The following is a 144,179-nucleotide window of genomic DNA, read 5'->3' on the forward strand; positions in this document are numbered from 1 at the left end:
CCACCTGACTGCAGCATAAGCTACAAAAGGAAACAGAAACACCTCCGGATTTCCCACAGAGAAATCTCCTCAGTTGAAGTAAAACTTGTCCTGTTCCAGAGAATATAACCCGGGACAACGCCTTTCCATAAAGGTCCTGCGAGGCGAGTCTCTACACAGATGTTCACCGGCGTTTTCAGGAGGTGGACAGGAACTGCAAACGAACACTTCAAATATTTGCGTGTCTGTAGGAGTACAGGAAAAGAAAGACCCCAGATCGCACTCCTCTGTGGCCTTATTTTATCGTGTTTCATTGCTTCATGTTCTTCCTCGCACCAAAAACAATCTCTATAGCAAACCTAAGCTCCAACTTGCCCAAGAATAAGTCATTTGGGACGTAAATTATTTCTTTCAGTTGCAAATTATATTGCAACCACAAAATTATCAGTAAGCACAAACAGAAGGTTCAGAAAAAAGTGTAAGCGAAGTTCTAATAAAACATAGATGCTTCCTCCTCGCATCCTCCCTCCCTGAAAAAGAAACACAAGAAACGACCATTTTATTTCCGTCAAAAGATAGCACAATATCATAAAACATAAATTCCATTTGAAAGTAAGAAACGATATCGCCGCATGAAAAGGAATGATGCGTAGGAATGAAACAAACGACGCAGGCGACAAACTTTTTTCAGGGCTAATTTCAAGAATGTGAGTCTTCCGGCTTGCGTTGACGGCGTACGTTGCGTACTGCCTTGATTTCTAAGAAGGAGCGCGACATGAATAAATCTCCAGACAGACCAACGAAAATTCCTAGTAGCATTTCGAAAAGGTCCTATTTAAACACACTATACTACACTAGACTAAAGCTGGGAGAGTTGGTTAATCATCGTAGCGAAAACGAGCGCAGTACGGACGACAACGCAAGAAAAAGAAGTACACAGAACAACACCTGCCCCCTGTCGGCTTGTCTGCATTTTCGTTTCCGTTCTGTTTGCGCTCTGCTTTTTACGATGAACAATATACGAGACCGGGTGGGCCGGGGCAGAAAACATACGCGCTACTGCAAGGCTTGATTCATGGAAGCCGGACAGCCGCGTGTGGGTGCGGGGACTTAATTGCGCGACATAAGCCGTTCTTATGGGAAGCAGTTTTGAAGACTAATGCGCCCTCGTCAGATGGACAAGCGAGCTCATTTGGAGCCCTTCTTCGATCGCGCGCAAGAGGTGGTGCAAGTGACAGCGCCCGTATATTAGGCAAACAGCCTCAACGCATCCAGACATTAGGTGATGGGGAAACGGGGCACGAAAGAAGGCGACAGTCTTGGTTTCTTACTCAGTTTAAAGTGGGGCCACATTTCGTTGCTCAATTGGTTGTGTTCCGTTTATATGGGAGTTGAGCAGACGCAACGATAAAAAAGAAAAGGTCGAGCCAGAACTCACGGCTCCGCTAACTGCCTCTGTTATTTGATGGCATACTTAACGCATATTCGTGTGTGTTTTGAGGGCGCTCTGGTCGTGCGTAAGGATGGTGGTGGAAAAGCAACTTTAAAGCTGTAATTAGAGAAGTACCGGGTATAAAAGTAACGATCTTGCTTCCTTATCATCAGCGGAGCCATGTTTATGCTAGCAGTAACGCTTAGGTTCTCCTTTACATTACCTTTGTAGCGCTACCAGAGGGCTCGCTAGCATCATGCGCGTCTGTCGCGCATCACCTGTCATCCTTTCATTTAACAAAGTGACGCTTCAAATTTTTTATTTCGTGCACACAGTGACTCGCCCGCGCAAGCTCGACCATAGCCTTCTGCAATTTTTGTTTTAACGCATGCGCAGTGACCCCATAACCGGGGGTCACTGTGAGGGAACCACTTTCTCAGTACTCGGTCATAGTTTATGGCGTTATGGTCATGATCACGTCAACTATCTGCCCTTGAACGTGATCACACGTTGTGCACAGGGCACGGAGTAGCATCAGCACGCAGCTAAATGTGTCCATGCTCTTGCAAAAACAGGAATAATTATTACTGGTAATGTGGTGCGACCACTGTGGACACTTGGTTCCCAGGCCTTGGCAAGAGACTGGACATACATAGAAAAAAACAAGAGGCTATGGCTCAACACTCCCTCGAGTTTTCCGTTAGAAACCTCTGAAGTGGGTGGTCCGCCTGTATTTATATAATAAAATGTGGAACCGATGGCAGCATTGCCGATGTCTTCCAGCATAGCAGCCCAACGCTCTATTAGGTCGTGATCGCACGCTATTATGTCATGATCTCGTGCAAAAGTAACTGTCTTGAGCGTCTGGATTGTGCGTCCCGTGCCAGTTTCCCGCATTCTTCTAGGGTGGCAGCTGGCGCTTTGAGGTGCTATGTTAGAATGCATGGCCTTCGAGATCCATCCACTCTTCATTCTAGATATCAGATATCTCTAAAGCTGTTGAAGCTCGCTTATAATACCACCGCATCAAATGAAACGGAACAATCGCCGACGCGCGCAGTAAACAAGTCAGCACTTCGCTAGGGGTCAGTGTCGATGTACTGGCGGAGAAGTAACTGTAAGAGTGCAACGAATGCGCTGAAATTAAACATCTTAGGCGTAAGGTAGAGAAGGTGTGTAAGAAATGAGTTTTCGATGCAAACAAGTGCTGCTGATTTTCTGGCTTAGAATAACAGAAACAAGTGGAGTGTAACATGTCGCATATTGGATGTAGCACCGATAACTGATGGTCTATTAGAGGACGAGACTGGGTGGACAGCAGAGGTGGGGTGATGAGACTAGAGCTTTTACAGGCATAAGATGAGGTTCCCTGGCACAAAACAAAAAAAAATTATATTGCTGCGGTAGACCTTCGTCCTGCAATTAGTCATGGAATAGGCTGAATATATGCATGGCGATCACATTGGCTATTTGACAGCTCGTATATTTCATTTTGCCAGGTTTACAACGCCCATGTTGTGTATTCCAAAGTTTCTCCTTTTTTGCGCGCCACAACTACGTTCCCGAATTGTACCAACTCTCCCACCTGACTTTTAATTTTACCCAAATTATTGTTTTAAAAGTACTTGCGTTCAATTCGTCTTCGAAGATTATGCGATCCGTATTACAGTTGCCTTTAATTACTTCAGTTTGAATATGCCTATTTCTGGTACATGGTTCTAGTAAGAGTCTCACTCAGTTGACGATGATGACGCCACTTTTCAGAATTGCTGCTTGAAATAAGACACCAGCCTTCCAACTGCTTCTGTATACAGGACATAGCGCTGACACGCGTGGAAAAAGAAAGAAAATGAGCCGCAGAGAAGTCAACCTTTCACGTGCTTTCACTGGAGATATGCACGAAACAACGACAAGAGAAACTCCTAAAGGAGGGGGCATTCTTGTGTTACTGTTGCGTTTTGGGGAACAGCATCATCAGTGAACCTAAGTCGCCTCAAGGTATGATTGCGAACGTGCTCTCAGGAGAAAGACGCTTTTGTTTTGCAAGGTGGTTGCTATCTCAGAAAAGTCGATTGTTGGGCTGGTTGGTTTCCCGTGGTTGAACTAGCAACTTAGCATAATAAAACGCACAGACCCAAGAAAGGGGAACAAAGACAAGCGCCGACTTCCAAGATCTTTTTTGTGTCTGTTGTTTTTATTGCGTTGAGTTAGTAGTTCAATCATGGTTGCCATCTTACTCGAGCACGGACTAGGTGTACAAATATGTCTTGCAAAGCGCTTTGTCTTGAACTCTATTTGCACGTGACACTATGCGTATGATTCTACACGAGCCGCTCAGCCGAGTGCGCATATTACCGTATATTATTATTAATATTATAATAATATTATATTATTATATCACGAAATTATTGATATTATTATTAAAGGCTTGACAGAGTGCGTCGACCTCTGTCAAGCCTCAATCAATCAATTCTTTATTCAACATCAACATGAGGATGTTGAATAAAGAATTGATTGATTGATTGATTGATTGATTGATTGATTGATTGATTGAGTGATTATCCTTGTTCGCGATGGCCGCTTTTTGTGGTATAGAGAAACGGCGCCGATGTACTTCCAGTGACTCACTGGTCCAGGTTGTCAAAAGACATTCCTATCCAGATCCTAGGTGTCTAAGTAGCCGGTAAGTCAGGAGAAGGAGTGCGTGATCGCAACGGCAGTTATATTTAAATTTCCAGTATAATTTCTTCGATGGATTACCGCTATCTACCAGCAGCTATCATCGTCAAGTTGCAGTGACGGGGAATGAGCAAGCACTGCTAACACTGTAGAGTTAGGAAGCGAACTGTTTATTGGGGGACTTTGCACGCAGAAGCACAACGAACATTTTAAGCAAAACGATAGCGCCGAGTGCCGGTCGGCAGTCGTCTCATTTAACTCATGGAATAATTACGTTCGCTGTTTATACAGGGCCGGTATTTTGTAGCGATGCCTTTTCCGGTTCTATGCTTTTTCAGGCTTTTCGCGCTTGGCCAGTGGTCAGAGCGACGGTGTGCCCACATTATCAGCGGGATCAGGCGGCCGTGTGTGGTGGATGATAAGAATAGCATAGAATAAGGCATAAGGCATCGCTATAGAATAGCGGCCCAGGTATCGCTGTACATTTCAGAGTAACCGCTAACGCCTCGAGTACCCTTCGAAAATGTGCGAGTCGAACAAAAAGTCGTTTCGGGCACCAAATCCGATTAGTAGGGTCACTTTCGCTACAAAATCGGTGGCATTAAAGAAATTTCAGATGTAGCACGTGCTTCTTGCGCCTAGGCGAAACATGACGTAGGCTATAATCCGCTGAAGAAGGGTGTCATCAGAAAAAAATTAATGATATAAAATAAAAAAACAAAAACCTGTATTCCCATTGAACATGGGTCCCTTGCGACCTAGAGGCTCCCACTTTCGAAGATTCTTTTGCTTTCTTAGTAATTTGTGTTTCCAACCAAATGCTGCTTTTAGAGAACTCGTGAACGAGTGCGCCCGGTGATTACAAAGACCGGAAGAATTTTGATAGCATTGCCCTCCCGATAATGACACTGTTGCCACCGTCTTGCTGCGTCCTGGGTTGACTATGTCGATGTCACTAATCGCAGTGTGCGTTAGGATAGTCTCAAACCACGGAATTTTATTTGGGAGGCATTGTAATCTAGACCAGCCAGTCGTCAGCTATTGGGCAGAGGGCTTCGTTTTCCGCCTTTGGTCGGCTGGTTAACTTATTGGGCCGATTGAGATGTCGCAGAGATAGTGGCGATATTATAGCTCTTATTTACGATATCTCTAGAGCGTGACTTGAAGATTTGCAGTGCCCTTGCCTATCAGAGTGTGGTGTTCTGACAAATGTTTCTAACCCTTACTCGCGGAAAGAGGTTTTTCACTAGATAAAAGTTATATTTTGTAGGAGACGTCGCTTATGAGAAAGTAAATGAGAAAACTGAATTTTTTTCGTCTAATATATTCAAGTTATCAGGGTGACGTTGTAAACAGCGCACTTTTCTGTAGATTTATGCTTTGAGAAAGTACGTACCATATTAGCCCCTGGCAGGTGTCTCTAAAGTTCATAGTTTTGCAAAGTGCATTTCTTTAGGTTTTTGTCAAAATTTCGCATGTGATTGTATCCTTGTCGGTGTATGCAATAATATCTCTTAACTTCAGCCTTAAAAAGTGGGCCTTTTTTCCGCGCTAAGGAAATAATTTAAGGCATCGTGTAGACATTCCAAACAATAAATGAAAAGAATATAAGTAAGCGCGAAAATACAATGCCAATACCAGCAAAACGTAATTGAAGAAATATATTCCGGGTTTTCCGGTGCCAATGCCACGCTCTGGATTATAAGGGAAGCTGTTGCAGGCGACTGCAGATAAATATGAACGACGTGGTGTTGTTTAACGTCCACTAAGCTCTGAGTATACGACTGCATTTGCATTACGCTCCCTCCGAAATGTGGCCATCATCGAGGGGATCGGACCCACGGCCTGAAGCTTAGCTAGGAGTGCAACGCCAGATGCATTAGGCTACTGCGGCGGGAGCAAGTAGTCGGAAATAAATAATTAAAGCCTAGCAGTTCCTTAGCACACATAGAAAGACTTCAGTGTCACTTCGTGGACAAACGCAAGACGTGCATGCCCCGCTGTGGCCGCGAGACTCCACCGTACACGACGTCGAAGCCCCGGTGTGCCATGACGTCAGAGTATATCGTATGGCTAATAAACATGTGGCAGAAGTTTATCGCTTAGACGACCAGTAACGTATTCGTGTCCAAAACGAAACACTGTCACCGGGCTGGCACTCCACGCATTGTACTCGAAGACTGCAATGATGGTAGTCGATCACTTAGTTGCTTTTGAAGTACGAGCGATCTGCGCGAACACACGACCGTGTCCGGGAAAAGGAAGACAGCTGCTAAATAACAGCTGGAGCTCCAACTGATAACGATAACATTTTAATTTTTACTGAAGGTTGGCTAGACGTCCTGTTCTGTCGTTTAGGAAAGGGAGACGTGGGAAGTCTGCATTTATTGCCATCCTAGCAGCAGCGTGTCCTTGGCGAAAGCCGATCGTTAATTAACCCAGAGCCACCTTCGAGGAGCGTGCCGATCCGACCACTGATCTAGTTCATTCCACATGCAACGAAACTCGCACTGCCCTCAGGAGGCGGTCTCTTTACCAAAAGGTAAAACCGCAACACACGAAACACAGTATGAAGAACAAAATTGAGTACTATAATCTTCTTTTTTTGGGGGGGGGGGAGGGGGAAGGGAAGTGCGAGGAATAGGAGGCTAATGCATAAGAAATTACTTTTTGCTTTTCATATAGTGTTGCCTGCAGAACTTTGCGCCTTGCCTTGTCACCCGTATTTTCTGCTGGCTTCAGTGTTGGTTCTCGCTGGTAGATTTACAACGCACAACATTTAACAAATCAGTAAGTTTCATTTCTAGTAAACCTGATCCTCTGCAACGTTTTTTTGAGTCTGTAGTCTGTCATAGAACTTTAATATTCATTGTTCACGTTACCCTCACTGCTGCGTTTTCTTGGTGAGGCGTATGGAAGGAGGTATGCTGGTGGGAGAGAAACAATGAAAAATATACGCGACTGCGAAGGGTTAAGGTTAAGCAAACTTGCTAATTTAACTAAGGAAGACGTGACCGACAAGGTTTTGCAACAGAGGCCATAACAATGTAGCACTCCCAACCTCTATACGGAGCTCGGAAGTTCGAACATCGCGAGGTGTAGTGCCCCGAGCAACTAGGACAGACACTGGGAATCAAGCGTAGCAAAAAAATAGAAAGGAAGTAGAGAGAAAAAACAACGGCCATGTGGTGAAATAGCGAACTCAGCAGGGAAGTGCCAAGGGCGAAATAGAATGAAAAAAGGTAGAGTAAACGGCTGTCAGCGGGCCGCAAGGCGCCAGCAATGCCGTTGTGTCTTTTTGCTCTCTCTTTCTCTCTCTCCCCTCCCTACTTTATGTTGCGCGCGCTTTCCCACTTTCTCCCCAAAGGCATTGCTTCATCATGACCCCACCAGGTGGCGGCTCGCTCATACAGGAGCTAAAAAGGTGGAGCATGCCCTACGTGCAGCCTGACACGGGCTCATGCCATCCTTCCTTTCCATCTTCCTTCTGCAAAGAAAAATAAGCCGGGACTTGATTGGTCTTGTTTTGTTCGGTCTTTCCTGTTGAAGAACGGGTTTTGGAACCCTAGAATGGCGCGTGAGCTTGGCGCTGGATTTCACACCTTCCATATTGTTTCTGCTTCGAGTAAGAGTTGCGGGCGAGCGTACGTACGTGGTGGTGGAGTTCAGAGACGAAATATATAACAGAACCAGGGCCTGCGCCATTTTCTTGTTTTGACCATTTCATATTCCGCGCATAGTTTTGCGCGCGTGGGCGTTTCTATGCTTGATTGTACTTCCGCCTTATGAAATGAATCAGCCTCTTCCTCATCCAATTGTGTACCTACTTTACCGGTGCAGGCGGCTGTATCCAAATTATTCATGAAGCCCTCGGTAAGCGGCACTACTTTGTAAGGACAGGATGCAGCCCTTGGTTAGCCATACCCATAAGAACTAGGGGATTTGCACTTCTCGCTGTTTCCATAGGATAGGACCAGCGCAATCAATGCACGACAATTGTTTCAATGTCAAACGGCTCTCGTGGAATTTCTAGGCGTTGTTGAAGTAGTTGTATCGGTCTGAATAAGTTTGCTCTCGAATCTGAGCCATCATGTCATCGAAAATATTTTTTTTTCGCACTAACTGCCGAGGTTGCTATATGGCTTGCGTTTGTCACCTTGAACATGTTATTTTTAAATAAGATTACAAATTCCTGCACGAAGTTTTTTTTACATTGCTTCACGAGAGCTGATTTAGCACTAATTAGTATGGCTGACAGTGCGGCATGGGAAATCTTCTAGGACACGTTGCTGCGCTAGCTTGTTTCGATTCATAGTAGACGCGGAGCAGCGTGATAGGACAGGGACCAAGAATTAGATGACACATACACAGCGCCAACTTTCACCCAAACGTTTTATTCGATCGCACGCGCTAATTATACAACGTCAGGGGATCGAAAATGAAAGCAAGAAGACAAACATATAAAGATGCACTACTGAATCCACACGTGTCCTCACTGTAATCACCTCGCACCTGGTTATTTTCAAGGAGATGATTCCAGATACCTCTTTTCTTTCTCAAATAAGGCCAAAGATGGAACTCTTTTTTTTTTCATTTTGTCCATTTCATGAGCTTCAATTATCTCACGCGTCATTCTGCCTAGGGCACTACTACAGCTGCGGATATAACATCAACCCCTAATGTTGCCAGTGTCGTCTATTTCTAATACAAATACAATACATGTGCAATGCAAGGCGGCGACTAGACAATCGTATACTGTCCGCGCAGGCGCAATTGCAACATCGTCCGCCACCGATCACGAGCCCAGAAGGTGGCGAGGGAATTCTTGTGCTTTTCTTTTTCAAAGCGACTGGTTTGTGCAAGGGCTTTTCAGTGCGCGGTGCTGTCGGTGCGCGTTCACGCTTTCACTGCATCTTTCCTTCCTCTCTAACACACAAGCACACATACAGGGGCAGAGAAATACATACATACAATACGTTATTAGTGAGGCTGAGCAAATATTCGATACTTTCGAATAACGAATAGAAAATTGCGATATTCGATTCGAAGACCGAACCGAGTAGTCGCTATCTGTAAATACGAATACTTTTCGAATACTTTTAGAATACTTCAAAGCGCCAACTCGCCTAATTAAATGTAAAATTTGAGCAAAAGTACGGTACATTTTTCACTCCCGTGGATATAGTATAGACATAAAGCCTTGGAAGTTGCGTAGTGGAGTCGGCTAAGTCGCTTAGGCAGTCATACCTTACAGGCCATGCAGCGATCATTCGTACTCTCTGAAGAGTACTGTGCACGCGAAGAAACAACTTGTTTGCTCCTAATGCACTATTTGTGCTTTTAATAAACAAAGCTTCATGCTCATTATAAAATATAAAGACGCCAAGTAAACAGACACACACAAGAGAAGAGAACGGGACAGGGCGCCACTCGCAACTGTTTTATTTACAAAACACAGGCACATATATACTGTCAGTCAACACATGCGCACAAAGCAAACATTCATTCACGCATCTAATCAAACATTCATTACGCAACACGCTCAAGAAACCTCGTCTCGGCCTTATATAATGTTATCCAAGTATCGCTAACGCACAAGCTGCCTTTCTTGCCTATGTGATAGGCTTCAACCAGTTCCCTTGCTCTAGTATCTTTACTAGAGCAAGCGAACTTTCAGACGTGTGGATTCTTGCCCGAAGTAAAGATACTAGAGCAAGGGAACTGGTTGAAGCCTATCACATAGGCAAGAAAGGCAGCTTGTGCGTTAGCGATACTTGGATAACATTATATAAGGCCGAGACGAGGTTTCCTGAGCGTGTTGCGTCATGAATGTTTGATTAGATGCGTGAATGAATGTTTGCTTTGTGCGCATGTGTTGACTGACAGTATATATGTGCCTGTGTTCTGTAAATGAAACAGTTGCGAGTGGCGCCCTGTCCCGTTCGCTTCTCTTGTGTGTGTCTGTTTACTTGGCGTCTTCATACTTTATAATGAACAGCTACCAACTAGCCCAACAAGAAGTGCTTTAAAAAAAAAAGCTTCATGCGTACTACTTAACGGCAGGGACTTGTTAACATTACGAATACCAAGATGTAAACATCGTTTTACATTAATTGTAATACCAGCTGTTCATATTTCGAAAGCTGTGCAATATTCCATTTGATTCAATTCATTTCTGGCACTGTTAGATTCGTATTAGATTCGGTCTCCAAAATCTCTATTCGCACACCCCCAATTATCAGGCCACGGGAGAACAACGTGGACGAGTTTTGGCAGGGTCGTGCGTTACGTGCACTAGCAGGCGCTATGGTCGCTCATCTAATTCCGAGTGTGTGGGTGCTATAGGAACAACCTGGACGCATTGAAGATCGGCCTATTTTGTCGTCTACCTGATCGCGTATCGAGCGAGCAGTCAAGCGGAATGACTGCGCCCCTTTTCTTGTGTGTGTGTCCGTGCGGCGGTGCACTAGAGCAGAACACTGGCGTTTGACAAATGACCCACTGAAGAGCAATTTATCTCTTTGGTACAGTTCTTGTGGTGGGGCGCACCCACAAACGCGCTAAGGACGAGCGGTGTTGAACCCGACGCGAAATAAAGGTCACGTCTCCTCGCACCAGGCAATGTATATGTAATGACTGCCAGCAAAACGAAAAAGAAAAACAACTCAGTTATCGGGTATTCTTGTTTGTGGTGTACGCAAATCGTCAAGCAGAGCGCATAACTCTAGGGACAAAATAACGTAGCATTACAGAAAATATTCTGTTGGAAATTTTTAATCGAAAAAAAAAAACATAACTAGAAGGCAGTCTGACTTAAGTGGTCAACCGGAGCTAAAGGCATGGACACTTGTGCCAGCCTAGGTATTATGAGTTTGTTAAATGAATCATGCCTAAACATACTCCTTACTTTACAAATTGATCGTGTTTAGTAAAATATTGCACTATATTGCAGGAATTCATCATGACCACACAAAACCACTGAGTCTCATTTGTGCGTTAAAAATTACAATAAAAAGGCCGGCCTTCGCATGCTAAGCTACGCGGGCACGAAAGTTATTGAGTTTTAAGTCAACGTATTGTCGCGTAATATAAACCAACAAAATACAGTTCCTTGACGCGTAATTATTAATGCGACAGGAACGCCTGTAGCCTACAAGCATGCAGAATGTATGCGTCCATGTTATATCCCCAATTTTCATAATATATAGGGTTCGCAACGCCAGACTTCCCTACAAAAAATTACTCGAGGGAACTCTCGCTGAGAGCGCTCCACTTCCGTCTAGTAATTTTCTCGGGGAACTATATGTAATAAATAACAGCGTCCATCGATGCCTCGGGAGCATATTGTGTAATTATTTTTATATACAGGACAATTGCAGCCACGACACAAACAACACTCTATCCAAATTTCCCTGTGACCCAGCCCACTTGAGCGAAGATTATAAATAACTGAGGCAGGGAGCACCGGTGGCACATTGCCACTTGGAGAGAACAGATCACCGCAAATAACAGAGTACGAAGAGCGCATTTTAAAGCTACTCATCTTGAGCCCCCGGCTTTATATCAGCGCTGCAGTTCCTCCTCAACACTGCACGTTGTACAATTTGATAACCAGTTTTAAGAACCACAGGGAAGGGATGAGACTACAGCTATGATTATTTGTATTTGTTTTTTGTTCCTTAACTTCCTTCGATCCGACAGCAGCTCAGGAGGATAATTGCTCTTGAGGTAGGTTTTTGTTGAAGACTGGTGTGCTATTAGGTAACAAACCCATTAGTTGAAATTGCAATGCTTAGATGCTGAAACCAGACTCTTCATCTACGTGGATCAAGCAATCGCCCCTCATGCGTGTCACAACGATAAAAAGAAAACTCAAAGATAGAGAAATTGATAACGTGAGTTGGGTTAGTACATGAATGCTGCATCATGATTTTTAACTGCACCTCGAGGTATCTTTAATGCACCTCGCCACTGCTTATCGCCGTCTGAGAAGACGCAACGTTCAAAATCAAATTTGTGCCGTCTTCCTGAAAACCTGACGGTGAAACTACGATTAGATGGCTGTGGTACAGTCATACTTGATATCCGGGGTGATATGAGCAGTTACGTAATCGGTTTTGAGTGAATGTTGAAAGGAATTGAAGTGTTTTCCAATATCATGCACGAGAGGTCTCCGGAAGGTAAAGAAGTACAGAAGGTTGATCCTCGAATTAGGTTACGTGGCGAATGTTTTGACCTTTGCATTTCATTGATTGCGAGTGCATCTAGTCTACTTATGAGCGGAATTCAGTAAAAGGGAGAGAATTCCATAGAAAGGGGACCTGCGAAAAGAAATTTTGGTGCCGGTGTTCCATTCAATTGCATTTATTTTTTTCCAAGGCAGCACTTAGGAGTGAAACTTGAAATACAAAATTCATCCGATGAATCCGTCTTTTGGAGAACATTGACGGCACCTTTGAGATTAACAGTCGTACCTATGATGGGTGTGTTTTTGGTGTAAGTATGTTTTATAATTTATTGATAATGTAGAACAAATCATATGATATAAACAACATAATGACTCTATAGGGTCAAAATATAAGGCATTCTCATTTTATTGCACCGACATTTCTTTATCTTTAAAGTAAGACCTCATTGGAAATATTCATCATCTAATTTCAACGGTAAATCGATACAATAGAGAGTTTTAGCGTGTCCAATATTCCGATAGAAGCATACGTACTGGGCGTTTTACCGGATGAGTGGAGGGGAAAGCGTGAACGGCCTGCATGGTGGAGCTACCTGGTGGCGCAGCGGTCAACCACAGAACAGCTCAGCGTTAATATGGCAATAGTGAAGTATGTTCTGCTTCGCGGCTGGTGTAAACTTTTGGCAGCAGCGTAATTATGTTGCTGCCCAAAACTTACTCCGGCAGCAAAGTAAGATACGCTTGGTTGGCGTCATATTAGCTGTGGTTGTCCGGTTGAGTTCTCTGCCACTGGATAGCTGCATCATGCAGGTTGTTCAAATTTGCGCCTGTACTCATCCAGAAAAACTACCAGTCCGCTTGCGTCTATCGGAATATTGGACACGTTCAAACTCCCTAATCTATGGAACCGAGCATGCAGGGCGAGTGGAAAAGGTGGCTCTGCTATCATATCACACAAAAGCGACCCACGAGGACAAGCGCGAGAAAGCTTGAATCTTAGCGCCTCGGCCAGTCATGACAGCTACTGATACGGCCCGTTTTCCCGACAAGCAAATGCAGCCGTGTGCAGTGTCAGCATTTGCCGCGACATGCTATCATTAGACCTTCGCTCGAAAAACCTCTTTATTAGCAAAGAGAGGTTTTCGCCGGCTTATGTGCAACCACTGACAGTACTCTGTACAGGGAGGAAGGAGGGGATTAGGACATTCTACAGGAGAGGAAAAAAATAAAGAAAATGGGAATAAATCAGAATTGCGCGAGTGAACCTCATAGTGATTTTTACGGGTGCGACGATGGATGAATTCACGCTTTTCTATGCCCTAAAACGAATTGTAAAAGCTTTCCGAGAAGGCCAATTTCTAATAGGCATTGGCACAATAAATGCAAGACCCGCAATTGTATTAAGGCCCAGGTATTGAACTTAAAATGCTAAGTAACGTTGGTGGACCGTGACAAATCACGTCCATTTCGTGCTCAAAAGGATGTGCCTCGTCACGGTACGCTTGTCATCCAACTATTATGTGCTCCACTGTCTCTAACCTGACAGAGTTATCAAATCTTAGATCAGTGGTACGGCCTATGCGGTGCAGCTAATTGCTAGGCAATTCCACATTGAGGCCAAGCAAGCGATGGAATGTCTCTAAATGGCAAGGAAGTTGTCGGGGAATTCTTGATCTTACTTCGGAGTCCAATCAGTTGCAGAAAGTTATCTTGGTAAAGTAGCAGATTCTAGAGGCGATCTCTTTCTTCATTGGAATTTTTTTTGCCATGTTCGAAGCATTGGCTTTAAAAAAACATTATTCTAATTTTTCTATATTCAAGTCCATTTCAGGCACATTAATTTCCGTAGTCGTTTCCCGAATTACTGGAGCTGCCAGGCATCCGCTGGAAGGTGATGTAACGCCCAGCAGTGTTAACCTTGTGGGGAAGATAGGCAATGTCACAGGCTTCAGGTTCTTTGTTATATTACTTGTGCCGGTTCCACATAATTTTTACGGCTGCTTTAGAATCCGTGAATATCACCGAGCTACTTGGCTGTTGTTCTCAAATGCGAGGGGCCTCCTAATAGACCTCCTTTATGCCGGGTCAAGACAAAACGAGAATCGTTGTCCGTAGAGGGTACAAAAAGTCCGCATGAAGAGCGACGTCGAGTTGTAGAGCCAGCCGTGAAAATGTGTGCTGCTGCTGTTTATTCTTTTTGCATACGTTGCATTGTGATGGGATGCTGCTTGAAGCATTTTATTTTTTTGCACTGATTACAAGAATATGTGACACAATTTGGAGTGGTGACAAAGTCAAGAATAGTATGTTCCTTAGTTTAATATGCGACACCTGAGCAGGAATCGAGATAGAAATGATTCCGATGGCCTGCCCGAAGCTAGGCGTACTACTGGTTCTGGAAATACTCCTTGAAAAGTAGGTATTTGCTTGAAGGACTTGTCTGAAGTGTATCCTGGGAAGACAGCATGTCGAGAGGCACGCTTCCGGCTTCTGCTCCTGTTCCTCAGCTGGACGACCCCTGCGGAAGGCCAACTGCAAGCGGTCTGTTCAGGCTCACGCAAAGATGGCCCATTCGGTCTGCTGGACAAGACAGCAGCTGGCCCATACCTAGTGGTACAAACTAGTGGATAGCGCCGGTCATTGGGTAAAAAATGGCTACACACAAATGGACAAAAGGCAAAATTGGCTAATGAAAGAGTGCTAATTGCATTTAAAGCTGCGGAGCAAGTGCCCAATTGCTTATAATTGGAACGAGTGCACGAATAACAAAAGTGCAGAAAAAATTTGGCGGACAAATCATAAGTTGGTCCTAGTATTTGTTGCCGTAGCGCTAAGATGACGAAATATTTCATGCATATATGAAGCTGTCAGCATTGTCATGCAAGGTAATTTTCAATTTTTCCGTTGACATAAAATTATTTACCGCATACAAATCGAGTAAAATAGTGTTACAAACTCAAACTAAACCTAACAATGTATAACTAAAGATAAAGCAGATATAGGCCGCAGGTAATAATAATAATAATAATAATAATAATAATAATAATAATAATAATAATAATAATAATAATAATAATAATAATAATAATGTTTAATTTTCATCATCACACAGAAGAAGGAAGCTGTAGGTAAAAGCTGCTCTCCGTAGAGGCAACTTCACAAAGACCCACAGCTACCTTCGTACAAAACAGACAGCAGCGGCAGTAACAATAACCCGCAACATGCACTAAAAAACAAAGAGAAAAATAAATGCAGAGGATAATTTAGTTTCAACAACAGACAAAGCACAAGCACCAATATTAGGGTGACCAGAGAAGCAATGTAACTTAAGAACCTAGCATATTCAGTTTTCGCAATTCGATTGGTGTACACTCCAGAATAGCTATACCAGCTTTCACATAGTTATTAAGTAGTGTAGACATTTTGTTGCATTAATTATCTTTCGAATAGCTTGGTTTCGGGGTTATCACCTTCTATATTTCTTTATATCGTGTATTGAACGATGTATTGTTTTGCTGCAGATGTGAAAGATCATGTAGAAAATGTCGATTTTCTTTCACTTTACGCCTGATCGCTACATTTAACTTATAAGTGTAGAGTAAACTTATAAGTGTGTAAGTCAACCTTAAGTAAACCCCAGTTTGTTGATTTGGCGAGAAGTCTGAAATGATAAGCAAACTTCGTAGCTTGAAAACGTGCAATCTCTACTATATACGGAGTCAGCGTTCATATTAGGTGAATGACGTGACCATACAATAACTTTGAGGTCCTGGGTCCTCTGGGCACGAAGGCCACATCAGTAGCAACCAAGACAGAAACGTTGCCCCCCATCACGCGCCACAGGCGCAGCTACCGCGCAACTGGCGAACACCTGTCGCACCAATGGTTGCACACCGAGCGCCGCTCACCACTTTTCCCAGCTGCTGCTGCTTTCGAACTGGAACCACCAAAAGAAGGAGAGCCTTGCTTCTGTTTTATGCGCCATGCAGGAAAGCTTGACAGCGATACTCTAACGAGAGCAGTGATGCAAGAACGTTTAGCTTGCAAACGCGCAAATAAGGAACCATTACGTAATGTTTCGCACCATGATTATTCCCTGTAAGAGCACTCCGACCGTAAGTTTTGCAATTAATAACAATAATCAGCAAGCTTATCCCAAGTACTCAAAGGGCGTTATATATGCGAAGAACGTTAACCAGGTTACAGCAGACAGCTATCCATTACCTTAATGGATGGCGCAGCTTTGTTGAATGAAGGATTGCTCATGGGGCTGTTAAGGGTAATGGAGTTGGATAATTGGGTGGTGAGGAAAGGGCGAGCCACCGAGAAACGCGTCCCCGCAAGATTACACAATTCGGAGAACGCCAGATTCTGCAGCAAAGGCGAACAGCACTCGCAGAACACTGACAGCCTCCGATGAGGGTCGGATCCGCTCCTCGGAGCTGGCCACTTGCACCTGTGGCTTCCGTCGCAGGGCATTAAAGTAAGTTTCGTCATATTTTTTTAAAGAGAAGTTCGTACACCAGGTGCAACAAACGGCCTTCCATAAGAATCCACGCCCGTGGCTGGTTCAACGACGGAAGGACCGTCAACAGAGGACGAATGACGCATGCCCAGAGCGCCGAAGAAGAGAGAGAGGAGCAGCAGACCGGGGTGCCCGAGTACTCAGACCGAGTGTCCGAGTATTCGAGTACAAATCATGATGGCAGACAGACATGTCGTGACAACTCGGTCGCAAATGGAAGTACGTGCTGTTATCCGGTATCAACGGGCACTTGTTCCCCGCATCTAAAACTGCCCTCTCCGGACGTCACTTCCAAAACAATGCTGAGATTGAGCAGACTACGCGACTATTCCTTGCATAACAAGTCCCCTAGTTTTACCAGAGGGCTTTCTTCAAACTAATTCACCACCAAGACAAATGTCTCAATCTCGGTGGCGGCTATTTGGAAAAAACATTGCGAGGTGTGTAATTTATGATGCCGTGGTGTACTTTTCTTGTGTGTAATAAAGTTTCCGTGTGTAAATAAATGGCGAAGCTTACTTTTAGAACGTCCCTCGTAGTTTGGTCACTCCTACAGCACTTGCCTGATGGTTGGCGCAGCTACCGTTTCGCACGCTGGGCAATTTGGCAGCGGCGCCAACCGTCGCCCTTAATAGAGCCCACTCTTTTTGCTTTCATAATCAACTTCATAGCCTTCCTCGTGGTAAGGCTGACTTATGTGCAATTAAGGAAGTTTAACTTGCCAGGGCAGCCTAACTTAACACTTCCCTTTAATCAGCCTTTAAGTGCGGGTTGCAGGAACTTCGTGTTTAGGGAGCCGGAGCTCCTTCTTAGTTTTTATTTGTTTATGTTTTCATCGTTACCGTCGTTTCGTGAGAGATTCTCGCCTTCTCGCTCCGCGGACGCGACATGTCTAACGAAATGAGTAAAATATTTACGACATTGCAGCCCGATGGAAAAAAAAAAGAAAAACTCCTGGTTCCAGCGCACTTGCCGTAATTTATAATTTGAAAGCGCTGCTGCTATGGGTCTAATATAAGGCGTGAGCTCATCTGCAGGGCGTCTTCAGCTCGATCCAGGAAGTAGCTCCAATTTATGGCACCCGTAGCCCGCGGGCAGGCACGCATTACTGACAAACTACCCAACGTACCAACAGCATAACTTAGTCAATTAGGTGGGCGCGTGCATGCGCGTGTCTTCGGTTAGCGACGTTCCTTCCAGGAAGTAGTGTCTGCGTTCTTGGGGAAACGCATTTCTTATCGACTGAAAAGGCAGGGGTCAAGCGTAGCGTCGTGTAGGCGACTTCCAATTTTCTAACACTGCTTTTGACGTCCTTCGATGCTTCGTACGTTCCCCATGCGAAAAAGTGCATCGGTCTGCGATTCAGATAGTCAGATAAGAGTCAGATAAGAGTCAGATAAGTTCCGGCAAAGTTCATAATATCTCTATTTTTTGTGAGCGTCGCACCAATTTACTTCAAAGAGGAATGAAAAGAATGTGCAGATTCAGCACACCTTTTGGACTTGAAATGATAGCAAGCTGTCTTTCGTTAATCCTTGTTGCAATTGTGATTTATGTGTGCGTTTTCTAAAATTATTGTAATGCAACTTTGAAGGCGACGAGAAGTGTTTATTCGAAGGTCCCACTGATTGTCGAATGCAGTACGTGGACGTCACGTTTCCACTCGAACTTTCTGGGTTCTTGGATTTCCTTTTGACTTCAAGCACCTCCTCACGGCATCGATTTGTGGTATATTCCAGTCTTTTCTGTTCGGTGCGCTGTCTCTCCTGAGCTGTTTTTGCCTGCTTTGTTACGGTGCGTTCTGGACAGTCGGGGAACCAGTGCCGCCCTCTTACGGCACTCAGATATTTTTTTTTTATTTACAGCACTCAGTAACGAAGCGCGGTTCCGCGCTCGTGACGCATAAACTCGAAGCATCAACAAGCATGTAGTATGTGGCTACAGGAGACCTCTTCCACTCTATATAACCTATGAGGACGCAACATGCTCCTTCGCTTGTGTTTCCGCGTCTCCACACGCCTTCTTGGCTCTTCTTTCTCCCTTTCCCACACCTCTACCACGCACCCGAAGTTGCTTTCTTTCTCTCGAACGTCGGAACGCAGCTGTTCTACGGTCCTGGGCGCGACTCCCTGCCGCGTTTACTGGGAAAGAAACGCGGTATGAAAGGACAACAAACGCCGGCAGGGCAGCCACAGAAAGCTTCACTTTCTCGCCTGCGCCTTTCAGAAAAGAGGAAGGAAATGTTGCGCACGTAGCAGCAGGTCTCACTTCTCAATGCAAAAAATGTATTACCATTACCGTTCTGACGGCTGCGACCACGCTCCCACGTGGTTCTTACTTCGCAGTGTTACACAGGTGTGCTGACTCGCCGGATGGGGCCGTCCATGTAATGTGTGGTCGCTTCTAGTTTGTAGGAGAGACATATTGACGGTGTCGATGCTTAGCGCTCCGTCTATGGCAGCCACTCGGCAGCCTGACGTCATCTGCCCTTCGGCTACACGAGTGACATCACGGTGCGCACTTTATAGAGGGTTTAGGCTTCCGCGATAATATAATTTCAACCATTACTTATTTTAATGGTATAAATCATGTTACGACGTCTCGGTACAAGCATTAGGGTACGCGGAATACCAGGAAAGCGGAGATGCGTACGGCGGCCACAACACTTGCAGCGACATCCTGAGACACAAGTTTTAGCCACAATGCCCAGAAAGATGATACTGTTAGTGTCTACTAAATTCTATGTAGGTGTAGTGCGCACCACTGTTGGCAAAATAACTATTGACGTGAAATATTTTTAGAATTTATATTCGACAGGAACACACACGTGACACATAGGTTTTTCGAACATATTGTATAGTTTAGGAAAGCGCCACAATATGTCGCTACTAACTCTCTTCCTCAAAGAAGGATTCAAAGGAGATTGAACCATATCAACGACTTACCCAGTAACCTTTCTGCTTCTGTACATCTTTTCGCCGATGACTGCGTCCTTTTTCGGCAAATAACAAATGATAGTGATAAGCACATGATCCAGTCTGACCTTAACGCTATCTCAACATGGTGCAAAACTTGGAATATGACGTTAAATGCTGAAAAGTGCAAACTTATGCGCATCTCTCGTGTTAATAGTGAATTGCCAGTATATACTCTTAATTGTGTGGTACTTGACCCTGTTACAAGATACAAGTACCCCGGAATTCATATTACGTCTAACCTTAGCTGGCATGCGCACATTGAGCACATCACTAACAAGGCTAATCGCATGCTCGGATATCTGAAACGCAACTTTCACGCAGCCCCAACTAACATCAAACTTCTACTATATACCACACTCGTACGTTCACAACTGGAATATGCTTCATCAATCTGGGACCCTGGTGTTATGAGTTTGATCGACCTACTGGAGATGTTACAACACAAATCAGCGCGGTTTCTTCTTTCTGACTTTCGGCGAACATCAAGCGTAACCACTATGAAGACTACCCTGGGCCTAACTTCACTTGCATCACGACGCAAAATTGCACGCCTGTGCCTTTTTCACAATATATTTCATCATCGTCCATTGGCTATTAGTTACTTCTTCGCCCTTCATATGTTTCACGCCGCACAGATCACATACATAAGATAGGCATTTCTACATGCAAAACTAGAACATTCTTTTATTCCTCGCACGTCATATGACTGGAACCACCTTCCTTCTTCAATTGCCACAGACCCTGTATTGTTTCGGACTGCTGTTACCGCTTGTATTGAATGATATGTTGCGTTGATCACTTATTCTAACTTATCTATGTCTTGGTAATTGTTCTCTGCTGTTGCTTGTATTTTCAGTGTTATGTATTACCCACTCCCCTCTGTAATGCTTTGCCCTGAGGGTAAAATAAATAAATAAATAAAATAAATAAATAACAGGTCAGCTTTCGAGATAATCAAAAGACGTTTATAGTGTTTGTGAAAACATAAAACGCAGGAGAGAGATTCATAGATTCAGAGTCAGTGCAAGCGGAGATAACATACAATATAATGATAGACGTTTCTAATACGAAATTTGGAACGGATAATACATAGGCAAAAGCATAGATGACGAGAAATGTAATAAAACATGATTAAATCGACCAGGATAGGTGACTATTTGTCGCCGCCCCGTTTATAAGGGGATTCCGAGAAACATTATCATCTTAACTACCGCGCACGGCTCAGCTAACACACTAACCCGACAATATGTCAATGGCAAGAAATTCACGAAGAAGCTAAAGCTTTTTTACAGCGCAGCAAGGAAATGATTGCGCTTTGTACTTCAGATTGATTTATTGGTTGTTTTATTTGCTTCGTCACAGTACAGCGCAGAAGGAGGCGGAGGGAGAAGCCTTTAAAATAAAGGCTTGAGGAATCTTGCGCCCCCTTTATAAGACCATGACAGCAGCTGAAAGAGAGGGCAATGTCACAGCATTGTTGTTGTTCCTTAAGTGGCACATTGCTCTAAATAAAGATTAGGCCCCAAAAGAAAACTGAAAGCGTGGCTCTCACACAGCTTCCACCAAAAAGAAAGCCCACGTAATCTCCTACACTTTGATATTGCACTACCTAATTTGAACAAGACCTGCTAAACCTGCTGAATTTAAGCAAATTACAATGTCGTTTATACAACAAAAACAACGGCTAATTCTGTTACACTTTTTTATTTGCAATTGTAATGGTTTGGAATTCGTGGAAGATTATATCGATGCATTTGATAAGCCATAATTAGCACGGCAGTAAGGAACATTCACCATTTCTGTTTTTCTTGTTTCATAGGCCTTTTCCTTTAAGCAAACATTCGCCATCTCCCTGAATAGTAAGTTTGAGCGCTTGCTGCTAAGACAGTACTCTCGTATTGATAGAGGTTGCTTACTTTGATTATCCTATATTTTTAAAAAGTTGGTCGCTATGTGCGAGAAGTGTAGTGTTTGCTACAAGCCTCAGTATTTGCTTCTATATTCTCAATAATTTCGTTAAGTTTGTTTCGGTAGTTCCTCCCCAAACCGAAATGCCAGTAGTTAAGGTAATACATACACATCGATTTGTGAATAAATAACCTCACAGAGCTGGTTGGGCTTAAGGCACCGAATGCGGCTTAAAATTCCAGTTATCCGGCTTAATAATATGTGAGTATTGTCATGTGAGTAGTAAGAACTAGAGAAATGTATCCCAAGTACTTTCACTGACTTCGGTATTTCTATATTTTAGCCTCATATATATTGTTTTCTGGAACGAGACTTATTTACATTTCGAAATAAAAAAACTCAAAGAACAAAGACAACAAAAAAAACAATGAATCCACATAAATCACCAGTGTTCCATGCCTTTCGCATGTTCGCGTGGTCGGACGGGCCGATGGACACACTAGCCTTTCTTGCGCGTGCCTGGCCCTTATTTCAGACGTTGTGCGCAGGTGCTCCGCGCGCATTCAACGCTAGCAGAGAGCGTTTACCGAAGGGCGGTGGACTAAGCGGCATTGGGTGCCTTCGGATAAACCACGAAGGAGGCAGTGCCGGGTGACATGCGTTGGGCCTAATCTAAACTCAGGGAAACCCCACGCAAGATAGTGTTGAGGAAAGACTCAAAAGAAATCGGGACCAGGAGACCACAAGCATCTGTAGCTCATCAAGCGTAAACACGAAATTGAGGAACTTTTCCTTTTTTAATGTGGGCTTGCGAAAAACATCATTAAAGCCACCTTCAGGTCGAGCAAATCGCGCAAAGTTTATGAATCACAAAATGATGTTCTGCTAACAGTGACCTCAAGGTTTCTCTACACAGGTTACTTTTCTGATCGTGGAATAGCACGCGCTGCGTTCAAATAAATTTTCCAATCATTAGTAAAAAAAGAACGAATAAAATATGCCGATCCCACGTGCAGTGGGAATTGGTTTAGGCGAAGGTTTTATTTGTTTGCGAAGAACGCTCTTGCTGCTCAGCAAGTATTCGCAAGTAGAGGTTATGCGACTCTGTTAACCATATTTTCCTGGGAACCGCTTCGCTAAACATATGGTTGTAGCGCTCGATCATGCACGTGCTACGCACAGAAGGGGATGGAATGACCCCGACGGCATGAAGATGACTGTACGATGACGACGCAATGACCGCGATTGAATGACGACGAAGGCACGGTGCCGACGGAATGACGGCACTGAAATCCCTGCAGCAACAATGGAACCACCACACCTTGAAAACGACGACGCCACGACGATTATACAATGACGACAACGGTATAACAATATCACGAAAGTGGTGTCTAGACAATGGCATGACCACCATGGGATGAGGACGACTGCGGGACGCTGATGGTGGAGTGATGGAAATAGTATAAAGACGAAGGCATGAAGACGATGTAGTGAGGGTGCTATGGCGGAGCTGAAATGACGACGACAGCGTGAAGACAACTGAATGGCGGCGCTAAAATGATTACAACGGCATATCGACAATGGTCAGCAATGGCGACGAAGGCTTGAACATGGGGGTGTGAGGACAATCATATGACAACGCCACGATATGGACCGTGCGAAGAAGGCCGAAGGATGACAAGGATATGACACGGAAAGAAAGATCCCGATGAAGGCGATGAAAAAACTGAGGACGACACGGTAAAGATGCCACGTTGGTGTCGGAATTGAATTTTCCACCTACATTAATTACCTTGCGGTGCGGGCCGTCTCAATTCGCACTATGTCCGGTGTTTGTTTGCACTGTGTCCTGTACCGGCCTATGCAGCAAGACATTGGCCAAGCAGCGATGACAATACCGCCATGACGTCGGCGTGACGACTATGGCACGACGACAAATATATAATAAAGATGACGACGATCGTATGTGGAAGAGTGCATGGCGTCAGTGTGATGCAACTGATGCAGCCCGCCAAGCGCACTTTACCGAGCTTAGCTCACCCTTTCTATGTGTAAGCGTAGGCGTGATGACAACGGGATGGCGGCAATGAACTCTCTACGACAGAATCGCGACGATGAAATGACAATGGTGATATAACAACGCAGGAACGATTACAAGTAGGGGTAAAAAGTTGCAACAGAACGAAAGGGGGCGCTTGTTGGCCTAGTTGGTGCTGCAGAAGCAGAAATCAAACAGCATGTGAGCTAATCCAAGCTTACTATATAAAAAGAAAGGTTCAACTTGCATTAGCGATACATCCATCTCGCTCTCCAAATCGGAAGCGAGATTGTTTGACTGCCCGATGACGTAGGTTTGTGAATAGCCTGCGCGTGCGTTTATGTGCGTATACGTACATTCATAGGTCACAGTCCAAATTGAATCAGTTGGAGCCGCCCATGTTGTCTTCTATGTGTCTTCCTTTTGTGTGCGTTTTGACATGCGGCAAAAAGCACGCCTTTTAGGGGTAAAAGGATAGGAGTGCCGTCATGTGTGGGCGTTATTCAGCACGGCGGCAGTAGCAGCCAGAATGTCGAAGAGGCCAAAAAAGCTTCCTTTTATATAAAGAAAACGAAGGCGCCTAAAGCCTGTCTTCACAGCTGCAGAGAACCCACGTGAGCTGACTAGGGCAATTCAGGCAACGCAGACATCTGAGACGTCCATTTAATCGCATGAAAACTGCGTGCGAAGAATACGCCCTAGGGATAATTCCATTGTCACTGGCTCGTCACTCGTGCGGAATTGAAAAGGTCGCCATTAGCATTAAGAAAGAAGGAACGAGCTGTTTCTCGCGGAGTAAAGTGCAGTACTACAGTGCTCTGGGGATTTGCAGCCCAGAGCTTCGAGCTAACAGTGTGCTGTTTTTCTAGGCTCCGACTGCCCTGAGGGTGCGCAGTACTGGGTTTAACTGCGTCGGCTGAATCGTATTGGTTCCTGCGGATTGCTGATCAACGAGACACGTGCCCTACTTCCTCGTGCCGTGTATTGAAATCACCATCTAATCCGGTACAATCAAGAGTTCACTGGTCCTGTTACTGCTCGTCGCCTGCAGCACCCTCTAGTCGGCTGTTCTGTTCCGTAAAAAGGATCGCCTACGCCGACCGAGCGGGATTTGCAGCCCAGAGCTTCGAGCTAACAGTGTGCTGTTTTTCTAGGTGAGTGTGTAGCAATGTGCGTCTTTAAGGACTTTTGAATCGCTAGCTGGCTGCAACTCCCCATTGTGTCCACTGTCATTGACTGTCTAGTTATGGGTATTGATTTGTGCACCTACCGCGCCCGCATTGGCTGTTTCGTTCAACCGAGAAGAATTGTGGAGCCATGCAGCCTTGTGTGGCTCCGGTCGTGTTACTTTGGTAGGCACTACTTCGTGGGTGGACGCCTGGTAGTTTTACTTTTTTCCCTTGTTCATTTACTGGTCTGTGCGGGAGATGTTGAGGTTAATCCGGGTCCGGATAAGACTGACCAACTTGTGACATTAATGAAAGAACTTACAGTGTCAAACGAGCGATTTCACAAGGAAGTGACCAATAAACTTAAAGATATCCACACTACTGTGACAGACGTCAAAAGGCGACTCTCGAAAATTGAAGAGCGACTTGAGACTGTTGACAACTTGAGTGAAAGCGTTACAGCTGTCGGTTCTGTTCTTCAAGAATCTAAAGTGCAGTTGAAGAATATAGAGCAGAAACAGATTCAACAAGCAAACATCGTTGTGGATGACTTGAATAATCGAATGAGGCGAAATAATCTCGTATTCAAGGGTATTCCCGAACAAGCTGCTGAAAAGTGGAGCGATACGGAAAAGCTTATTTCTGAATTTGTCAAGGCAAACCTGGGTATCCAAGCAGGTGAAATAGAGCGAGCCCATCGAGTCGGTCAACGTAAACCCGATCGCACTCGGCCCATTGTGGTTAAACTTCTGAACTTCAAAGACAAAAGCAATATCTTGAAAAACTCTTTCAAACTAAAAGACCTTGCAACCCCTCGAGTCTGGATCGAGGAAGATTTTTCGCCGCGAATGCAACTAATCAGAAAAACTCTCCGTGATTTCGCACGCGCGAAGCGCCAGCAGAACGAAAAATATAAATTGCAGTTTGATAAACTTATAATGGGCAACAGAACTTTCACAGTCGACCCTTCAAACAATGAAGTGGTCGCCATCCCTAGACCTGAGACTCCCGTGAATGGCAATTGACGTTTCAATGCGGATGACAAAAAACTGTCTATTATTGTGGCAAATTTCAGAAGTATTTTCAAAAAACAGGATCACCTTTGTGCTTTTGTCGAGTCCTGCTCAGCTGATATAATACTAGGTACCGAGACATGGCTGTCTTGCGACGTGTCCGACAATGAATTATCTCTTTCTAAAAACTTTATTTTGTTTCGAAAAGACAGGGTAGTAACACGAGGCGGTGGTGTTATAATTGCAGTAAAAAAAGGATTCCAAGCACGCCTACTTGACACGGGTTCTTGTATTGAAATTTTGTGGGTCATGCTTCAGATATCACGTGTAACTTGTGCCGTTGGTGTTTGTTACCGTCCTCCAGATTCGCAGGACACGTTCGTTAAATGCCTTAACGAATCGCTTAGCTTTGTCAGTAACAAATTTCCCGGCTCACCTATTATTCTTGCTGGTGACTTTAACTATCCTGGAATTAACTGGCGGACGGTTACAGCTGAAGGCGGCCCAAGGAAAGCTGAATGTAAGGATTTTCTTGACGTCATTTCTTCGTACGGATTAAGCCAAATAGTTTCGTTACCAACACGGGGGGATGCTATCTTGGATCTTGTGCTGACCACTGAACCTGTCAACGTGTCTGTTCATGTGTTAGATTGCATTAGTGACCACAACGTCCTTCACTGTGAATACGACATAAAGCGCAAAACAAGTGTACAGGAAAAGAAAACCATTTATGATTATGCGCGAGCAAATGTTGAAATGATCACCAGCGAGCTCTCGGCTTTTTGTGTAGAATTCTTGAGCGGGATGCATAATCATGATAGCAATGATAACTGGATGATTGTTTGTAACAAGCTAACTGAACTTAAAGAAAAGTACATACCAAAAATACAAATAACTCTGTCTACTGGAAGTGCGTGGTTCACCTCTCACGTAAGGCGCTGTATAAATAAAAAAAAGCGCGCTTATTCAAAAGCTAAAAATTCGACATCTGATGATGCCTGGAAATGTTATCGGGAACAATCGAAGTTATGCAAAACTGAAATTGAAGCAGCCAAAGACAAATTTTTCAACCATGATATTTCGAACATGTTAGCCCACAACACAAAAAATTCTGGAAAGTAATAAACCCCAAACCATCATCATCAGGCTTCATTTCCATAAGGAAAGACAATGAATTACTTTCATCAATGGAGGTCGCTACTGCATTAAATTGTTTCTTCTGTTCTGTTTTTACAAGTGAACTTCCCGTTCCGGCTAACATTGAACTCGCTTCTGTTACCTCCATCATGAGTGATATCGTTATCACCCAAAAGGGCATTGAAGCTGCTATTGATCGTCTTTCTAACAGCTCGGCTCCCGGTCCAGACGGAATTTGTCCAAAACTACTAAAAATGACTAAACCAGTGATATCTCGCATTTTCGCTGCTCTTTTTCAACAATATATTGATTCAGGATGTGTTCCTAACGAATGGAAAATAGCTAAAATCATTCCAATCTTTAAGTCTGGTGACCCGTCATCTGTCTCAAACTACAGACCTATTTCACTGACCAGTATTCTATGTAAACTTTTAGAACACATTATATCATCAGCAATTATGAAATACCTAACCGATCACAATCTCCTCTTCATTAACCAGCACGGGTTCCAACGGGGTCGCTCATGTGAGACGCAGTTGTTCGAGTTAGTCTCTGACCTGCACCAAGCTATCAACGACTCGTCACAAATTGACGCCATATTTATTGATTTTGCGAAGGCTTTTGATAAGGTAGCTCATAACCGTTTATTATTAAAACTTCGCCATTTTAACATAAATAGTAGGATTACGAAATGGATTAGTAACTTTTTAACTAACCGGTACCAATTCGTAACTACTAATGAATTTTCTTCTCCGCGATCACTAGTTAAATCCGGAGTGCCGCAGGGATCTGTATTGGGACCAATTTTATTCCTGCTATACGTCAACGACATCAGCAATAATATTAAATCTACAATAAGACTATTTGCAGATGACTGCGTAGTTTATAGACGAATAATTAACACTTTTGACACTGACATTTTGCAATCCGACCTCGCGAAAATTACCGACTGGTGTAAACAGTGGCAAATGGAAATAAATGTTTCAAAAACTAAGGCTATAGCCTTCACTAGATCCAGTAACCCTAGGGTTACCCGTTACGTAATGAACGACATTAGTATTGCACATGCGCAAACAATAAAATATTTGGGAATTCATTTATCTTCAAACGTTTCATGGAATCATCACATCGATGCGATTACTAGCAGTGCTTGTAAAACCCTTGGCTACATTAGGCGTAACCTTTACTCGGCAAACAAGTCCACTAAATTATTAGCCTATACCACACTAGTTCGTTCGAAAATGGAGTACGCGTCTTTTATTTGGAATCCGCATCAATCGTACCTCATAAACAAGCTCGAGTCGGTACAAAACAGAGCAGCCCGCTTCATCACGAAAAATTACTCACGAAATTCTAGCATCACTAACATAAAGATATCTCTAAATCTCCCCGCGCTAGAAAATCGAAGGCTGATAGGACTTCTTTCCCATTTTCACAAGCTATATCACAGCGGGTCGTCTTTCAGCGCATGCAACATCAGGCCCGCCCATCGTATCTTCCCGCGCCTTGATCATTCCTTTAAAGTGCAGCCCGTCCTTGCGCGCTCTAACTTGAGACACTCGCCCCTCTTTCTCGCGATATATCATTGGAATATGCTACCTCATGAAATCGTGTCAGCTCTAAGTCACGATGATTTTCTAGCAAAACTAAAACAGTATTTTAACGTACTAACATAGTATTCTCGTGCTCATTTGTTATAGGCATCACTGTGTTGTTGCGCGCCTTGTATTTTTTTTTTCTCTCCCTCACCATATTTTGATGTTTGCGCGAATGGTTTTGTTCTGGTTTAGCGCAGGGTCACTTGTACTGCATAAAATTTGATCCACTTGTGATTTTCATTGTTTATGCAATATGTTATGGTATGTTAACGTTTTTATCAAGTATTTTTCCTTGTATAAATTGACCAAGCTACGCTGATTTTGTGTAACACCCATTTTAAATCTATATATATCTTCAGCGTTTAGGACGTGTAGTTGTATTGCTCTTACTGGTTTCTTTTTGTTTGTTTTCCCGTTTTTCCGCTTGTGTTCTTTTTATTGTAGCATGCATTATCTGTTTAAATGCGTATACTGTATATATCACTAATTTATTGTAACACCCCTAGGTAATGCCCGCATGGGCATTTAGGGTACTTGAATAAAAAAAAAAAGCGCGAAAGTGTCCAAAAAGCCATACAATTTCGCCTCTATATTTTTATTTTTATTTTTCTGGTGCGCCTGAAGTCACGTCTCGCATTTCTCGCCCGACGGAAGCACATTAATGGAAGCACCCTTCTTTGGCGGCGCTTCTTTGCTCTACAACACATTTTGGTGGTGCCAGTGTTTCCTCGAAAGTTTTTTATCGGATTACTCTCAAGCAGTAGCTTGCGTTATTTCATTTTTCACCGCAGAGCGAACATAGCAGAACGATCTAATCTACCTTTGAACGCGTAAAGTAAACGAATGCCCCTCGCCTTGTGTAAAGCCAACGTGACTGTGAAGCTTCCTAAATGAAATCAATTACGCGCAGGTTCCCTCAGCTTCGCGTGGGAGAGCCTTTTCGGGATAGGGCGAGCCTTGGTGAATCCGCAGAGATTCTGCGAGGCGAAGCAAAGCGCTAAATAAGGCGCTTATAACAGCGGAGACGGGGAAAAAGCACTAATCTGTACCTGAAGAAAGAAAAAGAAACCTGATTTGGGAGAGGGAGAGGGCGACGCCATAGCAAGGATAGAAAGGAAGAAGGCTGCCTGCTGCTGAAGGCATTACACGCAGCTAAGCTGGGGCTTCATTTTTTGATGCGTCTTCGCTTTCTTTTTTGGAGAGCTCAGCTTGGTCGTGACAGCGTTAGGTGGTTGCTCTCGGTGGGGTGACCTTAGGTGACCTCTCAGGTTAGGTGATTATATGTCGACGCCCCTTGTCGAAGCGGACGCCTGCAGACGATTTCATATAGAATACATGGGCATGGCCATCTTGGGCTGCTAGACGCAGAGAATTTCTATATTTTATCAGACGTAAAGTGACGTAACGTGTTCCTGAAACGCTGAACGCATTTATACAACTATTGTCATGCTTGCGAATCGACTGTAGAAACCTCGGCGTCAAAGACAGAAAACAGCAGCGTTAACAGCGCAAGATGGCGGCAGCTAAACGCGTCCGTAAGATAGTCTATAGAAATCGCCATCATCATAGTCGCGCTAGTATTCGAAACCAGAGCAGGGCAGCGGAAAACGAAGGGTTACAAGGAACATGTTTCAAGTGAATATTATTCGCGTTTAGTGTGCGGAAATGGTCCTTATATATATATATATATATATATATATATATATATATATATATATATATATATATATATATATATATATATATATATATATATATATATATATATACTACTGTGCATGATAAGGCCGAATGCCTCAACATGCATCCAGTGATAAATGAGAAAACTGTTAGGCGGACCAATGCGTTGAGGCTTCAGGACATCTCGGCAAATGTAAATGAATCGGCGATGGAGGCTAGAAAGAACGGCAAAGGTAAAGGAAAGACAACGAGGTTAACCAGAGATTGTCTCTGATTGGCTAAAAAAGAACGGAAAGTGTGGTGAAGCAAATACAGGAAAAATAATAATCAAAGAAAGCTCTCTGCTATGAAAAACGCGTTTCCAAAGTATTTATATATTTAGATGGACCAGAAATGTTAAAGGAACGAGCTCCAATCATTGAGTTGAACGAGCTCCAATTCCAGTCATTGAAGTGGATTAACCAGAGAGCCAGTCATTACTTGCACAAGAAATCAAAATGCATAATGGAATAATTAACAAAGATCCACTAATTAACTTTATTATTGGTTATATGACCGGTATTAATAGCTACGAATTACAGCCGGTGAGTTTGCAAGGCTTATCACGTGGAACGAATTTTCAGCACGACAATAGTTTCGATACATGCGTTCGAAAAATGTGCGACGAAATACCATGGGCATTCCAGTTACTTCTGTGCTTCACTCCCACGCATCTATGGGAATCGACGTTATGCGAAGCTTTTTGAGGGCAGCTGGCTCTGCAGCATGGTTTGGGGTTTTGAAAAAGCGCTAGCAATGTTCACCACTGCGTTTGTATAAATATAGCGTTTGGGTGTGTGGCGCGAGAGCAGGGAACTCGAATTAAGACGAGAGTGCGTGTCAGTAACGATGTATGTAACGATGATTGCGTAATTTCTAGGAACGGTTCAATTCATGCGAAGGAGTGACATGGAGGTGGTACATGGGTAAAGACACGCAGTCCTCACTGACGATAGCACGTGCTATCACGTGTAAGACACAAACGGGTCACTTGACGGCAATGCTGTAGGACAACCTGAAATGCGTGTCTTACAATAGCCATTCGGACGAGTGGCGTGGTTCGTGTACTCGCCATGGCTGCGCCGCGAAGACACTGGCATAGTGACATTCGGTGCACCATGGAGGAGCAGCCCTCGATGTTTAAATGAGTGGCCTTGTAAGGACCAGTAGGGCCGTGAAAATCCGGTATGAGCTTCGGGAGAAACACGGAGGCAGTGTGTTGCTGCCCGGCGTGTGGAGATCAGTGCTCATAAAAAAACTTCTTCTTCTTGAGGTTATTCTTGTTAATCGAGTGTCCCGCTGCAATATTCTGACTTTGGGACCCTCGCCTTTATACTACTAACAACCAACTATGTATCTTGAATGAACAATAAACTGAAACTTAAACTGAAACTTGGATTTAAATCGCTGTTGAACGGATGCAATCATCACCCGGTGTTCTGCTTCCAACTTGCCGAGATCATCTTACGCGTGCACCTGGATCCAGTGCAGGTAGCACACAAAATCTTAGGCGAGAGTCGGATTACACAGCTGGAATAACGATGCACTTATGATGCACGGCGTCACAGCATTACGAATGCAAGCACATATTCAGCGGCCCAAATTTGTTGACAACTTGATACAGAATAAAGGGAAAACGAGACATCCACCTTCCCTTTATTCCCTTTATTCAATACTTCTCTCCACCTTGCGGGTTTCCGCAGAACTAGTACGTCAGACACAACTTGATACACTGCGTCGGCATTTATAAGGCATTGTCATGCAATACTGTCAAACCGTGCACGCTTGCCTTGAATTTATGTCGTTCTTGTCATGTATGCCAGAATATTCAAGGGGATCATATCAATGCTTGACATACAGACATATCATGATATGCGTTCATGTTATGGTATGCACGTCATGTCATTCATATCACATGCATGTCGTGAGCGTGAAGACAGGAAACAGAGGGCGTTACTTGTATTAGTTGTGAACCCACGTCTCCGCGTAATACGAAGATGTGGGTGCGTGCCCCACCTGCGGACAGTTGTTTTTTTCATCCACATATTTCCATTTATTCATGATTTCTTTTATTCAGTTGATATGTACGAGTAGTTTTCCCTATGCTGTCTTTGCTGTCTTTGTTTGTTGGCTTCTTATGACATGCATTTCATGCCATTCAATTCATTAGGTCATACCATCCATCAAAGTCTCGAAACGGTACCGAAGCCGTTTGTGTTCAGCTGTAGAGCATAAGGCTGCGTGTCCAATATCCATTGTGGCGGCCGCATGTCGATGGGGTCGAAGTGCTAAAGACAGTCATATGCTCAAATTTAGGTCAAGGTAAATAAATAAATTAATGCGAAGTCCCACACTGTACAGAGTGCATCATAATCTGATCGCTCTGCTCACGCGTAAAACTGCATAACTAAATTTTTTAGTTAATTTTCTAGTCGAGGTGGCCGTATTCAGGAGTGTGAGATGAATGCACGAATGCTTTAGTACTGTATTTTAGGTGCACTATACAGAACCGTTCCCTTGTCAAATGTAATCCGCAGCCCTCAACTGTGACGCATCTGACAAACCAGCCCTGCGTTACTTCGTCATATTAAAATAAATAAATAAATAAATAAATAAATAAATAAATAAATAAATAAACCAGTTATTCATATAACTAATCAATATTCAATCGAGCAATGAAACCGTCAATCAACCAATCTAGCAAGCAAGCAACCAAAAAGCAATTTAAGCATTAAAATACTGAAAAATATAACTTCAGTACTTAGTTATAAATACTAAAGTAAATATTTACACTAATTCACGCTCACGGGACCAAGTCTTGCCGGTCACTCACGCAAGAAACTCCGCAAACAAGGCATTTCATTATGACTCATGATCATGTACTCTAGCAAGGCACCAATGAGCCATTTGTGCGAGGCCGCTTACGTAAACATGGTGCAATTTACTTTCCTTTGCTTTTTCGCGTTCACTGCGCAAGTGGCTCAAACGGGGCACCAGTTTATGCAGGAACGTTTACGAGGAATGAGAGGTTAGGAAAGGGCAGGCAGGGCCTGCTGCGAGATCTCGTCAACATGCGCTAGATCCGAGCGGCATTACACAGCACTGCGCCGTAAAAACGTGACATGGAAAACACGAGAAACTAAGCAAAAAATACTGCGGGAAAGCGTTATCTCCTAGGTAAATATTTGATGTGGGGGACGAGGTAAACGTGCGCCTGTCGGTGTTGTTATCCCACCCTTGAGGGCAAACTTTCACCATGCATAAAATAAGAAAAAAAAACGCATGGAAATTTCTCGGAACGGGTTGAATGCAGCGACGCATGTCCAAGCCAGCGCTATCCTGTTGTCATGTTTGGATGCACCGAAAATGCAGCAAATAAATATTTACTCGACCCTCCAAGGGCACAATGAAGTACGCCGCCAGAATTTTCGATTTTCTTTTGCTTCGAATAAATTCAACTCTAGCGCATTTGAGAAACCAAGCGCATTTACTTTTGTTCCTATTTCGTCGCTTATTTATTTTAGAATGCTGCAGCTTATAATGGACATATTTCAGGCGTGGTAAAACAGTAAAGCATAGAACAATGGCATATCCGGCTTGTAATATTTTCTTTTTCCGGAATTCGCATCGTATGTTTGTCGTCTGTTTTGTGCAGTATGAGCGCATAACGTATTCTAGAAGAGTGTGTACTTGCTTTGCTCACTTCATTCAGTGAGGACATTGTTGCTATGGTGCCGTGGGGGCCAAAAATTGCGGCAGAACCCATCTCGCGATGTCTGTCCAAGGTTATGCGATCAGCATTCAAGCAATGAAGTTACACAATAAACAGCTTTAGTGCAGCGTTTAACAGCACACGTAACTTGTTAGCGTTAGCGTTAGCGCTGCGTGCTCCACATTGCGCATGCGCTATACGTAAACGGGGCTGGATCTCTTACGTACGTACGCTATGTTTTGAGATTTTGGGTTGAATGCGGGGGCCTGCAAGGGGAGCCTTACGTACGGCAACTTGGCAGAGCCAGTCGAATCGAGAGCTGCCCGCTTCCGATCTGTCCAGACGTCTGCCTACGCTGTTCGTCTCAATAGTAGCCCACTAATGCTCGTATTTCCTTTACATTTGTATGACGATGTTTCGGCAGTGAAGTAGTGGTGACAGATTGCCGTTGTTGTCGACGTACGTTCTCAATTAGCGGAGCAGCAGGCTTAACGAAAGCGTTTGCTCATCTTTGCTTATGTTTGCTGGAGCCGCGTCGAGATGGCGCGAAAGCCAGTTTTTTTTTGCTCATTCGCTTGATTAAGTACACTGTAGCTTGACTTGGTGAGGCACTTGCGTATCCGGCATTCGATTAGCTCGACATTTTGTACGGATTTGGCTTGCCAGTACTTAGTGTTCTGGCACCTAGATGACGCCGTGAATATTTGCGTTAGCGTTTGCGTTTTGCTCCGTTCCGCTATTCTTATAGTTTCTCTGCTTCCGCTATGTGCAACACACACTGTCTCTGGTATCGGACCACTATACATATGACACTTGCTTTTGGAGACTGCGCATGAGCATGACGCCATGACGACAGCTGTACGACAACCACGAAATGACGACGTTGGAATGAAGTAATGACGTCGGCGGAACGGCAAAGGTGGCGTGACAACGGTGGCATGATGGCCAATAGATGATGATTCTGAAATGATAAATCATGATGGTACAACGACGCCAGCTTCATGATGACGGCGTGAGGCCAATAACATGGCGACGAGTGTATGGCGACGAACTGACGGCGATGAAACGACCTCGATGGAGGCGACAAACCAAATAGATGGCGTTTCTTAAATGATGGCGATGGCATAACGACGACAGCTTGACGATGACAACTGCAAGCCATTGGGATCAGGGCAAGGTTGTGACGATGATGCCCCGACCGTGACTGCATGACGCCGTCTGTGTCAAATGGGTGCTTAAGAGCGACTGCCTGATGAAGACGCAATGTCGAGGAAGGCCGGAGAACGGCGGTATAATCACGCCTAAATGACCACAGCATTATTGCGATGAAATGGTGGAGACGCCCCGGCCTCGTAAGAACGACGAAGATGGTATGAAGACGGTGGCATGACGACGATTCGACGATATTTCTGAAGTGATGGCGATGGTCAAGCGACATCGTGACGACGATGGCTTGATGACAGCTGCGTGACTACGATGGCGCGAGGACAATGTTATGGCATGAGCCAGATGCCGTTAGAATAACGACGATGCAATGACTACTACGGCATCACAACGACAGTATGAAATAGAATGATTGAAGTGGACCGTACGATGACAGAATCATGCTGGGCAGGAAGACAACGATGACATCACAGTTTTATGACGACAACAAGACGACGACTAGTGTATGACGGCCGTGGCATGAAAACGACTGCATCACGAAGACTGTGTACTGACAATGGCGCGGCAACGATGCCATGACGAAAGACGGATGACGATGGTGTAGTGACGACGATGAGAGGACCGTAGCGGCAACCCGACGACAGTATGACAAGGAATACATGACGACTGTATGACGACGACTGCGTAATGGCGATGGCATGACGATAGTCGGATGACAAAGCTGCAATGACGACGATGCAACATCCATGGCTGTATCACGACCATGAACTCACATAGAGTTTCTCAAGCTATCAGACTACTTGGCCCTTCTTGTTCACTCACCCCGTGGTGTCATAGACCTTACCCGACGTCTCACTCGCGGCTTATGAAAGAGGAAGCTTCGACTGGAATATGTGATGGACAACTTTTTGTCTTACTCCGTCATTTCACTTTGTATTTCTCAGCAAAGTGAGGGAATACCTGGAAATTGGTGTCGTCGTGAGAATTTCTTCCATGTGGATCTGCCTTGCGAACTCCACAGATATAATTTGTAGGGAGGAGGAAAGAGAAAATAAGAAGGTAGGGAGGTTAACCAGAGTAACGTCCGGTTAGCTACCCTACACCGGGGAATGGGAAAGGGGAAAGAAAAGATCACAGGGAGAAAGAGGAGGGAAGGAAAGAAGGAAATTGCGGCAAGTTCGCTGACGTGTGTGGTTTTACAGAAATTGCATTAATAGTCACAGGTGGTCGCACAAACCCGTCGTCCTTAAGAAACACAAAAGCGCTTTCACCGCTTTATGGGCCAACTGGCGATGGGGGCGGTGTTCCAGCAGCACCTGCACAGAAAGCGGCCGACTGTCCAGTTTTTGGAAAGCTTTGGCAAGTTCTTGTCTCTCTAGGGCATATCTTGGACAGTGGCACAGCAGGTGGTCGATGTTTTCTTCGGTGCCACAGACCTCGCATGCTGCACTGTCAGTCACTCCAATTAATGTAGAGTATGCCTTTGTGAAGGCAACTCCTAACCAAAGGCGACAGAGAAGCGTAGCTTCACGTCGAGGAAGTCCGAGTTGAGGTTGGAGCTGCAGGGAGGGGTTTAGTCGATGTAGTCGTGTAAGTCGTAAGCTTTGGGAGTTCCACTCGGTCACTGTGAGGCTACGTGCCAGGTGTCGGAGCTGCTTTGCAGCGTCAGTCCTCGAAAGCGGGATCGGAATGCTGTGCTCTTCTTGATGAGCTGTGCGAGCAGCGTTATCGGCGGAATCATTGCCACTGATTCCACAGTGGCCAGGTACCCACTGAAAAACGACATCATGGCCATCTGTTGGACATCATGGTGAAGTTTCACGACTTGGCATGTCAATTGGTCATGACATCCGTGTCGGAGAACTGACTGCGTGCACTGTAATGCCGGTTTTGAATCACAGAACACAGCCCACTTTCTGAGTCTTACCGAATCAATGAATTCCAGTGCTCGACGCAGGGCCGTAAGTTCTGCCGCCGTTGAGGTCATGACATGCGATGTCTTGAACCACAGTGTCATTCCTCGCGTTGGTATAGCCATGGCACCACCAGAACTGCACGGTGTAGTCGATCCATTGGTATAGATGTGCACGTGGTTCCTGTACTTTTCATGCAGAAGAAGTAAGCTCAGCTGCTTTAGAGCAGGGGCCGGTAGATCTGTCTTCTTCTGTAGTACTGGAATCATTATCTCAACTTGTGGACGGCTCAAACACCACGGAGGAAACGCTAGCTTGGCCGCAGGTGCGTACCCTGAAGTAAACGACGCACGATGTGCACTGACAATAACGCTAAATGTCGAGCAGCTCCTTGCAGCAGTGAGGATCGCCAAGTGGTGGGAAGGGGTCCTAGCATAATGCCTGAGATGCATACGCATTGTCTCAACGGTAATGTGCGTCGTGATAAGGTAATCCTGCGCTAGGGCAATGGTTTCAGCCGTTGATGCACTGCGTGGTAAGCGAAGACATATCTTAAGGGCTTGGGCTTGAATACTCTGAATCGTACGCAGGTTAGTCTTGCAGGTGTTGGATATTGCAGGCAAGCTGTATCGCAGGAATCCAACGAACAACGCCATGTACAACTGTAACATAGCATGTACAGATACTCCCCAACCTTTTCCTGCAAGGAACATGAACAGGTGATAGATAGCAGTCAGCCGCTTTTTCACGTAATTGACGTGCGGAGTCTAATACAGGTCTCTGTCAATTACGACTCCCAAGAACCTGTGACCTGTGCTGTATGGTATAGGATGTCCGTTAATAGATACGCTGTAACCAGACATTGGCTTCCTCGTGAATGCCACCATTGCGCACTTTCCACATGAAATTTCAAGTCCTTGTTCACGAAGGTAGCAAGATGCCATTGTGGCTGCCTTCTGAAGCCGAGCGCGAAGCTGAAGTCGCGTCACACTTGATGCCCAAATGCAGATGTCGTCCGCATCGATAGAAATTCGTGCGCTGCTTGGCAGGTTGTTAACTAATCCACTGAGGGTGAGATTGAAAGGAGTCGGGCTAAGTACTCCCCCTTGAGGGACTCCTCGGCTACCGTAATGCTCGGATGTCGGGCCATTTTCTGTGTGCACGTAGAATGGTCTCCTCTGTAAGTACTTGCACACCCACATATACATCTTACCACCAAATCCGACAGCTTCTAACGTGCTAAGGATGGCCTCATGGGTGACATTATCATAAGCTCCTTTAACGTCTAGAAACAGAGCAGCAGATAGTCGCTTACAGGCCTTTTGGTGTTACACAAATGTTATCAAGTCAACAACGCTGTCTGTTGACGAACGGTCCCGTCTGAATCCGGCCATAGCATGTGGATAGATTTCATAGTACTCTAAGTACCATTTCAGGCATGTTAAATTCATTCTTTCCATTGTTTTTCCGACACAGCTGGCAAGCGCGATGGGACGGTATGAGGGAATTTCCAAAAGCGACTTGCCAGCTTTGAGAAGTGGAATGAGGCGAGTTGACTTCCACTCTTGCGGAACCGTACCCGTCTGCCAGGAGTCGTTGTTCAAGAACAAGAGTGCCTTACGAGCTTGGTCTTCTAGGTTACACAAGGCACGGTATGTAATACCGTGAGGTCCTGGCGCTGAAGAACGCCTGCACTAAGCTAGCGCAGCTTCTAGTTCTTCCATAGAAAAAGGGCATTCCATGCGGAGATCACGTGAGAACAGTGGGTGGTCAAGCGTTCCCGTACCCGTTCCGTCGGAATTTGCCTCGCCAGCAATCCTTCTGCAGAAAGATTCAGCGACGTCAATATCGCTACATTGTAGATAAAGTGCCAGAGATATAAACGGGTGGCGCTGACCAAAGGTTGTGCGAAGGCCACGAACAGTCCTCCATATAAGCGACAAAGGTTTTCGCGGATCCAGGGACTCGCAAAAGGATGCCCATTGTCGCGAAGCCAGCTTGTTCATGTGACCTTGTATTTTCTTTTGTGTTCGTCTAGCCAATCTGAAATCATGATTGGATTTCGTGCGTCTATATCTTCGCTCCGCGCGACGGCGAATTGCTCGACGTTTAGCTAGTTCGATGCCGAAATCGGTGCGGGAAGAACTCCTCGAAAGCAAATGCGTGGTTGTTTGTATGGCATCCTTTATCGCGCCCTGTAGGTTATAAGAGGATCCGTCACTAGAACAGTCTTCCATTATTATTTTGTATTTAGGCGAATCGGTGCACTGGGCTGTTCTGGAAGACTTGGAGCTAGTCAAACCTTCGATCTTCAGATAGGTTGGAATGTGGTCGCTACCCCGTGTTTCTAAATGGAAAAACCAGTGCACTCTTCTCGAAAGCGACCGTGACACGAAAGTTAGGGCCAAGCAGCTGCTATACGCTGATCCACGCAGATAAGTAGGGCTACCATCATTTGACAAGCAAAATTCCCGTTCAGAGGCAAGGGACACCAACATTCTGCCTCTAGAGTTAACTTTGGAGCTTCCCCATAGGTAATGGTGGGCATTAAAGTCACCAGTGAGCACCCACGGCTGTGGAGTCGATGTCAAAATTCCCCGTAGGCGCTCACAATCTAGACGGCTTGCTGGAGATAAATAGGCTCCAAGAATTGTAAGCGCGAGCTTTTTCTTTTTCACTGTTAAGAAAACGTATTGATTTGCTTCGTCAGGCGGCACTGGGTGATGTACATAAGTCAAGTCACGGCGTATAAACACAACAACCTTGCTGCACTCTCCGTGGGTAGAGGACATAAAGCACTCATACCCGGACCGGTTGGGCTCGCAAATCACGATAATGGGGAACTGGTGCGTACAGACAAACTGTCTAAAGTCGGACATGGGTGACTTAATTAAGCCCTCTGGCGTTCCGCTGAAAGACAGATGCATGCTTGGCTTCCTCTTGAAACGACGGCATCTCTCGTGCCACGGTTTTACCCTAGAGCCACAAGCAGCGGACTCAAAGTGTCCAGCACTTGCAGTGCGCTCTGTGCCGACGGGGTTTTCATGCTGCTTAGTAGAATGCACATGGCCTCCATAAGTGACTTCAGCATCACTATGACTTGGCGATCCTCAGTCGTCGTCCCATCCGCGGTTCATGAGGTCATTGTGGGCGGCGCAGTTTGGTGTGACTCCGAGGCAGGTTGTGCTCTTGGAAGTGTAGGCCACTCCTCAGGAGGTGAGCGTGTTGCCCCAGTCTTCGTTTTCGCAGTATCTGTTTTAGTGGAAGTCGGCGTTGATACGGTAGCCGCTTTGCCGGAAGATGGTGTATATCCTTCAGTAGACGTAACTCTTCGTGCTGCTCTTCGGTGCCTATGTCGTCGTCGCCTGAGAGTAGCGGCAGCCTTTTTGTGTGTTGAATGGTCCCGTACCATACGTTTGAGTACTGCTCGCTCGTTCCTCACCCGCGGGCAATCATTGGATGAGGCCTCATGAGTACCATGGTAGTTACGGCATTTTAACACAGTTGCGCGGCAGGCATCTACTGAATGAGATTCAGCGCACCGTGGGCAGACGAGGTTATTTCTACAGACACCTTTTACGTGTCCCATCTTGCAGAAATTTTAGCATTGCAGGGGCTTCGGTACGTATGGGCGGACTGGATGGCGGACGTGGCCAACTTTGACGTGTGAGGGAAGGTTGCCTCCCTAAAACCACAGCTTCAGGCTACGTGTGTTGCCAAGTCTTGTGATGTGCATGATAAAAGTGCCTTCTGTAGTTGGATTTATTAATATCGGTAAGTCGTCGGTTGGCGGACAAATATCGACATCATAAATGACGCCGATAGTCCCATTGCAGCCAGTAGGTATCATGGATCGCACCTGTTCTTTGTCGATCTCCGTTACGTGCCGCAGGCTTTTCAGTGCACTACGGTGTAGAACATCTACTGCAAGGACATTCTTCCATGCGTTTATTCTCACGTCCTTTATCTCATTTGGCGCGACTCCCTCAAGAAACGTAGAAAGGACTTGCCTGTTTAGGAGTCGCAGATTTGACACTGGGTCCACAGGCATGAAGAGCACAGTGTGCGGCCAGCGCTGTGGTGTTGTCTTCACGGTAGAGACACTTGGATATAACTTGTAAATTGCAATATGGCCCATAAGGTAATTAGTTAAATCTAATTATTGGTTTTTGTTAATTAGTGTATTATGCATTTCAATTTTCTTGTGCAAGTAATGTGCGTCTCTTGGTGTACACCAGCTCATGAACTAGAATTGTGCTACCTGGCTCGGGAAACCTTAAAAAGTTTTCGAAAGTGTTCGCTGAAACACACTGCATAGTTATGTGTGTGTGTTTGTGCATGCATGCGTGCATGCGTTCACACATATATTGTGAGGACGGCAAGAAAAAGCTTGGTGGACGCATGAAACTTCCCTGGGAAACATGCACCTCTTATATCGAGGGTGTCCTCGCCCTTTGGCGCCATGTTGACGCCCCCATGACGGAGTCTGATCGTGTTCGTCATATCCTAAAGGGCATTGCCCACGTCGCGTTCAATGCACTGGCCATAAGAATCGACCACCACCACCACCACGACCACCACCACCACCACCACCACCACCACCACCACCACCACAACCACCACCACCACCACTACCACCACCACCACCACCACCACCACCACCACCACCACCACCACCACCACCACCACCACCACCACCATCATCATCATCATCATCATCATCATCATCATCATCATCATCATCATCATCATCATCATCATCATTATCATTATCATCATCATCATCATCATCAGCTTGATTACGCAATACGCCGATTCTTATGACCATGCACTGGCCATAAGAATCCGAATACCATTCACACTGTGATCGCGACTTGCCTACACTTGGACTCACTGCAGGCCATCCGTTTACAACCTGTCGTCGAGGACGCGCCTCCTTCCTCGGATACGGACCTGCGTATGCTGATTTGGACCCTGATACACGAACAGCTCCAAGCGTGTGGCCTTTTCAGTCCTCCCGTTCTTCAGCCTCCGCATTGGTCACCAAGTCTGGTAATCTCGGCTGCCTCAATTATCTCCCGGACCAGCTGGTCATTGTGTTTCTTCAGCACTTTACAGCGTCTGAATTCTGCGGCGCAATCTTTTGAGGGGCAATCCCTGATATCTATGCCTAGATTCCTGTTTGCCTGCTCAACGCTAAGTTTGTGTTCCATTAGTCTTTCATCTGTGCATCTAGAAGTTTGCCCTATATGCCTTTTTCCACATTTCAGAGGTATTAAATACACCACGGCTTCTGTGCACTCCACAAAACGATTCTGGTGATTAATCGTGCACCCTTCCTGGTTTAGCGGCTCTTCAGCATTGACGGGTCGGCAGAGGCTTTTTAGTTTTTTCGGAGCAGTAAGCACTACATTAACTCCAGCTTTGCGCCCAATCTTTTTCAAGTGGTGAGATAAGTTGTGCACGTATGGCAGGGCCACGGTCCGTCGCTTTTCTTTCATTTTTGGCTTCTCGCCACCTGGCTCGCCATGGGCACGCTCGAGTATTAGGTTCTTGCTCATTTTTTCCGCAACGGACACAAGAAGGTGCGACGGGTAACCAGCCCTAGTAAGCCGGTCAACCTGCCAACGAAAACTTTGTTGCATTGTGTGGATGCATGATTTTTTGAGCGCATTTATTAGACAAAGGTTTGCAATTGCTCTCTTCACTAGTTTTGAATGCGCTGATTCGAATGGCAGTGGCACCGTTTCGCCTCTGGGTTCATAATCCCAGCAGACCTTCCCTTTGGAGAGCTCGAGTCTGAGATCAAGGAATTTCAAAGACCCTTGCGTGGGGAGCTCGTGGGTAACAACAATTGACTGAAGCGCATGACTAAAGCATGTTACTGCCTCCGAAACTGCGTCAGCTGAATTCGTGCCGGAGCCATCACATAGAACCAAGTAATCGTCAACATACTGAAAGACTCCTCGGACGTTTGTTCTGGTTAGGGCGTTCTAAAGTAATCTATCTTTCTTGGCAAGAAACAAATCGCTAAGTGCTTTCTTTCTTGCCAAGAAAGATTCGCTAACAAATCTAACAAATTTAATTCGCTAACTAACAAAACAAATCGCTAAGTACTTTGTTTCTTGCCACTTAGCGATTTGTTTCTTGCCAAGAAAGATAGATTACTTCAGAATGCCCTAACCAGAACAAACGTCCGGGGAGTTTTTCGGTATGTTGACGATTACTTGGTTCTATGTGATGGCTCTGGCACGAATTCAGATGGCGCAGTTTCGGAGGCAGTGACATGCTTTAGTCATGCGCTTCAGCCGCTTGTTGTTACCCACGAGCTCCCCACGCAAGGGTCTTTAAGATTACTGCATCTCTGACTTGAGCTCTCCAAAGGGAAGGTCTGCTGGGCCTATGAACACAGAGGCGACAAGGCGCCACTGCCATTCGAATAAGCGCATTCAAAACTAGTGAAGAGAGCAATTGCAAACCTTTGTCTAACAAATGCGCTCAAAAATCATGCATCCACGCAATGGAACAAAGTTTTCGTCAGCAGATTGAGCGGTTTACTAGGGCTGGTTACCCGTCGCACCTTCTTGTGTCCATTGCGGAAAAAATGAGCAAGAACCTAAAGCTCGAGCGTGCCCATGGCGAGCCAAGTGGCGAGAAGCCAAAAATGAAAGAAAAGCGGCGGACCGTGGCCCTGCCGTACGTGCACAACTTATCTCACCGCTTGAAAAAGATTGGGCGCAAAGCCGGAGTTCATGTAGTGCTTACTGCCCCGAAAAAACTAAAAAGCCTCTGCCGACCCGTCAATGCTGAAGAGCCGCTAAACCAGGAAGGGTGCACGATTAATCACCAGAATCGTTTTGTGGAGTGCACAGAAGCCGTGGTGTATTCAATACCTCTGAAATGTGGAAAGAGGCATATAGGGCAAACTTCTAGATGCACAGATGAAAGACTAATGGAACACAAACTTAGCGTTGAGCAGGCAAACAGGAATCTAGGCATGCATATCAGGGATTGCCCCTCAAAAGATTGCGCCGCATAATGCAGACGCTGTAAAGTGCTGAAGAAACACAATGACCAGCTGGTCCGGGAGATAATTGAGGCAGCCGAGATTACCAGACTTGGTGACCAATGCGTTAGCACGCCGTCCTTGTTACTGACAAAAAAAGAACTTGAGCTTTTGCACGTGCAACCTCTATCTTGAGTGCAAAAAAGAGAAAAAAAAACTGCATGTTTCACATGATGTGCGATCACGTGACTGTGACATGTATGGCCAATGGTTATAAGAAGCCGTGTTTCTTTTGGAATAGGCGTTGTTGAAAGTCAGCGCTTGTGGTGTCCTCTTGTCTCGTCTCTTGTCTACATTTTGCGCTGTTACTAGCAGGACTGGAAAGATTGACGCAGCAGTTCTGTGGAAACCCGCAAGGTGGAGAGAAGTAATGAATAAAGGGAAAATCAGTCATCCACCCGTTCGTAGCAATTGCATTGCTACGGACGGGTGGATGTCTATTTTTCCCTTTATTCATTGGAAAGATTGTGTCATCTTATCTGATCTCTTTCTTTATAGATATCTTCTTACCTTTCTTGCGGAGAATTAAGGTAACTGTGTCGTCTCTGTAGATACTTTCGAAGATATTTCTGTACTCTTTTATTAGGTAATGCCTCTATGACTGCTGGAATCTCTACTCAATCAAATGCCTTTTCGTAATCTACGAAAGCCGTATGGAAAAGCTGATTGTACTCTGCGGATTTCTCGATTACCTGATTATTGACATGGATGTGATCCGTTGTATATTATTTCTCTCTGATGCCAGCCTGTTACCTTGGCTTGCTAAAGTCCAGTGTTGCCTTTATTCTATTGCAAATATTCTTGGTGAATAATTTATATAATACTAGGAGTAAGCTAATCGGCCTACAATTTTTCAATTCTTTAACGTCTCCCGTTTTGTGCATGAGTTTAATGTTTGCATTGTTGCAGTTTTCTTGGACCGTTGTAGTCGATAGACACTTCGTATAGACAGCCGCCCGTTTTGCAAGCTTATGTCTCATTGATGTTTGATTAAAACGACTGGTATTCTATCATCTCCTGCCACTTCCCCATTTCATGTCTTGCAAGGCCCTTCCGACCTTATCGCTATTTATAGGAGGCGTTTCTGTATCCTATTCATTACTGTATCAAATGGAGGCATCCTGAGACCTCTGGGTACTGAACAGGTCAGTACAGATTTTCCGTAGCTTTTACTATATCTTCAAATTGCTGATGACATTACCCTGCTTTTCTTTCAGTGTATACATCTTGGTTTGTCCTAAGCCAAGTTTCCTTCTCACTGATTTCAGGCTGCGTCACTTTTTTACGGCTTCGTCAGTCTTTCTCACGTTATAATTACAAATATGGCTTGTTTTTGATTTGTTGATCAGTTTTGGCATTACTGCGAATTCTATCCTATCCATTGAGTTATACACTTTCATTATTTGCCGTTTCTTTATTATGTCCTTTCTTCCTCGGAAGAGCTTGCCTACTGGTTATCTTGGTGCCTTGCCTCCCACATCAGGTGCTGCCTCTTAAACCAGCCTAGTTATGGTTTCATTCATTGCCTCTATCTCTTCTTCATCTCTCTAAAGCTGCATATTTGTTTGCAACTAGCAGTCGGTTTTGTCTGCTTCTACCATTAATGCATCTAGGTTAGCCTGTTTCTTCCTGACCAATTTCACTCTTTCTCTCTGCAAACAGAGGTGAATCCCAATCTTTACTAACCTATGATCACTGCAGCCTTTAGCCGACTTCAAACTTTTGTATCATGCACTACGCTGGGATCGGCAGGAAGTATGAAACCAATTAGTCCTTTCATCATTACGGCTTTTCCAGGTCCGCTTTCTGTTGCTACGCTTCCGGAAAAATGTGTTCATTATTCGAAGCTTATTCCTTTTTTCGAATTCAACCAGCAGCCCTCTTCTAGCGTTCCTAGAATCAACGCCGTAGTTGCCAATCGCTTGTTCCCCAGCCTGCTTTTTCGGCACTTTTGCATTGAAGTCGCCCACTACTACAGCATTCTGAGTTTGCATTTTTCACATCCCTAATTCAACATATTCATAAAACTGATCTACTTCCTCATCATCATGACTGGATCTTGGAGCGTAGCCTTGTACTACCCTTATTCTATGCCTCTTATCAGGTTGATTACGACTACTGCTACCCTCTCAATATAGCTGTAGAATTCGTCAATGTTCACCGCTATGTCACGATGGTTTAGGAATCCTTCGCTGTAGTGCTTCTTATATGGGAGGCCTGTAGAGTCGAGGATATGGCCGTTATTCAGAACTATATAAGCCAAATTTGACCTCACATTGACTTAATTGGAACTGCGCAAAAGGGGAAAGTGCTTCTTGATGGAAACTATTTCTCTGTGTAACTTTCCTACTTGCATACGCTTTGATCACAAATGAGGTGGAGGTTCCACTGTGATGTTGGCGCTTGAGAGCCAATGGCAATGTTTTTTTCATGAAAGCGCAGTACCACTTTCACTTCATAAAGAGATGCGAGCGTCATCACAATACGACGACAATAGCTGAGAGGCTCCGAGTTGAACGGGCACGTTTCTACAGCACGCTCGCGTTTTTTTTATGGGATTTTATGTGCCAAAGCCACTTTCTGATTATGAGGCACGCCGTAGTGGAGGACTCCGGAAATTTCGACCACCTAAGGTTCTTTAACGTGCACCTAAAGTAAGTACACGTGTGTTGTCGCATTTCGCCCCCATCGAAATGCGGCCGCCGGGGCCGGGATTACATCCCGCGAGCTCGCGTTATTCAGGCAACTATGACACGCGCCTTGCGTTCGGCCATCATGGTATTAAAATGAACAAATTATGAGGGGGCACAAGCTGGACACACGGCAGTCGATTGGGTACACGCAAGTACACACATACGCCCTTCGAGCCGTGCAAGCAGATCCGACTTGTTGAATCGTTAGCTACGCAGTGCTGCACACACGCAAGCGCATCGCCTTTGGCGGGAACCGGCGAAGCCTTCATCGCAGCACTTTCACACCGGGAAGTGTCTTTAAAATAGCAAATGAAAGTCTGATCACTACAATAGGAAAGAATCGTGAAGTGAGTTGATCTCTGCAAGCAGGGACAGTGTTTTTTGTCTACGAGTACAATGCATTGCAGTGGACGACATAACATTCAAAGAAAACTCTGGCATGTATATAACCATCATGTACACTAACTATGCATTATTCATGCGACAAGGAATTCAGATTTTTGTGCTAGTACTCGACACTAAAAGGAATTCGTCCATCAAACTAGCCTCAAAAGCGTTCTTCTAACAGGACGCAGGCAGCCAACCCGATGCCTCAAAACGAGCACGCAGTTACACGCTGAAAAAGCACAAAAAACATCTGCTTCCGCCAATTTCATAGCGTCGCTGCTAGTAATATTGAAGCCTTAACTGTGGTAAAAAAACTGGCTGTGCCTTAGCTAAGGTTAAGCCCAGGATGCGAAGCATACTAGCCTTTATTTTAACGCGACAGCGTTAACGAGCTCGTGTCGCAGAAAAGCCGGTGTCGTCGGCGCCGGCTCAGGCGTGCGGCGCTTGCTCAGGCGCACATTTTGTTGTCGCGCCGAACGCTGCGTTGCTCGACGCTCACCGCGTCCGATGCGGGGCGCGTAGTTGCTGCGCCGTAGCAAAGCCACCTAGAAACAGTCTCTGTAGCACGCCGCAACCTTCGCTTCTCATTCCAACGAGCAGCTCTGTCTCCAGGAGGCATCTCACCTCGTGAGTGTCTAGCAGAGGCAAGCGCAGCTGCTTATATACCGCTGCGACGCCGCGAGCGACGGCGCGAGTTGGAGCCCCGTTTCTCCTCTGTCGTGACGTCCCGGTGTCACGTAGTATTGAAGGCGACACCGCCGCGCCTGAGGAGCTGGGTTGAGCTCTCGTAATATGCTTCGCATAAAATTCATGCGCAAACACCCAAGAACAATTTTTAATGTCTGACCTATTGTAACTCTATGGGTGGCTGCCGAGCGAACGGCTCAACTGCGAGGTCGAGCTACGAGAGAAGGAGCGAGCTGTGAGAAGGCCGGGGGAGGAGGAATGTCACTACCTTTAAGTTTTATTCACGGACCTTACGCAGCTAGAGCAGCGCGGTGATGAACAAGGCCGACGGCGACGCGAAACGCGAGAATTGGCGCCAAAAAGCTGCGCCCTAAATTAATGGAAAAACTCCACTGGAGTTGTGTAAGAATGTGTGAGCAAGTCTGCCCCCATGTTACAAGCTGACACCTCCAAATTTAGCTTGTTTCAAATGCCCGCGTCTAGCCCACTGTATGGCTGAAGCTGTGGTTCCCACTGTTCGCCTACTAGCGTCTTTCGCTTTCGAAAGTCACCTTAGCCGCAGTGACCAGCTCAGAGCTACCACGCCCAAGGTGCCGCACAGTTCACTAACTACAGCACGCACTACTGCACAGTACACGGGGGCAATTTAGAATTTGGACCCCATCGAAATATAGCCTCGAAAATGTCCTGTGGTATATCCTGTGAATAATTAGTCTGTGCAATATAAAATTTCTGAAATATCCGTAGACTCTAGAACAATTGTTTTTTGCTGTACATAGGCTTACCTCGCGGAACGTTATATACATTGTGTTTTGTCACTCATTCATTTAACTGCATTTTATGGCCCCACATGGCTGCCAACTGCTAAATGAATGAAATAATCGTCATCATTCATTATTTACTATATTCTTTTTACCAATGCATCCAAAGTGCCTTCAATAGGCATGCCAAGGAGATAGGGGGAGGTAATAATAAAGAAAATAATTCACCAACATAACACAGGCTACGCAGGACACCACATGTTCACGTTTAAACTAGCGCAAAGCACCAGTTAAATAGCACCTGGAAGGAACTTCACAAACACACCATTTGAAGTTATCTTTTAACGTCGCTCGGTAAAAGATTCCCGTCTCAAGTAGTTTAAAAAATAGACTTACTGCAAAGATCGGTTTCAAAGGTAGTTTATTTCGATTGAAGGCCACGGTGGACTCTGAAAAGCACGTAGTCAGGGCATGGTATATATTTCTTGCGATCAATACCATTTCTTTTTACAAATTATGAGGAAACGACAATAAATCTCTTTTTACGACTTTTCTGCAGCACGTGTCCTACCCTATCTTCTTTTTTACAATCGTTACAATAATTTGCTTCTATATTTCCCAAACAGAAACCACACCTATTTAGTACGCATCTTTTTCATTTTTTCTGCGTACGCTAGGGTCCATGGATCCTACACCATGCTGGTGCATTCAAGTATTCATCAAGCGTTAGTCACATAGAGTAAATCATTTGCTTTTATGGAAAAGTGCATTGCATTTCTTTTCGTAAATCCTAGAACAAAATGCGCTTTGGCAGTAATAAGATCAATAGGAGGTTTCCAAGATAAATTGGTGGAGAAATACACTCCCAAATTGATAAATTACGAAACAGACTATTGCTGCGTCCCTTTATTATGTTTATTATACCCAAGCAGATATCTTTTTTTTTCTTGAGAAAAACACGTGAGCACAGTTCTTTTCTTCAACGCTAATGTCAATATGCAAAGTTCTGTATCGAATTTTTAGAATTATCTATTTTAATAAATACGCTCTGCGATAAACAATCATCTACGTACATAAAGACCGAAGAAATAATATAAACTCAAAGCAGAATTCAAGGATACAGCGCGCCGTGCACTGATGCTTGTAGCATTCGAAATGTGACGTCCCCCTCACACGATGAGGAGGCATTAACCCTTTCAGTCACGATGTCTCCATACGGAGAGAGAACATTACAGGTGATCCAAAATTACCTCATTGAAACTAATCGATTTCCATGTTAGATTGATCGTTCTCCCTCCCAACCATAGCTTTCTTTTATTTCTTATCTTTTATCAATTATTATTGTTGTTATTCTTGTTATCTTATACCCGGTTTTCATACGATTATTTCCTTTTTTCTCCAAGCACAAAACGTTTACTTTTAAACTCACACGCCCAAATTGTTAACTCCCTTGTTATCATTATTATTTTAGGCACCTAATTAAACCACCCGATTCTCGGCCAATCCCCCACTGTGGGTATGTGCCACGGCCACTCAGGACAACAACAACAACAACATTACAGGTGGCTTTTTTCATCGAAATCAAAGGAGTCACGCTGCACACTGGTGCGACTAATATTCGAGGCATAAACAAGCGCATTGAACACCATCTGATATGAAGCGTCGAAACACTGCTGAAGAAGAAGATGTTTCAAGAAGGACGCCTCCGCGTTCCACGGAGCCCGGGTAAGTCCTGTTCATGTTTCTATTTTACGGCAGCCTCACTCAGTCAGAACAGTTAAAAGCCCTGTTTTATGTAAAGACAGAACTACGTTTTACGAAAAAATCTGGAGGACGCCTAAACTTCGCCTTTAATAGTGGAAGGCGAGAGCATTCGAAGATCCCTGACTGTTTCTCGCACTTTCGGGCAACAATGGCTCATGTAATCGTAATGTTTCAAGGGAAGCACTGGCGGAGAAAGGTATGTAGGAAGGCCACCTTCCTGGTATAAACGCCGCCTTTTGCGTGGGCTGATATTCCCATATTTTTCGCACTTGAAATATTTCTTTGATATAAGATTTAACATAAATTCATGTACTGTCGGTGCTATGTTCCATGAAACTTGTCTGTGGGGTGCCATTCTAAAAATTGCGAGGAATAGTATTGTAATGATTGTATGAATGAATGTATGAGCTCCTTTGGTGATAGAAGAAGTTTAGTGTCATACAGAATATTTATTGCTGACGGGACGCTATCGCCCGCTGCTACACCGACACTGGATTTTCAACACGGAGGACATAGAGTTGCCTACAAAAATTACTAGAGGGAATTCTGTCGCTGCAGTCATTGTTCTACCATGGGAATGATGGGAAATACATGGATTTGCCTGATCTTCGTGCTTGTGGATTCAGACGATGTTGTGGCTTTGTATGTGACGCTATATAAATCTTATTGCCGTATATTTCAGCGCAATCTATGTTCTTCGAAGTGCAGAAGACGCCGGGAACGCGTACGATTGCTATTAATTGCAACAATTTAGCTTGTCCAGGTGGCCAAATTTAAACGCGCCAAGCGTCTGAAGGCACTGGCATTCCTGCGACAAATTCATAAGGGCGTTTCATTCGCTTGTCAATGCATGCGTCCATGGCCTAATGGTTTCGATATCAGGCTTCTGTGCTAGAGTTACTGTGTTCCAATCCTGCCGTCGGGCAGTTTTAATGATGTTTATTTGTTACACAATACGCTGTTGAAAATGTCAAGATTACAAAGTCACAAAGTCATTTGAAGCCAAAAGGACGAAATTTAGGCAAATTCATTAACTTCCCATTACACCCATGATAGTACAAGCGCTCCCGTTGCAGCTCTCGTAGACGCTGGCGCCAGAGTTCCCTCCAGTAATTTTTGCAGGAAACTCTATGGCGGAGGCTTCACGCTTTTGTCCCGGTAAAAGGATTACTCAATACTCGGCGTTCTATTACTGAAGTATTTACCGCACGGCCGACCCATACGCACCAGGGGAAATTTAAAACTACCGACGCTTTTATCGATTTCTTCAATTATGATGTTCACTGTACAAGAACAAAATTTTTGTTGAGTATTCTTTTTTTTTTCATTTTAGAGTGGCGGCAATTTTGAAATGTTTCACAAAGAGTGCTGTACGCACTGTTTGATCGTGAATATGGTAGACGCTCTTATTGCCGGACCATCGAGCGAATGACGTCGATCTGGCAATTATATCGTGCCCTCGAGTGGTCGTTTGGATATCAGTGACGCTATTTTCGTGCCAGGTCAACAGAATTTAGTTCGGGCGAAGCACATCCCCCGAACCAACACGGACTGTATTAAAGCGAAGCGTGCTTTGCCTCTTCTGTTGCCTTTGCGACGCTGCTTCTGCGATGGCCTTGCCGCGCGTGCCACTGGGTTTTTTTTTACGCCACCACCAGATGGTGTTTGCCTCCTGGTCTTGCTCGCGCGTGCTGCTGCGTTTCTTGCAACACTAATAGACGAAGCTCGTCTCCACCGATCCCAGCAGGCACCAAGAGGTTTAAATAAAGCTTGTTGGAGTGGATGCTTAACGCTGAGCTGAATCCCCATGTGCCCATCTTGCCATAGGCAGAAACGTGCCTTCTGCCACGGCAGCCGCAGTGCATAGTGAGCGTGGTGGCATCCGGACGTTGTAATGGTTACATCGTGAGTTGCGTACCACTGCACAAATCGAGCGAGAAAAAGGCACTGGTATTGTAACTCGTAAATAGCACACTTGAGCTTCGTGAGAACTTATCTGCCGGTCGCAGCGCATGCTGATGGCTCGCAATCTGTCCCAAATTTCACATCTGACGGTCACTGTTTTTCAAACTAGGTTTCCTAAGGACCCAAATGTGGGAAGTACGCGGGAGGTGGCATTTCGGCGGCAAGGCTGGAAGCCAAAACATGGCGATTACATTTATTCGAGGCACATTGCGCGGGATTGTTTCCACCAGACACCAGACAGCGCAGACGATAAGGCTGCATCCGGGAAGATATCCGACCGTGTTTCAGGCATTTCCAAAGCACCTGCGAAAGCCCGTGAGCAAACATTCTTGTGATAGTTTATATCGCCGCTGCTGAGGACGAATCGTAATTGATGATATGCGGTGTTTTATGGCGCAAAGAGGACTTATGGCCAAAGAGCGCAAAGCAATGTCGTAATGCAGTCAACGATGCAATCAACGACAAATTGCAGCGTGGTTGGTTTTAACAATGTAGCCTCTTCTGTAGGGTCCTAAAAGCAGTAGTAAGATAGATCTATATTTATTAAAACGAACGCAACAGCATTTCAGATGCTCTAGGAATTTAGAAGATATGCTCTGATGGAATTACATAAAGTATATAAACGCCAACAGCTCTATTCCCTCAACGAGGCCCTTAAATGCAAGGGCCTATATGCACGCGCTATACAACATGCTACTACCGCAGCTGCAGCCTCTCGTAAAAGGCCGTGCTATGAAACTTGTGGGCCTATACCTTTCAATGACCTAACATTTTGCAGGAAGTTAAAAACTGATTTTCTGCTAATAAACGGGTCAGCATCGGGACACATTGCCGGATGAAAAGGGATATTCTGTCCGTAGGCTAGATCGAGGTGTTTTGGCCTTTCAGCTTCCGTTTCGCTACACCTAGCAAGACATGGAGGACGGTCAGTGTATCACCACATCAACAGCATATGGGCGGTTCATTACGTGTCAACAGAAAAGAATGTGTGCCACATGTATGACCTATTCTAGAGCGTTAGGAAAAGGCTACGATTCGCTGTATTTTTCGTACTGGTGGCAAATTTCCTAAATTTGGCTTTATTAAATGAAATTTATTGCACGTTTTGGTGTCGCACGTCTGTTGCCAATGCCGTCTAGGTTATTTGTACAAAAATGGTTTTAGTTATGTTGCTGGTATACCTTCGGAAGAGTTACCAGATTTCTTTGCAATGTATGTGGCGATTTCATCGGCAAGCATGTTGCCTGTTCCCAGGTACCCAACGCAATATGACCCAATACCCAATATGACCTGCTTATTAGAGGAGGAGGAGGCAAAACATTATTTGCTCAAATTGGTTAGAAATTAGCGGTGGCAGATGTGGTTGGCCATCTTCGTGGTCTTCCCCATCTACGCAGGGTCGACGTCCCTATTCCAGGGCACCACAGAAGGTGGCTACTCTGTGAGCGTGTCTTACCAGTCCATGCTGGACTTTCGGGTCGCTGCTGGAGAGCACCCTCTCCTACTTCTCCGCACTCGGCTCTTTTATTTGAAGGAATTGTTGATTGTGAACACATCCCCATGTAATAAGATATAAGGCGGGCTTGGCGCCGCACCAGGGGCAAATGTCTCTATACTGGGCGGGAAACATCCTTCTTAGTGGGTATATATTTGGGTATGTTCCTGTTTGCGGCCTCCACCAAGAGGTTGCTCCAACCTGATTTAGGCTGTTGTGGAGTAGAAGGTACTTGATTCGGGCCCCGTTATAGTAGTTCAGAATGTCAGAGTAGCTTGGTTTGACTGGTATGAGTTCCTCTGGGTCGGTGCTTATGGCCGCTCGGTTTGTGTGCTCTCGAGCTGCCGTGTCCGCCCTTAGGTTCCCTTCTATTCCAGCGTGTCCCGGTCCCCAGAATTTTTGTATGCCCGACTTTGTTGTTAGCCCTGCAGGGGCGGAGGGTGTGAAGCGCTCTGCGTCCAATTTTGCCGTTCATGTAAATCCGACACGTAACTTGCGAGTCGGTGAGTATTGTCAAGGACCTTTCGGATTGGCAGCCTTCCACTGCCACTAGGGCTACGGCTGTTTCTTCAGCTACCGTTATCGAGGAGTTCTTCATTGACTCGCTGCTGATCTCTTTGTAGTCCGGGCTTATTACTATCGCAGCTGTCTTTACTATGTTTGTTCCTCTTTGCTTGCCGTATACTGCAGCGTCTGTGTATACTGTTGGGTTTTTTGTGGCCAGGTACTTTTCGACGTATTTCGCCCTTGCGCTCCCTCGCGCCGAGTGGAGGTCTGGGTCCGTGTTTTTGGGCAGGGGGCTAACAGTGTATGTTTTCCGATAATAATCACGAATCCCCTCCGTCCTTTGGATTTCTTTGATGGATTCCGCGATGCCTAGCCATATTAGCAGTTCCCTTCCCGTTTTGGTCTGCTGGAGTCTCATGAGCTGTGCGATACTTTGGGCTTCTTTTAGTTCTTCGAAGGTGTTGCTTAAACCAAGTGCCATTAGTTTCTCTGTAGATGTATTGTTCGCCAGGTTGAGTGCTGTTTTGTACGCTTTGCGCAAAATGGTGTCTGCTTCTTGTATTTCCTGTTCGGTGCAGTTGAAGTACAGGAGTGGGTATGTGACCTTGCTGACCACAAGGTTCCCAACCAGCTTAAGTGTGTCTCCTTTTTCATCCCATATCTCTTTTGTGACACCCACGTGATTATGCGTGCTATTTGGGTTGTTGACTGTTTGAGTGGTTTCAGTGTGTGGGTGCAGCGCTGGTTGGATTGCACCCACATTCCAAGGATCTTGATTTGTTGGCTTTCCGGTATCGGCTGCCCCTTTAGCCGCATGTTAAGGTTTTCTTTGCTTTTCTTGCCCCGTGTAATTGTCAAAAGCTCGGCTTTCTCCGTTGAACACTCAGTGCCTCTTTCCCCGACGTATTCTTACACGCAAGTGGTTGCTTCTTGCGGATAGCTTTCTTTTTGGCACAGCGAGCCTTTAGTGGCCCAGATGGTGATGTCATCTGCTTACGTGGCGTGTTGTATGCCTTCAGTTTTGCTTAGTTTCTACCCTAGGACAATCGTAGCGCTGTTAAAAAGAGTATCAGGGAAATTACTGAACCTTGGGGTGTGCCCTTGTTTGGTGTGGGGAATTCTTGCAATCGGATCCCTCCCAAACCTGTTGTTGCTGTTCTATTGGAGAGGAAGGCTTGCACCTATCCATGTGCTTTCTTCCCGCAATCTTTGCTGTTAAGGCCTTCCAGGATTGCCACGTGGCTGACATTGTCAAAAGCTTTTTTTATGTCTAGTGCCATTAAAACGTGTTCTCTGTTTTATGGTTTGTTGCTGAGAACGTCATGTTTAATTTGGAGAAGGACATCCTGCGTCGAAAGCTTGGATCGGAAGCCGAACCTACTATGGGGTATAGCTCGTTTTCCTCCATGTAATGCTGCAGTCTTTTTGTTACTATCCTCTGATATAGTTTGCCTAAGCACATCTGAGAGAGATTGGTCTTAAGTTTGTTACCGGTAGCTTTTTGCCTGGTTTGGGGATTATTACAATCTCGGCGTGTTTCCATTCCTCTAATACCGTTTCTGCAGCCCATTGTTGGTTGAGGAAGCTGGTGAGTTGCTCCACCAGTTCGTCCCCTAGGTTTCGAATGAGTGAATTTCTGATTTTGTCAGCGCCCGCTGCTTTATTCTTTTTTACACTTCTTATGGCCCCGTACACCTCTTCTTTCGTGATTGGCCTGTCCAGCAGCTCGTTTTCTTTCCCTTTGTATTGTTGTGTGTAGGCCGCCCGGTTGTCCTGCCCGAAACATTTTACTCGGACCTGCTCTAGCAGTTCAGAGTCCGGTCCATCGAATTCGTGTACCAGGCGGTGTATGGCCTTATTGTTTTCAGGTTTAGTTTTTGTTGCATCCAGGAGCGCCTTGAGTATGTGCCATGTTTTTGCCGTGCTAAGGGTTCCGTTTATGGACTCGCTAAACTGTTTCTAGTTTTTATCTAGTCAGCTGAGCCGCACACTCCTCGCCTCCTTGGTTATCTCTGTGGTTTTTCTTTTTAAGCTGCTGTTTAGCCTTTGTTTTTTCCGTCTTTTAGTGAGCCCGCGTCTTGCCTCCCGTAGCTTGAATAGTTGCGAGTCCATCTCAGGTGTTTGCTATGTTCTTTCTATTTCTTTGGTGTACTTGTCGAGCGTCTCTCTGAGCTTATTTCCGCAGCCTTCTAGGCTCTCGATGTTTCACTAGGTGTTGTTGCATTCCTTCTTGAAGGCATTCCAATCTGTCAGCTTAGTGGTGCCACTTTTGCGTTTTAGTGTTCCGGTTATCAATTGCGTTTTTAGGATGTAGTGATCGCTGTCCAGATTCTCCAGCAGGTTTTCCCATATCGCCTTGTCTGTTCCCCGGATGCATGTCAGGTCAGGGCATGTGTCGGTGCTTATGCTGTCACCTAGTGTGGTTGGCGTACTGTCGTCTGTTATGAGGGTGCAGCCGTACATATCTACTGCTTCCTTAACTTGTATGCCTTTCTTCTCTGGTTTCTTGTAACGCCAGGTCAGATCCTTGGCGTTGTCTCCTACAATCACTAGGGGTTTGTCTGACTAATTTGCTCGATCCTGCAGAAAGTTGGCGGCAGTCCGCTTCTTTTTGGCTCGGACGACTATGGATATTTGTGAAAAAGACACTGCTGTCTTTTCTTTTCTTTTTTTGGAATCACTTCGACAATACCGTGGTCTATGTCTGTGTCGGCTATGCTGTCGTGTGCTGTGGCGGTGAAAGATTTACTGATTAGTATTGCTTTGTGTTCTTTTTCCTAGCGCGTCAAGCCTTTTAGCGTTAGTGTGGTGTTCCCTTTCTCCAGTAGTGCAATGACAACTGGTGGTGTGAGTTGTGTGTTTATGTATTGTAGGAGTTGGCCGTGTTTTTTTCGATAGCCCCTGCAATTTCATTACCCAATTTCTAATGTTTCGTGTCTGGCCATGATTCATTCTCGGTGTTAGACGCGTTGTAGTTTTCGAGGCCCTGTCTTCTTAGGTTGAGTTTGTCTTCAGTTTTTTGTGAAATTTGTTGATTGCGTTGGTTTCGGATCTCCTGATCCATCATTGCCATTTTGTGTTCTAGTACGTTTGTTTTCTCTTGTATAAACGTCATAAATTTTCTCATTTGGTCATCGAAAGATTCTGGTTGCGCTGGTTATTGTGGTGGAGTCTGCGGTCTAGGGGGCCTACCAGTCCTCTGATGCGGTAGGGCTTTATTTACCGCCTTCAACCGTCTTTCTAGCTGTTCTATGCGTTTGCAATACGCTTCGTTTTCTTTTCGAAGGTTTTTTAGGTTCCTCTCTGTTATTATTATCTTTCCCCGTGTGCGGAAGTGGTGTTTTAGGTGGTCCTCAGCTCACCGTAGCATTGTCTTCGGTCTTCTTAACCTGTTGTTGTTGTCCCTTGTGTTGCTGCTGCCCCCTCGTGGGCGGAGGCAGCAGTGGTGGGAAGGAGCTGTCCCTGGCTGGGTCTCTCGCCTGGCTCCTCGACTGCATCCTCGACTGGCTCCTGGCTCGGCTCCTCGAGCGGCTCCGGCTGACTCGATCGCCGTCTGAGCTCAGCAATCTGGGTTGGCGCTTGCGGCGGTGGCTCCTGCCTCGGCGTTGTTGCTGCTGCTGATGCGGTTGTTGGCCGCCCCGGAGCTCCTTGGTGTCCTTGAGGCGCCGCTGGCCGTCCCTGGTTCCGGTTAGGTGGGCTCCTCTGCATACCAGGCACTTCGGTTGGCATTGGTGCCCCCCTGGGGGCCTAGTTGCTCCGCACTGGTGGCAGATTCTCTTTCCCGGCGTTGGTCACACGTCCGAGCGGTGCCCTAGGTCGCCGCATACGAAGCATACTTGTCTCGTTGGTCTCTAGGGGTGGTTCTTGTACTCGCATGCGCCAAAAATGACGTTTTTGGGGATGAAAAGGCAGTCGAAAGTGACGAGTGCTGTCTCCGACTTTCCGGGCATTCTGGCACTCAAGATCTCCATTACTTGGGTGCGCAGGCGCAACTTGGATTCGAGTAGGTCCGCCACCATTCCCGGGGGTAACCCGTGAATAACGCCTTTTTTGATGTCTTCCGGTAGCGCCACGTAGGCGTTCGCGTCGTAATTTTGCCTGTCAAAGTTGAGGCAGTTGATCTTCCTGATCATCCCAGTTGCTTCCTCGTCCGAGGCGCTTGCGATGATGATGTTGGAACCTGGCCGGAGTCTCACCAGAAACTTGTCTTCTCCAAATTTTCGGCCACACGCTTCCACGATAGCGCGTGCCGCTTGGTACGTTCAGCTCCTTAACCTTCAGCCCGCCCTTGGTCCGAATAATGATCGTCGCGTCCTTCATCGGGAGCGCTTGGATCCTCTGCCTCGAGTGCCTCGCCGCGCCGCTCTTGGGCTGCCCAAAATTAGGCCCAGCGAAAATTGCCCAGCCCAAAATTCGGCCGCGCTGAATTTTGGGCTGGTCTTTTTACCGGGTGGTCATAAGTTGTTACGGTCGCCTGCCGGGGGTCCATTCTAGTTGCTACGCTGCTGTGCCCGCGTCCTAGTTGCCCGTTGAATGCCGGGTCCGGCTAGGCCTGACGGTAGGCTCAGCTCGCCGACCACGTGGAAACTTCAATCTCCGATAAGATTGCAAATAAGTGGGCCTACCGTGTTGAGAGTGGTGTCCTCGTGGTGCAGGTCATTTTCTGAGTCGATTAGGCTAAAATTTTAGGTAGCCCGATGGGTTTGACACTCTTAAAACTCTGAAAACGAGAGTTTTTAACTGTACTAGCCTTCAGCAATTTCGTCTTATTGATATCTTTAACAGCTGTCAGTACAGCATATGCCTCAGCAGAGAATGTGCTTGTTTCCGGGTACAGGATTTAAATTCTAAAAATAATGGACCGACGTCTGCTTGCGAAACACCGGCATGCTACTTTGAGGCATCTGTGTAAAATTATTCGCAAGCGTACTTCGACTGAAGTTCATGAAAGTGCATTTCAATGTGTACCTGGGGAGCGTTCTTTGTTATTTCAAGAAATGAAGTATCACCCTCAAAGAGCTGACATTGCCACGGTGGACATAGGTAAACAGGAGCCATTAAAGGATTTTCAAAATGTAGGACATCCATTTCTTTGCATGCAGTTAGAAGGCTTATATAACTGCTGATTGATTATTAAATAAAATTTCAGATGCCGAGTTGTTTGCAGTTACGTGAGTGAGATGTTCAAGCTTTGTGTTTACCTTCAGAAAGTACATAAATTATGATTACGTTTCAGGAGATAAAGCCCCCACTCATTAGATTCACCGTAGAGACTTTCTACAGGGCCTGTCCTGAAAGGACCGGTCGCCATGTGGATAACTTGATGATGGACAGGATCAAGCATTTTCAACGCGCTAGGAGTAGCCGATTGATAAACTATGGCCCTGTAATCTAAGCGTGTTCGGATGAGCCTCTTGTAAAGGTTCATGATGCACTTCTTGCCACGAGCCTACATTGTGTGGGACTGAAAGTTGAGAATGTTGATGGTTTTTAGGCATTTGTTTCTACAGTACTTCATGTGTGAAATAAACGTTATTTTGGTTCTGAAATTATGCCTAAAAATGTTTGTTCTGTGCTCACAGGTATGTAGCCGAGTCTCACAGTACACTTGAAGGCTGATGCTGAACGGCAATTTTTATTCGTGCGACCACTGGCTGTGTGTTCTGCATTTTTACTTTAAGGGAGACTTTTATTTCGCATTCCTGTCTATATCAACGAAAATAGCCACGCATTCGCCAAGCACATCCAAGGCATCCAAGTGGGAGAATGGCTCACAGTTTTCCTGTAATTTATGGTAATGTAGCGACAAAATGTATTGCTGGATCTTTTGTGTATGTATAGCAGGTTCTTTATTCTAAAGGGTCGCCGTGTCCACAAGCAGCCAATCCGTCTGTCCCAATGTCGTTGTGTCATCGCGGTGAACTGAAAACAGCTGCTGTTGGAGCGATGCGTGCTACGAGGTTAGATCTCACGCGTCACGCTCCCAGCCAACAAAATGACACATTTTTGTGCAGGCGTCGCCGATATACGGTTTGTTCAATTCAGAAAAGGTGAACGGCACCACAAACGGAAAGATACAGGTGGTGCCAATTATGGTATGCCGCGCAGCACCCGCTCATTGCAAGGCCCAAGGGTTCATTTGACTGCTGCGGCACCTTGCTTTGTAGCACGTTCCTTCGAGCATGAGGATGCAGGGTGCACCGCTGCAGTGTAGATAATCGAAGGCCTGGGTGGACTGCGCCGTTAAGTGGTGCAGAATAACCCCAGTGGTTGCTCAGTGGCTATGATGCTAGGTTGCTGAGCACGAGGTCGCGGGATCGAATCGCGGCCACGGCTGCCGCATTTCGATGGGGGCGAAATGCGAAAACACCCGTGTACTTAGATTTAGGTGCACGCTAAAGAACCCCAGGTGGTCGAAATTTGCGGAGTCCTCCACTATGGCGTGCCTCACAATCAGAAAGTGGTTTTGGCACGCAAAACCCCATAATTTATTTTTTGTTACAGAAGGTGCCGACCGACTAGGCCGAATCGAGTAAGCCTATCTCCTGCTCACGAAAAATGGGTGGCCACCTGAATGAAAGTGCGCAGAAGCATGGACGCAATGTCATATCAGGTTGGGTAACGTAATTTCAAAACGAGCGTCTAGTCACGTCACCCAATGAAGCCACAAACCCGCCTCGTTGACGCATTGCTTTTTCTTGATTTTCCAGACACCGTACAATCCCCGCTACTGCAGCCAAGTTCTGCGATGGCCGTGCATAGGGCGGTGTATTGGACCAGCTACCTGCTTCTCATTGCCGCGCTCACAGGCGTGTGCTTGATGATGCATGGTGTCCCCTTTGTCTGGAGGCATGCGCCGTATGCCTTTTCAAAAGCCGCAAAATCACCGAGCACAGTAACGTGAGTTCATTTTTCATGTCATGTCCATGATACAGCGTGTTCCATGTTTTTGGGTAATGCTGGCCCGCCGGTGGCTTCCAATGTTCGCTACCCAATCGTGCGGTAATGTCAAGACCAGCGAAGCGCAATATGCATGCATCTGATCCCGGCCACAGCGGCCGCATTTAGATGGGGCACAAATGGGAACACAACTGTGTAATTAGATTTAGGTGCACCTTAAAGAACCCAAGTGGTCCAAATTTCAGGACTCCCCCACTGCGGCGTGCCTCATAATGAGATCGCTGTTATGGCGCGTAGAACCCCATATTTATTTTTTGATATGCATGCACGTGATGTCTCACATTGCTCAGCGGGACAGAGGCTGATCGTTAGGCTCGAACGAACAAGCGTAGAATTGAAACAGCGCAACAAAACGTGTAACGATAAAAGCAGGGCATACGGCGCTAACACTGAGCTGCTTAATTTCAGCCGTCACGCTTATCTCTGTAGATAATGTATACGAAAGATACGCACGAACAAGCAAAGAGCCTTAGTTCGTCATGTCTGCGCAACTCACGTTCATGGGTAACAACACAAAGGCACTTGAAAGACTCTTAGATTCTTGTAATTGATCAAAGCTCCATGATTGTTATTTGTTCTGACTGTTTGTATTGGACACGTAGCAGTTCACGATCACCATGCAGTAGACGCGTAGGTCGCTGGCGAAAAGACGAAGTTTCTTCACTTCTTGCGAGTGATAACAGAAGTTGCATAGCCCTATCATGGCTTTTGTACATTTTCGTATAAAAATTACGACAGAGCTCTGCCCTGCAAATCTTCCAACTACCATAGAAGGTATAGAAACAAAGCAATTTTGGAAGCAGAGGCTTATTGCTTTATTCAACGTATTGACTGACGTCTCAGTGCAAGGCGCTACTACAGATGCGCGTATATACCATAGCCCGCATGGTATGTGCAACATCACCGACACGCCGAGAGGTGCGTAGACAGGCGACATCGTGACCGCCAGTACTGATTCATTCACTGATAGCTACGTGCCTATCCTATCCCGAATGACCTCATTAAGCCGAAGAATTTGGATCTAAGAATGGGAATCATGTTAACCTTCTTCCATATGTCCTGAAACGTGCTTGCGGCCTTATTTATCATGCTTTATGTACCTTCAGGAAACCGCATTTTTCTTAACGCATGAAGCCAATAGCCATATGCACACACGTAATAAATGTTCCATTTGGGAGGTTACAAAGCAGTTTGAATCCACGAGAGGGAAGTTTAAGGAAATACAGTTACATGTTCAGCGTCATTCCAATGCTTGTCACACTCGCAGCTTCACTAGAAACAAGTGCCTGAGTTCTTGCTAGCATTACTTGAAGGAAACTTTGGTGGCTTGAACCAGTAGCACATTGAAGAGGGCGCACGGTTTCCTCGAAACTGTGCTCTTCGAACGCAGTGCAACTTAGACAAATCCTTTGCCAGTTCTCGTCTTAAGCGCAAGCTTTTATTTCTGGTCCGGCTTTATTAATTTATCAGCTAATGCGACAGACTGGCAAGCATCACTACTGCACACCTCACAGCACGTATGGTTCCAGCATATTTCCCACGTGATCAGTGTTACCAAGTGTTCATTGTCTTCGTTGTAATTTTGATCTCCCGCATCATTGCAGAAGTATTCGGGCAGTTGTATTAAGTAGACAATGTCTCAGTCCTACCAAATGGCCGACACTAATTTATCATCTTGTATGACTGCGAGACAAAAATTTTGCCCCATAGTGAATATTTTTGCCCAGTGCACGACGTTTGTCGCACATTCTCTAAGCTGCCACACAGACTTCAAAGCATTCGTCTGCTTTACACACAGGTACCTGGTATTCCTGACCAAAATATGAAACCATACCAGCTGTAAATACTGTGAGAGCTCCGCTGAACTGATTGCAATTTATTTGAAATATTCTTCAATAAGTTTACGTGTCAATAAATGAACATTAACACTCTGGCTATTACTTAAAACAAGCGAAGACATTTTAATTCTTGTGTTTGACATATTAAATGCCTGCAACAGTTCTGTCAGAAGTCTTTTATTTTGGATCACGTGTTTGCAGAACGAAAACGAAATTATGGGTTTAACCACAACAAAGCAACTCGCAAGCTACGAAAGACTCCTTACTAGGACTCCCTAAACTCAATATGATAAACTTCAGACCTCTAAGGTGCACCTAAATCTAAGCATTCGAATATTTTCAGATTTCACTCTCATCAGAATGCGGCAGTCGCCTTCAGGAATCAAATCTGCACGTTCTTGCCCAGCAGCAAAATATCATAGCCACTGTAGCAGGTGGTATCAATGTTTGTATTTGTGATTCCTCAGTTCACTTAACACTTGCGATACAAAAGTCTAAGAAGGCCTTCTAGCAAGGTGCGATAAAGAAATGAATAGTAGTACAATAGTAGTACAGTACAATGAACTGACAGAAAATATAAAAATATCGAGTAACGTCCACAGCAAAACTGATATCAAGGGAGAAAGCTAAATTAACATTTTCTGGAGGCATAGTTGCACAGTGTAACCCAAGTAAATCCAAGAAATGTTCTGAAACCGAGTCATGCTACAAAGCAAGGAGCATTGTCTTTTTAATGACCTTGCTGAACAACCAAGTTGAAGAAGACAACAGGAGTTCCTGTCACAACTACAAACATTTCTGTCGCGAATACAGAATTTTCTGTCATACGACAGAAGTTCCTGATGTTTCTGGAGTTGCGACAGACATCTCTGACGTCACAACAGAAATTCTGATGTCGCAACAGAAAGATTCTGTCGCGAAGACCAAGAGTTCTTAAGTCGCAACAAAAACGTTCTGTAGCGACAACAAGAGTTCTCAAGTAGCAACAGCAGCTTTCTATCGTGACAGCGACTCTGATTTTGCGACAGCAATTCTGACGTCGCAACAGAAATATTCCGTCACGATGGCCAAGAGTTCTAAAGTCGCAGCAGAAACGTTCTGTCGCAACAACCAGAGATTATAAAGTCACAACAACAACTTTATATCGCATCATCAATTCTCATATCGTAACAGGAACTCTCCGTCGGGACTACACATTTTCGGTTGTGGCGTTAGAAATGTACCACTTTCTGTCGCAGCGAGTTCCGTGGCGACGCTTTAAAATTATATGTCAGTTTCGCATGGGTGGTGTACACTGTACTTTTCTCTTGCGCGGTATTCAATCGTGCTTCTCTGAAGCCCGCAATGCTGATAGCACCGGCACCGGTAATAAAGTCGACGTGGCCAATTGTTATGATTGTGCCGTGACGATGAGACACCAGCAACGCCCTACGGTCCTCCTCAAAATCGGCCGCTGATCAAAATCATACGATCTGCGGGAATGGCTGCGTATATGTTTGTTTTATTTGGTAAGATGTGGCACGAAGGCATGTGAACTTACATGTGCCGTTACACTGGCACATTAGTTAATTTCCCAGAAGCGACAAAGAAGTTTTGAGTTACACAAAGTTGCCTGAAAGGCTGTGTCGCTCGGGTCTCATTATTCTGGTACAACGCTGCTATGAGAAGCCAGTATGCTGTCGGAATGAACACTCATCCACGAAGCTTTATGTAGGTATTTCGCATTGAACACGTGAATTATATGCGCGCTCAAAAGCGTAAAGAGCTAGAGAGAACTGTCGAAATTAGCAGTAACAACCCTAACAGTGTCCCCAGTCCCCATTGTCTACTTCTGAATTTCTTATTTAATATGGATATCATACAGCAAAATCGATGTTCTAGCATTACACGATGTACCTGTCGCTGGTAAGAAAACTTTTACTCTTCTAGAGATGCAGCAGTTGATGCGGTGGAGTGAAAGCGCATCTTGGCTCTTAAGATGCAAATATAAACATCAACGCAGACAGAGATTCTTAGTGTTGACGTAGCTAAAATGTACACTTGCACACATGTTCCGCGTGATGTAGTGGTAAAATGTTGGGCTCGGGACCCTCAGATCCTCAGTTCGAATCGCCAGCGAGGATTTTGTTGTATTTTTCTTCTTTTCTACTATCAACTTTACATAGCCTTAAAGAGCTTTGCCAATCTTTAATGAAATATTGATCGAGAACTACAGCACTTTCGAATACAGGGCGTCACACTACAGACAACAGAACGACAGACAACAGAAACAACGTCCCAAAATATGACCTGCTGAAATTTCCTGTTGGGTTTTTAAAGGGCAAAGTGGCATAGCTAAGCCGCTTTTCAGAGAGGGGGAGAGGCTGAGGGTACAAAGGGGCGGGATTGTCGGACACCATGTAAACAAGTTTCGGGGGAAGGCATAGTGGGGCGGGAGCCTTCCCGGTGTGCCACCTCTTGGCTATACCACCGCCCTGAATCCCTCTTGTTGGACGATTATCGCCGTGTCCATATATTCTGCTTCTAGATAAAACTTACTGCACCCCTATAATTCAGTTTGTGACTGATTAGCTTATGTCATGTTAGCTGTGCTCGCAAATTTTTGAGCAAGAAGTTAATACCCCAAGGAGTATGTGTCACTGATTTTCTTACTGCTGCAATGCACAGAGAGCGTGTCAAGTTGGTTGTTGTCACGTGCGACAGCATGCTCAACTTGACTCTAACCAACATCAAGTCGGCTGTTGCTTTCACGGCAATGCCGTTGGAGCTGCTGCTTTTCGCCGACGAGGAGAACAGAGAGGCACTGCAACAGACGGTAAGCTCCTTTATCTTTTGTCACACTTCAATTGCATCACACTCAGAAAAGTGCAGTGTCAACCGACTTAAAATCAAAATCATAATTTGCACAGGAAAGTGTAATGACCGGATTGAAATGGAATGAATTAGCGTCGACAGGATCTAGCTGTCTGTGGCGTGATACATATCTACGTTATTTCAATTCTTACATGCTGCAACGATTGACTGACCGGCTAGGTTGGGCACGATTACAGGAAGAATAGTGTTATCTGAATGTATGATACAAGAAAGAACGCATAGAGATGGCTTGTTGCTCAAAGTAAATTATGTTTTTAATTACAGGCTAGAACATTAATCTTATTATGATGCACACCATAGTTTGGGGACTTAGGGTCCATTTTGATGGCATTGCCTTCTGTACCTTGTGTCTAAACGTAACATGGTTTGAATACCTTCTTGAAACCCTTGAAAACCATGGAATTTGGAAAAACACATTCAAGGGTCTTTAAGACTCCTTGAACTGCTGTTCCTAATTTTCGCATAGAATTGCGTAGAGTCGAGGAGAATAGAGTGTTGCATAGAATCGAGTGCAATAATCAGGGGGTGGCGGTACCTCAAGCCGCGTCCGTGCGGCTATTTCCCTTCTCCACCTCCATTTACCACTTCTGTACGTGTGTTTGTGTATATTGAAATCAATAAAATCAAATCACTACATTATACCGCCCTAGACCTCCTCTCGCTAATCTTTCAGTTAGAATCTAATGCAAACAGCGTTCATGCTTTATTAGTTTCGCTTGAATACAGACTGTGTTGTTTCTTTACCGCATTACTTCGTCTCACCAGATCTCACTGTGGCCTGAGAGCGTGCTGAAGCGTGTTCATTACAAAGTGTCAGCAGTGAAGTTCCCCGAGCCTGATTCCAAAACGTGGCGTGACCTCTTCAGGCCTTGTGCATCTCAGCGCCTATTTCTTCCTGTGAGTGAGGGGCCAATCTACCCTGTTTATTGCGTGCTTGATTTTATTAGTGCCCCAGTCAAGTTCAGTATTATTTTCGCAAGACACTGTCTATAACTGAATCTGGAAGTGGCTTAGGAGAGTATGAATGCTAGATAATTGGTACGAGTCTAAGGATGAAAAACAGCGAAAAAATTAACAGAGACAAGGGACGAACACAGGATGAGCACTGACTGCCTAAAACTGGGGTTCATAGAGCGCATATACAAATATACATTTCAAAAAGGAGGGGGAAGGTTTGTTATTGTGCATTTTATCCGTGCATGGCGTGAAGTGATAAAAAGTAAAAAATAATGATGAAAGCTGATTAGTGACGGAGATACCTAATTTTTTGTGAGTTATGGCAATTGAAAGAGCACTGACGCAGGCATCTGCTATGCGCATCGTCGCAAATACTTCAAATATCTTACCTGCTGGTTGGTTACTATACTTGCGAAAAATCCGTGCTTTTGAAAGATCATACAGCAGCCACACGTTGCGTAGTGGACAGCCAGATTACTCCCAATTTTGTCTTCATAATATTACCGTGCTCTCGCAGGTGGTCATTTTGGCGGCGGCCCGATTGTGCTGTATATGATCCGCCACACAATGTCGGGATCTCGTCCACTGTCTGGCTCTGCACGGTACATAGCAGGTGGTGTGCTTTTGATACAACACCTCTTGGCAGTAGTCCTATTATTTACATATTTGCTGAGAGATAGGTTACATTTTTGGGGAGCCGAAAACACAACGCGCACTCACGCACGTCCCGCAACATTTTTAACATAATGGGAAACACTGCACGTAAGTGAGTACCACCACCTTGTATTTACCGAGGGCTTGCCGAACATGGTTTCTGGGTTCGCTTCACAAGATTCGAGTGATTTGTCGAAAAGCGTAAAAGGAGTTCCTTCAAGCATAGCGCATAGGCCCAGCATGCATGGCTTTGGCTGACGTGCAGCTCTAAGTCTAGAAAGCGTGTGCCATCGGTGGCTAACTCTCGGCTAAAGGTGAGGCCTGGAAAATAGGGATAGAACCACCTGTAAATTTGTTCAACTTTGTTAGGACCATCCTCTGGCTGAGCGCGGTATACCATCAGCAAGTCGTCTGAACATTTGAAGATTCTGACCCACCCAATGGGCTCGCGGTTCACTTGAAGGATCCGTCGAAATGGGCCGGAATAAGATAGCTCAAAATGGATGTGATGCGTGAGCCAATGCACACGCTTTTCTTGTATTTCATTTGTGCATTGCCTCGCGCATAGCTCCCATATTCAGCGATCTTATTCTGGCCCATTAATAACCCTTGCAGTAGGCAGTCAGCATTCATCCTGTGTTCCTCTGTGATTCGTATTTATTTTTGCGCTGCTTTTCCACCCAAGAATCAGAGGAGCACAGCCATATTGTTATCACCACAGGCATGATGGAGCATGAGGATACGTCTCAAAGAATGGTAGCCGAAAATGTCACTTGCTTATCAACCTCATCATCGTCGTCAGCCTCTTTTATGCCCACTGCAGGAGGAAATATTCTCCCTACGATATCCATTTACGCCTGTCTTGCGCCCGCCGTTCAAGCTAGCGCCTGCGAATTTATTAATTTGATCACCCCAACTAGTTTTGCGCCATCCTCGACTCCGCTTCGCTTCGCACCAATTTTGTAACCCTAATGATTCATCGGAAATCGAACCAGCGCATTACATGACCAGCACTAGTCCATTTCTTTCTCTTAAGGTGAGTTAGAATATCGGCTATCCCTGTTAGCTCTCTGATCACCACTGCTCACTTCCTGCGTGTTCATTTTAGGCCCGACATTCTTCGTTCCATCGCTCTTTCCGCGGTCCATAACTCATTTTTGAGCTTCTTTGTCTGTCTGCAAGTTCCTGCCCCATATGTCTGCACCGGTATAATACATTGATTGTACACCTTTTTTTAATGACAATGGTAAGCTTCCGGTAAGGATCTGACAATGACTGCCGAACGTGCTCCGACCCATTTGTATTCTGTAGAGAGAGAGAGAGAGAGAGAGAGAGAGAGAGAAAATGATAAAAGAAAGGTAGGGAGGTTAACCAGGACTGAGCCCGGTTGGCTACTCTACACTGGGGAAAGGGAAAGGGGGACGGAAAGATGAAAAGAAGAGAAAGTCCACTGGATATATCCGTCAGTCACTCAGTCCGAATCACAGGCGCTCACTCAATCCGGTTGCAATCAAATATCGCAGCAGCCCTTTTGTGGCCTTTTGTAGCTGCGATATGCGAGGCCATGGTCCCAAGATCTTCTTCAAGGTGAACGGCTTCCCATCTAGCTGATTGAGAGCTGTGCAGAGGTCTTGCCTTTCGTTTTTATAGGATGGGCAGTAGCACAGTAGGTGTTCTATGGTTTCCTCGACACCGCAGGCATTGCACTCGGCGCTATCAGCCATTCCAATCAGAAATGCATAAGCATTTGTGAATGCGACTCCCAAACGTAAGCGGCACAGCACTGTTTCCTCATTTCGCGGAAGACCTGGTAACAGCCGCACTTGCATAGAGGGATCGAGGGAATGCAAGCGATGGTGAGTGCATTCAGATGTGTGCCACTTCTCCAATGTCAAAGAGTGCGCTAGCTTGCCTAAGTGTTGCGCTGCGTCGGTCCGCGATAAAGGTATTGAAACAAGAGAATTTATATTCTGTAAATTTTCTTCTCACGATCAGGGTCCCCTGCGTGTAATTAATCTAAATAAATGTACTCCCTCACAGACTCTACAGGCTGACTGGCGATCCTAAACTGTTGTTCTCTTGATATTAATCTTCAACCCTTCTCTTACACTTTCTTTGTTAAAGTCCTCAATCATTTGTTGCAACTCGAACGCAGTGTTGCTGAAGAGGACACTGTCATCTACAGATGAAGGTTGCCTAGATATCCTCCGTTGATCCTCGCTCCAAAGCCTTCGGAGTTTAATAGCTTGAATACGTCTTCCAAGCACCCAGTGCAAAGCATTGGAGAGATTGTGTCTCCTTGTCAGACCCCGTCTTTTACAGGCACATTCCAACTTTTGCTGTAGAGAATGAAGGTAGCGGTGGAATCTCTGTGTATAATTTCCAAGATATTTCCATAAGCGCGCTGTACTCCTTGATTACGTTATGCCTCTATGATTGCTGGTATCTCTACTGAATCAAATGCCTTCACGTAATCTCTCAAAGCCACACAGAGAGGCTGATTGTACTCTGCGGATTTCTCGATTACCTGAATGATAACATGGATATGATTCATTGTAGATTATCTATTGTGAGACCTGCTTGTTCCCTTGGTTGACTAAACTCCACTGTTGCCCTTATTCTATCGGAAGCTATACTGGGGAATATTTTATATAATACTGGAAGTAAGCTAATGGGCCTATAATTTTTAAATTTTGCAACATCTCCCTTTTTGTGGATTAGGTTCTCAGGGATCTGTGAAGACGGTAGACAGTTCTTACGAAGGGCCGCTAGTTTTCAACAAATATAACTCCTCAATCGTTCATTAAAATGACTGCTAGTTCATCTTCTCCTGCCGCTTTTCCCGGTTTCATGTCTTGCAAGGCCTTCTAGCTTCATTGATTGTTATAGAAGGAGCCTTTGTAATCTGTTCAATACTATTTCGAATGGAGGTATCGTGGCTTCAGTATAGAATATAATGAAGTATATATACTACATATCAGTATAGAATCCTTCCACTGCTTTTAGTATATGTTTGAAATCATGGATTACCCAGCAAATCTTTCAATGCACATCTCTTAGTTTATCTGATGCCAAGTTTCTTTGTCGCTGATTTCAGACTGCGTCCATTTTTACTCCTTCCTCAGTCTCGCGCGCGGTATTATTTCAAATATCCCGTATTTTTTTCATGGTAAATATTTTTACAGTTCTGTTAATTCTATATGATCTCTATGTTTGGACACATGCAGCCTGTGTCATTTCTTTATTATGTCCTTTGTTACTTCGGAGGGCGTACCCTACTGCTTACATTGCTCCCACTTCAACTGCTGCTTCTAAAGCAAGCATAGTTATGATTTCATTCATTGCCTCAATGTCATCTTCATCTCTGCGCTCTAACGCGGCATATTTTTTTGAAAGAGCCAACCTGAATTCGTGTGCTTTTAGCCTTAGCGCGTCTAGGTTGGCGCCTTTCCTCTTGACCAATTTTACCCTTCTCTTTTCAAATTATGGTGAATCCTAGCGCTCATTAACCTGCGATCACTACAATTTACTCTACCTAACACTTTTACACCCTGCAGTATGCTGAGATCAGCAGAAACTATAAAACACTATCATTTCCTTTTTCAACATTAGGACATTTCCACGTGCACTTGTGTTCCAACACTTCCTAAACAAGGTGTTCATTATTCGCAGTTCATTTATTTCCGGAGATCCTGCCATCTCTCCTCGAGTGTTCCTAGATTCCACGCCACAGGTGACAATTCCTTGTTCACCAGTATGCTTTCCCCCGCTTTTGCAATGAAGTCGCCCATGGCTACAAGATACTGAGTTTGCACTTGTCGCATTGATAATTCAAATAATCTGTTCATTTCTTTATCATCGTGACTGGAGGTTGGAGCATAGGTTTGCGCTAGCTTTTTCTATGCCTCCTATTCAGCTTTACTAGGACTACGGCTACCCCCTCATTATTGCTGTAGGATTCGTCAGTCTTACCTGCTATGTCCTTATTGATTAGGAAAATTACTATATACTGCTTCTTCTCTGGAAGTCCTCTATAGCAGAGGACGTGACCGTTGGTGAGCACGGTATAAGCCTCAACAGTTCCTCTAACCAAACTAAGGCCAATGATAAATAAAACAAGGGTCAGTTTCCATTGGCGGCCGGTCCGATTCCAGACATTCTTAGCGCCCTCTGCTGCTTTACATGTCTGACCGCTGCCTTGGTCAGGAGCTGTGCAGTTGTTGGGGAGTAAGGGCCATTGAAGGCCAAAATTTACATATCCTCAATCATGTGTGGCCACACATGTGCAGGTCATAAATACCAGGTTCTCTAGCCGAGTGCAATCCATGCGGTATAACCGAGCTCAGATTCGTCCACCTTGACTGATCAAATAGGGCACCACTGTAGGTTAAATGAGGCGTACAACACCTGCGGGACCCGCCGTGGTTGCGCAGTGGTTGGTGTTAGACTGCTGAGCACGTGGTCGCGGGATCGGACCCCGGCCACGGCGGCCGCGTTTCGATGGGGGCGAAATGTGAAAACACCCGTGTACTTAGAATTAGGTGCACGTTAAAGAACCCCAGGTGGTCGAAATTTCCGAAGTCCTCCACTACGGCGTGCATATTCAGAAAGTGGTTTTTGTCACGTAAAACCCCATTATTTATTTTTATATAACTCCTGCGCGGACGGTAGAGTATCTGTCTCCAGTGCAAGAGAACCGTGATTCCAATCCCGGTGCCGCGCAATTCCCCACCAGAAAATAAAAAAAAAACCGTGTGTTGAGAAAATGGCACAAAAAGGCCTGGAGTGCGGCCCGATCCCGGTGACCAGAACCGGTAAAGCACTCTCTCACTAGAGCAGGATTGGCTAGCTTGGTGCAGTACTTGGCCACAACCTCCTATATGAATACAACAATCAAACCCCGGCCCTCAGTCCCCAGCAGCCGCGAAGCAACTGACCAAGGCGGTGGTCAGATCTGTGACGCTGCAGAGGCTGCTAAGAATACCTGGCTCCGCACAGGCCGCCATTGGAATCTGAACCTGGCAACGTTTAACGTTAGAACGCTATCTAGTGAGGCGAGTCTAGCAGTGTTATTGGAGGAATTAGAGGGTAGTAAATGGGATATAATAGGGCTCAGTGAGGTTAGGAGGAGAAAAGAAGCATATACAGTGCTAAAAAGCGGGCATGCACTGTGCTACCGGGTCTTAGCGGAGAGACGAGAACTAGGAGTTGGATTCCTGATTAATAAGAAAATAGCTGGTAACATACAGGAATTCTATAGCATTAACGAGAGGGTGGCAGGTCTTGTTGTGAAACCTAATAAGAGGTACAAATTGAAGGTGGTACAAGTTCATGCCCCTACATGCAGTCATGATGATAAGGAAGTCGAAAGCTTTTCTGAAGACGTAGAATCGGCGATGGGTAAAGTCAAAATAAAATACATTATACTGATGGGTGACTTCAATGCCAGGGTAGGCAAGAAGCAGGCTGGAGACAAGTCAGTGGCGGAATATGGCAGAGGCTCTAGGAATAGCAGAGGAGAATTATTAGTAGAGTTTGCAGAACAGAATAATATGCGGATAATGAATACCTTTTTCCGCAAGCGGGTTAGTCGAAAGTGGACGTGGAGGAGCCCGAATGGTGATACAAGAAATGAAATCGACTTCATACTCTGCGCGAACCCTGGCATCATACAAGATGTAGACGTGCTCGGCAAGGTACGCTGCAGTGACCATAGGATGGTAAGAACTCGAATTAGCCTAGACTTGAGGAGGGAATGGAACAAACTGGTACAGAAGAAGCCAATTAATGAGTTAGCGGTAAGAGGGAAACTAGAGGAATTCCGGATCAAGCTACAGAACAGGTGTTCGGCTTTAACTCAGGAAGAGGACCTTAGTGTTGAAGCAATGAACGACAATCTCATGGGCATCATTAAGGAGTGCGCAATAGAAGTCGGTGGTAACGCCGTTAGACAGGACACCAGTAAGCTATCGCAGGAGACGAAAGATCTGATCAAGAAACGCCAATGTATGAAAGCCTCTAACCATACAGCTAGAATAGAACTGACAGAACTTTCTAAGTTAATCAACAAGCGTAAGACAGTGGACATCAGGAACTATAATATGGATAGAATTGAACAGGCTCTCAGGAACGGAGGAAGCCTAAAAACAGTAAAGAAGAAACTAGGAATAGGCAAGAATCAGATGTGTGCGTTAAGAGACAAAGCCGGCAATGTCGGTACTAATATGGATGAGATAGTTCAAGTGGCTGAGGAGTTCTATAGAGATTTATACAGTACCAGTGGCACCCACGACGATAGTGAAGAGAGAACAGCCTAGAGGAATTCGAAATCCCACAGGTAACGCCAGAAGAAGTAAAGAAAGCCCTAGGAGCTATGCAAAGGGGGAAGGCAGCTGGGGAGGATCAGGTAACAGCAGATTTGTTGAAGGATGGTGGTCAGATTGTTCTAGAGAAACTGGCCACCCTGTATACGCAATGCCTCTTGACCTCGAGCGTACGGGAATCTTGGAAGAACGCTAACATAATCCTAATCTATAAGAAAGGGGACGCCAAAGACTTGAAAAATTATAGACCGATCAGCTTACTGTCCATTGCCTACAAACTATTAACTAAGGTAATCGCAAATAGAATCAGGAACACCTTAGACTTCTGTCAAGCAAAAGACGAGGCAGGATTCCGTAAAGGCTACTCAACAATAGACCATATTTACACTAGCAATCAAGTCTTAGAGAAATGTGCAGAATATAACCAACCCTTATATATAGCTTTCATTGATTACGAGAAAGCGTTTGATTTAGTCGAAACCTCAGCAGTCATGGAGGCATTACGGAATTACGGTGTAGATGAGTCTTATGTAAAAATACGAGATATCTATAGCGGCTCCACAGCCACCATAGTCCTCCACAAAGAAAGCAACAGAATCCCTATAAAGAAAGGCGTCAGACAGGGAGATACGATATCTCCAATCCTAGTCACAGCATGTTTACAGGAGGTATTCAGAGGCCTGGAGTGGGAAGAATTGGGCATAAAACTTGATGGAGAATACCTTAGCAACTTGCGATTCGCTGATGATATTGCCTTGCTTAGTAACTCAGGAGAGCAATTGCAATGCATGCTCACTGACCTGGAGAGGCAAAGCGGAAGGGTGGGTCTGAAAATTAATCTGCAGAAAACTAAATTATTGTTTAACAGTCTGAGAAGAGAACAGCAGTTTACGAAAGGTAGTGAAGCACTGGAAGTGGTAAGGGAATACATCTACTTAGGGCAGGTGGTGACCACAGATCCGGATCATAAGACTGAAATAGCCAGAAGAATAATAATGGGTTGGGGTGCGTTTGGCAGGCATTCTCAAATCATGAACAGCAGGTTGCCACTATCCCTCAAAAGGAAAGTGTATAGCAGCTGTGTGTTACCAGTACTCACATATGCGGCAGAAACCTGGAGGCTTACGAAAAGGGTTCTGCTGAAATTGAGGACGACGCAACGAGCTATGGAAAGAAGAATGATAGGTGTAACGTTAAGGGATAAGAAAAGAGCAGATTGGGTGAAGCAACAAACGCGGGTAAATGACATCTTAGTTGAAATCAAGAAAAAGAAATGGGCATGGGCCGGACATGTAATGAGGAGGGAAGATAACCGATGGTCACTAGGGGTTACGAACTGGATTCCAAGGGAAGGGAAGCGTAACAGGGGGCGGCAGAAAGTTAGGTGGGCGGATGACATTAAGACGTTTGCAGGGACAACATGGCCACAATTAGTACATGACCGGGGTAGTTGGAGAAGTATGGGAGAGGCCTTTGCCCTGCAGTGGGCGTAACTAGGCTGATGATGACGATGTTGATGAAGGGTCATTGGGTAATCAAATGAGTCCTTTGGAAGGGAGTGGCAGAATACTGCACCAAGGAGGCCAATTGCTGTTTTGGTAAGGGGGCCTCTTGTTGGAGCTTAGTGGGTCTTCTGAATTTGGTTGTACCTGGATAAATATAGCTGCACTTGCTCTCTGCGATGTTGTCGGCGCCGTGTGCCACTCCAAGCCTGGATACGTAGTTTACACGGTGAGGTGAATTCGAATTCCCCACCTTCATACAAACAGCGTTGATTTGAGCTTCTGACTGTGACAACACAGTGTCCCAATTAGCTCAGTCAGAAAATTGTGTAGGCTGTCAGACCACCTTATGTCGGAGAATTCCAGCCCTAATATTGGATTATGCAAGGATTTTTAAAGAAGCTTGCTTAACAATCGATGAATTTCAACTCCAGCTTCATCGAACTTGATGAAGTTCCCTTGATTTTGTGTCACTAATCTATTTAAACCGCGCAGAAGGAAGAAAAATTCAAGTGGAAGAGACACACATCCCTTCTTTCCTCAGATTCCGTACGTAAACTCACGGCTGGCGTCAGCTAACGCATGTGCCAGTTATGAAACAATTTGAACGCACCTACTAGGAGTGCACCTTTGTTGGCACTATACAGCACCATGTAAACTGCTCACAGAGCTTGCTGCCGGACGTGGACGCTGTGATCTACGTGGACGCCGATGTCCTTTTCGTAAGCCCAATTGAGATGCTGTGGCAGCACTTCGCATCCATGAACACTTCGCACCTGGCGGCGATGGCCCCCGAGGGTGAGGACTACGCCAATAATTGGTACCGGAACTTCTCGAAGCACCCCTTCTATCAACCGCTTGGTAAGAAAAGGCGTATGTACGCACGCTGGTTTCTGATTCGCTAATACTGTGTGATGCTTACTTAACTTCAGCTAATGGATGGCCGTAGAAGCAGCGGCACATAATAAAGCTGGAAAGCGAACATACTAACGTACTTGAATTTAGGCAAGTACATAGCAAGAACCCCATGTAGTGAACACTAATCCAACACCTTCCCATACAGCATTACTTGGAACGACCATGCACTTTCAACGCACCGCACCTCTCAATTTCATTTTAAGGAATGGTGTATACAACAGATCACCAATAAGCAAGACACTTCTCGGAGCATAAAGAACGCAGTCCGTGCTGGTATTTCCTATCTTTGTTGTGAAATAGTGCTTTCCTTACGGTCTCAACTTCTCATCGTTATGACCCAGCAATAAGCCACATTTTCCATCCGTCCGTTTTGTGACGACCAATTGCTGAATCTCACACCTGTGTAAATGTCTTGATTTCCAGAGAAATAGTTTTGTTATCCACCTCACAAAAGCAACAAGAAAGCTGTCACCTTCGTTCGTTTTTACGAAGAGATTGCTTGTATACTGAGAAACGTATCTGCGTAGTCTCACATAGGGAATAACAACCATGAGCAACCTGTGACTCGTCATCATCATCATCAGCCTGATTACGCCCACAGCAGGGCAAAGGTCTCGCCCATACTTCGACAACTACCCCGGTCATGTACTAATTGTGCACATGTTGTCCCTGAAAACTTCTTAATCTCACCCGCCCACCTAACTTTCTGCCGCACTCTGCTACACTTCTCGTCCCTTGGAATCCAGTCCATAACTCTTAATGACCATCGGTTATCTTCCCTCCCCATTACATGTCCAGGCCATGGCCGTTTCTTTTTCTTGATTTCAACTAAGATATCAGTAGCTCGCGTTTGTTCCCTCACCCAAACTGCCCTTTTCTTATCCCTTAACGTTACACCTATCATTCTTCTTTCCATAGATCGTTGCGTCGTCCTCAAATTAAGTAGAACCGTTTTCGTAAGCCTCCAGGTTTCTGCCCCGTACGTGAGTACTGGTAGGACACAACTGTTATATACTTTTCTCTTGAGGGATAAAGGCAACCTGCTATTCATAATCTGAGAATGCCTGCCAAGCACACCCCAGCCCATTCGTATTCTTCGGATTATTTCAGTCTCATGATTCGGATCCGCAGTCACTACTTGTCCTAAGTAGATATATTCCCTTACGACTTCCAGTGCCTCACTACCTATCGTAAACTGCTGTTCTCTTCCGAGACTGCTAAAAATTACTTTAGTTTTCTGCAGATCAATTTTTAGACCCACCCTTCTGCTTTGCCTCTCCAGGTCAGTGAGCATGCATTGCAGTTGGTTCCCTGAGTTACTAAGCAAGGCGATATCATCAACGACTCGCAAGTTAGTAAGGTATTCTCCATTATCTCTTATCCCCAAATCTTCCCAATCCAGGGCTCTGAATACCTCCTGTAAACACGCTGTCAAAAGCATTGGAGAGATTGTATCTCCATGTCGGACGCCTTTCTTTATTGGAATTTTGTTGCTTTCTTTATGAAGGACTACGGTGGCTGTGGAGCCGCTATAGATGTCGTTTAGTATTTTTACATAAGGCTCGTCTATACACTGATTCCACAATGCCTCCGTGACTGCTGAAGTTTCGGCTGAATCAAACGCTTTCTCGTAATCAATGAAAGCTATATATAAGGGTTGATTACATTCCGCACGTTTCTCTATCACCTGAATGATAGTGTGAATATGGTCTATTGTTGAGTAGCCTTTACGGAATCCTGTCTGGTCCTGCTTGGTCCTCAAGCCATATTTAATGCAAAAGCATTACACTGTAAAATGGCAATGCTTTTTTTGAACCAATAGTTGAATTCTTTTCAGTATGTTAACCAAAGCGGGGTTTTCAACTCACTTGTGAAATTAAGCGTGTTTATCTATATAGTAGACTAACCTGAGCTTTAGGTCGTAAAAGTGAAAATTTAGCGAAATTCAAAGAAATCTCACTGTCTCAGTTTGCTAGCATCTAGATATGAAACAAATTGAGATATGGTGCTAAATCAGCAAATATGGTTATCAGTAATCTCCAAATAAAAAACACGGTAGCTAATAAATTCGTGAATAAAGGTATTGGACAGGAGGAGCTGCTTGAAGTGATCACACACGCCAATAGTCACTCACTTGCACTGTCATCTGACGCAAAAGTCTCCGGTGCAAACCCTTCAGCAACTCATTACGCAAAAAAAGAGGTGAGGCGTGCCGCCAGGACACAAGTATAGATAAGTAGACTTCACGAACGCCGACGATCAACTGAAGGGAGCACTCAGGCGAAGAAAGAAAGTAGACACAAAACTCATCTGCGCAAGCTCTCCAATGGTATCCCCACGTGTCAGTCGGGTACATGCGCCGGTCTACGTGAGGGATAACTGTTAAGGCACTTAACCTCTTCCTTATGTAAAGTAACCGAAGCCTGACTCACGCGCACACTTCCACCATTATAGATATGCCATGCCTCCACCATGAGACGCGTATCTTCATTCTTATGCCGGTAAAAATTGTGCATTCATCTTCCTCGGGTGGGCAGTTACAATCCTAGCAATGTAGGGAAAGATTAGATGGCGATCCACCGGTTAACGACCTTTTACGTTCCTTTACCGTATCATTGATACACTGCCCAGTTTTCCTGCGTAGAAGTGGCCGCAGCTAAAGAGAACTTTATAAACCACACCCATACGACAATACGTAAAACTGTTGTTCTCATTGTGCTTCACTGGACAAATATCTGTTCTTTTTTTGCCTTTTACCTGCTCCTTCTTGCTCTCCAGGGTAGCGCATTCCTTACCTAGCTTATTAGGAGCAGTGAAAGCCACATTATAATCATATCTACTTGCAACTTTTTAAAGCCTGTGCGATACTGAATAAATGTACGGAATAGCCACTACTCTATTTTTGCTGTTACTTCTTTCTCTAATCATGTCCGTCCCCCTCGAAACCGACTTCTTTAGGCGTTCAGTCACAGTGGCCATTGCTACGCTAGGATAACCTGCTTCTAATAGGTGCCGCACCTGCGCAATAAAGCTGCTGCCTACTCCCATGAAATGCTCCTTTCAGTTGATAGTCGGCGTTAGTGTTGCCCACTTCTGTACTCTTGTGTCCTGCCTGCACGCCTCACCTCTTTTTTACATAAAGAATCCTTACCAGCTAACTCGGCTTTCTGTCGACCGAACCTTAAGAAACTGCTCCTGCAGCTTTTCATAACTCGTAAAGAATTAGTCAACTGGGTCATGAAGCCTGCTTGCTTCATCGCTTACAGTAATAGACCCTACCGTTTCCGTGGCATCAACTTGAACTGCAAATATGTTTCTGCGAAAGAAAATGACATGCTTACATTTCAAAGTGACTTATTCTTGGGCACACCTATAAGACATGCAATACAATCTGTCTAAAAGCGTGAGGGAGGCATGCATAAGAGAACACATGCGTGAGAGCTGTCCTACTTATATAGTGCAGTTGCTTCAAGGCTTGTTCACGCTGTTTGAAGTATGGTTCATGTTTTTTGTGCAATTCATTCATTTTTATCTTTTGTGAGAATAAAGGAGTGCTTAGTGTACATTTCAGTTCTTTAAAATTTGATAAAATGCAGTACCTTTATTGCAGCATCGAATCTCAGCTTTCAAGTACCTGCTCCAGTGGCTCGCTCAGCGACTATGGCTCTCTGTTGCAGATCATGAACTTGCGGACTCGGTTCCCAACATTGTAGCCTGAGCACAACGCAAAAATGGTCTACTTAAGATGCAGGTGAATGTAAAAGACTAGTAGATGACCGAAATAAATTGAACAGCCATGGGATGCTTTCCGCCAGGTCCGTCATTGTTGTGTAAGCGCAGCCTAAACATAGCAAAATGCAGAACTGAAACGGTGCGCTTCAGTATCCACCAATCACCAGCAAAAAATGAAGCTGAAAACATGCAGCGACTTGGCCTGGTGACTTTGAAAAGTTCTTTGAGGCAGGGAAGCATTTGCAAAATGCAAGAATCATTTTGCGAAGTCAGCGACGTCAGGTCAGCAACGTTGGCGATCGAATCACATTGCTACTCTGAAAAGGAAGTTGTGATCTTAGTTTGCACGGCTTGTAATCAGTCTTTGAAATGTGAACTACTGCAAAAATACAAGGGAGGTGGTGGTCACTGACCAATTCGAAAGCTAGCTTATATTTTAAGAAATATTTGATCCATCTCCAACAGATGATACGTACATATTCTTAAACCTGAATTACAAGTACTTTTTACTTATTTGGTGATCCACACCCTTTATTTTTACACGTTGTCTGACCAGATGAGTGTTTGTATCTCTTGATCAGTTGGAGGTATCAGTCTAATCTGATAGACCGGACCTTCCTTCCTACTAATTTGCAATCGGCATTTCATGATTTCTTTTGCCAACTTTCCCCTTCCTGCCAAACACAGGTGTCAACTCAGGCGTGATGCTAATGAATCTTACCCGCATGCGGAAGTTTGGGTTGGAGGAGCACATGAGGCCACTGCAGCAGATCTATGGAGAGCACATACCCTGGGGGGATCAGGACCTCCTGAACATCTTCTTTGGCACCAACCCTGAACGCCTGTTGGTGTTTTCGTGCCGGTGGAACTACCGGACCGATCATTGCATGCACGGAACACACTGCACCGAGGGACCACCGGCTGTTGTCCACGGGTCACGCAACGTCTTCACTGAGTACTCAGAGCCGGCTTTCTGGGAACTTCACCAGGCCATGCGGGAGGTGAGATTAGCAGGAATAGTTGGCAACATTTATACGGTGTCTAGGTTTCGGTCATAGCATTGCTATTTTAACGGAATGCTAGGACTCAGTCTCAAACAGCAACATTGAAGTGACATCTGGTGATGCTGTGCTCAGTCACAGTGTTAGTTCGTTTAGTGCATTTTGCGGTTGTGTGCCTTAACTGCTAGCATAAAGGGTGCTGCAGTGAATGAAATTGCTAAATAGTAGAGTTGTATTCTGTTATTGTTGCTAAGACCAGAGGAATTGATCTAATTTCATTGCTCTCCAAGACAGGTGAGACAACAGTAAGGGCCACAGAATTGAGGCCATCATTGGGGTCAGACCACCGATTGATGACCCCTCAAGTTCAAATTAACCGGCAAGCATGTGCTGATTCACGAATCCAAATTGAAAGGGATCAGTGCAAATAAGTAGATGCTGACCAGCCGGGACCTTTCATTGGAATCGTATAATTCGAAAATTTTAAATGATGCAATTCTACTATGAAACATAGAATTAGGCTAAGCAAGCAACAGTGATACAATCTCGAGTCATTTCCGAAAGACAGGTTAGAGATCAGCACGATTTCAATTCAAGTTATTGTTGCTGTATCTGTAGATATGATGCCGCCAAACATATTGTTGAACATCGCTAAAATAGACCAACCTGTCACGAACTAATACACCCTAATTTGAGCTGTTTTTCTAGTTTCATTGATATATAACACATCATAGTTCATTTCCGTGTTGAAATAATTTTATTTTCCAACAACTGCGTTGCGAACATGACTAGGAAAAACGCTGCACATGGCAGCATGAGGGAAATCTGGCCACCTCACAAACAGGGCAGCTTCGTAGCGGGTAAACAAAAGCAGACATTATGTATAATGGATAAATTCTATACTAAAAGAGAGAACCACCATGGTTGGAAGTAAGAATAAAGTAGTCGTGGAATCAAATGACAGAGTTGTAAGAAAACGTGAGTATAAGGGCAAAATAATGAAACAACGAAAAGGGACATGAATTTATTGCTGAAGCAAATTCCATCACACAAATATATCGCATAGCTTTTTAGAGGCAGAACATTGCCGTAACTCGCGTAGGCGACGTAATGATGACATGAGAAAGTTCTGTATTCAAGAGAGATTGAAGTTCTAGTTTCATCCCATTCTGAGCCAGCATATGGACATTTGTACTTGTCTATTTTTTCGGGTGAGTGCTTTTCACCGTCTCTACTTTGACCGTTTTTATTTAGGCTCAGTACTGAATGAAACGCATCCTAAATCTTGGAAACATGCACTGTGGTATATGGCTTCTCACGTGTTGCATTCGACTCTTTTTATTAGCGTTCTTCTTTCCGACTTTTTAATTTGCAACCCGTCACGAGGAGCCTCATGCGCATCCTCACGCGAGCGAACGCTGCTGGTGCGCAGCGAACCATGGATGGCACGTCAAGCGAACCATAGGCGGAACGCGCGAAGTGATAACTTTATTTGACCGAACTTTTTGCGTAGCTTCTACAGCCTGGACTGCTATGTATGGAACGGAGTATGACAAATGTTATCGCTCAGCGTGGGACGCGCACACAGATATCGGAAAATTCTGGAATGCTATCGAAGTTCTGTTGTCATCGATGCTTGTGTAATCCGGTTGCAAGTGGGACGCGAATTGCGTAGAACTTTCTGGAAGGCACGCGGGCATTACCGTTTACTCTGGAAATTTCTGTGACTGATGCGTAAACTCATGTGTACAACGTGTAAAATTATACCTATGTTGCAACTATATTCGCGAAGCTTAATGCATGAAGAGATGTTAGCGCAGTTCACTTTATAACATAGTAAAGGTACAAAAATGTACGCACAGCAACTTCCAAAGCGCGCTACCAAAACGTGCTTGCTTAGGTGATGCAAAATTTGTCGCGCAAGAGGAAGAGAGAAAAGTGTTGAGGAGGGTTGCAGTACCATGCAAAAGAGAAGGAAAACTGACGTAGCCACAACAGATGCCAACTTCATGTACAGCTTTTCATCATTGCCCAAAACGATGGTAGTTTTCCTCCATTTTCTTCTTTTACATTTTCACTTATATTCGTTTTCCTATGATTCCGTTTGTGATCCTGTAGAAAAAGGGGATAAAGACCATCAAGACGGACGTCAATAGCTTTCCCGCGCGAAGTATAGAAACCACGTCTGCGTGATCGCAGACGCGTCTCCTGCAGATCGAAGAAGGCATCGTATAAGCGCTGTCCAAGCATATATAAAGGCTGCTTCTAAGGTCGCCTGCTCTACGCGCGGCTAAGAACCATATTGTTCTGGTAGCCCGTCTTGCCACTCTTGGGATTAGCCCGTGAACGAAAGTGCCGGTATATTTTTCGGTGTACGTGTCTGCGAATGCGCCCATCTCACACCCGATGACTCGTTTTTTGGGGACACAAACGACGAGGGGGTAGAAATTCCGACTTGTTCTGAAAGGGCTTCCCCGGTGCCAGAGGCAGGCAGACGCGACATTGACCTGATGGGTGTATCTCTATGCATACGCATGTCGTGGATTCCTGGTTAGCGCTGAAGCCTTTTGCACACAAGTATTAAGCAGTGTTAAAATTCTCCGAAAATACATCCTGCACTTAGTCGCGTTCATGGCCGCATGCGTACGGGAGATTCCGAAAGCACGATGTTATAACCTTTGAGAAATACTATGTAGTGCTACCTGTCACAATCAGCAAAACCTGTCAATCGAGGAGAATTCAAGGATGTCTTCTGGCATGTGAGATTTGCGAAAAGGGCTTAGAATAACACTACTGACATCACAGGCATGTAGGGTTCCCTGGGCTATAATTCTACGACATAAGACCCACCGTGGTTACTTAATGCCTATGGTGTTGGACTGCTGAGCACGAGGTTGCGGGATTGAATCCCGGCCATGGCACCCGAATTTAGATGGGCGCGAAAACACGCATGTACTTAGATCTATGTGCACGTTAAAGAGCCCCAGGAGGTCAAACTTTCCGGAGTCCTCCACTGTTTTTTCACGTAAAACCTCACACTTTTTTCAAGACATAAGGTGGCCTCACAGCCTGCAGGATTACCTGAATCAGCTAGCTTGGATGCTTGCTTGCCGTATGAGAAGTTCGAATCCTCGCGCCATCTTTTTAAGTGTGATGGTGGGATGCCCAAATTCACCTCCTCCAGTATACTTCATCTCCACGCTTGGAGTGGCACCTCACAGTGGCAAAAACGCCGAATGCCAGTGGCGCTGCACTAATTTATGCAAAACCAAATTAGGAAAACCCACAGTGTTTCCAGAAAAGACACTGCCTCACCAGAACAGGAATTGGCCTCCCTGGTGCATTATTCCGTCACTCCCTCCTTAACGACTCATTCGATTATCCGATGACCCTCAGTCCCCAACAGTTGGATCTCTTGACCAAGGCGGTCAGTTCTGTAACACAGCAGAATGTGATAAGATTCTCTGGACACGGACGGGCCGCCAATGGAAACTGATCCTGGCAACGTTCAGCACACGAACTGTCTCAAGTGAAGCCCGCTTACCAGGAATCCTTTAGGAACTATGAGGCATGGTTAGGCATATCATTGGCCCTAGTGAGGCTAGAAGAACTAGTGAAGCTTGTACAGTGCTGAAACATGGCCACGTTCTCTGCTAGAGATGACTTCAAGAGAAGAAGCAGAATTGAGTAATTTTCGTAATCCATAAGGACATAGCGGCTAACACTGACGAATCCTACAGCATTAATGAGAGGGTAGCAGTAGTAGTAATGAAACCTAATACGAGGTATAGATTAAATGTAGTAGAAGCCTACGCTCCAGCTTCCCATTTAGATGATGATAACGTATATAGGCTTTATGAAGATGTTTATTAAGCGGTGAGAAAAGTAAAAAAAACTCCGCATACTGTAGTAATGAACATCACTGGAAAAGTAGGTAGAACCAGGCTTGTGAGGAGATATGTTGGTGCAATCTGCAGAAGGTAATAAGCCGTGTATAATGAACACGTTCTTATGGAAGTGCACAAAAAAGTCGACCTGGAAAAGCCCGTAATGGTGACTAACAAGTGAAATTGATTTCATACTTTCTGCCGATGCTAGCGTAGTGCAGGGTGCAGAAGTGCTAGATAGGATAAAGTGTGGTGATCTCAGGTTAGTGAGGACTAGGATTCACCTAAATTTCAAGAAAGAAAGCGTAAAACCGATCAAGGAGAAACAGGCAACCTACACGCAGTAAGGGTCAGAGCAGATCATCTCAATATGGCGCTTGCAAAGAAATACACAGTCTTAGAATACAGATGATGACAGTGGTAATGACTTGCAGCGCAACTAGGCTGGCATCAGAAGCAGTGATTGAAGTTGGTGTCAAGGCACCAAGGCAACAATTAGGTAAGACCTCCTAAGTAACAAACGACGTAATAAAGAAACGACAAAGAATTAGTGTCCAATTCACTAAATCAGCTAGAATTCGCGGAGCTGTCAAAACTGATGGACTGGGAGAAAATGCAGTATATTCGAAATTATAACGTGAGAAAGAAAGAACAAGCACTAAATATCGACGCAGCATGAAATCAGTAAGAAGGAAATTTAGCGTAGGACAAGCCAACACATTTGCACTGAAAGATAAGCAGGGTAATGTGAGCAACAATCTCAAAGATAGAGTAAAAGCAGTAGAAAATTCTATACATACGGGCACAATACTCAGTGCATTCACGATAACTCGATTCGAAGTGGTACTGAACAGGTTACAGAGGCCCCTTCTATAACTAGCGATGAAGTTTGAAGGGTCCTGCAAAACATGAAGCACGGAAAACCGGCAGGAGAAGATGGAATAACAGTCGATTTAAGCAAAGATGGAGTACACATCATGCATGAAGAGCTGGCGGCCCTTCATACGATGTGTCTATGTGGTTCAATTGTCTCGGATAACTGGAATAATTCAAAAAATATACTAATCCAAAAAAAGAAGAAGCGAAGGAATTGTAAAATAATAGGCCTAATTACTTACTTCCGGTATTATCCAAAACATTCAGCAAGATTATCTCTAATAGAATAAAGGGTAACACTGGACGTCAGTCAACCAAGGGAGCAGGCTGGTACAATGAATCCCATCCATGTCGTCAACCAGGTAATCGAAAAATTCACACAGTACAATCAGCCTCTCTATATGACATTTGTAGATTACGAAAATGTATTTTATTCAGTAGGGATATCAGCAGTCATAGAGGGAAAACATTATCATGGAGTACATGAAGATTTCTGAAGTATCTTGCAGAATATCTCCACAGCTACCTTCGTTCTCCACAAGTTGCAAGATAACTGTAAAGAAAGAGGTCAGACAAGGAAACCGTATATCTCAAATGCTATTCACTTTGTGCTTGGAAGAAGTATTCAAGCTATTAAACTGCGAAGGGTTAGGTGTGAGGATCAACGGCCAATATCGCAGCAACCTCCAATTTACAGATGACAATGCCTTGTTGAGCAATAGTGGCGACGAGTTAGAACAAACGGTCAAGGACCTTAACAGAGGGTGTGTAAGAGTGCGGCTCAAGATTATTATGCGTAAGACAAAGATAATGTATAACAGCTGGTCAAGGAAACAATCGTTAGCATGCTAGACTCTGTGAAGGAGTACGTTTACCTAGGCCAATTACTCCCAGCGGACCCTTACCATTAGACGGAAATTTATAGAATAATGAAAATGGGTAGCAGCGCATTCGGGAGATGTCGTCAGGTCCTAACTGGAAGCGCACCAATATCATTGAAAACAAAGGGGTACACTCAGTGTCTTCTACCTGTGCTAAGATGTAGGGCAGAAATGGGAGACTTAAAGAGAAGCTCCCAAAAAAGTTGAACACCACCCAAAGAGCAATGGAATGACGATCGTTGGGAGTAATGTTAAAAGACAGGAAAATAATGGTTTGTACAGAGAACAAACCGGGATTGCCGACGTTCTAATTGACCTTAAGAGAACATAAATGGAGCAGGGCAGGACATCTAGTGCGTGGGTGACAACAGGTCGACCATTACGGCTGCAGAATGTGTACCAAGATAACGGATGCGCAGTCGAGGACAGCAGAACACTATATGGAGTTGTAAAGGGGGTTTATTCGGCTCGTAGAGCAGCAGTGACAAACTCAGCACCAACAGGTAGGGCGCAGCCAGCGAACGAACTGGGTACGTGCCACGCGATGGCAACGGGGCTTTTCAGCCTGCCGATCTTCTTCGTCACAGCGCGATGAAATTAAGAAATATGGAGACGCTATTTGGAATTTGTTGGCACAGTGCCGGGCTGAATAAAGATCACCGGGAGAGGCCTTCGTCCTGCAGTGGACATAAAGTGGGCTGCGGATGTGTAAAAGCTGGTGCGCTTGACTGACAGATAAGATTTTTGATAATGGCTGTGTTTGCCGCTATTGTTGTGCTTTGAGGGTCGCCTGTTTTTAAGGGCACAGGTTCGCCCAATAAAACGCAAATTTCGCCATTCTGAGTTCTGCTGCTTGCTTCACCGTGGCTACCGGGTGACAATATTTGTATTTGTCACCTCGAAGAACTGTTTGATAACTCTTGATAGGATAGTGCAGCGGTGGCGTAGAAGTAGAGTATCCGACACGCATGCAAGAAGACCGTCGTTCGAATTCCAGTACCACGCAATTTCTCACCGGATTATAAACAACGCGCTTGTTGATTGAATTGCACAAACAGGCCTGGACTGCGGCCTGATCCCGGTGACCAGAACCGGTAACGCACTCCCTCACGAGAGCAGGATTGGCCACCCTAATGCAGTACTTGGCCACAACCTCCTGTGTGAATACAACAGCCAAACCCCGGCCCTCAGTACCCAACAGCTGTGAAGCAAATGACCACGGCGGTGCCCAGACCTGTAATGCTGCAGAGCGTGCTAAGAATGCTTGGGTCCGAACAGGCTGTCATTGGACTCTGAACCTGGCAACGTTTAACGCTAGAACGTTATCTAGTGAGGAGAGTCTAGCAGTTCGATTTGAGGACTTAGGGGGCAGTAAATGTGACATAATAGGGCTCAATGAAGTTAGGAGGACAAAAGAAGCATATATAGTGATTAAAAGCGGGCACATCCTCTGCAACCGGGGCTTAGTGGAGAGACGAGAACTAGGAGTCGGATTCCTGATTAATAATGATATAGCTGGTAACGTACACGAATTCTAAGCATTATGGCGAAGGTGCCAGCTCTTGTTGTGAAACTTATAAGTGGTACAAATTGTAGGGCATACAGGCTTGCGCCTCTATATCCAGTCTTGATTACCAGGTAGTCGAGAGCTTCTATGAAGCCGTGGAATCGGCGATGGGTAGAGTCAAAACAAAATACACTAGACTGATGGGCGACTACAATGCCAGGGTAGGCAAGAAGCAGTCTCGAGACAAATCAGTGGGGGAATAAGCCACAGGCTCTAGGACTAGCAGTGGAGAGCTTTTAGTAGAGTTTGTGGAACAGAATATTATGCGGATAATGAATACCTCCTTCCGCAAGCGGGATTGCAGAAAGTGAAGGTAGAGGCGGAGACTAGAAATGAAATACACTTTATAATCTGCGCTAACCCCGGCATCACACAAGATTTGGACGTTCTCGGCAAGGTGTGCTGCAGTGACCATAGGATGGTAAGAACTCGAATTCGCCTAGACTTGAGGAGCGAACGGAAGAAACTGGCTCATGAGAAGCCGATCAATGAGTTAGCGGTTAGACGGAAACTAGAGGCATTCCGGATCAAGCTACAGAACAGGTATTCGGCTTTAACTCAGGAAGAGTACCTTAGTCTTGAAGCAATGAACGACAATCTTATGGGCATCATTAATGATTGTGCAATAGAAGTAAGTGCTAACTCTGTTAGACAGGATACCAGTAAGCTATCGCAGGAGACAAAAGTTCTGATAAAGAAACGCCAATGTATGAAAGCCTCTAACCCTTCAGCTAGAATAGAACTGGCAGAACTTTCTAAGATAATCGACAAGCGTAAAACAGCTGACATAATATAATATAATATAATATAATTCTAAAGGTGTTTATTTGGCAGAGCTCGGGAGCAGCGCAACGTCGATGGGCAGGGCGGTCACAGCTTCCAAGCACGAGAGCCGTTGCTGAGCAGGAGCGCTCGACCCACTAGCGTTTAGAGCCAGTAGCGCTGAACCCACTAGCGTCTCTTCTACAATCTCTTCGCTACAATCACCCCCCGGGAGCGAGAAGGGAGCCGTCCGGCGACCTAACAGCTCGTCACGATGAGCGGGTCGTAGGAACGCTTTAAACGGTCGACATGGACAATGTCTCGTCCACGGCGGCGCATGTCTTCAGATGGCTCAACTGGTTCGATGACATAGTTTACAGGAGATGCGCGTTCGAGAACACGATAAGGGCCTTCATACTTAGGGACCAGTTTTGATGAGAGGCCAGGGGAAGTTAAAGGGACTGAGAGCCACACGAGCGCTCCCGGATCGAAGGTGACCGTGGCAGTGGCGTCACCGCGAGTGCTCCTCTGGCGCCCTTGATCATCGGAAGTAAAGGCCCGTGCGATGTCGCGGCACTCTTCTGCATGACGGACCGTGTCGGAACAGGGACGTACTCGGATGCATCCGGCCGGTATGGAAGAATGGTGTCGATGGTGTGCGAAGGGTGTCGACCATACAGCAAGAAATAGGGTGAAAATCCAGTGGTGCTCTGCGTAATGGTATTATACGCGTAGGTGACGAATGGCCGAATGGCGTCCCAGTTCTTGTGGTCGGAGGCAACGTACATTGAAAGCATGTCGCCGAGCGTACAATTGAAGCGTTCTGTGAGGCCATTCGTTTGAGGGTGGTACGCCGTAGTCGTACGATGAACAACGTGGCACTCTTTGAGAATCGCTTCAACTACTTCCGACAGGAAGACGCGTCCACGATCGCTGAGCAATTCTTGAGGTGGACCATGCCGCAGGATGCAACATCGCGCGCTGTAGCGGTTGGGAGAGCGGCAGTTTCAGCGTATCGTGTAAGGTGATCTACTGCCACAATGGCCCAGCGGTTACCAGCCGACGTCAGGGGAAGTGGTCCATACAAATCGATGCCAACGCGCCCGAACGGCCGGGCAGGGCAGGGTAGAGGCTGCAGGCCAGCTGGCGAGAGGTGGGGTGAAGATTTTCGGCGCTGGCAGTCGGGGCATGAACGAACGAACTTTTGAATGTAGTTGTACATTCCTGGCCAGGAGTAGCGTCGGCGGAGGCGCTGGTAGGTTTTGAAAAGTCCCGAGTGCGCACACTGTGGATCAGAGTGGAACTATGCGCAGATTTCAGAACGCAGGCTTCGAGGTACAACTAATAACCACTGGCGGCCGTCAGAGGTGTAATTGCGTCGATGAAGGAGGTCGTCGCGAATGGCGAAATGGTGAGCTTGACGGCGCAATGCACGAGTGGTTGGCTGCGATGACGGATCAGCAAGGCAGTCTATTATGGAGGCAATCAAGGGGTCCTTGCGCTGCTCAGAAGCGATGGTCCCAGTGTCGACGGAAGAAACGTCAAGCTGGGATAGTGCGCAGCAGGCATTGTCGTCTGGCAAGGGAGAACGTGATAGGCCATCAGCATCAGCATGCTGGCGTCCGTTGCGGTACAGTACGCGGATATCGTAATCCTGTAAGCGAAGCGCCCAGCGGGCGAGATGGCCTGAGGGATCCTTCCATGACGACAGCCAGCATAGTGCATGATGGTCCGTGACGACATCAAATTGGCGACCATACAAATAGGGCCGGAACTTGGTAAGCGCCCAGATGATCGCCAGGCATTCTTTTTCCGTGACGGTGTAATTGGTCTCGGCTTTAGTAAGCATACGGCTTGCATATGCCACAACATACTCAGGAAGCCCTTCTTTGCGCTCTGCTAAGACAGCGCCGAGGCCAACACCGCTGGCATCTGTGTGTACCGCAATAGGTGCCGTTGGATCGTAGTGGCGCAAAATGGGAGGAGACGTCAGCAAACAACGGAGCTTAGTGAACGCCTCGTCGCACTCGGACGACCACGAATGGAGAGGTCCGTTGCTGCCAAGGAGCTTCGTCAGGGGTGATATGACGGCGGCGAAATTGCGAATGAAGCGCCTGAAGTAGGAGCACAAACCTACAAAGCTGCGCAGTTCTTTGACGGACGTTGGTTTAGGAAATTCAGCTACGGCACGAAGTTTGGCTGGATCCGGGAGGATTCCATCCTTCGAGACGACATAACCTAGTATCATGAGCTGCCGCGCTGCAAATCGGCACTTCTTTAGGTTCAGTTGAAGGCCAGCGTCCGCTAAGCAAGTCAAAACACGCCGTAGGCGTTGAAGGTGCGTGGTGAAGTCAGAGGCAAAAACAACAGCGTCGTCCAGATAACACAAGCACGTGTGCCACTTCAAACAACGGAGGACTGTGTTCATCATGCGTTCAAAAGTTGCTGGCGCATTAGAAAGGCCAAACGGCATTACGTTAAATTCGTATAAGCCGTCGGGTGTGACAAAGGCTGTCTTCGGCCTATCGACGTCAGCCATGGGTACTTGCCAATAGCCGGAGCGTAAATCTATAGATGAAAAGAATTCTGCTCCAGGTAGGCTATCGATGGCGTCATCAATTCGCGGCAGCGGGTATACATCTTTGCGTGTGATCTTGTTCAGGCGGCGATAGTCTACACAGAACCATACCGAGCCGTCTTTTTTTGTAACAAGGACGACAGGGGATGCCCATGGACTGTTCGAGGGTCGGATCACTTCGCGGCGAAGCATATCGTCCACTTGCTCATTAATCACACGACGTTCCGTGGCAGAGACGCGATATGGTCATTGCCGCAATCGCGGTTGGGAGCCAGTGTCAATATGGTGCGTGACAGCAGACGCCCGGCCCAAGGAAGGTAGCTCGACATCAAAAGAAGAACGAAATTCTTCAAAGATGCGCAGAATCTGTGAACGCTGAGGTGGGGTGAGGCCATCGGCAATAGATGAATCTAACACACCTGTGGGCAAAAGGTCGGACGTCGAGAGAGAACCGAGCGTGTTGTAACTGGCGCAGGACGTGTCTTCGGGATCATCCGTAATTTGTACGGCGTCGATCACTTCCACGTGGCCAAGACATTCGCCTTGAAGCAGCATCACAGGGTATGAGAAGGGGTTACAGACAAAAATAGCTGTGGAGCCCTGTTTGACGTTCACAGTCGAAAAAGGCAGCAGCAGACGTTTTCTAGTGTAAAAGCGGCCTGATGGAGAAAGTAGTGCGATGGCGTCAGAGAGGCTGCTGCAATGCATTGATACAATCACTGACGAGTTGGGAGGAACGTTGGTGTCGTGCCTGACGAGTAGTTCGTTTGCAAAAGAAGCATTATCGGCAAGCGTCATACCTGTGATCGGCGACAGTTCTAGTTCGGCCCGTGCGCAATGAATGACGGCACCGTGGCGGGCGAGAAAGTCCCACCCCAGGATAACTTCGTGGGAGCGCGAGGAAATCACAATAAATTCGATGGCGTATACAACGTCCTCGATGAGAACACGAGCGGTGCACGCCGCAATCGGGTGAATACGCTGTGCGCCTGCTGTGCGGATGGCGAATGCAGCAATGGGCGTCGTAACCTTTCGAAGGAAGCGAGAAAGCTTTGCGTCCATAACTGATACAGCGGCTCCGGTATCCACGAGGGCATATGTGCGCACACCGTCAACTAAAACGTCTATCACATTGGTCGGGCTACGTTGAGGACTTCCGCGTTTCGACGGCGTCGCAGCCCTTGCCTTATGGACTGCGACGATTAGTTTTCCACATCCCGAGCTTCTGGACGAGGCCGCATTGGTGATGGGGAGCGTCGGCGTGGAGAAGTAGTGGAGAAGGCGAGAGGTACTGGGATCGATACCCCGCACCTCTAACAATTCTAAAGGTGTTTATTTGGCAGATCTCGGGAGCAGCGCAACGTCGACGGGCAGGGCTGTCACAGCTTCCAAGCACGAGGGCCGTTGCTGAGCAGGAGCGCTCGACCCGCTAGCGTTTAGAGCCAGTAGCACTGAACCCACTAGCGTCTCTTCTACAATCTCTTCGCTACATAATATAATACTGTAATACATATACATTGTCATGCATATACATATATTATTGTCACGTGGTTGTGACGTTGAATAACACAGTAGCAATACTGTGAACGAGAAAACTAACTTTTATTGGGCGAACCTGTGCGCGGAAAACAGGCTACACTTATAGCACAACGATAGTGGCGAACACGGTCGGCGATCGTCGAAAATCTGATCAGCGGGTCCAGTGCGTCGCCTTTTATACAGCAGTCATCGAATGTTCCAGACTAATCGTTGGGACCCGCGTGCCTTCGCCAAAGTTCTACACCATTCGCGTCACACGATGAAATCAGATAACACAAAGTTCGACGACAAGAGACAGCGGATAGAAGCATCGATAACTTTCCAGAAACTTCGGATAGATGCAGGCGCGTCCCACGCTTTGCGGTAACATTTGTTAGGCGGCGAAACGGGATCGCCCGATAAATATAAGTACGCGTGTCAATATATATAGAATTGGGCATGCGCTCAGGCACGGAAGAAGCCTGAAATTAGTGAAAAAGAAAGTAGCAATAGGCAAGAATCAGATCTATGCGTTAAGTGTCAAAGCCGGCAATATCATTAATAACATGGATGAGATAGTTCATGTGGCTGAGGATATCTATAGAGATTTATACAGTGTCAATGGCACCCCCGACGGTATTAGGAGGCAATAGTCTTGAGGAATTTGAACTTCCACCAGTAACGCCGAAAAAGTAAAGGAAGCCTTAGGATCTATGTAAAGAGGGAAGGCAACTGGGGAGGATAACGTAACAGCAGATTTTATGAAGAATGGTGGGCAGATTGTTCTAGAAAAACTGGCCACCTTGTATACGCTATGCCTCATGACTTTGAGCGTGCCGGAATCTTGGAAGAACGCTTACATAATCCTTATCCATAAGAAAGCGGACACCAAATACTTGAAAAATTATCGACCGATCAGCTTAGTGTCGGTTGCCTACAAAGTACTTACTAAGGTAATCGCAAATAGAACCAGGAATACCTTAGACTTCTGTCAACCAAAGGACCAGGCAGGATCCCATAAAGGCTACTCAACAATAGACCATATTCGCACTATCAATCAAGTGATAGAGAAATTTGCGAAATATAACCAACCCTTATATATAGCTTTCATTGATTACGAGAAAGCGTTTGATTCATTCGAAACCTCAAACGCCTTAGTGAAGAAAACAACAAATTTCGCACGCAGATTGCAGAACTATACGCCACTCGTACTGCCACTCAGCATTCCACACCAATAACCGCATCCTCAATGCCATTATCTTCAAAACGTTCTGAACCCAGGATTCTCGCGGAATTAGCAAAACCGACAGAAATCGCACAAGTCGAGGAGAAAGTTGATGTACTGCAGCGTCAGCTTCTAGCAATGCAACAAAGCATCCAGCAACTGGCAAGTGTTATTGAAGAAACACGGCTCGCAAAAGATCAGTGACGCAAGAAATTTAGAACCCTAGTACAACAGGAAGTAGAGCAGGGACACCCTGCCGATCCACCAGTCAGCCAGGACGAATAGAAAAACCAACCACAGGAGCGAAAACCCACTCATAATCTGGCAATGGAATTGTCGCAGCTACAAACGCAAGCAAGGATCACTGAGACAGTACATAAGTAGCGCCAAAACGACACCAAGCGTAATCGCACTACAGGAAACAGGCACACGCCCAACTCAAGCTGGCTGCAACACACATACCATCACGCCTGAAAGCCGCGTGGCCACGCTTACAGCTAAAACGCTCGCAACCACACAGCACTCAATAGACGGCCATGACGTTGATCATAACCTAATTGAGATCCTGCCGCTCCAACGAGGCCGAGAGAGCCTTTTCATACTGAATATATACAGCCCACTAAAGCAGAAGCAGGCCAAGTTCGACTACTTGATCACTAAAGCAATTGGCATAGCCAAAAATAATAGTCTCCTGATTGTAGGCGACTTCAACGCGCCTCACCAGGCGTGGGGCTACACGACAGCCACATCAAAAGGCACTGCACTCCAGTACACGATACAGCAGCACCATCTCACCATCCTCACAGACCCCGCATACCCCTCACGTCTAGGAAACAGCGTCTCCCGAGATACATGCCCTCACCTCACACTCACTAAAGGGATACAACAAGTTGCCTGACACAACACAGATGAAACTCTGGGCAGTGACCACTGCATACTTGCCACCACATTGAACGTTACGCATGCACGCCACCCGATAAAAAAGACAATACTCACAGATTGAACGACTTTTCGCAAAGAGCGAGCGGATGACTCCTCTACGGGTATTACGGATCTCGAGCAGTGGGTACGAGAGCTCCAACAAGACGTAGCCAGGCATTCAAAAGAGATCACACTCAACACAGACATACCGGCCGTAGACCCACGCCTTGTTTACCTCTGGGAAGGACCACGAGGCCTTGTTAGGCGATGGAAGTGGCAAATACACAATCTTAAACTGAAACTACCTATAACGAAACTCATGGCAACCGCAGAATTTTGTGCTGGGGCGCTCTCCCGTCACAACTGGCGACAACTATGCAACAAGTTGCAGGTAATCTTAGCACGGCCAAAACATGGTCACTGCACGCCATCTTCTTGACCACGCACATAGCAAGGCAGTTAGCAAGCAAACAATTCAACGTATCCTCCACAGCCATCCGGGTTCTGATGAAATACTGGAGGAGTTGCGGGCGTGGTACATAGGTGATTTCGAACCCGCACAACGACAACCTCCTACCTACAGCGGGAGTGACAATAACGACCCCGACAAGCCGATCCCTATCACTGAGGGGCAACAAGCACTCCATGCACTCACACGAAACACCACCCCAGGCGAGGACAAACTAAATAACAAACCCCTGCGCAATCTGGATGATGGCACCATTCAATCTCTAACTGACCTCTTTAAGCACTATTGGGAAGCGGGTACGCTACCAGCACGCTAGAAGCACGCGCACATCATACTCACTCCGAAGCCAGGCAAACTCTCTAGCTTAGAAAATATGAGACCAAGCTCAGCGACTTCATGCCTATGCAAGCTTATGGAACACGTCATTGTGAACCGACTTCAACCTTATCTAGAATGCAGCGACCTCTTTTCCGAAACAACGTTCAGATTCCGGCCCCACGTTTCTACCCACGACATCCTTCTTCAGCTGAAGGAATGAGTCCTTGAACACTTCTCGCCGCAAAACACCGGAGCGATTTTAGCACTCGATCTCAAAGGCGCTTTCGACAATTTGGCTCACCATACCATCCTTACAAACCTAATCCTCGCGCCTTTCTATGCAACCGCACGGCAACAATGGGCATTGGCTCACTGAGAACCCCGACGTTACCTGCCCGCAACAAAGCAACCCCACAAGGTGCTGTTCTATCACCCACCCTTTTCAATATTGCTATAATGAAATTACCTGGCAAACTCAACGCAATACCAGGAATCAGGCATGCAATATACGCCGATGACATCACTATCTGGACCACCGCTGGTGCCGAAGGAGAGAAACAAGACGCCCTTCAACAAGCGACCGACGTCATCCAGCAATATGCAAAAACAAGTGGTCACCGGTGCTCCCCCGAGAAGTCAGAACTATTACTCGTTCCACAGAAGTCACGAAGAAAACTCAATCAACTACCCCACATCCCACTCACCCTCGACGACAAAGAAATACTCACAGTAAACCGCGTCCGCATTCTCGGACTCCACATACAACAGGATGGCGGAGGCGCATACACCATCCAACGTCTCAAGCAGGCCACCTTCCAAATCATGCGAATGGTCAGCCGTATCACCACCAAACAATACGGACTGAAAGAAGACATAATACAGCTCGTCCAGGCCCTGATAATCAGCCGCAATGCCTACGCTGCCCCGTACTTGCCCCTCACTCCCAAGGAGATAGATCAATTAGACGCACTTCATCGGAAAGCCTACAAGCAAGCGCTCGGCCTACCATCGGGAACAGCGACACTCAAGCTTGAAGCCCTAGGAGTCCATAATACTATAAGAGAAATTAAAGACGCCCATCTCACAAGCCAACGAGAGCGACTAGCCCTACACACCAACAGGAAGAACAGTCCTAGCGCGCCTAGGCTACCCCACACACGGTAGAGGCCACGCATAAGCAATTCATCTGGCCCCAAACTTTCGGGAGCACATCAAGGTAGCCCCTATCCCCAGAAGCATGCACCCGGAACATCATGCTGATCGTCGCCAAGCTCACGCAAAAGCTCTACAGACAAAATATGGCAGTCTCCCCACCACACTATACACAGACGTCGCGCACTACCCCCAAAAAGCAGCCATGACGGCCACCGTTGTCGACTGTAACCTACAAGAGGTGGTCTCGATGAAGGTCTGCACTGCCAGCGCCTCGTAGCGGAGGAGACAGCCATCGCCTTGGCTATCACCTCTAGTTTGACAAACGAGTCTAGTTTGACCAGGCAGCTTGCCGTAGCTACGCGAGAGGCAGAATATCTTCAATCGCCCACCGACTCCTCAAACAAGCCTCCCAATTTCCGGACGTTGAAATAGTGTGGACTCCAGGACACCAGTCCCTCCGTAGGAATCAGCGTGCGCACGCTGCAGCACGTGCTCATGCATCCCGGGCGCCACAAGAGAAGGATACGGCCGCATCCATAGAGCCCGTACCTTTACAATAGAACGCCATACTACAACACCACAGATTGAACAGACGACAATACCCACCTCCACACAAGACCCTCTCACGTGAAGACGCCGTAATATGGCGGCAACTACAAACCAACACATACCCCTATTTAAGCACACTACAGGCAATACACCCTACACTATATTCATACAAATGTCCCTGCTGTAATGATTATGCCTCCATATTTCACACCACATGGGCATGCGGCCCCACCAATACCCAACCCCACACCCGAGCAGTGGGAGTCCGCGCTGGCTGTTAGGACCCTCGTAACCAGCAGCAACTGGTGCGGCGGGCCCGCGAGACAGCAAGATCCGCAGGAGCCCTGGACTAAGGGCGCCTCCCGCACAAGCAGAAAGACACCTGCTTGTCCTTTCATTATTTTAATAAATGTTTCTGGTCGACCTTGAACCACATGCTATGGCAATGTTCTGCGTTGCGCCACTCGCCTTTAAACCGGCAAAAAGACTGGGAGGAAGCCGTCAAGAGCAACGAACTTCAAGTCCAGCTTCGGGTTGTCCAAAGGGCCTGCGCCAGGGCTGAAGATCTTGGTCTTCCGCCCCCGGCTCAGGTGCGGCCCGCGACTACGACAACGTAGTCCCTTAGGACCAATTAAAGTTTCTTGTCTGTCTGTCCTCCTCCTCCTCATCCATCATGGAGGCATTACGGAATCACGGTGTACACGAGCCATATGTAAAAATACTAAAAGATATTTATAGCGGCTCCACAGCCACCGTAGTCCTCCATAAGGAAAGCAACAAAATCCCAATAAAGAAATGCGTCTGGCAGGGAGATACGGTCTCTCCAATGGTATTCACAGCGGGTTTAGAGGAGGTATTCAGAGATCTGGATTGGGAAGAGTTTGTGATCAGAGTTAATGGAGAACGCCTTAGTAACTTGCGATTCGCTGATGATATTGCCTTACTTAGTGACTCAGGAGACACATTGCAATGCATCCTCACTGACCTGTAAAGGCAAAGCAGAAGGTGGCTCTAAAATTTATTCTGCAGATAAATAAAGTAATGTTTAACAGTCTCGGAAATGAACAGTAGTTTACGATAGGTGGCGAGGCACTGGAAGTGGTAAGAAAATACATCTACTAAGGACAAGTAGTGAACGTGGATCCGGACCATGAGGCTGAAATATTCCGAAGAATAAGAATGGGCTGTGGTGCCTTTGGCAGGCATTCTGAGATCGTGAACAGCAGGTTGCCATTATCCCTCAGGTGAAAAGTGTATGACAGTCGTTTCTTACCAGTGCTCACGTACGGGGCAGAAGCCTAGACGCTTAAGAAAAGGGTTCTACTTAAATTTAGGACGACGGAACAAGCTATGGAAACAAGAATGATGCGTGTAACGTTGAGATATAAGAAAAGAGCAGATTGGGAGAGGGAACAAACGCGAGGTAATGACATCTTAGGTGAAATCTAGAAAAAGAAATGGGCTTGAGCAGGACATATAATGAAGGAAGATAACCGATGGTCCTTAAGGGTTAGGGACTGGATTCCAAGGGAAGGGAAGCGCAACGGTCGGCGACAGAAAGTTAGGTGGGCGGGTGAGATTAAGAAGTTTGCATGGAAAAGATGGGCCCAATTAGTACATGACCGGGGTAGATGGAGAAGTATGAGAAAGGCGCTTGCCCTACAATGGGCATAACCAGGCTGATGAATATTATTATTGTTATTATTTATTTATTTATTTATTTTATTGTACCCTCAAGACCGAAGTATTACAGAGGGGAGTGGGTAAAAAAATATACACAAATAAATAAACAAAGCAGCAACAAACAACAAATGTTGTTAGTTAATTGCATCCGGGAGTAATGATGTCTGATAATGCCGAACGAAACTTTGAGTTGCCCTTGATTGCGACAACTGCGCCGGGAAGGTGGTTCCATTCCTGAGAGGTCCTAGGAATGAATGATTCGTTACAGGTTCTGGTGCGGCACTGAATGATTCCAGCCTTGTGGCTATGGTCGATGCGAGAGGAAATGTAGGTAGGAGGTGATATTAGATTATCGCGTAGGTACGAATTGTGGAAATATAGTTTATGAAATAAAGCAAGGCGAAAGCACTTACGCCGGGCTGAGAGAGGAGCAAGCAGCAAAGAGTTTTTCATGGCAGTTACGCTTGATGTACGGCTGTAGTTGCTATGAATGAAACGTACGGCATTGTTTTGGATTAGTTCGAATGATTGAGTAAGGGTTTCGAGGTGTGGGTCCCAGATGGATGAAGCGTACTCCATTTTACTCCTAATAAATGTTTTGTATAGAATTAATCTTAATGATGTAGGAGCAGAAGAAAAGTTTCGGCGAAGATAACCTAGCATGCGATTAGTATTGTTAATTAGGTTATCGATGTGCAACGACCAGGAAAGTGATGAGGTTATGTGGACGCCTAGGTATTTATACGAGGTTACGACCTCCAGGGGAGTATCATTAAGGTAATAGTTCGGTGGAGGAATATGGCTGCGAGTTACACGCATACATATACATTTACTTACGTTAAGTTGCATTAACCATACGTCACACCAGTTGGAGATAGCGTTTATATCATCTTGTAAGAATTTGTTATCAGATTTGTCCGAGATTTCACGGAGGATAACACAGTCATCTGCGAAAAGGTAAATGTTAGAACAAACGTCATTGGGTAAGTCGTTAATGTAAATTAAAAAAAGAAGAGAGCCTATAACAGATCCTTGGGGCACACCAGAGTCTACAGGATTAGATGAGGACATATGATTTTCAACCACAACATACTGTGACCGATTAAAGAGAAAATGTTCAAGCCATGCAAACAGGTGAGGATCAAGATTAAGTTTACTAAGTTTAAATAGAAGTAATTTATGGCACACTTTGTCGAAGGCCTTGGCGAAATCAAAGAAAACACAGTCTGCGAAAGAACCTTTGTCGAGAATAAGAAGAAGGCTGTCAGTAAAAGAAAGAAGTTGGGTTTCACATGAGAAGTTTTTTCGGAAACCATGTTGTGCTTTTGTAAAAAATGAATTATTGTGTAAGTGCTTAGCTAAATGTGAGTACAGAATATGTTCAAGAACCTTGCAAGGAATGCTTGTGAGGGAAATGGGGTGGTAGTTGAGTGGCGAATGTTTGCTACCGGACTTATGAAGTGGGACCACCTTCCCGCCCTTCCAATCCAATTAATAATCATTAATAATATTATTATTATATGATTATATTAAGAAATTCTAACAGCGAATCTACTAGCGATATAAGCAGCGAATATTTTAATATGGCAGCCGATAGCGGCATATGCTGCTAAAGAATAAAAGAACCAGACTGTTCACGGCTAAGCCTCCGAATAATTTGCAGTCACAGACTGATTATACGACCTCAACAGGGACTTTCTGAAACGCGGAAATATTGCAGTTGGCAATGAATGAGCGGCTTATGCTTATGTCGAGAACCAGCATAGATTGTTGCCTTACTTTTGCATAGCCGTTCCTTGCGCCGACTTTCGCCTTTGCTTTTATGTGTTGTTTCATTGCAGCCCCAACAATCACCGAGATGATAACCGTACCTACATTGCGAGTATTTTATGAATCGTCCATCGGCGGCGGAGGGATCGTTGAAGGAACGGCGCTGTCTCTTCATGGCCCCACCAGGTGTATACATAATGCAAACAGCACCGAACGCCAAAGCACTTGACATGATAAATATCGCTTACCAATCAACAGGACGGCAACGGTGGCGACGGTGGCAAAAATGCTGGGCAAAATAGCTATTCAGGAATGAACATGAGTTTTCCAACCTGCAAAGAGTGGAATAAATATTTAAGGGGTCTTCCTTCTTCCACCCCCGTCGCCAGCCATGTGATCTGGATCAACTGGATCAGCACAGCCAGCTGAATATAATTCGTCACCTCAGTGCAGCCAAGAAACCTCGAACAAGGTAGAGCATTTTCCTTGTTGAATTGGGTAGGATGAAAAGTTCAAACGAACATTTATTCATGCAACGTTTTACCAAGTACCAGTAAACCGCGCTGGACAGTGCGATGCTGCCAGCTAATCGGAGGCAACCACAAACCTATAGAGTGGAATTATGATGCAATGTGAGCTGGATCAGCTTGGCTGCAGGAGCGCAGCCAGCACAACCAAGGTGAATATCTTAATGACGTCACTGCAGGCACTACACCTTGAAGGTGGCGCAGCACTTTCTGTGTTGACTGAGGCTGCAAAGTATGCGATAAGGATGTGAGGAGCAACCTCCAGGCACAGCCGTCACCCCCCCCGTGTCTACTATACAAATAACTTCTTGCTTGTCATATCTCTCGATCTTTTGGCTTGCCTTTTCTCTTGATTTGTTGAAAGGCTTTATTGACTCGAGATTGCAGGTTTATTTAACTAGTCATATGCTTGAGCCATTTTAGAATTTGCCCTCTTTTCATATTACGGCTGCCTTGATAAAAAGGAAAAACTGGCTGCATTGAAAATATTCCCCAAACATACTCTGATTATATTTTCCAGGATGTCTGTGGGAAGCTCTGGTCTGTGCACGTGATGGCAAGAGTGTGCTTTTTGTATTTTGATGGCAAGTTTTCGATGTAAGAACGAAATTTCACTCCGAATGACAGTTCATTTTATCAAGGATTCACTGCGTTTGCTCTTCATTTCAGTACGAGCTTGGCGAAAGTCTCGGGGACACCTTCATCGACGTTTTCAAGGATCGACTTAGCAAGAGTCACAATACTAGCTGCGAACACGAGTTCCTTAAGCATGTGGTTCACTGGGAGAAGATGGCACGCGCCATCGACAATGCTACCAACAGGACCCGACGGAGTAGAGCACAGGGTCTGAAGAAGAATCTTTGACTTGAGCAATGTAACAATTCATATTCTTTTATTACAGTACTTCATCACTTGTCACGCCTATGTTCTCACCGAGATCAGTTATACTTGAATGCGCCATGAGAAAAGAATAGTGTTTAGTGTAATGAAGTCTTGCGTTATATCGGCCTCTCTATGATTCAAACTTCTTACAGTATACACAAGGACCCCTTTGTCGCTTTCCACCTGGCTGCAAGTAAGAGATGGGAAATTTGAGAACCAGGAACATTATTGAGCAAGCATACTGCTAAAATCATGCGAACGTGCTGCTAAAGAATAAAAGAAGGAGACTGTGCACGGCTAAGCCTCCGAATAATTTGCAGTCAAAGACTGATTATACGACCTCAACAGGGACTCTCTAAAATTAGGAAATATTGCAGTTGGCAATGAATGAGCGGCTTATGTATATAGCGGCCGAATGAGCTGTGTTGACTGTGTCGTGTTCTAACATCGTCACTCTCCGGGTAGCTTTATAGTGCGTAAGATGTGGCTTGAATAGCGCTAGCAAGGACTTTCCTGGTACAGTGCCAATCATGATGTTTTATCATCGTGTTAGAATCGCTGTCGCCCGTAAACCTGCACGGCGCTGCGAAATTTGTAGTATCCTCGAAAGTAATCCTCCAAGAGTGTGGGCCCAACCATTCCAATATGGTGAAGCACGCACACATATGCTTGCCTGAGACCTCCTCAGTCCTTATGTCGACGATTGGTATGCTGCCTCTACATATACACGAAGATGCAGACAATGCTTTTACCTTATCTTCATACTATGACAGCATAACCGAAGTCGAGCGAGTCGCTATAGCCTGCCGTTTTTTTTTTGCTCTTATTGCGCGGCGCAGTTCCCACAAGCGTAAAAATAGTAGTGTGTTCTCTCATCTGTGTTCAGTTCTTCATACTACAACTTTGGTTAAATCGTGCCCATTGCGAGCCTGTTTTTCTCTGCGGCAATAGTGTTTACATATTTTCTGTATGATCGCACTGAAAGGCATTGCTTAGCAAAAACTCCAGCTGTCAGTGTCGATGTCAGAAGCTTCTCTTAGTGCACCACCATACAGTGGCTCCCAATTTATTTATTATTATGTAGAATTAAAGGTGCGGCAATTTTTACCCTACTTATGGAATTTCTGGAAAGTCACAAGATTGCATTACAGGTGCCTGTTCGAAATATGCACAAAACTGTCGTTCCTGCATTTCAGCTGATTCTTATTTTGGGACAGTTCTCTACGCATTTCTTTGGGATTCTCAAGATTGTTACATTTATTATTGCCACAATAAAAATGAAATGCGCAGTACAGCGGTGCTATGCGGCTTGGAGTAATGGACGCGCGCATTATGCGTCCGTCACTCATTGAAGGCGTTCCATCATACATCGTCCATCATACATTGGAAGCGTTCAATTACGCGTCTAATATGTTCCTTTTACGCTTGCAGAAAAGCCCACTGCGCTTACTCTAGTGACTACAGCATTTTTCTGCAGCACACAAGGTAACGGCTCTGGTTCTGAGCAACTACAACTACATTAAAAAGAGGACGGAAAGTGAAAATGTTCGTGTACTTAGATATCGCGATACGTTAGAGAAACCTGGAATGTGCCTGCGCCCGTACTATGGTACCTTTCATAGCCTATTTTTCATACTTTCTGATAATTGGGCTGGCCTGACACTGGGGAGCGAGATAAGGCATCCGCGTCCGAATGTTTAAAGCCTGAGCGGTACAGCTCTCGAATATCATACTCTTGGAGGCGAACGCCCATCGAGCGAGGCGACCTGAAGGATCTTTAAAGGACGACAGCCAGCAGAGTGCATGGTGGTCCGTGATGACGTCGAACAGGCGACCGTAGAGGCAAGGACGGAACTTACTTATGGCCCAAATGATAGCCAGGCATTCTTTTTCTGTAACGGAATAGTTTGCTTCGGCTTTCGTGAGTGCGCGGCTAGCGAAGGCAACAACGTATTCATCGAAGCCAGCCTTTCGTTGTGCAAGAACAGCGTCAATGCCGACGCCACTGGCATGCGTGTTTATTTCTGTCGGTGCGCTGGGGTCAAAATGTCAAAGTATGGGGGGTGAGGTTAGAAGACGTCGCAGCGTCGTGAATGCGGCATCGCAAGCTGGCGGCCAAGCCACGAGGTCGTGGTTGCCCGCGAGAAGATGTGTCAAAGGCGCTATTATGGTGGCGAAGCTGTGGATGAAACGACGAAAATAGGAGCATAATCCGATGAAGCTGCGGAGTTCTTTTGTGGTCTTTGGTCTTGGATATTCGGCAACTGCTTGGAGTTTGGTTGCATCTGGGAGCACACCATCTTTTGAAACAACGTGGCCAAGGATGACTGGCCGCCGGGCGGCGAAGCAACACTTCTTGAAGTTGAGCTGGAGTTCAGCATCGGCAAGGCAAGTGAGCACGCGTTTGAGTCGGAACAGGTGAGAAGAAAAGCCCGGGGAAAATATGACAATGTCATCGAGATAAGAAAGGCATGTCTGCCGTTTGAGGCCACGGAGTATGTTATCCATCATTCTTTCAAAAGATCCAGGCGCATTACAAAGGCCAAAGGGCATCACGGTAAATTAATATAAGCCGTCAGGCGTAATAAATGCCGTTTTCGAATGGTCTACATCCGTCACCGGATCTTAAGTCTAAGCACGAAAAGAATTCAGCGCCTTGGAGGCAGTCCAGTGCGTCGTCTATACGGGGGAGAGGGTAAATATCTTTCCGGGTTCTCTTGTTGAGTCGTCGACAGTCCACACAAAAACGAATCGTCCCATCTATCTTTTTGACCAGCACTACCGGAGAAGCCCAAGGACTGTGTGGCGGCTGTATAACGCCGCGTTGGAGCATGTCTCCTACGTGCTCATCGATGACACGACGCTCCGTCGCGGACACATGGTTGTTGGACCATGTGGACATGGACGTTGGTCTAGCGGCGCGTGGCAACCAGTGTCGATATGATGAATGATTGTGGAGGTACGGCCTAAACATTGTTTCTGGAGGTCGAAAGAAGATCGAAATCGGTTAAGAAGGTGGACGATCTGCGTGCGCTGACTCGGAGTGAGGTTGGGGTTAATAGACCGAGCAAACTCTCCATCCCATGCAGGCGGAGGCGTAGAGACAGGGACAGTCATGGCATCAACGTGAAAAGGAGTCGAGTCATCAGGCATATCGTAGACAGAGCTCGTGTCGAATTCATCAGCAAAACCGGGGCACTCGCCATGGTGTAAGCTTGATGGACACGAAAACGGATTCGTAACGTAAAGTGTGCTGGAGCCCTGGTGAAAGGGAAGGAGGGCAAAGGGAAGCAAGAAGGGATGGCGGCGTGCAGCAAGTTGTGATTGCGTGAAAAGAACTGTGGAATCGTAGAAAGCAGCACAGGAAACGGGTACGAGGGCGGAAGAGAAAGGAGGGATATCAGTGGTGTTGGCAACGAACACTCAAGCAGAAGGTGGAGGCAAATCTTCAGACTGCCGCAGAATGGAGTCAGCGCAAGTTCTGCACGTGCACAATCAATAATAGCGCGATGAGATGAGAGGAAGTCACATCCTAAAATGATGGCGTGAGAGCAGCGGGGAAGAAGAATAAATTCAATGTCATATAAACTGTCCTGTAAGCCGACACGGATGGTACATGTTCTGATGGTCTCAATAGGATCAGCGGTTGCTGTGCGTAGCGAAATGGCAGAAAACGGCATGGCGACTTTTCGGAGCGTAGGGCAAAGCTGGTCAGCAATCACGGACACTGCGGCACCTGTGTCGACAAGCGCGTGAATGGCGATACCTTAGGCAAAAACTTCAGTGACGTTCGTTGGGAATAAACGAGGGCTTGAGCAGTTCGAAGAGGTCGCGGTTCTTGCCTCCGGAACTGCGCTTTTAATTTTTCCTCCACAGCTGGAGGGTGGCGGACGATGGGGGACAGGGAACTTCGACGGGGAGATGAAGACCGACGAGTGTTGAAGCTTTGGGGAACAGGAGATGAAGGGGCGATGTGCGGAACTTGTGGTGAATAGTGGGACTGGGAGTCAGGAGCATTCCCTTGAAGTCTCGCAGTATCGGGAGGATACCAACCTCGCCGGCGGCAGAACTGTGCCACGTGTCCAGCAAAGCCACCCGCGAAGTAGATCGGCCGATTGTCTTGGGTACGCCAAGGATTATCAGCAGGGGGTCTAGGTAGCGGAGCACAGTTTGGAGCTGCGTGTAGGTGCTGCGGAGGCGCGCAGAAGCCGCTTCTGGGCACGTAGTTTGCAGCTGCAGAAGGCGAGGCGTAGAAGCCGCTTGTGGGCGTGTAATGCGCAACTTCAGGCGGAGGTCTTTGTCTGGCAACGACGGCAGCGTAAGTGAGTGGGACTGTCGCTGAAGGTGGCTGATTAGCGAGAGGTAGTGCGTCTCTGACTTGTTCGTGGATGATGCGTCGCAGTTCCGGGGACAAAGAGGACTCAGACGACTGGGTAGCAGGCAGCAGTGGCAGTTGGCGCGCGACTTCTTCGCGAACGAATTGCTTGATTTGGTCGAGGAACGATGAGTGGGCGGAAGGAGCACTTAGATAATCTCAAGAGTAAACGCTACGTACCTGAAAGGAAAGTTGAGTTGATGTGGACACCGGCTCACTCTGGGCTGGAGGGCAATGAACTTGCCCACCAGTTCGCCAGAGATAGAACACCGGGAAGAGGAAGGTGAGCCACAGTCCATAATTAGTTATAGGCACATTACGAACCATTACAATACGGAGAGGCACCATTACCCCGATCTTCGCAAATCGCTTAGCAGAGAAGAGCAAGCGATCTAGAGGCAGATACAGGCAGGATCCTTCGCGCACCCTTACCTTCAAAACAAAATGTACCCGGAAAGGTACGAGAAGGGATGTAATTTCTGCAAGACTCAGTTAGGCACGCTCCAACACTTCAGTGGAGTATGCGATTTTGTCAAGACAATCCCCCCCACCTCTTACCTGCCCCACTACCCTACCCCATCCCTCATCCACCCTTACCGAGCGATGGAAGACCTTGCTAACCAGCCCCACCCTATAGAACAGCTCGTCCTGATCTCCAGGAGCCAGGCGGCTGGGGAAGCATATGGGTCCCATGAAGAGGGTACCACTTCCATCGACGGCGTCTAAGAAGATGTTGAGCTCGGCTCAATAAAGTTGTTTATCTCTCTCTCTGCCTTTTAAATGGCATGAGAGCTTTAGTATTGCGTTTAGAAATCCCCTGGGTGCGCTTCAGTGTAGCTCGCGCAAGGAGTGCATGCGCAGGGCGTGATGACCGGCTTTAAAATAAAATTCATGCGTGTGCACAGAACGTTATAAAGAGCTTAGCTGGTTAAGTGCGCAAGCTGACTTTTCTATTTAGCGCTGCAGGTTTGGCGCAGCTTGCATAAGATCAAGTACTGCCATAATGTCAAAAAGACCACTTGCTTCAACCCAACATTTCCATTCCTACTTGCTCTTTTTGTAATCGGTAACATACAAACGGTAAAATAAGTTTCACTTAGTGTCATGATACGTTTAGGATGGAATATTAGCGATTACGTATCGTTAATGTTGATATTATCCGCATGTTATAGCACGGCTAAACATAAAGAAAGGCGTTGCCATTAGGCCAAAAGTGCTTCAATTTCTGCCCACTTGATGACGCCGTAGTATCAGAAGTTTACCATGCATTCGCAATGCGCTGAGCTCTTCACACATTGTGCATATTCAACGCCCATTATAAATAGGTGTTATAAAAATTAAATGCCATTTGAATAGTTATATTTATTGTCATCCTGTTATGCGAGTAATTTCATGCAATGGTTATCTTTCTGTATTGCACATGCTACAACTTCAATGTGATGCTATGTTGATGATTATGCACTACACCGTTCACAGTAAAGGCAAAATGCAGTCAGCCGGTCACGCAAACGCACAGTGCGAGATATCGACGCAGTGATGACACAAGAACAAAGGCAATGTTTGATGCTCGTCGAGAGAACAATATTGAGCAAATCTATATGCAGAGGCAAGTAGTACACTAACGAAATCGGCAAGAGAGGGTGATAGATAAATATTTATTTTGTTCTAGGTTCTGAGGGCGCCGCTTTTCAGCACCCATATATAGTTCTTGGTCTGTCTGTCTGTCTGTCTGTCTGTCTGTCTGTCTGTCTGTCTGTCTGTCTGTCTGTCTGTCTGTCTGTCTGTCTGTCTGTCTGTCTGTCTGTCTGTCTGTCTGTCTGTCTGTCTGTCTGTCTGTCTGTCTGTCTGTCCGTCTGTCTGTCCGTCTGTCTGTCCGTCTGTCTGTCTGTCCGTCTGTCCGTCTGTCTGTCCGTCTGTCTGTCCGTCTGTCCGTCTGTCTGTCCGTCTGTCTGTCCGTCTGTCTGTCCGTCTGTCCGTCTGTCTGTCTGTCTGTCTGTCTGTCTGTCTGTCTGTCTGTCTGTCTGTCTGTCTGTCTGTCTGTCTGTCTGTCTGTCTGTCTGTCTGTCTGTCTGTCTGTCTGTCTGTCTGTCTGTCTGTCTGTCTGTCTGTCTGTCTGTCTGTCTGTCTGTCTGTCTGTCTGTCTGTCTGTGTAGTGTTGGCCAGCAGAAGAACGAGACAGATGTCAACCCATATCACACCAGACGCAAGACCCTTTATTCATGCGAGCACCCATATATATACCCGGGCAACAGTGGTGCCATCTCTCTATGGATTTCATAGTTATGCAACTGAGGGCACCTAGTGTCGCGCTACGACACTACATCTACCCCTTCCTTAATACAGACATATTCACAAGCCAGTCAATGTTTATATCCAAGCACATAGTCCTGCAACCTTGCCGGTGGTCTTCTGTCTCTTGTGGACCGACGAAACGCTGGCGGCTCGCCAGCAGTTTCGATGACAACGGAAGCACTGTCACCATCTTCTCAAGCAAGGCTTGCACGTACTGTACCCTGTGGCTGTGATGGATCTGAAGATATCGACGGGGATAGCTCCAACTGCCCAGAGGTTCTGGCAGGTGTCCGTGGACTTGGCAGCGAAGAGGCTTGTGCTCCATGTAGCGGCGCAGTTTGGTAGTCGTCATCCCATCGTACCGCACGTTGTGGCGATGCTCCCGTTGGGACTGCAGTCAGCTGTGAGGCATTCCAAGTTCGCCCGTCTTCCAGGCAGAAGGACCAACGTCCGATGCGCTTAAGGATCTTCATTGGAGGTCCAAAGCTGGGAGTACCTTTCGGACCAGGAGTTGGTTTCTTAATGCGCACATACTTCCCAACTTGGAACTGCGGTACTCGGGCTGCTCTTCGTCGGTCAGCGTACACTTTGTTTTTGCGCTGGTGCTCTTTCGCCCTCTTCCGAAGTGAGGACATCTCCAGAGCGGGGTCCGTGAAGAAGCTAGAGGTGGGATGTCCGATGATGTCCAAGGATGTCCTGATGTGCCGGCCATCCAGAAGCACTGCAGGAGAAAGGCCAGTGATACTGTGAGGAGTAACTCTGAAGATCCCCAAGTACTCTGTAACGGTGTTCTTCACTGGTCGCTGCTCTAGCAAGGCCAACTGAATATGAGATTTGAGCATACGGTTGAACCTTTCCACCTGTCCATTTGCCTGTGGGTGATACACAGCCGAGAAGCTGTGCTTGATGCCCCTGTATTGAAGAAAGGACTCGAATTCTCGGGATGTAAATTGTGGTCCGTGATCCGAGACCAGTTCGTCGGGGTAGTCTTCTCGTGCAAATATTGACAGGAGGAAGTCCATCACTTTAGTGGAAGACACAACCCTGCAGAAAGCAACTTCTGGCCATTTGGAAAAATAATCAACAACCGATATAACGAAACGGCAGTCGGCTGGTGCACGCTCAAATGGATCCACAATATCAATAGCTATCTTGCTCCAAGGTTTATCTGCAAGGGCCACTGGCTGTAGTGGAGTGGAATAGCTCTTAGCACTTTTGTCTGCCGACTGACAGACCGTGCAGTTTCGGATGGCAGTCTCTACTTGTTTGTCCAGACCTGGCTACCAGTACTTTTCACGAAGATGTTGCTTGGTCTTCACAATTCCCGGGTGCGATTCATGGGCAAGCTGAATAAACGTAGCAGTGAGCTTGGCTGGAACCACAATACGCTCCGAGCGCATAAGCAGACCATCTGCTATTGACAATTCCTGCCGGACCTCATAGTAAGGAGTCAGTTCAGCAGTCAAATATTTCTTCGCTGGCCATGATGTCTGAACAAAATGAACAACCTCCTGGAGTTTGCAATCCTCGGCTGTAGCAAGTCGAAGGTCATTGACATGAACTGAAGATGTGACCAGAGACACAACTTCCTCTTCAATCTGAAGGCCATCTTCTGTGTCTGGAACAGGCAGCCGGGACAAAGCGTCTGCTACCTTGTTGTATTCTCCACGTCTGTACTGAACTGTGCATTTGTAACGAAGCAAACGAGCGGTCCACCTTGTGATGCGAAGTGGTCGCTGTCCTGTGCTTTGTGTCGAAAGTAGAGATACTAGGGCTTGATGGTCCGTTACCAACGTGAATGGTCGTCCCCAGAGATAAGTGTGCCATTTTAACGCGATAGCGTTAAGGAGCTCGTGTCGCAGAAAAGCCGGTGTCGTCGGCGTCGGTGTCGGCGTCGGGTGTCGGCGTCGGCGGCGTTGACCGTGAGCGATAAATCACGGCAGGCGCTTCATAAATAAAAAGCAACTTCCAAGATTCACCCGGTGGGAATCGAACCAGGGTCTCCGGAGTGTGAGACGGAGACGCTACCACTCAGCCACGAGTTCGATGCTTCCAAGCGGTGCAAACGCGCCTCTAGTGAATGCGGTGTTGCCTTCAAAACGAGCCGTGGAAAGTTATACTGCGGTGTATATCGGTAATTATGAACATGTAACGTACAGAAGTCACAATTACACGAGTTGCGAAGTGCGTTTCCGCTGCATTTCTTCTGCGCTTTCCGCACACGCAGAGCCATCTTGCGGCGAACACAGAAGACCCCCTCCTCTCAATGTACGGCGCTGCCCCGACAGGAGGCGCGCCGCGCGCGCATTGCGACCGCTGCCAGGCGCGTCGCGGGACTCCCTCTCCCCTAACGACACTTCGCCGTGCTCCCGGTTTAGATTACTATCTATCTCTCTGCCCGTGCCGATCACGACGTTTGGCTGGCGTAGATCGTTTCCCCTCCGAGACACCGAGTTCTTTGGTTCGTTCCGTTCGCTCAGGCGCACGTTTCGTTGCCGCGCCGAACGCTGCGTTGCTCGACGCTCACCGCGTGATAGGTAGGCGCTAAGTCCGATGCGGGGCGCATCGTAAGTGATTGCTGTGCCGTAGCGCATTGTCTTATACCCCTTGGCGGGTCGACGGGAACGCTGTCGCGTCCCACTCTTGAAGGCGAAGCTTAAGCGTCCTCCAATTTTTTCCCATGCCCACAGACACGCCAGGGCCTCCCGCTCTCCCGCTGAGTACTTCCGCTCCGTTTCTGTCAGAGTTCGGGATGCGAATGCAACAGTCCGAGTGTGTGGGCCATGAGCCTGTTGTAGTACTGCTCCCAGGCCATAAGCAGATGCATCTGTGGCCACAATAACAGGGAGCGTCGGATCGAACATTTGCAGTATCTTGTGCGATGATAGCAGCTTCTTTACCCTGGCAAAGCTCTTTTCGGCAGCGTCATCCCATTCAGAATGTGCATCCTTACGAAGCAACCTACGCATAGGTTCTACTTCTTCAGCCAGGTGGGGAATAAACTTAGCATAGCACTCAACCAAGCCCAAAAATGAACGCAGCATGCTTGTGTCTGTGGCGGTGGCAGCGTGAACAATGGCATCAACCTTGGCTTGAAGGGGAGCTATTCCTTCCGAGCTGACGCGATGCCCAAGAAATGGAAACTCCGATGCATTAAACACGCATTTATCATTGAGCTTAAGTCCAGCTTCAGCGATTCGTTGAAGAACTTGCTCCATATTTCTCAAATGCTCTTTTTCAGTCCTGCCAAAGATAATGATGTCGTCTAGGTAGCACAGTACCCCTTTGCAGCCTCGCAGGACCATTGTCATGAGTTGTTGAAACGCAGCTGGTGCTGATGCCAGTCCGAAACACACCCTTTTGAAACGAAAAAGGCCATCGTGCGTAATGAAAGCAGTGAGGTCTCTGCTATCTGGGTGAAGCAGCACCTGGTAATAGGCAGAAGCTAAATCGAGCTTTGAAAAGTGGCGTGCTCCATTCAGAGAGTGTAAAAGCTCTTCCGTATGGGGCAAGGGAAAGCTGTCGACGACAATCGCTTTGTTAGGCTCTCTTAAGTCAACGCAGAGGCGGATACTGTCGTCCTTCTTGCGGACTACAACGATAGGAGAAACCCACTCGGAAGCGTTAACCCTTTCAATGACATCATCAGAAAGAAGATGCTCAAGCTGGTCGCTAACCGGCTTGCGCAGAGAAAGTGGGAAACGTCTGAGCTTTTGCACGACTGGAGAGGCTGACGACTTTATCTTGACCTTGTGCTGAATGCCCTTGGCAATGCCAAGGCCTGGTGAGAACAAATGGCAAAATTTTGCCCATAGCAAAGCTGGCATACCGAACTTTGGTGGACTTAGCGGGCTGTGCTGTTCCTGTGCCGTTTTGGCTGCTCCGTCCAGCATGGCACCTGAACCTTCTTCGGCAGCCGTGTGCAGGCAACGTAGCTGTGCACCCACAATATGTAGCTCTAGAGCTTGCACAGCGTCCAGACCAAGAAGAGAAGTCCCTCCGGGTGCGACATGAATTGCTATAACGGCCGTTTTTTCCTTGTACGAGATTCCAGCTTTAAATTGTCCCAGCACAGGAATCTTCCGGCCTTGGAAGTCCAACAAAGTAAGCTTAGAGCTGGTCAATTGTATGCTGTCTTCGAACACGCTTCGGAATTCTTGTTCCCGTATAATTGACACAGCGGATCCAGTGTCGACCAAGAACTTCACAACGCGCGGTTGCGATTTGGAGTTGATTGGCGTGAGTGCCACTTCAATGTAGACACCCGTGGGCTTATCTTCGAAAACAGTGAGAATGCTGATGGCGTCTGACGTGTCCTGTTCAGAAACTACTTCACGGACGCGAGCCGGGCGTCGTCCTCGTGCGCTGCGGCTGCTACGGCAGACTCGCATGAAGTGGCCACAGCGGCCGCATGCGAAGCAGGTCTTACCGCGAGCGGGGCACACAGACGGCTCGCAACCTGCTGTGCCGCAATTACCGCAGACACCTGAATTTCCGCTGTACGGAACAACGGCGGTGGCCGCGTCTGAAGTTGGCGGGAGAGCATGACGAACGCGGGCTTGACTTGGGACGCACGTGCCATTGTCGCTGAAACGCCGGTTATCTTGTCTGGCCATTCCAAAAGCGTCACGTTGGCGTGGCTGTTGTATGATGCGCTGAATGGAGTTAGCAAAAGCTTCAGACTCGAGCTGAGCTCGCTCACGAAGTAGCACAATTTCGACGGCACGATCGAAAGTCAGTGCGTCTCCTTCCAATAACAATCGTGAACGTAACTGCGGAGATGCAACGCCAGTGATGAACTGATCGCACATGTTTTCGTTTGCTTGCTCGCCGAAATTGCAAGAGGCAGCCAGTTCTCGAAGCGCGAGGGCGAAGTCAGAGATGCACTCACCGTGTAGCTGGCGGCGTTCGCGGAAGTGGTTGCGTTCCAGCCGAACGTTGCGCGTGTCGGCAAAATGTCGAGCCAGCGTCTCGCGGGCCACGTCGTATGTGCCTGGGGAACTAGTCGCTGTGGCGTCTTGCTCGGAGAGCGTGGCTGAAGCAGCTTCGTTCGGCGCAGTTGGCGATGGAAGTGCATCGAAGATGCGTTGTCCTTCCGGCCCCAAGCAGTGTAGCAAAAGAGCTCGGCGGCGGGACGCAGGCAGGTCGGCAGCTCCAAAAGCGAGAAGGAAGTTCTCGAAGAGGCGTATCCAGCGGGGCCATGGAATGGCTGGAGTGCCCGGGGTAGCGAGGAATAGCGGCGGCGGCGAAAGTGCAGCGGATCCCATCCTCGTCGCCAAATTGTAGTGTTGGCCAGCAGAAGAACGAGACAGATGTCAACCCATATCACACCAGACGCAAGACCCTTTATTCATGCGAGCACCCATATATATACCCGGGCAACAGTGGTGCCATCTCTCTATGGATTTCATAGTTATGCAACTGAGGGCACCTAGTGTCGCCCTACGACACTACAGTCTGTCCGTCCGTCCGTCCGTCCGTCCGTCCGTCCGTCCGTCCGTCCGTCCGTCCGTCTGGGTCCGGCGTATGCGCACTGGTGAAGTCCTCTAAATCAAGAGTCTTTCTCATGTGCTGTACCGGAAGGCTCCACCATGTTTGTCGTGTGCTCCAGGGGCGAACAATCTATTGTTTCCAGAAGTTCGATCAGATTTGAAGTGCGTGAAACATGTCCGGTTGTATGCGTTTCACGTGGTCGGAAGCCTGCAGTTAACGCTCAGTATTCGAATAACCCTGGCACTGACAGCAGAGCAACGTACCGGGAAGGTATTATATACGCTGCATACCGGATATTTCCCGAGGTGATGTAGAAATCGGCTAAGAAATGGGAGAGCTAACATAAACGATTTCCTGTTTATTGCTTTTACCACAGGGGCATATATTTCAAAATAACGCGATGTAGTAAATAGACAAGAAACTACTCGAATTAGACTAACTTTCCAACCAATAGAAACAGGTGATTTATCTTAACGAGGCTCAAAGCGCGCGGTCCAGACTGCTCATATTAGTTTCCGGAAACTCAATAAAGCTGACGCGGCAAACTTTTACAGCATAATGAATTGGAGCCAATTAACAGCGAAAGACAAGTATAAAAAGGCGAACAGCGCAACTCTCACACTCATTTAGTAGGAGCGCATAAGTTAAGAAACTGCTAGCAGCTTACCTGAGGGCCACTCTCAAGGAAGCATTCTTATCGCGCCGCGACCTTACTCTTTTCGTGCTGTTGGGCGATTTTTAAGGATAAGAAGACTGGAGGCGCCATTACTGCGTCGTAGTGCTATCCCACTCGATCGCGCATGCGCGGCTCGCACGTAGTGCTAAGGTATGACCACATTAGGGGGGAAAAAGGCATGCGGAAAACCGATCGCTCGCAAAACCGCGCCAGAATTGGCATCAAGGTAAATATACGTGTTAGCGAAGCTTCCGTAGAAACTCATGCGTTCCAAACGTGGCCCTCCATCGGCGGTTCATGGGGCTTAGCGCCATCTGTGTGAGGAAGGAACACTTCCGGTGGAAGTACGAGTCAGCGTAATGAGCGCGCGAGGCTCGCTCGTGACGTGGCGTCGCAGCCAGTATGAAGTTTAGGTGCCGTTTCGCTGCTGCAGACGCCACAGGCGTTTTCGCTCAATTGGTCATTTGACGCTGTCGCATCAAAAATAAACTCCGAGACCCATTCTCTTTGCGGCAGCTTACGTGGTTCACTTTCTGCTGCCCGTGGCTTGCTGCGCGCTTTCTCTCCCTAGTGGGAACGTGACTCCAGAGGGTTCCCAAAGAGAGGGACAGCGTTTTGCTGCGAAATGGACGAAGCAAAGTCGACGCACCGTCTGCGCTACTTTCAGTCCTCTCGGTGAAGCAGCTGGGACAGCATCGTGCCTTCCGAGTCTGGCGTGAGCGTTATGCGCATGCCGTTATAAGAACACTGCAGTCCCCATACTGAGCAGCTCTTTGTACGCACTGCTCGCAGCTGACAGGGCGGTAAACGTGGAAGTAACGTTATGCAATGCTGTACTGCACGCTGACTAACGCCAATGGTTTCTCGTCGGTAACATCACGCGCATCTTCGCGGTTATACGCCTGCAACGTCACTGGCGACGCTCGTCATCACGCCAGCTGCCCTGGCTCCGTTCCTTCTGTCCAGCACGAGTTGCCTCGAGGCATACGTTGAGCGAAATATTTCGAATCCGTGTATAGTTAGAACACCATTCCGAGGGTCCAAAGGCAACGCTGAACTTTCTGTAACTGCTTGTGCCTCGACGACACCCCCACCCTACCCCTTCTGGTGCAACTTCCAAAAGGTTTCCTACTTTGACGTGAACGATATTATTATTTATGGTTATGATTAATATTATTTGTTAGTTCTATTACCATAAATACAAGATACAATAGATATATGAGAGTGATACATCTCGAGGAGCAGGCCCAGAACTATAAAATATGGGAGGGCCTCCTATCACAATTGCAAAAAATAATTTCAGTGCGCATAGGAAAGAATAGACAAAAGCATAACGAATGATCAGAAAGAACATAGAAAAACAGCAATAGAGACAATGTAGAACTGAATAATAGACTAAAGCAAACACGTTTTCAATGATGATCTAAAACTGTTCAACGGTAACGTTTTGAAATCTGGTTGTGGACTGTTCCAAATGGAACTTGCTCTCAAACAGATAGTTTGGTTACCGTAATTTCTAGCATCTTTGGGCAGGAGAATGTTATTTAAAAGAGCAAACCTAGTTGGATTTCTATTAGTGAATCCATGAATTGCAAAATCATCGATGGAAACTTGACGGTCGATGACTTGATACAACTGGACCATCAGACTAGCTTTATATGTAGAAACAACGAGAAATACATGTACTTTTAGTATTAGGGGCTTAGATGATGAAGAGGGGATGGAAATGTTATAATGTTCAAAGCGCGTTTTTTGTTGAAACAACAGGAAGTACATGCACTTTCAGAAATAGGGGCTTAGATGATGAAGAGGGGATGCAAATGCTATAATGTTTAATGCGCGTTTTTGGATACTAGCCAAGAGAGACATGTGAGTAAAATGAGTATTTCCCCAAGCGGTAATACAATATATAATGTATCTATAGATGAAAGTATGGTAAAGTGAAAGAAGTATATTGAGGCTAAAAGCTGTACGAGCTTTAATTAAGGACCTTATGCTGCCAGTTTTTTTAACTACTGAATAAATGTGAGCGTCAAATTTTAGATTCGAATCTACAGTGACTACTAGGAACTTCGCACAACCGAATAGCCTAATTTCAACGTTGCCTTTGCGTATGTGTATATTAGGCGTCGTTGACCTTTGAGGAGAATGAAAAACTATAAACTGAGGCTTAGCAGGGTTTATGGTGATGTAATTTTTATGACACCACTCTTCCCGCCGGTGTACAGTGTTGTTTAAGTTATCTAAAAGCTGAATGGGGTTTATGACAGATGCTACAGTCGTCGTATCACCGGCGTGAAGAAAACGCTTGCGAATATGTAAATAACTGAGTAGGTCACTAATAAATGTTAAGAATAAGTGCGGACCGAGAATGGATCCCTGGGGCACTACTTTGGTAATCAGCCTTTGTTTGGAAAAGGTGCCAATTATGAAGCACCTTGATATCTGTTTCGACTATAATCCTTAAAAGTGCCAACAGCGGGCCAGTAATTCCATAGCTTTCGAACTTATACAGCAAACTTATATGGTCAATATCGTCAAAGGCTTCTTTAATATCAATGAAATCTGAACCTGCTATTAATCTCTTGTCAAACCGTGTTCTAACCAAGTCAATGAAGCTAATAACGGCGTGTTCTGCCGAATAACCTGCGCGAAACCCGAACTGTGACAGAGCCAGTATATGAAATTTACCGTAGTAGCCATAAATGCGAATTTCAATGACTTTTTCAATTATTTTGCTGAGAAACGGGAGTGCAGAAATTGCTCTATAACTCTCTACCGATGTGGTGTCACCCTCATTTAGTATGGGAATCACATTAGATATTTTCATTTGGTGGGAAAATATTTCTGTCCTAAAAATTAGGTTGACTATATGGCAAATAGCTTCAGTTACGATATGTCTGACCGATTAGTTACGTACTGTGTGGACGTTGTCTAGATCAGCTCCTGTATATTTAAAATTGCTCATGGTAGTTAGCACTTCTTCAGCTCTACAAGGCCGTAGGAAGCAAGACTGTGAATGCCTTTCCAGCTGTCGTGCTGTCGGACAGCAGTTGATTTCCGAAGAGGAAAAAAAATAACTTACAAAACACATTAGTATTCTTTTCGAAGTTTCGTACGAGCCTGTTTTCAATAGTGATAGCCTTAACGATAGTTTTGTTGTGGTCTCGATTTAGGAAGCCATTAATGACATCCCATTTCTGTTAAACGTTTGTGTATGCGTCGATATAGCGTTAAAAATAGCGATGTTTTTCTTTGCTTGCTGCAGAGTACTGTCTAACTGCGACCAAACTGTCTCGTAACACCTTTTAAGACGCGTGTAAAATGGTTGCCTTTTCGTTTTTTGGTGCAGATGATCTTTCTTGCGCAGTGAATACCCATGGGCAACGTGTTGCATCGTACTTCTTGGCAGAAAACTCATCTTACACGCAAGCTTTAACCGCATTTGTGATTGCGAAGGAAAATTCGCTTGACGCTAGTTCGGGACAGAAAAGGACTGAATGTTAAAAAAGCTGTCGCGCTCTATTTTCTCAAAGCAATCGGACAGATTGAATTTCGTCTTGTGTAATGTTTTTTTCGTAACACTATTACGAAAATCAAAGCATAGAAATATGGGACAACAACCTGTAACATCTACTTGTAGAATGCCTGTACACGGGCGCATATCGAGATCGGATAGTATGTTATCAATAAGGGATATAGAATTTTGCGCTGAACATCGAGTTGGGGCATTAGTCAATGCTTCAAAGCCTAGACACACAAAGTAGCTGGTCAAGTCTACATAACCAATATAAATATTATCCAATAAATTAATGTTAAAGTCACCTAAAATAAGCGCATTCTTGTTTTCTTGTCAACTTGTCTCTAAATTTGCTGATAATCCTGCACAAAAATATTTAATTGATGAAGATGGTGAGCGGTAAACCATGCCAATGATCTTTTTTTATCTGTAATCTTCGGAAAGAAGTTTTCTATTTCGAGCCAGACGGATTCACATTTGAAAGCATCGATTCCTAGATGGGCGCATCTTTTGTGCGATAAAGATGGCGATATGAACACAGCAGCGCCGCCATGGTGGCTATCAGTGCGGTGACAGTATTTTGACACGTATTGTGGAAAAGAATACAGTGTTTGGCCCCTTTATGCAAAGAGCCGAACGGTACCTGCAGAGGGAAGCAGTATTAAATCGTTGCCAGGAACAGCCTGTTGTCTCAGATCGCCCGTGCACAGGTTGCCATCAAAGGCTTGAAGTGTTCTAGGAATCATTATCCCCTTTAATTAAGCCGGAAACAAAAAAGAACGGCTGTAGGTAAAGGAGCGGATGAGGAAGAAAGCATTTCAATTATGGATCGGAGTGCACATAAGTAGGCGCCTGCTAACAATGTCAAGGAGCTGGCAGGTCGCAATGTGCTTCGTTGAAAGCTGCCCGTCATGGCTTACGAAAAGTTATCTCATTCGCTAATTGATTAAGTTCTTTGATGTTCCGTGCCAAAAGCACGATCTGATTATTGTGTAGGCCGTAACGGGTGAATCTGCAGAAGCTTGGCCACCTCGGTTTCTTGAACGTGCACCCGACGCGCGGTACGCGGGTGTGTTTGCGTTTCACCTCGCCCCACCTTCCCATCGAAATGCAGTGACCGCCTCGGGCTCAACAGCGCAATGCCTTAGCCACTTAGACACTACGGCGGGCAATTCTTTCCTTATACGGGGTGTTGAAAAATAAGCTTTATGGTTTTCCTAAAATTAAACACTGGTAGGGACGCGAAAACCACCTGTGCAAATAAGTTTTGTGGCCAGGGGGACATTAAATGAGATGATAATTATTGCTGTCAGCAGCCCAATTAATTAAAATTGAATTATTAACTGTTTGTTGACAGCAGTAAAGGGGTACTTTCGTATTGAAAAAGTAGAGGCATTCGTGTATTTACACGGTATCAGTTGAAAAAATTGTTCTAGCGTGTCTGCGCGCCGATATATGCGACTCCAAATTTTAGTTGTCGTTCGCATGATTACGCATGCAAGAGAGTTAGGATCGGCGCAAAGCTCCTCCCTGATATGATGCGGCCGTTGCGGGAGGCGTTTAGTGTGACAACAGGGTAGGGGCAAAGACAAAGATGATAACTGTTCGGCTTCCCCTCTGAGCTCATGAAATCAAGATCTGCTAGCGAGGTGTGCCATGCAGATGTTGCTCTTGATTTCAATAAACTTGCAGTACTTGAAAATCAGCAGTCGCTTTATTTGCGTATCCTAGGGAAGGACCGTTGCCGCTTGTCTAGTCACCGTTACACACGCCCACTGCCTTCCGGCTTCTCCACTCGCGCCATTATCTCGACAAGGCAGCTGTCGCCATCGTTACAGACAGCAGGGTCGGGTGCTACGACAGTGGTTGCGGGTTCTTCGATTTTTTATTTCACCAGCCGAGAGAGGAAAGGGCACAGTTATGATCTTTGCCGCCAGTGCTTCCACCACGTTCTCAGACTAAAACCCGCACGCAACAGCTGCATCACATCAGGAAGCAGCTCTGCGCCGGTCCTCACTCTCTTGCATACGTAATCATGCGAACGACAATTAAAATCTGGAGTCGGATATCTCGAAGCACAGACACGCTAGAAGAATTCTTCCAACTGACACTGTGTAGAGACACAACTGCTTCTAACGTTTAAAAACGAACATACCCACTTAGTGCAGTCAACAAGAAGTTAATGAATCAATTTTAGTTATTCGGGCTGCTGGCAGCGATAATTATTATCTCACTTTGTGTCCCCCTGCCCGCATAACTTATTTGCGCGGATTTTCTTCACGTGCCTCCCAGTGCCTAATTTTAAGAAAGATATAAAGCTTAATTTTGAACAACCTGTATACTCCTAGAAGACGAAAGCCATTTTGTGATGTCATTACTATTCTTTGGCTACTTAACGTACTTGTCGGGGGCTGGCTATTCATGTATCAATCTATGTCTCAAATCGTTTTTCCGCCAGATTTGGTTACTGGGTATTCCTTGGTCTAATGGGTACATCATTAGGCTTGCTGTGCTGAGGGAACCAAGTTCGAAGCCATCCGCCAGACCAACTTGTATCACAGGGTACATGACTCTAGGTACGTGGCGCTCTTCACTGAACCACTCTGACGCCAACTTGGCTCAGTGGGCATGTGCCAATGGGCATGTGCTGCTCTGCAATAACCCTCTTTGAGGTCACCTTGGGTCACAAATGGCTAAGCGCCACATGATATGTGCTGCTATTGAAGGAAATGTCTTTGAGGGCAACTCGGATAACTACGTGCCGATTAGTATGTGTCGCTCTTTGACAGGAAAAAACAAATATTTTGAAGTTTGACTTCAAACTGGGCACTGGGCGTGGGGCGATCGCCTAACCACGTTCAGAGACCTCACCCAACACTACAGACTCGAAAGACGCACATTCCCGCCACCGCACGATAAATTGAACAGGAACGAGGCCGTGACATTACGCTTGCTCCAGACACACACCTACCCTAGCCCCGCTATCTTACACCACTGCTATCCGCGTTTGTACCCAACAGACGCGTGCAAAACATGCGGACACAGAGCAACGCTGCGACACATGCTCTGGGAGTGTACCGGCAACAACGGTAATCAAAGCAGCTCCGTTGGCGACGCGTCCATAATCGCGGCTGTTGCCAGAGTAGGAGAAGGCTCGAGCTCCGTTCTTCCCGACGCCGCCCCGGATGCCGGAGCCGCCGGGGACCTTCTCCGTAGGCGTCGCCGCCACTGGGAGGCGGCTATCAGAAGTTCAGAGCTGGCAGACCAGCTCTGGGCCGTCCGGCAAGCCGAGGTTTCCGCTCGAGTCCAAGAACTTCGAGCCGTCACCTGAGGCCATCACATCAAGAACTGCCGGACTATTCTTTACTAAAGTTTCTTCTTCTTCTTCTTCTTCTTGACGGTGTTAGGCCGAACGGAACTCGAGCCTTATATATTGAGACTAACGTGTCTGAATCTATATTCACACAAGCACCAGCCACAGGCTCACGGATGGCGTCGCTGAAGGACGCAGCGTGTTCAGAGGCAAGCGCAATAGCGGAACGTATACACGCCTCAAACAAGACGCACCTCTGTGGTTTCTATACGTGCATGTCGCTACGTCTGCTCATTGCTAATCGCATTGGTCAATATTTAGCGTCAGATGGGTTCTGGCTCACTTTTTTTTACAGCTGCAATTCAACGTTATTCTCTCTGCGATGAAAATGCCTTACATGGTAGTGCAGTATGATAGACTACTTACCAGTCGATACACAATGAGTTCAATTTCATAGATTGACCTGATAAGATGCTTATACGTAGCATCTTAACAGTATATCTTGCTCGGGTAAGTGGTACCTCCAAAAAATATATTGTTTCTTATCTGCAAAAGAAAAAGAAAAGCCTTACCGTTGTACAGCGCACTCATACAGCAACGCACAACACGCGCTCACAAACGTCGCATGGCACTTGTTCTGCTATAGATACACTCTAAGCGCAATCGTTACTACACAGGCGTGATAAAAAAAGTTTGAAATGCAATGGTGCCGCTAACTTTTTCGTTCGGAAAGATAGAAATGCGAAGCTGGGAAAAATCACAAAGGCCTATGTAAACCGCACATTTCAGCAAAGACAAATGTGGTGTCGTTGAGGAAGTAAAGCGAGACCATCTAATGCGTCTGTTTGAGGGTGCCCTTTATTGGTGCTGGTGAATGCGTTCGCGCGGAGTCGTATGTCGTATGGTGTAAGGTCGCATGTGACCTCACACGGGTTTGGCGTATTTGGGACCTAGACATGTTGTACCCACTTCCCGAAAAATGTAAACAGCGCTTTCGCACCTCCAGAGCATCGTAATTAGTCTCAAAAGCTATAAAAGTGTAGGTACTAACGAGACCAGAAGGGACAGTTATTCTCACAGTAAGAAACGTTAGCAGTGCGGGCGTAATAAGCGCCACTGTAATAGAAGATTACCCACATTTCACATTGCCTCTGTAAAGGGTGCACTGCCGTAGTCAGAGACATGTTGGGGCAAAGCCACCCTACGGCACATTATCGAGAAATGGGGCGAGTTAGCCTCGCCTAAGCATGCCTCGCGCTTTGCAATGGAAGGTGGTTTTGGTAGTGCGCACAAGAAGCGATAATTAGTTACAGAGTAGGTAATAATAACGATACGGCCGTAATTAGCGCTGATATAGTTGAAAATTATTCACATTGTACCAGAGACAGCGCTATGTTGGTGAAAAGAAATCTCTAGTTCCGATCTGTCTGTCCAAACAGTAAGACCGAAACTCCATAACCGGAATTATCGTAAATGTGCGAAGCATGTGCCGGGCCTACTGCCGCTAGCCTACTGCCGCTTGTTGCGTCCCGCTACACCTAACGGTTTGGGCGCATTGCTCACTTACCTCTGCCGCGCCGCTTTTCTCTCCCCACAAACTATCTCTAGACCTAGCATGGTTTCGCGCCTATTACGTGATACGACTTGCGCATGCGTAGTGCCGCAACGATGCGCCATCGAGGTTGTCGCGCCGGCAAGACCTTGTCAATCACACCGCATGGCCCCACCGGGAGACCTTGCGGCCTCGAATCGTCGCTAAATGTACTTTCGAACTCCCTGAACACTGGGGCCCTGGCGCCCAAATTTGGCTCCTAGGCCATACACCTCTGATCTAAAAAGTCCGTTTCCACTCTAATGAGAGCTTTAAGTAATTATAAAGAGATTGTCCTGTTGAGGCTTCCAAAAATCAGCCTCTGGGACCCTGTGCGAACTGCCGTATAATTCAAAATCAAATTTATTTCCATCTCAAGGAGGAGCGTTTAAATGATTATGAATAAGAAAGAAAGGGACAAGGAAATGTTGATGATCAAGAAGACAAAGTCGACATAACTGCACCTCCAAGACGACAGGAATAGGATGCGCAATGATGTGCATACTAAATATGAAAAAAGAAACACAAGTTTTGACGGAATATAGAGATATAATCAACATTCATTCACCGTACCATTTCAACCACGATATACGCCGACCATGTCTTCTTTAGCGTGGACATTTGGTTGATCCTTTCTTCTTACTTGTATTGAAGACTTCCATTTCGAGCAAGGAAAAAAGAAGCACGCAAGAAAAAAGTAGCCTGTTCAAAGCGGGTCAGTCTCACGTTTCTTATATTTTTTTCACAACTTCTGGATTGGCTAATTGACAATTACACTGCATTGAACGACTTAGATACTTTTTAAATTTGCTAATTGAATGTCATGACAAAATATGAGAAAGTAAAGCGCTACCTTCCAGTTGGCCCATTGGAAGAAACGTTTTTTTAGGTGCTGGTGACTGACGCTTTTGAAATATTGTTAGTTCAATGAAGGATATTGCTTTTGATGGTGTGCGCAATTCTCCACACAGCGCCTGAAGGGATTAGATAAATAAAAAATTTCCACACTCTAGTTTCATTCGTGATGTTCTACCATTCATGATTTGTAGAGAACGGCTCCATGAAAATGTATCTGTTGTAATGAACTCTTGTATAGATAATGTAGGCCATACTGTCCATAATTATAGAAAATAAGGCAGCATGTTTGTACTGGCAAAATATAAGGTAGAAAGCAAACTAAAACTCAGTGCCGCATACCCAGAGAGAGAGACAGAAAGACAAAAGGAAAGCAAGGATAGGAAGCTTAGCCAGTGTAAGTACCGGCAGGCTGCCCTGTGCTGGGGAAAGGGGTGAATACAATAAAAGGTGGTAGGAGAGACCAATAAAAAATTCAAATGAGAAAAATTCATAGAGTAACGCGGTGCTACGTGCTACAACTTTCAAAGTTGGTCACACAATTTACAAGCCCTTAAGAACTTGAGCAGAGCCCTTAAAGCCTTGAGAGTCGAAACTAGTCTGGACCAGTGTCCGACAATGTTTGCCTCGGTGAAGGGGCGATCGTGCAGTTTTTTCGAGCGCGGTCGTGAGCACTTTTCTTGCCACATTGTAACAGGGAAAGTCACGGAGGAGGTGCTCGATTGCCTCCTTGCAACCACAGTGGTCGCAACTGGGGCGGTCGGCCATTCCAATGCGGAAGGAATAGGCGTTCGTGACTGGCACGCCGAGTCACAGGCGGCACAGAAGTGTTGCTTCGGCTCGTGGTAACCTTGGTGGAAGACGGAGTGGCAGACGTGCATCGAATTTCTGGAGACGTGCGTTGGTGAATTCACTGTTTTTCCACAGAGTCTGCGTAAGCTCGCGTGCGAGAGAACGAAACCTTGCGGCTGCATCTGCTCTCGAAAGTGATATTGGTATAGTAAGGACACCATCGTGGGCGGGTCCGGCAGCGTCATGCGCACTGCGATTTCCCGAAATTCCAGTTACCTGGCATCCACTGTTCGATGATGTTGTGTCTCTCGTCGAGTGCTTGGTGGTGAAGTTGGCGGATGTGTGTGTGACTAATTGCATGTTAGGTCCATGGTTGAAAGGGGACAGCAGACTTTATGTAGAGCTGTGTTCGTGTCACAAAAGGCGGACCATGACTGTGATGACTTCTGACCGATAAACTCCACAGCAGCACGGATAGCGGCGAGTTCCGCTGTCGTCGATGATGTAATGTGAGACGTCATGAATTGGATGGTGACAGATTTCGCCAGAACTACCACTTCTCATGTTGAACTTTCGGGGAAACAGAAACGCCCATGTAAACTTGGATGCGCTCTATGTGCTTCTCATGCACGACTTAAAGCACAGTTTATTTGAGGGCGAAACAATGCATCTTCGTTTTCCTTTTGGGGCCGGGAATGGCAAGAAGGGCTTGATGTGGATGCAGGCACCCCAGTGATAGAGATGGTCGTGCTACAGGCGTCAAGTTGGACGGTAAATTTTCATGGTTGGTGGCAATAATTCTGATAAACGCTGAACGAAATCGAGAGGAAGGAAGCAAGGCTAGAAGATGCGATGTAAGTCGAGCAAAATCTCTTAGTGTCGACTTGCATGTGCGCTTTGATGGGGTGGTCATGCGTGATGACTGTTGTTACTGCCATGGATGCACACCTGCGAAGGCCAAGACGTATTTTCAGAGCTTGAAGTTGCACAGCCTGGAGGGCGCGGAGATTGGTCGTACTGCTTCAACTCAGTACAGGTAAACTACAGCGTAGAGACGAAGCAACAGAGTTGAAGCTGTGCCCTCACAGACGTACCTCATGACTTCCCCGCAAAAATCTGAGGACATGGGTTATCATGGCTAGCTTGTTTTTTAGGTAGAAGACATGAGGACTCCGGGAGAACTCTAGATTTGTTATCACTCTTAGAAAGTGGTGTGTCGTTTCGTAGGTGATAAGTTGTCCGTTAAATCTGACAACGTAGGGTCTCATTGCGTTGCGCGTGAAAGCGACCATAGAACACTTCTCGGAGGACTCCTCCAGACCTCGTGCTCGAAGGTAACCTGATGATACATTCATTCGGTCATTAGGAGAGACGCTTCCTCAGGGGTGCGCCAGACTGCAAAAAGCGGCAACATAACCAATTTTCTGCGTACACATACCCAGTTACCCCTGTGACACAACATTTCAGATTGCATATTAACCGGGTAAGTCCACAAAAATGGAGATAGGCTCACCCGCCAAAAAGTGACTGGACTCGGAGGATGCTTGTCATTAAAAACTAACAGCGCATCGATAGAGTGTCATCATGCAAACTGACCCTATAAGCGAGCTAAGAAAATATGTGTCAGCCAGATGTGTATTCAATTATCCACGAATTTAATTAACCAATTCAGTTCAGCCGTTGTTCTTGCTCTCGCAGGGCTGGTCCGCTTCGGCCGGCGGGCTCAGGTTTTCCACTCAGTATTCTGCCCAAAGTTTGCACAGTGTGAAACGAGTGATGACATGCACATGTTGTCATGATGAACTACAGAAACAACTATCAAAGTGCAGTGCCTCTTGTACTAGTTCAAGGAGGTGCAGGGAAATGAAATTGACATGATCCTTTGATTCTCCTTTGGAAACCGGATCTTGGCCTACATTCACAAAAAACGTGTTACAATATTATCGCTGATAACAGCCAATTCTCGCCATTCCTGATGCTGAACATATTAGCGAAGGTCGCCGGCCAATGACTATGCGTCCTCGCGACAAGTTTACATAATTCGGTCCATGTCTTTTTACGCATGCGAATTCACTACGCGAAGTCAAAAACTGTCTGACCTTAAATTGCTTTCGTTAGTGCCGCATGCCTTCCTTTGCTGTCCCCTGTTACGTGGGAGCAAACCTTTTATGGAGGAAGCACATCGTGTTTGCTTTGATCCGCATATTAGTATTTCATTGATCTTTGTTTACGAAGCCGATTTCAAAATGGCATATCCACCAGCGCAATGGCTCACTGACTGTGACGGTGACGTCGCGGAATCCATTTCTAAGACTCTTCGAACGTTGTAGCGAATGCCGCGTCATGACGCATGCGTGTGCTATATTCGTTGCTGTGCAGAGCACCCGACTTTAGCAGCAAGGATTACAGCATCAAAATTCTTATTATGGAACAATTTTTCAAATTACTCATAAAATGTCCAAAAACCGTGCCGCACGCTGCGTCCCTGTCGTAAGCCTGCGTCCTTGCCGCACCGTTAGAACTGTCTGTCATGACGACTTAAGTGGCTTTTACTTAACCATGCAGGGGATTACGCTACAGGCTGTTGTCGCTACGACAATGTTCATTTCCTTGTGACGACAGCACGATCAACCGTGCAAGTGTATGTTTTGGTCTTTATTGGGAGTTGTGCTTCCCAATATACGATTGGGACTTCTGGCGTCGTGAAGATATATATCTTTTATTTAGTGCTTCAATACGAGGAAATTATTTGCGCTTGCCGGTCGCTTGGTGGTAAGCAGCATTTCATGGCACCTGGTTTTGGGCCTTTAAAAAAAATTTACCTATCCAATGGAAGGATCGCACAATGCAGTTCCCCAGTACAAAAGCACGATGCTCTATACCTTTGTCCCCAGTTGTATATCAGGTTAACGAATGATCCATGACTCTTGTTTCACTTGCACCTTAGATGTCGGAGCAAGCGGCCTGACGCAAGCAACCCTACGGGAATCTGTTACATCCCAGTCGAAAAGAAAGACCGAAAATAGTTTAAACATCAGACATTTTTGTCGTGTTTTCCCACCTGCAATGGCGCGAACATTAATTGTGTTCGATCAATAGCAACTTAAATCTTCAGCCTATGATCTTAAACCTGAAAGCACATGACCAAAACCGGTCATGTGCTGACGACAAATACGTTGCCGTTTTTGCACGAGGACAGGTTTCCGAGTGGTTTTTGTTTTCTGTCGTAGTGAACACCCATGGGACGGGGGATGGCGGACAAAGGCAAAGCATGAAGTGGAAGACGGATACCACAGAACACTGCAATCACAACAAAAATTTATTTTGAAAAATGTAGTCTTGCGTTGTGTCATCTCATTGTGCTTGTTTGTACTCAGGCTTTATGCGCCGCCTTACTCAGTAATAATTGTATACGCATGCCAACTTGCTCCACTATGAACTTTATTGTTTTATGTCGTCTCATAAGTCGGGACTTCAGCTTCTTCGCAGTGTAAGTACGGTTAACATTGGCATTTGCTATTCACGTACCCTACAGCCCACCATCGTAGAACATTATTTGTTTTCGTTTAGAGGAGTAGTTGGGCCATGTTCTTAATTGAGGCAGCAATGCTTGCAGAGAGCGGGTTTGATTACTGTTATTTAATCTAGTTGTAGCGTAATACAGGACAACGATGCTCATATTTTTTGTTCCTTAAAAATCCCCCTACACACCTCTTAATTGAGGCAATTGACAGTTTTCTTTCTAGTATTGGCTACCCTCCCAACTAGCGCTGAGTCCTTTTGATCAGATACCTCGTTAGCAGAGAGAGGGATGCTGTGTTACTACCAAATCTCACGTTGGCGGTTTTTAATGTTTGAAAAAAAAATTCTTACAGAAACCATATAACGATGATGACGATGACAGAATGAAGACCAAGAAATGAACGATGACTACGGGCAGACAACAAAGTAATGACGAGAATTGAAAATACGATAAAATGATGACAACGCTTTGTTTGAATTGAAGCTTCTTATTGTTTGTATTGGAGCGTATACGTACATCATATGCCACCCCGGGATGCGACGGTGCGCACAAAATCTGGTGCCAGTTTGGACGGTGTCCCGTAGCGGACCATCGTGGAAGACAGCACCTTCGTAAGTATATCCCCAAATGTGTCTGCCGAGATACCGACTCACCCACAGCAGTCAGCAGCCAAACCACACCCAGGAAAGCAAGAAAGGAAATGTTCGCTTTAAAACGCCGAATACTGTTCTAGAACGTTCTAGTAGACGGATCGGCAACCGTGCTTCTTGTCTATAGATCAATTCGCTTGGTGGCGTCACTTTCATGACCCTGTAGGCTTCACGACGTGTGAATGAGGGACCGGAAAAGCTTGGGAAATGGCATGCGATTGTCTTATTTTTAAATTGTAACAGTTGATTTAGGTGACCGGTAATGTTTCACCCATCAGATAAAATGAGGCGCAGTCATCTATTTTGTGTCTGAGACACAAAATAATCACGAAATTCGGATTAATCGAAAAAGTGCGAATAACATGCAGTGTGAAAAAAACCATACACTCTTATCATTCTAACAACGCTAATATATAAGGCACAAGGGGGGGGGGGGGGCTAATAAAGAACCGTGATACGAATTTAAGCAACGCGAAACAAGTGATAGGCCCAACGTTTACCGACATTATAGTGAAGGTTAGGTGCAAGAAATGTAGCTGAACGAGCTGCTCTATGCGTAGATGAGCTACCGGTGCTCTCTTACAGTTACGGAAAAGGTGCCAAGAGAAAGGAAGCGTAGTTGAGGACGACCGACATCTGGGTGGTGTGATGAAACAAAGAAATTTGCAGGCATGATATGGTGTTAGCTGGCACAAGACAAGCTTCATTAGCGATTTCTTTGAGATGCCTTCGCGTTGCACCGGAGATAAATATGTTGATGATGAATATGCAGCTGGCCTCAGTCAGCTCATCTGGATTCATGAATGGCTGGCACATAAGCCCGCGCTTATGTGCCAGCCGTAAGCACATAAGTCCGTAAGCACTTCACAAGAGCATTTCGAGCCAGGGACTCCTATGAGCTGCGATGGCGAGGAGAGGCATACTCGAGCCACTGGAAAGGTACCACAGCCTCAGTCGATTGGATGCTGCCGAGTGTTCTGGAGGTTCCAATGGGGCCCTGATCGAATACCCGTACTGCGCTCCCGATTCCCGGCCTCGGGTCGTCGCCTACGTGACGCGCATGGACTCCCGTAAACACTGCAGCCAGAGCTATTCCACTGTTTATTCCGCTATTTATCTTTGGGTGGGAGAAGAGTTGCTTTGCAAAACAGTCACCTCCGTGGAAAGTGGCCGCATCTGATAGGAAATGCTGCCGTTTGTGGATCCTGGCAAGCGTGCATCCCCGCAGAGTAGGTGTGCTTGTGGGGAAGTTACCTTAAAAGGGAAAAGGAAATGCGATGCAAGTATCAGCTCTACGCCAAAATATTCTGCTTCATGGTGCGCATATAGCAGGTGAGAGTGCTAACTCGGGAAATATTGCTTCCATAGTGCCGCTTCTAGCGAAACACGTGTGAAAAAAAGAAAAGAACAAAATAACGTATGTGGGCTTTTACCCTATCCTGCGCACGAAGCATTACAGCTATTCTATTCTCCTCCTTCAAGCCTGTGATCATAAAGCTTTAATATTATTATGACGCATTACACGGAAAAGTTGCGGTACCCACTCGACGAGCTAAACGATGAGGCTATTGGCTATTTTATTCCTGAAAGTGACTGTGTTTTTCCCTGCCTTGTCTCTATTTACCATCTATCTTTTTTTAATGTCGATAGTTCCAGTCTCAACCTGGACCGTAAAAGGAAGGTCATCTTCCTGAGATAATTAGTGCACATTCTAGACAGAAACAGGTTTTAAGGTGTTAGTTGACACTGCAAATTTCCAAATTCCCGGTGTATAATTTCCCAAAAATTGACAATGGCTGACGGCTAATGCTTATGGTGCACTTACTATAGCCCGAACCAAACAACTTCTTCGGCAACAATACCCGCTACACGTGGCTAATACGCTTTACAGTAACGTCGGGAGTTGGGAATAGTAAAAAAAAAATTGCCAGATAAATTCTTATTCCAAATCGTCTCTTAAACGAAAATGTTAACTTGAATTATAGAACAGACAACGAAAGAAAAACTAAACAGATTATAAACTTCGTGCGTTCTCGTAAGTCAAGCGCTCGTATCTTCGTCAACAATCGCTCCGAGACGTCGATGGAAAGCGCAGCTCCGCCAGAGTTCTCCGCCTCTAACGCTCCGATCGACGCGCGCACAGTTGTCCGCACCCTCCCTCGTTCGGGTTAAGAGGGGTTCTCCGGGGGAGCCCAGCGCGCGGCGAGCCCCGGTCGAAAGTGTGCCGCTGTTCGCGGCCGCGTTTGGTCGGTCGGTGATCGCGTGCGGCGACATGCTATCGTCGTTCCGCTCGCCTTGCCTCGACGGCTCGGCGGAGCCGTTGCGCTTCCGAAGCCGCAAGGCGTCGAGGCCCCACGTGACAGCGTCGCCGGTCCTAGTGGAGTTTGGCAAGCTCGCCACCGCGGGACAGCGTCGCAAGAGGCAGTCCACAGTCGCCGCAACGGGTCTGGTGAGTGTTAACGCGTTATGTCGTGGCGTCATGCACATCAACACGCCGGTCGCGCGAGAACTACGGTCGTCGCATCTTAGGCACGAGTGTGAGCGGCAACGGCTCGCACGCGGAAAGGCTGAGACAGACGTCATTCGCACGCGGCATTCATTGTTGACTTCAGAGGTACACGACGGAAATCAACTGCACGTGATTGGCCGAGAACGGTGCGGCGTTGATACCAGAGAACCGATAAATCATTAACACCGCAAGAGAAGTAAAGACAGTAGGGGAACACAGAAAATAAAGATAAGTGAGAAAACTAAGCGAGAAAATATCATTCACACTTTGATACATTATTCGTAGTGTTCATTATCATTCTATTGTCTATGGCCTCCCGGTAATACGGAAGTGGAGGTGTCGCTTATCTGGGGAATATACTTTTCAACGGTCTCTCATACAACCGGTCCTTGCAGAAATTTATTACGTCCTCGTTTTTGGTAAAATTCGTCAAGCATTGTTTTGGCCGACTCAGTCTCTTTGTGACTACGAAAACAGTTTTCACTGCACATGTCGTCTTTTGCGTACGTTACCGCCTTTTAGAGTGTAGGCAACTACGATTTACGTTATGTATTGAAGCTGGAACCGACCTAAAGTTTCTTTTAGACATTTGTCCCTCAGTTCGAAGCAAGACGTAACTACAGATAGACTCTTTATATTGCACGTATTGCGGCTATCCCGAATAATCTTCTTAGGTATATTTCAAAATGAGACTGAAGTCATTCGGTAGGCATATTAGCTTAGTCTTTCTATTGACGTCTTCTGTTGCGTAGGCACTGAGAGATGTCGGCTGTGCATTCCTTCATTTGCAGTAAAGCGATTAGTTGATATTCTGCTCTGTGTCGAGCAATTTCTTTGCTGCTATATTTGTTTTTCGCCTTTTGAACATCACTGTAATGCGGAACTGCTGCCTTGCGCCATAAGAAGGCAATCACCATAATGGAAAGTGAGGATACCGGGACGAGGGAGAGACATTACTTTCCTCAGGCGATTGGTTGTCTACATTTGCCAGGCCTCGAGAAACTAGGGGAGTCAAATTTTTCTGTGCGCCGCAAATCGGTGGCAAGCCCGCCTGCTTCTTCTTATTTTTATTCTTATTTATTTATAGCTGAAGTTTCGCCGGCGCGTGGTATTAGATGACTGGTGGGTTCTTACATTTGTGCGAGGTCTTTCGTTTATTACTTCAAGTAGGAATGAAGTGGCGCGTAGCGTCGTAGGGCAAATCATCAAAGTCGTGCGCTGTTTGAATGAAAAATGAGATGCGCAACAGTGTGCACAGGCGTGGGGTATACAGCTTTAGAATGACGGTTGCGTAACGAAAAGCGAGGAGCGGGTTTCACAATCGGGTGAGCAAGAGACGAGTGATAAAACTTGGGGTAGAGGCAGAGACGTACATTTTGCCGTATGACTTCAGGCGGAAGACTAGGTCTATGTTTTGGTTGAGAGATGCTAGAACAGTGAGAGTAACTTGAGAAAACAAACTAATAGAGCAGTTTTGGATGGATTCAAGAGCTTCCTGTGGATTAATCTGCTGCGAGTCCAGGACTGTACATGCGTATTACAGTTCGGCATGAGCAAACGCCTTGGTGCGCTTGCAGTTTTACGTGAGAAGAAATTAACTTTAGGTAACGCCGAACATCACCACAGACATGGTTAACTTCATTTGTTATACGTCATATACGATCTGACCCGCTGTTATCTTGAGTCACTGTGATACCCAGGCATATATGCTAACCCTGAACTAAACAACGATGTACCTATGTAGTTGGTACGTAGGATATTTTTTACTTTTGAATATACGAACATACGCCGTTGTCAAATCAAGCTGTACTTCCTAACCACATGCTCCATTTACTAACACAGAAAGCTTACATAGTTGGTGAGGCTTCATGATGACAAAACCCAAACACCATTCCACAATAAGTAAAATTACAATGACTTTTAGCCACCATATTTGTCTGTGTTGAGTGCATTTCTGAAAAAGTAAGGAATTGTTGGCTGAGTAAAATAAAATCAGGCACAAACTCCTCTGGTTAATCTGATAGCATGCGTAATCTGGTGGTGTGCGTAAGCACAAGTGCCACTTGCTCGTCTCCACGCAGCCCGGTGTCATCGCCAATGCTATGCAACTTGATCCGACCAGTATAAACCTTTATCAAGCCTTATCAGCCCTGATTGGTCAACCGCTTATCATGTTTGATAACGAACATGATAAGGCAGCTTCAGTTAAGATAGGGATCATTGCGGCTCTCGAAGCCACGAAAATTGGTATTTATTAAGGTGAAGTTAATTAGCCGCAGGTAATTAATGTATATTTAATTAGGGTACTAGAATCCACAACTTTTGGTGGGAGGGGAATTCACGAGCTTTGGTGTTAAGGCGAATTAAGGTTAATTTAGCGAAGCTTTTCCAAACCACCACTACATTCGCTGAGGGGTATATACAGACTTTATTGATGGTTCAGGTCCTTGTTTTGAGCTGGTTTTTTAGTGAAACGTTTGCTCATGTGTGTGTTGTATGGGTGATTTCAATAAATTTATGCACTGTTCACTTCAGATGACGGAGCGCTTATAGCCTGTGCCTTACGTGGTTATGAGCCATTGTATATTTTATTTTTGCTTGCGGGGGTACGAGCCATTGCTTAGGGAGGTATGAGCCATTCATTGTCTTAAGTTACGGGCAAATTTCTAGTTGGGTAAGCATAGAAATGGTTACGCATTTATTACCTAATTAGTTTACCTAGCCATTGATGATAATCCATTCTGGTATACCAAAAAGCTACCTATACACCTTATTTTGAGTAGAATGGTCAAGCAAAACGGTTAAGGCAAAATGGGGCAAAAATCGCCCCTTGTCTTCCCTTCTCTTGGTAATTTGTCCCGATGTCGCGTTGTTTTCCGTTCAGCTTGTCACGCCTAAATCAGAACTTGGAAGTTTCAACATCACCTCATGCAAACGGTACGCCGGCTAGGTGGGAGTGAAGTCTGATGCTGGAAGACGAAAACCGAAGAGATGAAAGGAACGCATACGCGAAACGCGAGCGCTGACTAATTGGGAAGGAAAACCACTCAAATCTAAATAAAGACCTGCGTACGTTCCTTCGCAATGGCATAGGGACAGCTCTCGTTCTTGTAACTAGAAATTCCTTCGACAGTTGGTACGATCATTTTTTTTAATACAGCCTATTTTTTTGTCTAGTTTTTTTTCTTTTGAAACCGCTACAATTATTGTCAGGCAGCAGAGAGAGAACTGTCCTTTAGAAAATATGCGTTTCGCACGTAAGATAATCAGTTTTTCGGCACCATGAGCTTTATATACATATGTATGGGATTTGCAGAAACTTCTTGTTTGCTTTTTGGACATAGCTAGGTTTTGCGGCTCTTTGAACGTCATAAATTTGGTGTGCGTTTGTTCCACAGTTCTAGTAACGTGTGAACGCACGTATCTTTCCTCATTTCAGATTGCAGTACGCTTCCACAAATATAAACGAACTGAACCTAGCCCGACAAGTATTAATATTTCTCTACAGAGCTCCGAGCTTTGATGTTTGCACCTTTTTTACCACCACGTTGTAAAACTGCATTTTTCAAGTCAATCCCAACAGCGCCTTGCTTAAGCGATGCTTCCTCCACATTTCTGATCTTTCCTGTTTTTTTAGCTCTCTCAGTGAATTTTAAACGTGTGGGAGCAGAATATTCGAAGTGCATTCTGTGCGGAACGCGGCGATTTAACTTTGTGGCATACTGCCTAAAGCTAACCTACAGCTTTTCTGACGCAGGTAGAGCCGCGTACAGAAGTTTGCGGAACCTGCGTGACGCAAGAAGTCCAGAAGTTTGTTTTATTCGGCGTGCACAAGCACGGATTGAGATTATGCACTACCACTATAGAACAAATGAACCTTTGTCGGTTCTTCCTACTTGAAATTTGCATGCATATAGGCCATGCCGACAGTCGGCGTTTTCGCCTGTGGCCTAGGTGCACAATCTCATGCCCGAGAGTGTCCATTTTTCTTGGCTGAAAAAGTCGGCAGGAAAAGTGAAAAAGTCTTCTACGGGGTTCAAGTTAACTAGAAATCTCGGGCTGCCCATTGGTGCTTGGTTTTATTTTTTTTTTGGTGCAAATTGTCAGTTGGCTGTCGCTGGCAAACAATGAAGAGCCGCACTTGTAACGATAAGGATTCTCTCGGTAACGAGGTCCTCGCGCCGAGCCTCAAGCTGGCATTATCTGGCCGTCGGTCTTTAGATAACATCGGAAGTAAGCTCTCTGAGCTCTCCGAACCGGAGATCGTATCGCTCTTTTTCATCCTTCCGCACGATAGCTCACCACAGTGAGTTAGTTGCCTGTGGTGTACTCGTGTCTGTCCGGGAAAATCAGTCTTATCTAGAGGAAACGAAAGAGGTTGCTTTGTTTTTCCAGATGCTCTGTTCCCTTTCTTTATTGCTATCTTAGGATGTAGCTTCCAGATTTATTGGAGATCTAAGGCACAAGATAGGAACGTTGCAGGCAACGTAAACAGTTGGCTGATCCTTCACGACGGCCCGTTCGCGTGCAATACAGTGACAACACAGCGCGCAGTATTATCCGGATAGGAAAAACTGGGAATAAACCAGGCAGATAGAGCCGTTTGGGACATTATAATTGCTCCAAGAATAAACGTACAGCAATCCTGACTTTTTCCTATACGCATGCGATCGTGTATTTATAGGCAAAGAAACAGTGACTTCATTCCATACTTGTCACAATCTTACGCGCTCTAAATTCTACACGGCACATGTACTTCACTGGGACTGAAGAATTGGTTCTCTATATTAAATTTAAAAAATTGAGTTTCATTTAGCCAATTGCTAGCGCTATTACTACACTATTAGATCGCGCTATTTTATAATCTGTCACCGCTTGTGCTCGTTTGCTAAGAGATTCTATTTCACAGCAATATGTTATCAGAACTGCAGATAAAACCCTTCTGAAGACGTATTCACAAAGCTAGTGTTCGCATTACATGCAAGGAAACAATGCAAAGATACTGAGGGTGTTTGTAGGATATGTCTAGACAAAACTATAGAGGTGTAGTTTATTTGGAGCCGCAGTAAGAAATTACAATGTTCCTTTCAAGTGCCAATATTGACAGCGGAAAAACCTAAATTTATTGCTGCAAGATATCAAGTTGTTATATGGGAGCATATGAGAGGTTGGCATCGGGTGTCAGGCCAGCTACTACTGGTCGCTTAGTCAAGCAGCGCACATGAAACGTAAACAGGCTCGAAGAGACAAACAAAGCATAGTGAAACAAAATTAAAGAAAGCTCCCATTGCGCTGACGCACTAGTCGTAGAAAGGCCAAATAAGCGTGTTATATGTTACACCATGGTCATATTAGCACAGCAAGTAGGGATAGTTGTGTGAAAGAAATGAGGTTATGAAAAAATGAACATAGATATTGTAAAGGGCATCACGTTCATAAGCGGTCAAAATATGAAGGAATTACGTGGAAAGCTAAAGAGGTGGTGGAATTGGTTCTAATAACTGGGATGCCTAAAGGCACTGTGCGATAAATGAAACATCTACTGCAAGAGAGCTAGGAGTTCGATCTTGGCGAAAGCTCTAAAGGGTATGAAAAACTCGCCATGTTTTTTTTTCTTCTTTTTTTTATAAATACCTTTGATAGTAGGGGAAGTTTCGCTGTTGAAGAGTCCGCCGTCCAAAAAAATGGCTAACGAAATGGTAAACTATAGAGCTATACTCATAACAAAATAATAAGAAAACTTTCTCAATCTCTTTGACTGAAAGAGGTACACTACAAGCAGTACAAACAAGCCACGAATTAGCCATAAATTAGACAATGAAGCGAGCGCGTTTATCATGGCAACGTGCACGACGGTGAAACGCAGCAGCTCCGAATAATAGGGATGTAGAAGCAAACCAGTCGGGCACATTGACCTTGGAGTTATCGGAACTAAGGTACCAGCCAGTCGCCTCCTAAGCGCAATCTAAATAGTTCAGATTTCGGATGACCAACACTTTCAGAAATAAAAAGAAAACGAAGCAGATGCACTTTGCACAACTCCGTGTGGACAGACCGAGCGCTCGCCTTCCGACAGCTGAACTACACTGTTAAATAATTTACACCCTTAAAAGTCAAACAGGGTGTAAATGTGTAAATAACTCACATCCTTAGGATGTCCATTATATAAATCACACCCGAAGTGGATGAGTTATCGACACATTTACGCCATTTTCACTTTTAAGGTTGTAAATTATTTAACAGTGTATGTTACAGCAACCGGCCCGAGTTTTTACCTGAATGGCACTGCAAGCATTCGCGTAAAAGAATAGCACGTGGGGTTTCCGCAATGTCATTTATGGAAGTACGCGCCGGTCTGGAACAATTGAAAATCGATATGCGGTTAAGAACATCTGGATGCGTAGCGTGGTTTGTTCGACATTTTTTTGTTGAAAATGGCATAAATATACGGTGGTTCAGAGAAGAGCAGAAATTTGAGTTTGCCGAATGAGGATGAAGAAAAAGACGAAGCACGACATTAAGTGGAGATGGAAGGTCGCCGAAGTTGCAGGATAACAGAGCGCCAAGGAAAGCAAGAAGCCGATGGGCGATGTCGCCAACCAACCGACGTGCCGTGAAGTTCCACGGCCCGCGGGATGTCGTATTTTACTCAATTTAGGCGCGCGGCTGTAATCCCTGGAGTCGACCGGCGTTAGTGCGGTCGGGAAGACCTTTTAGAGCATTCCATTTTCGTTTGGGGAATTCGGGTGGTCTGATGCGTTTCGTTAGCGCGGAGAACTGTTGGCTCTGACAGAAGCGCTGGGGATATTTCGGACAGCTTAAAGGCAAGTTGACTCGGAGGACCATCTAGATGGCCTAAAAGTTCACTTTAGCATTAAGAAAAGCTCATTCGGTCTCGCGTGTAATCCGCAAAGGAGACGACAGAGTGCTATATCGCGGGGAAGTGCGCAAAAAATGGACTTAAGGCAAGACGATTGCGATGCTACAGTGGAGATAGCAGTAGAAAATTGGAAAACACAAGTAAATTTAAAGAAAATCATCGAAAAGGAGAGCGGTGTTCAATGGATAGAAGAAAAGTACCGCTGAACGTTCGTGATAAAGCTACTTAAGTGTATAAAGGAAGATCCCGCGAGGAGCGGTAACCCGCGATTTGGCCATCGAAAAAATTAATAAGATGAGTCGATTTAGGAAGACGGAAAGTTTTTCACAAGAGACCGCCATACCACGGAGCTTAGCATGCGATTGTTGAGGAGGGCATTTTGCGAAGTATGTTGCACTACTGCTAATAATACGGTCCTTTATTCGTAAAAGAATTATCTGTTCCTTACGGGATCAAAGTAGCAGTGGGTAAAGTAACAAGTGAAGATGTAGCTGAGAAAAAAAAAAAGGGGGGGGGGGGTCTAATGCGTTCTGTGGTATTCTCTGCCACATGAAGTAACAATACAATCAGCAAACAAGTCAATTCCGATGTGCTGGTGTAGTGACTGAGTGTTTTCTCTGGCTGGTCATGGAAAATTTTTTACAGGACACAAAATTACTCTTACTCTACCATAAGAATAGTAACAGCGGCGATACTGCAATGGCTGGTAACAGTGCGTCTAAGGTAAGCTACTCATATAGGTAGTCATATACGCTACTCATATAGCTTACCTCTTCAACTATTGCTGTTAGGGCGAACTCTTGTTGTCAAATGAAATTGTCGTATTTGATGTGCTCAAGTGGCACGGTGGGTTTCGAGCTGCAGTGCTGTGGACGGCTTCAAATTAGTTCCGAACGCCCTGGCTTCGTTGGCGCGCACATAAAGTACGACCCACGGTCGTTCTCGTATTTCTTCTTCGTCGGAATGTGACTGCCGTGGCCAGGTATCGAACCACTAAATACGTGCTCCATTGCACAACGCCAGAACCACCTAGCCACACCGGTCAGCCGAACTGTTGATGCGAAGATCGGCGTTAATGCCGCTGATACTGCTGTCCATGGCTTTGCTACCACTTCTGGTGATGTGCTGCGCACCGGAGACGAAATTGCCTGCAACCTGCATGGCGTAATATGCGTGTCCCGTTTACAATGAGCGAAAAAAGAGTGATAAGAGAAAGCCGTAACTTGACCAAACGATCTGGTTGGGTTAGTACTCTTGCGTATTTCCTATTCTAGGCTAACTTGAACCGTGCAACATGATATCGCAGGACAGCTCCACCTCAGACATGACTAGTATTTTTTTATTTGTTATTGCCTGCTTTTAAGGAGATCTTGGTGCCTGTAGATGGCGCCTACTGCTGAACCTGACTTCATCCACAGCTCTTCCCCAAACTAGATAAATTTCGGAACGAGAACCGTAAAGAAGTGACAACAGTTCTAAAATTCACATAGGTCCACATAATAAAGATACTGAAGAAACAAATGTCACTGAGTAGTTCGCAAAATCCGAATGTTCATGTGGAAGTGAAAAAGACGTGCCTCGCTATAGGCGAACGAAGCACTCGAGAACAAGCACACAATTTTACGGGGTAGATATAAAAAACGAAGAGAGAAGGCAGGATTGTTAACTAGAAAAGTGTCTTATTGGCTGCCCTACACTCGTTGATGGGAAAAGAGGAAAATGAAGAAGGAAGAGAGATAGAGACAGGAATGTGATGATCATGTGCGCGCGTGTGCATCGCATCACCCAGTTAAAGGCGCTTGTACAAGCCTGTCGTTTTCAAAAAGCGCAAAAGAGGTTCCATTTCCTTGTGGGCCGATGATTAGGACGGGGGGGGGGGGTGCAGTGTTTCAGCAGTGCCTGTACACGCAGCGCACGATCATCTGAATGAATTTGACGTTGTTTGCATTCGTATGTTAAACTAAGGACAACGGCAGCACAGGTGGTGAATGTTGATCCTCGCAGCCGCTGACATACCATGGAGGACTGTTAGCCATTCCAATTGGGACTGAATAAGCTTTTGTTTAGGCAGCTCCCAACCATGACCGTAACAGAAGAGAGATACTTCGCAGCGGTGCAGATCGGTTGGAGACCTGAATTCTCGTGCAAGCCTTAGTTGGTGCAGTATGATGAACCTCATTTGTTACAGTATAGCACTCAGCTGACGAGATTTATTTGTGCGCCAGGAGGCGCAGCTGTCTTAAAGTCTCTATCCTAGAGAGTGGAATCGGAATGCAGTAGTGTTCTTCATGGGACGTCCGAGCAGCCCTGCCCACGTCATCATTTCTAGTTATACCGATTCGGCCGGGTCTCCACTGAAATGTAATCTTTTGGCTGTTTTTCTTTCAAGTTGTGGTTAAGGTATAAGATTTTCCACGTTAGTTGGTCGTGAGTCCTATGAATGCATCACCACCTGCGGCTCCTTGTGGTGCATTTCATGTGATCAATAGAGAGAGTCGCGCAAAATGGGCAGTCTTCTGCTATTCTTTGCCGGCATTGCATAGTGTGAAGACGTTCCTCTTACATAGAAGTACCCGTGCGAACACAGCAACAAATATGTTATGGAGGCTTTCCTCTGCGCAAGTATCAAAAGAAAGCAAATTGCTTGCGCAATATGGTGTCGTGATGAAAGGTGCACCCATAGGATTTGCTAATATTTGGACATTCCTTACTCTTCAAAAGCTATACTAATGCACGGGTTACAGTGTGTTGCGATTTTTTATGGCCATACATGCGAGATTTTACTGTATGATATTGGCCTCATATGAAGAGCATTTGTCTCCGCAGAAAGCGTTTTACGGCCAGTATTATAATATTGCAGTGCAAACAATATCTTATTTATATCTGCTACATTCTTTTCACATACACGCACAGTGCTGTCAGTTTTCTATACCTTTTAGAATGTATAAAAGCAGACAGCATCACACAGACAAAGGATCTAACGCTGTCCGAATCTGAAGTCTGTGAATTGTTGTGCTGGTCTTGGTGAATGGCATGTCGAATACATGGTGATACGGTGAATAGTATGTTGGGGTCAATCTCGTATATACTTGAGCTTACTGCGCCATCTGTGGACGAAGTTTCCCTAGTTGTGTGGTGACAAAGCTTGTTTTAAACAAAATGCAAAGAACGCTTTGTGAACTCGCTGGTCTTATGCTGAAAAGACAGCTGCGCCGCAAAGTTTACCCGTCATGGATGATGCAATGAAAAAGGAAGTTCGAATCGTTGCGTTCAACTCAGTTAAGCTGCCTTGTGAACTTTAAACCGTAAATAAGTGGTCGACAGATTCTTTTGCACGTACGGTTTGTATCATCCCAACATTATATCAGATACGATTTCGTTCTTTCCCGGATCTGATTAATGAAAGCTCATATATGATGCGAACATACGCGTTAATCACATTTAGATGGCATATCTTGAGCTTGCCATGTGAGTTATCTCAACGCAGTAAATTTAAACAAAATGGCAGATCTTCGCAGACTGTCTCACTTTGGTGTTTACAATTTAGAAATAGTCCTGTTTATTACAGAACGATAAACGTTAAAGTGTTGATTGCTATAATAGAAACAAGTCACCAATTATGTATTTCTTGCATTGGCATGTAACGCAACTCTGCTAAAACAGTGCCATAGCGTAACATATTATTAATCTCATTGTCACTGCTATGCTTTCTTCTACTGAATCATAGCTGATCTCATTTGTGAAAGAAATTTATGAGAAATATTCCTGCACAATTTAGTTCAACTTATTTACCTAGTTGCGTTCACCGCATGTTGAAAAGTAAAATTTATGACCAAGCAGCCCTTTTTAACGAGGCCTGATTTCATTTACCAGGTTTCAATAGTGCAGATTCATCATTCCTTTAAAAGAAACCGTCCTAGGAACACTACCCCAAAAATATAATTTCTTTACAAGTGAAAGATCGAGTGAGGAATACAACTTTCACAACAAAGTATTTTTCTAGAGGGCACATTTATTATGTTTTTCGCTCGCTCGGCGTACACTAAATCAATGTGTAAAAGGGGTTTGCAAACTTTATTAATTTTTGTTTATTTACACGCGAGCAAACTGTCTTCAAAGCAGAAGCCACCACTGTAGTGTTTTCCCGCCGTTATCAGCGCTTGAACAAACCTTTCTACTTTTGCTGTGCACATGTATGGGCGCATAGGCCGCACGTCTCGCTCGATGCTAAATCGATCTCTCGCCTGCTGTTTGCCGAGCTCGTTTCACAGTTTGCTCAAACTTTTCTCTCGAATAGGGAAAGCCTATCGATCTGACTCGACGGCTGGGGAAAGTTAATCGCTCGAATACTGTTTGCTCCCACGCAAAGTCGACCATTTCTGGGGCGCAGCATTCAGATCATATTCAGAAACCCAGACAGAACGCCGCACTAGCAACCACTGCCTTACGCCGTGCAAGCGTTTGCAGAACGTAAGGTTAGTGACAGACGAAGTGGGAGTTCAGTCGCTGCAATAGTTTAGTGGCAGTGTCATTGAGCAGCTGCCGTGTTGGCCACATTTCAATGTTGGCGAAACACAAAAAGGCTCGTGTACTTCAATTTGGGTGCGCGTTAAAGAACCTCGGGTATTCGAAAATAATCCGGAGATCTCCCCTACGTCGCGCCTCAACATTATCCACACAGTTCCCGAACGTTAACGCAAAGTTCTTTTTTAGGTTTAAAGTTTGCCATGAATCGGTTTGATTGTTTGTTAATAACAATATATATCTGTGTCACCATAAATGTGGTTCTCACTGAGGGTACCTGTTTGTTTGCCACCGAACCAGGACAGACCTAGGACTACATGCTCACGTGGTAAAACATATACGCCGGAAAAATTAGACCAAATTCGTTACGAAAAATTCGGTT

General features: G+C 45.8%; 2 protein-coding genes across 7 annotated transcripts; one reads left to right on the top strand and one right to left on the bottom strand.

The window, feature by feature from the left end:
- The first annotated feature begins 24,743 nt into the window (after positions 1-24,743).
- Positions 24,744-103,880, top strand: LOC135919123 (glucoside xylosyltransferase 2-like). 6 transcript variants are annotated; one of them, XR_010569888.2, is made up of 11 exons: positions 50,360-50,471; positions 60,982-61,090; positions 61,188-61,377; positions 65,943-66,090; positions 66,915-67,046; positions 76,081-76,134; positions 76,254-76,446; positions 80,923-81,236; positions 101,467-101,867; positions 102,443-102,519; positions 102,592-102,825. XR_010569888.2 is itself a non-coding variant. In XM_070525787.1 (10 exons), the coding sequence occupies exons 2-9, from the start codon at positions 61,036-61,038 to the stop codon at positions 102,784-102,786; spliced, it is 1,281 nt and encodes a 426-aa protein (XP_070381888.1). In that variant the 5' UTR covers positions 50,360-50,471; positions 60,982-61,035; the 3' UTR covers positions 102,787-102,796; positions 102,957-103,880. The 6 variants fall into 6 exon arrangements, 4 of the variants coding, with proteins under 4 accessions (XP_065308922.1, XP_070381888.1, XP_065308921.1 ...); XR_010569887.2 differs by lacking the exon at positions 102,443-102,519; XM_070525787.1 differs by lacking the exons at positions 101,467-101,867; positions 102,443-102,519 and adding an exon at positions 102,957-103,880 and having other exon boundaries at positions 102,592-102,796.
- Positions 57,862-58,206, bottom strand: LOC135919126 (protein TonB-like). Its single transcript, XM_065452854.1, has one exon. The coding sequence runs from the start codon at positions 58,204-58,206 to the stop codon at positions 57,862-57,864; it is 345 nt and encodes a 114-aa protein (XP_065308926.1).
- Positions 103,881-144,179: the final 40,299 nt, after the last annotated feature.

This window comes from Dermacentor albipictus, chromosome 9 (genome assembly GCF_038994185.2).
Source record: "Dermacentor albipictus isolate Rhodes 1998 colony chromosome 9, USDA_Dalb.pri_finalv2, whole genome shotgun sequence".
In the NCBI taxonomy this organism is placed as follows: Eukaryota; Metazoa; Arthropoda; class Arachnida; order Ixodida; family Ixodidae; genus Dermacentor; species Dermacentor albipictus.

Excerpts from the sequence above, each read along its gene's own strand:
- LOC135919126 (XM_065452854.1), bottom strand. The coding sequence starts at position 58,206 with ATGCCAACCGAAGTGCCTGGTATGCAGAGGAGCCCACCTAACCGGAAC.
- LOC135919123 (XM_065452850.2), top strand. The coding sequence starts at position 61,036 with ATGGGTGGCCACCTGAATGAAAGTGCGCAGAAGCATGGACGCAATGTC. Across the intron at positions 61,091-61,187 it reads TGGACGCAATGTCATATCAG|ACACCGTACAATCCCCGCTA; the intron begins GTTGGGTAACGT and ends TTGATTTTCCAG. Across the intron at positions 81,237-102,591 it reads TTCACCAGGCCATGCGGGAG|TACGAGCTTGGCGAAAGTCT; the intron begins GTGAGATTAGCA and ends TCTTCATTTCAG.